This window comes from Somniosus microcephalus, chromosome 9, assembly GCF_052327205.1.
Source record: "Somniosus microcephalus isolate GS21.2 chromosome 9, FLI_Smic_1.0, whole genome shotgun sequence".
Lineage (NCBI taxonomy): Eukaryota > Metazoa > Chordata > Chondrichthyes > Squaliformes > Somniosidae > Somniosus > Somniosus microcephalus.
In genome coordinates this window covers 8,494,445-8,638,623 of record NC_140995.1, presented here as the reverse complement: position 1 = coordinate 8,638,623, position 144,179 = coordinate 8,494,445, and the positions used below count along the sequence as shown (strand labels likewise).

Here is a 144,179-nt window from a genome sequence, read left to right as displayed (position 1 = left end):
CCGTGTACGGGGCTCTCGTACCTTAGTAAGTATACCTCTCTGTAATCCGGACTTTTTGATCAACCGGCACCACGCCGGTCTCGTCGGTGCCGGATAAAAAAAGAGTTTCCTGTAACAACAGAAAATGCTGGAAGCACTCAGCAGGCCAGGCAGCATCCGTGGAGAGAGAAACAGGGTCAACGTTTCGGGTTCTGACGAAGGGTCCCAGACCTGAAACGTTGCCTCTGTTTCTCTCTCCGCGGATGCTGCCTGGCCTGCTGAGTATTTCCAGCATTTTCTGTTGTTATTAAACCGAGGGCCGGATTTTGCCTGTGCTGGTGGATATTAAGCATCCCATGGCATTTTTATTTGTCGAAGAAGACCAGGGAAGTTCCCCTGGTGTCCTGGCCGACATTCATCCCTCAACCAGGAAAACTGATCAATTGGTCATTCATCTTCATTGCTGTTTCTGAGCTCATACTGTGCACAAATTGAGTACCACATTTACCCACAAAACAGCGGCTCCACTTCAGAAAAAGTAGTTCATTAGCTGTGAAGCTCTTTGGGGACATCCTGATATAAATAAAAGTTTGTTTTTTCTTTCTTGCTGTGCTTTTCCATGACTTTTTTGTCCTTAATTCAGATTACCAGCACGTTTTATTTTTATTTTTATTTTTAATCTCTACTGGGGTGGCATACTGACCTATCAAACTCGATTGCAGTAGATTGTAATGCAGTAGTAGGAATTATAAATATTAGTAGGTTGTTCAAAATCAACTCAACCAACCACTCTAGCTTTATTTCATCGCTTTATGAAGAGCCTGTTCAGCACTCACTATAAAGGGTCACAATGTTTAGTTTACCGCATGCAAATGGAAGGATATTTTTTTGACCAGGCTCTGTACCAAAGTGGGGCCTTGATAAGATTCATTGCATCCTTGCTAATGCCAGGCACATCTTAGGGCAGAATGAGGAGGCCTCGCTATCGGTGTGAAGCCCCAGTTTTTTACGGTATTGCAAAAACTGGGACCGCCAGTGTTAACTGTGGCTGTTACTTACGGATCAGCTCCAGCATTGTTTGTGGTGAAATGGATTTGCAAAGCCGAAAAGTCACGTGGGCTAGACTTTCATTTTAGGCGGTGGCGGTAAACGGATGGTCGCGGATCAGCCGCCTGTTATCCGCACAGCCCGATTTTCTTGATATCATACATGCCCTTCACTCTGGCAGGGCACAGATTCAAGGTTCAATTTACAAGTGATATCCTCACATTTTCAAAGGGATTAAGCAACAACAACAACTTGTATTTATGTAGCGCCTTTAACATAATAAAACGTCCCAAGGCGCTGCACAGGAGTATTTTAAGACAAAAAATTTGACACCGATCTACATAAGGATAAATTAGGGCAGGTGACCAAAAGCTTGGTCAAAGAGGTAGGTTTTAAGAAGCGTCTTAAAGGAGGAAAGAGAGGTAGCGAGGCGGAGAGGTTTAGGCAGGGAATTCCAGAGCTTGGGGCCAAGGCAACAGAAGGCACGGCCACCAAAGGTTGAGCGATTATAATCAGGGATGCTCAAGAGGGTAGAATTAGAGGAGCTCAGATATCTCAGGGGGGGGTTGTGGGGCTGAAGGAGATTACAGAGATAGGGAAGGGGCGAGGCCATGGAGGGATTGGAAAACAAGGCTTAACTGGGAGCCAATGTAGGTCAGCGAGCACAGGGGTGATGGGCGAACGGGACTTCACACATAAAGTGAATGTACCTGCATGATGCATGGTTGCTTACTGACACACGGCATGGCAGCAGGATTTCCACATGCCTGCCATCAATGACCCATCTACTTTGGGAAATGCAGCAGAGCAGTGACGTTGGGAAGCCATGTTATTCCAATGTTGCTCTACAGGGGGAAAGGAGATAAAAGTGCCAGCCTATGTAGCAGTCACCTGTTTGATACAGCACATTATTCGCTACTACCCATCTACTTGGATATGCACTTGAGTGTGGTGTATGTAACCGTGCCACCTTTAAGAGAACTATTTTAAGAGTGGCACTATTTTATCTTGGCTGCTGTATACTGTAATACCGGTGGTGACCACACCGGTATATAAGTGCTGTGTAATGATTTATTGGGCAGTTCCGCCCTGACCTTCGACTAGTAAAGACCTGTTAAAAGTTACTCTTGTGGTCTGTGTAGTAATTCTCATTATAACACACAGACTTAACAGTGGCGATGAGTACGATCTTACCCTGCGGCAGAGATACATCCAAGGCAGTTTAACGGGCGTTGAGAGGAGGCATCCGCCCTCATCATTCTGCTGAGAGAAGACTCGGGTCTGCAGAGCAAAGGAAGAATTCTGACAAGAAGCCTTCCATCAGCAACAGGCAGTGATCATCCCTTCTATCACGGTGGTGGGTAAGCCGATCAGCGACGAGCAGCAAGTCGGCCACGGTGGCTGTGAAGTAGGGGAGGGAAAAACGGAGGATATAAGGGCGGAGAACTCGACCACGGCCGGGGAAAAGAGCCGGACAGAAGTCGGGGCCAGAGGCGCTGAGACTGGGGCAGCGTAAGGCACGGGAGCCGCGGTGAATGCAAACGCAGCCGGTGCGAAAGACCGGGCTGAAAGCGGGCGGGGAGACGCAACAGCGTCGAGAGAGAGCTCGACCGTGACCGGTGAAAAAGGCCGGGCAGCTACCGAGGCCGCGAGGCGCAGCGACCGGGTCAGCGTAAGGCGCGGGAGAAAAAAAAAAAAAAAAAAAACGCGGAGAACTCAGCCGCAGCCGAGGGAAAGGACCGGACTGCAAGAGGGGCTGGGAGGCACGATTTGAAAACCGCTGGGGAGGGCGAACGCAGCAATTCGGCAATCGCCATTACAGCCAGCGGGGGAGAAAGGCAAAACGCGGGAAGCCGCCATTTTCGTAGGCGGGGGAAGAAGACAAGCGCGGGAAACCGCCATTTTGAAAAAAAAAAAATAAAAGGAAAATTTCTTTGTGTTTCTCAAGAAGGTTGCGAAGATGCCTAAGCGTGGTAACAGCAACGATTTCGATCCCGATGTTGAAGATTGGGCCACGTATGTAGAACGCATAGAGATATATTGTAAGGCAAATAAAATATCAGATGAAGATAAAGCACTAACCTTACTAAACTCAATGGGTGCGAAGACATACGGGCTATTGAAGCATCTTCTATCACCAGCTAAACCGGCGGATCAGACTTTCGTTAAAATTGTGGCTGTCCTGAAAAATCATTTGAACCCCACACCGCTGATGTTAGCGGAACGATTTAAATATTACGCGAGAATGCAACTGAAAGAGGAAAGCAACGCGGAGTATTTAATTGAACTGCGTAAGCTAGCGAAATACTGCCAGTTTGGGGAAAGCCTGACAGGCACTGAGAGACAAATTCGTGTGTGGATTGTCGAAAGAAGGAACACAAAAGCGGCTGCTTGAAGAGAATGATCTTACACTTGATAAGGCTGTCTCTATTGCAGCATCGCACGAAGCCGCAGCGAGAGGCACTGCGGAAATGCAGCTGAAGGCAGCGGTACTCAGCGTAGATCAAATGGCTTCGGGTACAACGAAATGTTATCGTTGTGGGAAGACAACACACGATCGGAACCAATGCTGGTTTAAAAACCAGGAATGTAGAAAATGTGGCAAGCTTGGTCACATAGCTAAAGTATGCCGGTCAGGAAAGAAGACCAGCAACAAAAAGTCACCGCAGGAAAAGTGCAGAAAGGTACATAAGGTGGCTGAGAAGAGTTCGGATGAACAGAATTCGGATTCAGACTCCAACAGCAAGGAACTGGGTAGTCTGAGAATTCACAATGTGAGTAAGGAAGCTGACCTACAAACTATCTGGGTTACACTGCAGATAGCAGGAGTCCAAATGAAGATGGAATTGGACACCGGATCGGTGCTGACGGTCATGAATAAGCAAGATTACAAAAAGTTATTCAAACATATTCCCCTACGGGATACGGAGATAGTATTGCAGACATACACGGGGCAAAGAGTATACCCCATCGGAAAGATAAAAGTCAAGGTGGTACACAAGGGCAAAGAACACCAAGGAATGGACTTATATGTACTACCTGAGGGAGGTCCACCACTTCTGGGACGGGAGTGGATCAGGAAAATAAATATGGACTGGCACTCCCTAAACGCAATAACGGTAGATTCCGGGAAAAAAGATGTCAAACCTGAATGATTGTCCAGAATATTGGATGAGGCTAAAGAGGTGTTCCAACAGGGACTGGGAACACTGAGAGGAATTAAGGCAAAAATCAAGATTGCAGAACATGCAAACCCAAAATTTTTCAAAGCCAGACCGGTACCTTATGCGATACGATCTGCTGTGGAAGCTGAGCTGGAAGGGCTAGAACGTTCAGGAGTACTGTCTAAGGTGGACTGGAGTGAGTGGGCCACGCCCATTGTTCCCGTCATGAAGCGTTCATCGAGTAACAAGCCAGGGGAACCGGGGAAGGTCCGCATCTGTGGAGACTTCAAGATCACGGTTAATCCGGTGCTTCACACGGTGCAATATCCGCTTCCGCGGATTGAGGATATCTTTGCTTCATTGTCTGGCAGGAAACACTTCACCAAGATAGACCTGGCGCAAGCGTACTTACAGATGGAAGTTGAGGAAGAGTCGCGCCAGTATCTCACAATCAACACGCACAGAGGCTTGTATCGATATAATAGACTGGTTTTTGGAGTGGCTTCAGCTCCAGCAATTTGGCAGAGGGCCATGGAGCAGGTATTACAGGGAATTCCAAGCACTCAATGTTACTTGGACGATATCCTGATTACAGGAGATGACGATGAGGAACACCTTGCAAATTTGAAACTGGTGCTCACCAGGTTGAAGGAATGTGGCCTTCGAGTTAATCGCCAGAAATGTGAGTTCTTTCAGAAACGGATCTCGTACTGTGGTCATGTCATTGACCAGGAGGGGCTGCACAAGTCACCTGACAAGATCGAAGCTGTTGTGAAGGCTCCCGCTCCGGAAAATGTATCCCAGTTGAGGTCGTTCCTAGGGTTGATTAACTATTACCATAAGTTTCTGCCAAATCTATCCACGGTGCTGCACCCGCTGAATGCTCTTTTGCAGAAAGAAGTACCATGGAAGTGGAGCGAGGACTGTAAGAAGGCCTTTCGCAAAAGCAAAGCATTGATCACCTCAGAGGAAGTGTTGGCTCACTTCAACCCAACACTACCTATTCGTTTAGCTTGTGATGCTTCTCCTTATGGTATTGGAGCAGTACTCTCACACAAGTGGCCAAATGGCTTGGAAAGGCCAGTCGCATTTGCATCCAGATCATTGACCTCCGCTGAGCGCAACTATGCTCAGATAGATAGGGAGGCTCTCAGCCTGGTGTGGGGAGTAAAGAAGTTTAATCATTACCTGCAGGGCCAGAAGTTTACACTGCTGACAGACCACCAGCCGTTGGTATCCATATTCAACCCTAAAAAGGGCGTTTCCATTATGACAGCGCAAAGGCTACAGAGGTGGTCCCTTTTCCTAGGGGCACACCAATATGACATAGAATACAAAGGATCAAAACAGCATGGGAATGCTGACGGGTTATCGCGCCTACCGTTGCCAACGGTAGAAGAGGCGCCTACAGTGGACCCAGTGGAGATGTTCCACTCAACCATAGTGGAATGTCTACCAGTAACAAATTCTACGATCGCAAAGGAAACAAGAAATGGCCCGACTCTCTCACGAGTCTACGATTTAACGGTGAAGGGATGGCCAGCACATGGCGAACCACTGTTGCCAGCATTCTCGCAAAGAAGAGAACAGCTGTCAGTGTGCCGAGGAACTTTGATGTGTGGATCCAGAGTGGTGATTCCGCCCAAACTCCAGCATAAAGTGCTAAAGGAGCTTCACGAGGGGCATCTGGGTGGAGTGAAAATGAAGAACCTAGCCAGAGCGTTTGTGTGGTGGCCAGGTATCGATGGAGACATCAAAGAAATGACCAAGAGCTGTCTAGGATGCCAGAAGGTCCAAAACGCCCCACCACAAGCTCCTCTACATCCATGGGAGTGGCCCTCATCTCCATGGCAAAGGGTACATATCGACTTTGCTGGTCCATTTATGGACTCAATGTTCTTAATCGCGGTGGATGCACACTCCAAGTGGCCGGAGGTAATAAAGATGTCCTCCACCACCACGGAAAAAACCATCACAGTATTAAGGACCATATTTGCCAGGAATGGGCTGCCGGAACAGATCTGTTCTGATAAGGGACTGCAATTTGTGTCCGAAGAATTCAAGAAGTTCTTAAAAAACAATGGGGTTAAGCACTACACGTCCGCCCCATACCATCCCGCCACCAATGGATTAGCTGAAAGGTTTGTCCAGACCTTCAAGAAGGCCATAAAGGCCATGGGTAAGGAAGACATAAATCTACAACATAAGGTAGATAACTTCTTGTTGGCGTACAGGAATGCAACACATGCGGTTACAAACCAAACTCCCGCCATGATGTTTTTCAATAGAAGACTAAGATGCCGGCTGGATTTGATCAAGCCAAACATCAGAAGGGACGTAGAGAACCGGCAATTTCAAGGCATGAATGAAAGGCCAACTAGAACCTTCCAGATAGGTCAACAAGTTTTGGCCCGGGACTACCGTACCGAGAAATGGCAGCCTGGAACTATTTGCACACGACTAGGACCGCTGATGTATACCGTGGACATTGGTGAAAGCATAATAAGGCGCCATGTTGACCAGATCATAGAGTCATCCGAAAAGGGACAACCTACTCCACAACTCTATACGCCTAATGATGAAGCAGAGATACCCATAGGATCTACCTCCGATCCGGTGATACTGGAATCAGATGAACCCGACACTGGCATTCAAGCCGAATCGACCTTGCCAACAAACCCTACTACACCACCGAAAACTACTACACCACCGAGGCGTTATCCGGACCGAGTCAGGAAGCCTCCAGAGAGACTGAATCTGTGAACTGTTGTACATGAAGTTGTGTATATATGTTATGATGTTATGTTAATGGGGAATATATATACTGTTAAGCTAAAAAGGGAGGATTGTGGTGTATGTAACTGTTCCACCTTTAAGAGAACTATTTTAAGAGTGGCACTACTTTATCTTGGCTGCTGTATACTGTAATACCGGTGGTGACCACACCGGTATATAAGTGCTGTGTAATGATTTATTGGGCAGTTCCGCCCTGACCTTCGACTAGTAAAGACCTGTTAAAAGTTACTCTTGTGGTCTGTGTAGTAATTCTCATTATAACACACAGACTTAACATTGAGTGCCGTAACCTACAAAGGTACAGACTGAGTGCTGGCAAGTGGGATTAGGGTGGAGAGCTCTTTGTCAGCTGGCACGGACAAGATGGGCCGAATGGCCTCCTTCTGTGCTGTAACTTTCTATGATTCTATTGTGGAGGGAGTCAGAGGTGGCAGGGAGGTTCTCTTCCCTTCCGATGGGCGGAAGAGTCCTCCCCCCAGGAGATCAAAACAGCCCGGTTGCAGATTGCAGAGGAGGTCACAAGCAGGGATGTGGTCAGGGGGACCTGGGTGCAGTGTCGCAAATGTTTCAATGATCTCAGTAGATCAGGAAACGTTAGTACAAAGCCACACTCAACCTCATCCTGCTGTGCCTCTCATCACATCCCCATCACTCTGCCTTCCCTACCCTACTCCTGCACATCCTTACTCACACCAACTTACCTTGCACGTCCATCCATCCCTCTCTCTCTATCTACATTATCACATCTCCATCTAACTAGCCACCACTCACACTCACCCTCATCCTAGTGCAAGGGTAGCCACCTGGGTGTTTTATTCAATGTTAATGTCAAGTTTCCGTTAATGTGATCTCAACCATAAAAATCTTGATTTTCACCACTTGCCCAACCCGCTGTCAAAAATAACAACTTTCCCACCCGACCCGCCACCGATCGCGCCCGCTACTACCCCGAAAAATTCCAGCCTGTAACTTTGCAAAGGCAAAATACTGCAGATGCTGGAATTCTGAAATATAAACAGAAAATGCTGGAAATACTCAGCCGGTCAGGCAGCATCTGTGGAGAGAGAGAAACAGAGTTAACGTTTCAGGTCGATGAACCTTTTCTTGGTATTTCCTCTTTTGATTATATGATTCCTATTTTAGCCTGGGAGGAGATAGCAGCAATAATAAAGATATATAAGTGGTGAAAGTCGTGTTCGCCGGTAAAGTTGCCAGTGTCACCGGCAACTGGAGTTAACGACTGCTGAAAATGGCCGCAACGCTAACGGGGCAAAATTCGTCCTGGGGGCCTGGAGATTGGTGGCACAACGGCGTCCTGGTGGTGTTAGTGGAGGCATCCGACCCGAAGTTCCTGTCCAGGTGCGGCGTTCGAGCTTCGCAAAGCCTCTGGGAGCGAGGCTGTGGAGCTGCCGAGGAACTGTGGGCAAGGAAAGGCCTGCAAATTAAAGGGGCCACGCACTCAGAAGCAATACAAATTAAAATCCAGTGAAACAAGGCAGTTTTCAACCCTTACTACCTGTCAAAAAAAAAATTTAACATTTAAAATGTCCCCAATGTGAATACTCAGCTCTTAAAGCTGAATTAACATAGAAACATAGAAGATAGGAGCAGGAGTAGGCCATTCGGCCCCTCGAGCCTGCTCCGCCATCCGATGAGATCATGGCTGATCATCCAAACTCAGTACCCCGTACCTGCCTTCTCCCCATATCCCTTGATACCTTTAGCTCTAAGAAATATATCTAACTCCTTCTTGAATATATTTAAAGACTTGGCCTCAACTGCCTTCTGTGGTAGAGAATTCCACAGGTTCACCACCCTCTGAGTGAAGAAATTTTTCCTCATCTCAGTCCTAAATGTCCTACCCCTTATCCTTAGACTTTGACCCCTGGTTCTGGACTCTCCGACCATCGGGAACATTCTACCTGCATCTAGTTTGTCCAGACCTGTCAGAATTTTTATAAGTTTTGATGAGATCCCCTCTCATTCTTCTAAACTCCAGCGAGTATAAGCCCAATCGACCCAATCTCTCCTCATATGTCATTCCTGCCATCCCAGGGATCAGCCTTGTGAATCTTCGCTGAACTCCTTCCATGGCAAGAACATCCTTCCTCAGATAAGGTGACCAAAACTGCACACAGTACTCAAGGTGTGGTCTGACCAAGGCCCTGTACAACTGCAGCAAGACATCCTTGTTCCTGTACTCAAATCCTCTCGCTACGAAGGCCAACATATCATTTGCCTTCTTAACCGCCTGCTGCACCTGCATGCTTACCTTCAGCGACTGGTGCACAAGGACACCCAGGTTCCCTTCCTAACCTCAAAAAATGGCAAACGTGCTTCAGCACTAACACAAATGGCTCAGCAAGCCAGGGTCTCGCACGCAGCACTCAGCTTTGTGCAAGGGGTCAACACTGCAAGAGAGGTCCTCTACCCACAGGGGCCAGGAGGCCCTCCAGAAAGAAGGATGTGGGCCGACATCACCGAGGCCCTCACTGCCAGTAGTGTCACCCCCACAACTTGACTCCAGTGCCCAAAGAAGCTGCATGATCTCAGGCCACTGGTCAAGGTCAGTGAGTGCATCTTCAAAAGCCGTCTCCTACCAACTGCATCACTAGCCTCACGCACTGCTCAATGCACGACTCCTCCCCAATCTCTCACCTACCAACAATCTGCACCAATGACGAGGCACATCTCCCATTCCTAGCCTCACCTCACCCCCTTGGAGGAGACAATGCCGGCCATTCTTGGCAGGGGCATGGCTGAGCCCTTGGCCAGCGGCGGAACTGAAAGGATACAAGATGCTGGTATCCTCGTACGTTATCCTCCTTCTGGCATGCCCTTCTTGCTTTCCCGCCCTCCCATCACAACTCCACCCTGGTGCCTTCCTCATTTCAGACACCCAAGCCTGTACAGCCAGTGGGTGACCAAGAAGAGGGAGAGGAGAGTGAAGAACAAGAAGATTGATTTCACACTCCCAGTCACCAGCTCCTCAAGGTCGACCAGCAAGGTCATCTGCAGCGTCCCCCACTGAAAGTCAGCAGCCTTCCACCAGCCATGCTGCAGCCACTGGGGTAGCACTGTGTGATATCACCAGGATAGGCAAAGGCACACACAAGACAGTCACTAAGAGTGCATATGGGTGATGAGTTGATTTCCTGATGTCGCATTGGATGGATAATAAACGTATATAGATGGATTGGAAAGTTTGCTTTGTGGTGGCTTTTATTTCAGCATCGTGGCCAAGTGGACGCTGTGATAGTCAGTAACAGAGGGAAGGTAAGGTGTGGGACTAATGTTGAAAGGGGAATTGGGGTTGTTGTCATTGGGACCGCAGGCGGATGATTCCATTCCAGATTTTCCGGATTTCCCAGCTACAAAGGGGCTGCCTGGGATGCATCCTCCCTTCTGCTTCTTCCTCTTCTGTGTCTTCCTCGTCCCTCTGCGAGCAGATGCTGTAAATCTGAAATGCCAGCATAAAATGCTGGAAATACTCAGCTGGTCAGGCAGCATCTCGACGTGAGCCCTGAACATTGTTTTTCTCGCGACAGATGTTGCCTGACCTGCTGAGTATTTGCAGCATTTTCTGTCTTCTCAAAGGCCTTCATTTACCACCCGAGTATTTGCATATACAGTATACGAATGCAAAATCTGCCATGAACCAGCGCAACCGGGTAGCGTGTTAGAACATAATATTTTTTAAAGATTTTGCTTCAAAATATATTCCTTGATATATTTAAGAGCGGTAATTGGGTGCAGTTTGATTAATACAGCTGAAAATGGGTTTATCACAAAAAATATGCATTTTAATCAGACTGTCCAGTCCACTACCTGTGAGTAACCCGATTTTAAATAACTGAAAATGACTTTAAAAAAACAATTGTACAGAACCATTTGCTGGTTATATTGGGGTACAGCAGTCAGTTTCTTTGTAAATTAAAAGCAAAAATTCAAACTATTTTAAAATGTACCTATGCTTCCAAAAGAACCAGCTTAATTTTTAGAGCCTCCTCGAAGGCCCACAAACGGGCACAATTAGCAGAACCTTGCAATGGTGATTAATTCGATCTGGGGGACCGGCCAGTTTTGTGGGCGGGGCAATGTTTTTTAAACTAGCACGAAAGATCGCGGAAACTCGATTTGCGCTGGACGTAATTTGCACTTAAAATTCCAGTGGTCTTTTGCGCTGGTTTTGTCAATTTTGGGCTAATTGCGTCAAAAAATCCAGCGCAAATACTGTGGCTACAAGAGCAGGCCAGAGGCTGGGAATTCTGCAGCGAGTGTCTCACCTCCTGACTCCCCAAAGCCTTTCCACCATCTACAAGGCACAAGTCAGGAGTGTGATGGAATACTCTCCACTTGCCTGGATGAGTGCAGCTCCAACAACACTCAAGAAGCTCGACACCATTCAGGATAAAGCAGCCCGCTTGATTGGCACCCCATCCACCACCTTCAACATTCACTCCCTCCACCACCGGCGCACTGTGGCTGCAGTGTACCATCTACAAGATGCACTGCAGCAACTCGCCAAAGCTCCTTCAACAGCACCTTCCAAACCCGCGACCTCTACCACTTAGAAGGACAAGGGCAGCAGACGCATGGGAACATCACCACCTACAAGTTCCCCTCCAAGCCACACGCCATCCTGACTTGGACCTGTATCGCCGTTCCTTCACTGTCGCTGGGCCAAAATCCTGGAACTCCCTTCCTAACAGCATTGTGGGTGTACCTACACTATATGGACTGCAGCGGTTCAAGAAGGCGGCTCACCACCATCTTCTCAAGGGCAACGAGGGATGGGCACTATATGCAGGCCTAGCCAGCAACGCCCACATCCCATCAATGAATTAAAAAAAACTCCAGGCCAATATCTTCATATTGTCTCTTTGCTTCCTCTTTGTCAGCTGTGGCTCAGTGGGCAGCGCACTCACCTCTGAGTCAGAAGGTTGTGGGTTCACAGTCCCCACTCCAGAGACTTGAGCACAGAAAGCTAGGCTGACACTCCCAGTGCAGTGCTGAGGGAGTGCTGCACTGTCGGAGGTACCGTCTTTTGGATGAGACGTTAAACCGAGGCCCCATCTGCTCTCTCGGGTGGACATAAAAGATCCCATGGGCACTATTTCGAAGAAGAGCAGGGGAGTTATCCCCGGTGTCCTGGGGCCAATATTTCTCCCTCAACCACCATAACAAAAACAGTTTATCTGGTCATTTTCACTTAGCTGTTTGTGGGAGCTTGCTGTGCGCAAATTGGTTGCCGCGTTTCCCACATTCCAACAGTGACTCCACTTCTAAAAGTACTTCATTGGCTGTAAAGTGCTTTGAGATGTCCGGTGGTCATGAAAGGTGCTATATAAATGCAAGTCTTTCTTTCTTTCTTTTCCTCTAATGGCCCATGATATCTGTAATAGCACAGCAGCAACTGCTGTGCTTTCAATAGCTCATCATCCCTCAGCTCCAAACAGTTAATTTGCTCGAGTTCTTTGTGGTGGGAGGTGGGTCTGGAACGTCGGCGCCTCCCATTATTTTTGTGGAGCTGCTCCTCCTGGCTCTACAAAAAATTTGGAGTGGGACTTGAACCCACAACCTTCTGACTCAGAGACAAATATGCTACCCACTGAGCCACTGCACATCATCATGTGAGTAAAGATATGCACCTGGAATTTCCATGGGAATTCTCCCAATCGTCCGCCGTAACTTCGGCTGAATATCAGTAGAACCCCAGAGATGAGGCGTTAGCAGCCATTTCTTGGGGGGGTTCCATCAAAGTTATGGCAGAAAACCCGGAAGAACCTGGCCGTGGAAATTCTACCCCGTGCACTCTACATAACGTGTGTTGGCACGGAATTTCTGCAGGAGGTTCTCCCGATCACCCACCATAACTTCAGCAGAAGATCGACGGATACCTTGGAGAAATGGCGTAAACAGTCATTTACACCCATTTCACTGGGCCTTGTCACAATCTCCCACCGAAGTTGTGGCCAGAGATCAGGCGAGATCCACAAAAATGATTTCCCCCATTGTTTTGGAATAACAACAGTGTGTTGAAAAGGCCACACGGTCCAACTTTCAAGCTGCTTACACGCACAGTTATATTTCACCAGTGCATATTATTTCCAGTTGACTTTCTTTCTCTCTCCCACCGATCTGAAATGTGCTCAGAGGCCATGTTGGCAGTTTAGCCAAGAATATGTCATCAGATTTAAGAATGGGATAGAACTGAAACTGAGCTGAAAGGATTTGGAGATGAATCAGTTGTGGAGAAGTTGAAAGCAAGTTTCGCCACATTTGTATTTGGATGAAAACTGCAACTGAGGCCTAGAAACTGTTAAATCCCTTATTGATATCCATCCCTATGAAATTAATCTATTAATTAGGATATACAAGTACAAAGCTCTGAGGGACCACTTTGTGTCATTACAGCTCTTAATAATAAATATATTAGTCTTCCTGTGTGTTCCAAATATTTATTTGGCTATTACAAATTTAATTCTTGCTTTTCAACTGAGCTGCTGAACAGATTATCTGCTTTGACAGAGGACAGAAGCACCAGGTTGTGATAAATGGATGTCTGTCTTCTACAGGGGTAATTCAGGGAAACATGCTTGATCCCAACCTGTTCCTTGGAATTATCAATAATTGTTGGTCAGCAAGAGTGACATTGACCTCTTTGCTGATGACATCTCTCTCTGCAGAGTCCCAATTACTCTCCACACTCTATTTAAAGGACAACCAACGACTGTAGGCAGATATTGGCATAAGTGAACAGTGGGAAGACAAATTGTGTGTTGCCTTCAACCTGAGAAGGCAAGTCACTAACTCAGTTGAGAAAGGCTAACTGGGATGATGTCAACTCACTCGACTGTACAGGAATTGGAAATTTTCTTCTGTTCCAAACGACCATATCTGATCAACACTGAGGCAATTAAATTGTGAAAATGGTTATAGAAGAAACATAGAAACATAGAAGATAGGAGCAGGAGTAGGCCATTCGGCCCCTCGAGCCTGCTCCGCCATTTAATGAGATCATGGCTGATCATCCAAACTCAGTACCCCGTACCTGCCTTCTCCCCATATCCCTTGATCCCTTTAGCCTTAAGAAATACATCTAACTCCTTCTTGAATATATTTAATGAATTGGCCTCTTCTGCCTTCTGTGGTAGAGAATTCCACAGGTTCACCACTCTCTGGGTGAAGAAATTCCTCTTTATTTCAGTCCTAAATGGCTTACCCCTTATCCTTAGACTGTGACCCCTGGTTCTGGACTCCCCCACCATCGGGAACATCCTTCCTGCATCCAGTCTGTCCAGTCCTGTTAGAATTTTATAAGTTTCAATGAGATCCCCTCTCATTCTTCTAAATTCCAGCGAATATAAGCCCAATTGACCCAATCTCTCCTCATACGTCATTCCTACCATCCCAGGTATCAGTCTGGTGAATCTTCTCTGCACTCCCTCCATGGCAAGAACATCCTTCCTCCGATAAGGTGACCAAAACTGCACACAATACTCAAGGTGTGGTCTCACCAAGGCCCTGTACAACTGCAGCAAGACATCCTTGTTCCTGTACTCGAACCCTCTCGCTACGAAGGCCAACATACCATTTGCCTTCTTAACCGCCTGCTGCACCTGCATGCTTACCTTCAGTGACTGGTGCACAAGGACACCCAGGTCTCGTTGCACTTCCCCTTTTCCCAGTCTATTGCCGTTCAGGTAATAATCTGCCTTCCTGTTTTTGTCACCAAAGTGGATAACCTCACATTTATCCACATTATAGTGCATTTGCCATGCATCTGCCCAATCACCCAACCTGTCCAAATCATACTGGAGTTTCTCGGCATCCTCCTCACAGCACATACGCCTACCCAGCTTTGTGTCGTCTGCAAACTTGGAGATATTAGTAGAAGGGTAGGAAACCCAAGAGCTCTTGCTGCAATTTTCAATTAAGTAAAAAATGGGGAAGAATTTGCCTCTGTCCTGCTTCTAAGTCGCGCCCAAAATAGGCACAAAGGAAGAATGGATGCTAATCCTTTGCTCCGGTTGTGTTCCTGAACAACATTGCACATGAACTTCCTCTATGGCTTTCCTGATGTTTGCACCTGACTGAATCCGGGAAGACTGCGGCAATGTAAATTTCACACAAGTGAAAGCCAGAGACCTCGGCATTCGAACTTCCTCTAATAGCGTCAGGTGTAGCCCGGGGGCAACTGCTCCCACTATAACCTGGCCGAACCGATCCCAGAGCTGCTCCCACTAAAACCTGGCCGAACCGATCCCAGAGCTGCTCCCACTATAACCTGGCCGAACCGATCCCAGAGCTGCTCCCACTATAACCTGGCCGAACCGATCCCAGAGCAGCTCCCACTATAACCTGGCCGAACCGATCCCAGAGCTGCTCCCACTATAACCTGGCCGAACCGATCCCAGAGCTGCTCCCACTATAACCTGGCCGAACCGATCCCAGAGCTGCTCCCACTATAACCTGGCCGAACCGATCCCAGAGCTGCTCCCACTATAACCTGGCCGAACCGATCCCAGAGCTGCTCCCACTATAACCTGGCCGAACCGATCCCAGAGCTGCTCCCACTATAACCTGGCCGAACCGATCCCAGAGCTGCTCCCACTATAACCTGGCCGAACCGATCCCAGAGCTGCTCCCACTATAACCTGGCCGAACCGATCCCAGAGCTGCTCCCACTATAACCTGGCCGAACCGATCCCAGAGCTGCTCCCACTATAACCTGGCCGAACCGATCCCAGAGCTGCTCTCAGAATAACCTGGCCGAACCGATCCCAGAGCTGCTCCCACTATAACCTGGCCGAACCGATCCCAGAGCTGCTCCCACTATAACCTGGCCGAACCAATCCCAGAGCTGCTCCCAGTATAACCTGGCCGAACCGATCCCAGAACTGCTCCCACTATAACCTGGCCGAACCGATCCCAGAGCTGCTCCCAGTATAACCTGGCCGAACCGATCCCAGAGCTGCTCCCACTATAACCTGGCCGAACCGATCCCAGAGCTGCTCCCACTATAACCTGGCCGAACCGATCCCAGAGCTGCTCCCACTATAACCTGGCCGAACCGATCCCAGAGCTGCTCCCACTATAACCTGGCCGAACCGATCCCAGAGCTACTCCCACTAAAACCTGGCCGAACCGATCCCAGAGCTGCTCCCACTATAACCTGGCCGAACCGATCCCAAAGCTGCTCCCACTATAACCTGGCCGAACCGATCCCAGAGCTGCTCCCACTATAACCTGGCCGAACCAATCCCAGAGCTGCTGTTCAGTCTAGGGGACAGGCTGGTGTTGCCCCTGGAAGGTCTTTATTTTTGACTTTTTGAATAAAAAACGTAGTTTCGCTGCTTCTGTACTTGTTGCCGAATGCAGCTGGTATTTTACACTTTGCGATGGAGGCCTTGTTTAGTGCTGGGCCTCCGCCCATTTGTGATGTCGTTTATTTAGGAGGCAGACCAGGGGAAACAACTGCAAGCCCCTTTTGACAGTTGCTTAAGTCATTTGCCCGGCCACTTCCTCTGCTACAAACACCTGTTTCTCTACCATAGGAGAACCCCACCTCCCCTTCATGACTGTGTAACTGCTCCATGCTCCTCAGTACAGAAAGAGAAGCCTCACAGTAAATCCAGCCCCCTCCTCTTGCGACTGACAGCATCATTCTTCATAACTCGATATTGCTGTTCCTCCACCGACTGCTCGCCCTCTTATCAGCTCTTTGAAAGGCAGACTGTAGGAGTGCCCAGTCAGCTGCCTGGGGTGCTGCTGCTGCCAATCCAGCTATGGGCACAATAGCATGCACTCACTCACAGGAAACGGAACTTTTAAATCAATGTAAAGACCACCAACCTGCTATTTACAGCTTCTGACGCACATACATTAATTAAAAAACTTACCGTTCTCCATCAGATGGTGTCCAGATAATCTGTTCCATTACTTGCAAAAATATTTCTTCTGGCTTTCCCATGGGACTATAATTGTGCTTGCCCCTTTGACGGTGCCTTTATGGCCCAGAATGCGCCCAGATATCTATTTATGGCTACAGCCAAGTGTGCCCACTGGTGCCTCCTACATTTAACTGAGAGCTGAGGATCAGTACAGGTGCTCAGCTACTGGGGCCATCAGCAGTGGTGGAGCCAGTGGTGGGGGTCAGGGGATCCCCAAGCATTTATGGTTTCCCCCTGCTCCCCCATTCCCCCCACCCCATTCCCCCACTCCCCCCATTCCCCCCATCCCATTCTCCCCACTCCCCCACCCCATTCTCCCCACTCCCCCATCCCATTCCTCCACTCCCCCCACCCCATTCCCCCACCCCATTCCCCCATTCCCCCCACCCCATTCCCCCCACTCCCCCATTCCCCCCACCCCATTCCCCCCACCCCATTCCCCCATTCCTCCCACTCCCCCCACTCCCCCCACCCCATTACCCCCACCCCATTCCCCTCTCCCCATTCCCCCACCCCCGACCCCCCCATCCCCCCCACCCCATTCCCCCCACTCCCCCATTCCCCCACCCCATTCCCCCCACCCCATTCCCCCCACTCCACTCCCCAACTCTTCCCCCCACTCCCCCATTCCCCCACTCTTCCCCCACTCCCCCAACTCTTCCCCCCACTCCCCCATTCCCCCCACTCCCCCATTCCCCCCACTCCCCCATTCCCCCCACCCCATTCCCCACTCCCCCATTCCCCCCACCCCATTCCCACTCCCCCATTCCCCCCACCCCCATTCCCCCCTCCCCCCACCCCATTCCCCCCACTCCCCCATCCCCCATCCCCCACTCCCCATCCCATTCCCCCCACTCCCCCATCCCCCCCCACTCCCCCATCCCATTCCCCCCACTCCCCCATCCCATCCCCCCCACTCCCCCCACTCCCCCATCCCATTCCCCCCACTCCCCCATCCCATTCCCCCACCCATTCCCCCCACCCCCCCCACTCCCCCATTCCCCCCACCCCATTCCCCCCACTCCCCCATTCCCCCCACTCCCCCCATCCCCCCACCCCATTCCCCCCACCCCATTCCCCCCACTCCCCCCACTCCATTCCCCCATCCCATTCCCCCCACTCCCCCATTCCCCCCACCCCATTCCCCCCACTCCATTCCCCCCACTCCCCCCACTCCATTCCCCCCACTCCCCCCACCCCATTCCCCTCTCCCCCATTCCCCCCACCCCCCGACCCCCCCATCCCCCCCACCCCATTCCCCCCACTCCCCCATTCCCCCACCCCATTCCCCCCACTCCCCCCACCCCATTCCCCCCACTCCACTCCCCCAACTCTTCCCCCCACTCTTCCCCCCATTCCCCAACTCTTCCCCCCACTCCCCCATTCCCCCCACTCCCCCATTCCCCCCACTCCCCCCACCCCATTCCCCACTCCCCCATTCCCCCCACCCCATTCCCCACTCCCCCATTCCCCCCACCCCCATTCCCCCTCCCCCCACCCCATTCCCCCCACTCCCCATCCCCCCCCACTCCCCCATCCCCCCCACTCCCCCATCCCATTCCCCCCACTCCCCCATCCCATCCCCCCACTCCCCCACTCCCCATCCCATTCCCCCCACCCATTCCCCCCACTCCCCCATTCCCCCACTCCCCCACCCCATTCCCCCCACTCCATTCCCCCCACCCCATTCCCCCATTCCCATTCCCCCCACCCCATTCCCCCACCCATTCCCCCCACTCCCCCATTCCCCCACTCCCCCATTCCCCCCACCCCATTCCCCCCACTCCATTCCCCCCACTCCCCCCACTCCATTCCCCCACTCCCCCCACTCCATTCCCCCCACTCCCCCACTCCATTCCCCCCACCCCATTCCCCCATTCCCATTCCCCCATTCCCATTCCCCCCACCCCATTCCCCCCACTCCCCCATTCCCCCCATCCCCCCACCCCATTCCCCCCACTCCATTCCCCCCACTCCCCCCACTCCATTCCCCCCACTCCCCCCACTCCATTCCCCCCACCCCATTCCCCCATTCCCATTCCCCCCACCCCATTCCCCCATCCCATTCCCCCCACTCCCCCATTCCCCCACCCCATTCCCCCCACTCCCCCATTCCCCCACCCCATTCCCCCCACTCCCCCATTCCCCCCACTCCCCCCACTCCATTCCCCCCACCCCATTCCCCCATTCCCATTCCCCCCACCCCATTCCCCCATCCCATTCCCCCCACTCCCCCATTCCCCCACCCCATTCCCCCCACTCCCCCATTCCCCCACCCCATTCCCCCCACTCCCCCATTCCCCCCACCCCATTCCCCCCATCCCCCCACCCCATTCCCCCCACCCCATTCCCCCCACTCCATTCCCCCCACTCCCCCCACTCCATTCCCCCCACCCCATTCCCCCATTCCCATTCCCCCCACCCCATTCCCCCATTCCCCCCACCCCATTCCTCCACTCCCCCATTCCCCCCACCCCATTCCTCCACTCCCCCATTCCCCCCACCCCATTCCTCCACTCCCCCATTCCCCCCACCCCATTCCCTCCCACCCCACTCCATTCCCCCCCCACCCCATTCCCCCGCTCCCCATTCCCCCCACCCCATTCCCCCACTCCCCTATTCCCTCCCACCCCATTCCCCCACTCCCCTATTCCCTCCCACCCAATTCCCCCCACTCCCCCATTCCCACCCACCCAATTCCCCCCATTCCCACCCACCCCATTCCCCCATTTCCCCTCATTGCTCCCCATTCCCCCGTCAGCCAACCCTAGCTCCACCACTGCCTGGCAGGGCGCACCTTCGTACCAGTTTGTCCAGACCGAGCCGGGACAGGTAGATTCACCCTAATGTCTCTTTGTCTTCCTTCTAGAAGGGGTGGCATCCTCATGGAAAAGTAAATGAAACATTTTGCTGCTTGTGGTGGAAGATGAGCTATCAGCTTTGTCCCAATAAGGATCGATGATACGGCACAATGAAGTGTTTCAGTCCAATTTATCTTATCACATCATTTACTTGCAACCGCATAATTAAATGGTTATCAGATGCTTTTTCATGAAGACGGGGCACCTTTGAACGCCACCTTCCTGTCCCCAACCTCCTTGTATCCCTGCATCCCCCGTGTTCAAGTAAATAACTTGTGTCAATAGAGCTCTCCAGGGATCATTTGCAGGAAAATAACAGTTCCATGAATAACCTTGCACGATAGCAAATATATAGAAATTAGCACCAAAGTTGTTAAAAGGGCAAAGTCATCACGAAAACGTGTTTGACAACCCTTTTGCGATTTGTTTGCAAACAAGACAGAGAGCACAGTGATAGAAATCTCACTGAAACACATCATCATGCAATTTGCATACAATGTTTCACTCAACAGGAAAAGCTGCCGATTGTTTTTGGCAAACAAAAAGTTTTCCAATGTTTGCTCGAAAAAGGTGCCTCTTTTTTTAAACCGTAGGGAGCAGAGTGGAGGAGAAACACGCAGCTTTCAACAAAGTTTGCAAGTCCGTGTTGAGGCAGGGAGTTGACGAGTTTGAACAAGTTAGGATTGCCAAAGAGGGAAGATAAATGGTCGCAACTGCACCATGTCTTTCACGTGTTCCTTTTGTGGTCAAATATGTTTCTCCAGGATCGATTTACAAAGGTATCACAAATGCTCACCAAAGACCTGGCCAATTTAAATCTTAAATCTTTTTTTTCTCTTTTTATAGTGAGAAATAACCTTACTCGATTATCGAGGGATTGCTAAAGGAAGTGTCCGCAGAGCCTCAGCCCATGTGACAGTTCCCTCATGACGGCATTTGGCTCCTGCAAGATAAATCACAAGTCTGTAGTGACATTCCTTCCTTAAATAAATATTTACTAGTCTGATTTCTGGCATGGCATGTCCTAATTAAAGAAATGAAAACAGATTTCACATAGGCATGTTGTAACTCTAAATGGGAATAAATCAAATGATACCAGCTTTAGCCACGTGCTTTTCGGCATCATCTGGATGTCGTTCCGATAAATCTGCAATTGCTTTGAACAAAGAGAACTTTATATGGGCTTTCACAGAAAACGACTTGTTCGTTTTATTTGTTCTGTTGTTTGTTATTTTCAAATCAAGCCCTTTCTTTCCAGAAGGTCCCATAAACATGAACAGACTTGTATTCATTGGGTTAGGTTTCCAACCACCCCTGCTACAGCTGGTACATTTAGGTCTCCAGGGCCTGATGTTCCTCAAGCATGCTCCTAGTTTGCTTCTATGTAAGTATAACTGGTTCCAGTTTTGAGGGTAATCTAATGTAACAACTAATCTTTTCTTGATGCACTGATGGCAGCTAATAATTTTGATATAACAGCCGAATCATAAACCCTGGGAATACAATACGGAGCAGATTAAAATCTCATGTTGCCTCATTCTTTATTCTCTTGAAGTTGTTAGTTTTCCTTTCCCATTTCTTAAGGCCCCCGCCACATGCTCTGGTCAAGAAGGTGATTTTGTGCGACTTACTCCCAAGGCTCTTCCATGGCTGCTCTGAAATTAGCTGTTAGGAGGCGCGAAAGAGAAGCCACAGAAGATCCTCCCTCCAATGTTACTCCCTCCCTGTGTGGAGATGCCTGACATCCACTCAATGCTTCCCAGAATAATGTGGTTACGACCTGACCCTTGCTGTGTGGGGAATCATGGGTACTAACCTACATCCCACCATTCCATGGTACCACCCCTCGTAAATATTTTAATAGAATTAAAGCCAGATGCGGATTCACAAAGAATCTCAATTTAGAAAAAAAAATCAATAGAATAATTAAGAAATGTATGCAAATATAATATAGAATCATAGATAGTTACGGCGCAGAAGGAGGCCATTCGGCCCATCGTGTCTAATCCCACTTTCCAGCTCTTGGTCCGTAACCCTGTAGGTTACGGCACCTCAAGTGTACATCCAAGTACTTTTTAAATGTGATGAGGGTTTCTGCCTCTTCCACCCTTTCAGGCAGTGAGTTCCAGACTCCCACCACCCTCTGGGTGGAAAAGGTTCTCCTCAACTCCCCTCTAATCCTTCTACCAATTACTTTAAATCCAAGCCCCCTGGTTATTGACCCTCTCTGCTAAGGGAAATAGGTCCTTCCTATCCACTCTCTCTAGGCCCCTCATAATTTTATACACCTCAATTAAGTCTTCCCTCGGCCTCCTCTGTTCCAAAGAAAACAACCCCAGCCTATCCAGTCTTTCCTCGTAGCTAAAATTCTCCAGTCTTGGCAACATCCTCGTAAATAAAAGATACAGGATGAAAACATGTATAAAAACGTTCATGCCAATGCTTTCAGTGTCAAACACCCCTCCCCTTACTCAGATAAGAATCAGAACCAAGCTCTCAGGTAAACATGAATGGGGTGAAATTCAATAACGCAGAAAAATGGGCTTGGGCGCAGTATTTGTGCTGCCTGCTAATTATAATGATTGTAGCACACAGCCCAGCTCGGAATGCACTGCTGACAGGCTGTGCGGTCAGCAGAGGGCCGAAGTTCTCAATGTTCGAGCATGGCTAGCTTTACTTAAAGCTAGCCTGCGCCTCTTAAAGGCGAGCTGCACCTCTTATAGGTGAGCTGCACCTCTTAAAGGCATTCTGCACCTCTTAAAGGTGAGCTGCCTTCAGCTGATCAGAAATGTTGAAAGTGCTTCAGCACCTGCCCAAATGTCTCAACAGGCCAGGGAAAGGGCACCCAGGGTCTCAGACGCAGCACTCGAGGCCTTTGTACAGCGGGTGAACACTGGAAGAGAGGTCCTCGACCCACAGGGGGTCGGGAGGTCCTCCAGAAAGAAGGATGTGGGACCAGATCGCCGAGGCGGTCACTGCCAGCAGTGTTGCCCACCCCCCGCCCCCCCACCCCCACGACCTGGCTACAGCGGCCAAAGAGGTTTCATGACCTCAGACCACTGGTCAAGGTCAGTGAATGCATCTTCAAAAGCCGTCTCCTACCAACTGCACCACTAGCCTCACACACTGCTCAATGCACGACTCCCTCCCACCCCATCACTCACCTACCAACAATCTCTACCAAACACGAGGCTCACCTTGCAGTCCTAGCTTCTCCTCACCCCCTTGGAGGAGACAATGCCGGCCATTCTTGGCAGGGGCATGGCTGAGCCCTTGGCAGGCAGTGGGGCTGAAAGGATACAAGATGTCGGTATCCTCTTACGTTATACTCCTTCTCACATCCCACTTCCTTGGCATCCCACAATACCTTCTGATTTACAAGGTACGCATGGTGTAAGCATGCAGCTCTTGCTTTACTCCCCTCTCCTCACCACAACCCTACCCTTGTGCCTTCTTCATTTCACACGCCCAACAAATACAGTCTGCCCAGCCAGTGGTTGACCAAGAAGAGGGAGTGGAGAGTGAAGAAGAAGAAGTAACACCATCACTCGATTTGACTCTCCCAGCCACCAGCGCCTCGAGATCATCCTGCTAGTCCATCAGCAGTGTCCCCCACTGAAAGTCAGCAGCCTTCCACCAGCCATGCTGCAGCCACTGGGGTAGCACTGCGTGACATCACTAGGATAGGCAAAGGCACACACAAGACAGTCACTAAGGGAATGCACAAGGGTGATTAGTTGATTTTTTCATGTAATATTGGATGCATATATGGATAAACTTTGCTTTGTGGTGGTTTTTATTTCAGCATTGTGGCCAAGAGGTGATACTCAATAACAGAGGGAAGGTTAGGTGTGGGACAAATGTTGAAAGGGGAATTGAGGTTGTGTTCACTGTTACCGCAGGCGGATGATTCAATCCCGGATATTCTGGTCAGAAAGGGGCTGTCTGGGTTGCTTCCTCCTCTCTTGCTTCTTTCTCCCTCTGCGAGCAGCTTGCTGCCTCTGCTCCATCTCCATGTCATGCTGCAGCCCAAGGGAGACTGCAACTAGTGCCCCCAAGGACTGGGAGCTAGTGGTGTTCTAGAAACATAGAAACATAGAAGATAGGAGCAGGAGTAGGCCATTCGGCTCCTCGAGCCTGTTCCGCCATTTAATGAGATCATGGTTGATCATTCAAATTCAGTACCCTGTCCCTGCCTTCTCCCCATATCCCTTGATCCCTTTAGCCTTAAGAAATATATCCAACTCCTTCGTGAATATATTTAATGAATTGGCCTCAACTGCCTTCTGTGGTAGAGAATTCCACAGGTTCACCACTCTCTGGGTGAAGAAATTCCTCCTCATCTCTGTCCTAAAAGACCTACCCCTTATCCTTAGACTGTGACCCCTGGTTCTGGACTCCCCGCCATCGGGAACATCCTTCCTGCATCTAGTCTGTCCAGTCCTGTTAGAATTTTATAGGTTTCAATGAGATCCCCTCTCATTCTTCTAAACTCCAGCGAGTACAAGCCCAATCGACCCAATCTCTCCTCATACGTCATTCCTGCCATCCCAGGTATCAGTCTGGTGAATCTTCGCTGCACTCCCTCCATGGCAAGAACATCCTTCCTCAGATAAGGTGACCAAAACTGCACACAAAACTCAAGGTGTGGCCTCACCAAGGCCTCAGAGGCCTTCCTTTAAATGCCAAAGCCTTCCAAACGTCCTGCGCTCCCTTCACACTTTAACGACTTTTTAAATATCTTACATCAAACCACTAACTCCCCTGCTCTTCTTCAAAATAGTTCCATGGGGATCTTTTACGTCCACCTGAGAGAGCAGACGGGGCCTCAGTTTAATGTCTCATCCAAAAGACAGCACTACTGACAGTGCAGCACTCCCTCAGCACTGCACTGGGAGTGTCAGCCTAGCTTTATGTGCTCAAGTCCCTGGAGTGGGACTTGAATCCACAATCTTCTGACTCAGAGGCAAGTGTGCTACCCATTGAGCTACAGTTGAAACCAATGGCCCAATCAAGCTAAAAGCTCAACATAAGCAAAAAATATCCCAACAAGAGCAAAGGGAACATTCTTGCCATTCATTTATTTCCTCACGTTCCTTAAATTTGCATGTATAATTAGTGCATAAACGTGTTTGTGATTTGAGACTTCCTGTATGGTGTCTGAATTTAAATCAGCGGTTTGCGATTGTTGGATAGGTCTGCCAGACATTGCATCAGTACCAGGAGAGGATTAATTTCTCACTGGATGGAAATTCCTTCCTCAGACAATGGGTCTCAGTTTACAGAGAACTGTAATTTGTTTTATGTGATTTATTTGGTGTTCATTATAATTTAAGTGACAGGGGAGAAAAAATTTCTGCCTATGGGCACCAATGAATCTCAGATTCGGAGACAAGACAATACAGTGATACAGTTATCTGTTTGAAAGTCTGGATGTGCCTGAAGTTCATACATCACTGATGTACCTCTTCCTTTGGGGAGGGTCTGAATATGTAAGGTTTAAGGACAATTACCTTCATTTAGTCATCTGTCTTGTTATCAAAAAATTCCTTGGGTTGGGATCTCCGCAGTTGCATCAGCTCGTGTCTAACAGCGCCTTCCTGTGCTGACCTCACAGGCTGGGCATGCACAAGTGCCGCTTAAGGCACATCTCCCCTGAACCATGACCCCTGGAACTTCCAGCACCCGCCTGCCTAAGGGAGAAGGGGTTGTCGAGGGGGCCCTCCCACCCCCCTGACCTTGCCAATGTTCCTCTCAATGCTGTAAACAAGAAGGCTGATCTAGTTAAATTTTCTCCAAAATAAATCTTCTTTTTTAGAGGTGTAGGTTGCTTGCCTGGCCTAGACGCCCCCCCTCCCACAGGTGGGGCCCACATACTCCATTGGCAGTGCATCTCCACTCACACAATTCACCAGCCATTACACAGACACTGGGTCCTGAGTCAGCTTCAGGAGCAGGAGCTCTCAGCTTAGGGAGTCCTTGACCTTGGTTCCAACCCGTGCCCCTCATTTGCCTTGTAATGGGTGAATGGAGGTTCCACCCCTTACAAGGCAGTGAGAAAACTCACATTTGGAGGTTCTACCGGTTGTATGCGGGAGTTGTGGTGGAACCCCTGTGGAATTTCATGGTCTCTGTACTTTGTAGTCCCGCTCACCATGCCTGTAACATTTTTAACTTGCTTATTCTTTCTTAGCTCTGGAGTACGAAATATTCTGCAATGGGATCATCTGCCTTTGTTTTAAGGTATAATCATGGGGGTGAGTTAGAACATAAGAACATAAGAAGTAGGAGCAGAAGTAGGCCATACGGCCCCTCGGGCCTGCTCCGCCATTCAATAGGATCATGGCTGATCCGAATCTAGACTCACGTCCACTTCCCTGCCCTCTCCCCGTAACCCCTAACTCCCTTATCTGCTAGGAAACTGTCTATCTCCATTTTAAATTTATTTAATGTTGCAGCTTCCGCAGCTCTCTGGGGTAGCAAATTCCATAAATTTACTACCCTCTGAGTGAAGAAGTTTCTCCTCATCTCAGTTTTGAAAGGGCAGCCCCTTATTCTTAGATTATGCCCCCTAGTTCTAGTCTCACCCATCAGTGGAAACATCCTCACCGCATCCACCCAATCAAGCCCCCTCACAATCTTATATGTTTCGATAAGATCGCCTCTCATTCTTCTGAACTCCAATGAGTAGAGTCCCAACCTACTCAACCTTTCCTCATACGTCAACCCCCTCATCTCCGGAATCAACCGAGTGAACCTTCTCTGAACCGCCTCGAGGGCAAGTATATCTTTTCTTAAATATGGAAACCAAAACTGCACGCAGTATTCCAGGTGTGGCCTCACCAATACCCTGTATAACTGCAGCAAGACTTCCCTGTTTTTATACTCCATCCCCCTTGCAATAAAAGCCAAGATTCCATTGGCCTTCCTGATCACTTGCTGCACCTGCATACTAACTTTTTGTGTTTCATGCACCAGGACCCCCAGATCCCTTTGTACTGTAGCACTTTGCAGTTTCTCTCCATTTAGATAATAACTTGCTCTTTGATTTTTTCTGCCAAAGTGCATAACCTCACACTTTCCAACATTATATTGCATCTGCCAAATCTCTGCCCACTCACTTAGCCATGGGGGTTCGGCAGAAGGGCCATGGAATTCGAGAAACCATCATTTTGCACATCTCTTGTGACTACGCAAGTTTTTCCGTGACATTTTCCAACACTTCTTCGACATGCCATCTGAGGGCCCGGTCAGCTGTACAATAATATGAGTCTCTTGAGATGGAAATGGGGCCTTCTCGCAGGCCCCCCAATTCCTGGGATAGTCACAGGACAGGTTCACTCTGTCACGGGCTCCTTGGCAGACTGAACCTGCAAAGGTGAAGGCTTCTGCAGGGAGCTGATGGAGTGCTTCTCTGCGCTGCTGCCGTGAGGAGACGCGGGCTCTGAGGCACATACACAAGCTTCTCCACTGCCACAGGGAACAAGATTTTGGTTACCAGCAATCAGTGGGAGAACAGACTTCATGGAATCAGAACCATCCTTCAGTGCCCAGAAGTTATTCAATCAAATACCCTTTACTCAGTATTTGTAGGGAAATGGTGTTAAGGAAATTGATGGGATTGAAGGCCGATAAATCCCCAGGGCCTGATAATCTACATCCTAGGGTACTTAAGGAAGTGGCCCTAGAAATAGTAGATGCATTGCTGATCATCTTCCAATCTGGAACAGTACCCATGGATTGGAGGGTAGCTAATATTACCCCACTATTCAAAAAAGGTGGTAGAGAGAAAACGGGGAATTACAGACCGGTAAGCCTGACATCAGTAGTGGGGAAAATGCTAGAGTCCATTATAAAAGATGTAATAGCAGAGCACTTGGAAAACAGTGACAGGATCGGACAAAGTCAACATGGATTTACAAAGGGTAAATCGTGCTTGACTAATCTACTGGAATTTTTTGAGGATGTAACTGGTAAAATAGATAAGGGAGAACCAGTGGATGTGGTGTATTTGGACTTTCAGAAGGCTTTCGATAAGGTCCTGCATAAGAGATTAGCGTGTAAAGTTAAGGCACTGACTCTGATAGAGAACTGGTTGGCAGACAGGAAGCAAAGAGTTGGAATAAACGGGTCTTTTTCCGAGTGGCAGGCAGTGACTAGTGGGGTACCGCAGGGATCGGTCCTTGGACCCCAGCTATTCACAATATATATTAATGATCTAGACAAGGGAACTCGATGTAATATCTCCAAATTTGCAGATGACACAAAGCTGTGAGGAGGATGCTGAGAAACTCCAGGATGATTTGGACAGGTTGGGTGATTGGGCAGAAGCATGGCAGATGCAATATAACGTGGATAAATGTGAAGTTATCCACTTTGGTAGCAAAAACAGGAAGACAGATTATTATCTGAATGGCAATAGATTGGGAGAAGGGGAAGTGCAACGAGACCAGGGTGTCCTTGTGCACCAGTCGCTGAAGGTAAGCATGCAGGTGCAGCAGGCGGTTAAGAAGGTAAATGGTATGTTGGCCTTCGTAGCGAGAGGGTTTGAGTACATGAACAAGGATGTCTTGCTGCAGTTGTACAGGGCCTTGGTGAGACCACATCTTGAGTATTGTGTGCAGTTTTGTTCGCCTTATCTGAGGAAGGATGTTCTTGCCATGGAAGGAGTTCAGCGAAGATTCACCAGGCTGATACCTGGGATGGCAGGAATGACGTATGAGGAGAGATTGGGTCAATTGGGCTTGTACTCGCTGAAGTTTAGAAGAATGAGAGGGGATCTCATTGAAACTTATAAAATTCTGACAGGACTGGACAGACTAGATGCAGGAAGAATGTTCCCGATGGTCGGGGAGTCCAGAACCAGGGGTCACAGTCTAAGGATAAGGGGTAGACCATTTAGGACAGAGATGAGGAGGAATTTCTTCACCCAGAGAGTGGTGAACCTATGGAATTCTCTACCACAGAAGGCAGTAGAGGCCAATTCATTAAATATATTCAAGAAGGAGATGGATATATTCCTCAAGGCTAAAGGGATCAAGGAATATGGGGAGAAAGCAGGGACCGGGTACTGAATTTGGATGATCAGCCATGATCGCACTGAATGGCGGAGCAGGCTCGAGGGGCCGAATGGCCTACTCCTGCTCCTATCTTCTATGTTTCTATGTTACTCTCAAGAAGTTGCCCTGTGTACACTGCAATCCGATTGACAATGATTTCTCCAGACGGTCGCCCAAGACCTGTGGTCCTTCAGTTAATGCCTCCACATTGAGTTGACTGACTTGTCTGGATCTATCATGAAGCAGGAGAATGTTTTCCGATGTTCCTGCAGCTGCCACTTTCTCCAGGCTGCCCCGCAATGTGCTGATCCCCTCTCGGATGTTGGAACACCACAGGTCAGTGGATTCCACCACTATCCCAGCCATTGGCCACACATCACACATAGAATCAGAGACTGATGCAGCACAGAAAGAGGCCATTCAGCCCATTGTGCCTGTGCCAGCTCTTTGAAAGAGCCATCCAATTAGTCCCACTCCCCTGCTCTTTCCCCCAGCCCTAAATTTTTCCCACTTAAGTATTTATCCGATTCCTTTTTGAAAGTTACTATTGAATCTGCTTCCACTGCACTTTCAGGCAGTGCGTTCCAGATCACAACAACTCGCTACTTAAAAAAATGTCCTCATGTCGCCTCTGGTTCTTTTGCCAATCACCTTAAATCTGTGTCCTCTGGTTACCGACCCTCCTGCCACTGGAAACAGTTTCTCCTTACTTACTCTATCAAAACCCTTCATGATTTTGAACACCTCTGTTAAATCACCCCTTAACCTTATCTGCTGTAAGGAGAACAGCCCCAGTTACTCCAGTCTCTCCACGTAACTGAACTCCCTGATCCCTGGCACCATTCCAGTAAATCTCCTCTGCACCCTCTCCGAGGCCTTGACGTCCTTCCTAAGGTGCGATGCCCAGAATTGGACACAATGCTCCAGCTGGGGACTAACCAGTGTTTCATAAAGGTTTAACATAACCTCCTTGCTATTGTACTCAGAGCCTCTATTTATAAGCCAAGGATCCCGTATGCCTTTTAAATAGCCTTCTCAACTTGTCCTGCCCCCTTCAAAGACTTGTGTACGTACACCCCCAGGTTCCTGCACCCCCTTTAAAATTGCCCCATTTAGTTTGTATTGCCTCTCCTCATTCTTCCAACCAAACTGCATCACTTCACACTTCTCTGCGTTACATTTCATCTGCCATTTACTACATTTCCGAGTTTCGTGTCATCTACAAACTATGAAATGATGCCCTGTACCCCCAAGTTCAGGTAATTGATGTATATCAAAAAGAGCAGTGGTCCCAACACTGACCCCTGGGGGACACCACTGCACACTCCCCTCAGGCCTGGAAAAACTGCTCTGCTAGCATCCTTTTCTTCAAAGCAGGGCACTGAGCTCATCATCTGCTTGCTCTACAGCCAGGGGTTGACATGTCTTATGCCTCCACCGAACTACTTCAAGGCTTCACTTCCACATCTGCATCTTCTGGCTTCCTTGTGCTCTGTGTCTCACCACATGTTAATTCCTCAGATACACTTATCTGTGCCCCTCGGTTGGGTGTCTCTGGGATGCTGAGGGAGAGGGTTAATGACGGGGTGAGGGGTCGACAGTGGCGCTAGAGGTAGAAGGAAATGCAAGGTCTTGTTCTTCAGAAATCTTCTCCATTGTACCCTGGCTAGTAGCCGCTGCAGGAAATACACTTTGGTGTACTTGAGCAGAATTGTAACATATATATAGGCCCAGAAATTCGGGTCGGGGGCTTCCCGCGGGTGCAAGCCCCCGACCTGCACTTACCTAGCACGCCGGCCGTTGTGCTGTGGGCCCCCGTGGGATTCCGATCCTGGGCCTCCTCCAACTGCCGGCGCGCAGTGCTTGCGTATCCCAGGGGCGCAGTTAGTTCGAAGCATCCCCTGGGATCATGTGGGCCATGGAGAGCCAATCGTAGCAGGGAAATGCCCATTCATAAAATTGACAGGAAGAGCTGTCAAAAATATAAATACTATAAGCCCCAAAACATCACTAAAACTTCAAATAATTTTTTTTTTTTAATCACATTTTTAAAATAACTATAAATTACATAAAATAACTATTTTAAACAATAATTTATATTTTTGAAAAAATTAATTACATTTTCTAATGGGGCTAAAAATAAACTTACCTTTCTTTAAAGTATTTAAAAATAATAAACCTGTGGAAAAAATGTTCTAATTTTAATTAATTCACCACTTACCTTGTTAAAAGCAAGCCTTGCGCCTGCTTTTTACATGGGTAACTCCTGGAGACTTACCCTCCCGGACTAACCTGGAAAAAGAACGTAAGTTCCAGGCACACGCACTGCCTCTCCAGCACACGCGTTCGACCTGTGAACCCCTTCCTTTAAGGGAACGGAAGTTCCGGTTTCCCATGCATGCGCAGTGCATGCACAAAACCGGCACTTCCGTTGTGCTTACGGGTGAGTACCCAGCGCGTACTCACGCGTGGGGACCCGAATTTCTGGGCCAGGGGGGGAAATTGGGTTGCTTTGCGTCTCTGGTTAGCGCCCCCGGGGCGCAAAGCCCCTAGCGCCCGGGCGCAGCGCCGCTAACGCCTCTCGTGAAATTCAGCGGGAGGTTAGCGGCGGCGGTAGTTGGTAGCGCCCTGTGATGCCATCACTGTGCGCAGCGCCCCGCTCGCAACCTTGTGTTGCGCCCCCTGACCTATCGTCGGATGACATGTCCGACAGGGTCGGGGGGGGGGGCGTTTTTGCAGCCGCGGCAGCGCTACTTAACGGGCAGGTGTCGGGCGGCCATTTTTTCCTCCAGATGACTGCCAGCACCTGCCCCCCCTTCCCCTCTTATATTCGGGGTGCCGGCCGTGATCGCTCAGCCCGGCATCCCACTTCCCGATGGTCCAGCAGGGCCCCGGTGCGCGCAGCACTAGGCCCCTCCCCTTTAATCGGGGGAGGGAGGCCTGCAATGACGCGGCACTACGTGTCGATACGTGTGGCGCTGCTGCACGTGGCGACCTGAAATTCACTGGTAGCGCCCCAAGAAGCAGAGTGAGCGCTTCCAGTAGCGACACGCCTCCTGCTTGGGGCGCTACTACTGAATTTACGGCGCGGGGGCGCTAACTTTTTTGCGGCGCTAATGGTGCAAAGGGGGCACCATGGAATTTTCCCAATGTTACATGTTCACGCAAACCCACTGAAAGCACAGAGACTCTCCCATCTCCAACCCCAACTGCCAGGCCAGAGTGGAAGCCAATTATGGCCTTTGCTACCTCTTCATGTCGTGTCATATGCCAGGCATTGACATGTTTTCCTCTCAGTGTGTGCTGTCTTCTCCTGCTAGAGGAATGCATCGTGTCAATCAGCTGCTGCAGTCTCCACGTCCTTCAGTCACAAACAATCAGGATTCATGGAATGGATGGTAGTAAATAAACCATATAAGGAGAGTAGTACATAGCAAGCTCTTTCTATCTTTTCGTTAGTAAGAGTAGGTGCCAGGGAGCAAGGACCTAGGCTGTGAGACTTCTATGTGTTAGCATACATTACAGGACGTGAAACAGTCAATGAGGGTGCTGTCGGGTGACTTTGCTTATGGGACGAGGGACATGGTCCCAGCTGATACCCGAAAGGGCATTGCTTGACTATTGCTATATGGAATAGCCATGTGCTTCTCTATGATTCAGTTATCTGCCCTGTTATTCATCTGAAAACTCTCTTACGTTTGTTAACCTAGTGAGGTCATCAAACAGCTTCCAACAGTTCAAGGAGGCCCATGAGGTCACGGAGGCCCCACGTACAATGACAGCACCTCTTTCCACGTGGCCCATGCTGCTGCATGTGCTGCCTGACATGAATCAGTCATTCAAGTGGAAAGACTTATGAAGTAATACTGGGCGGCCTGCTGGTGGCGCTGTCCAGGGAGAGTATAAATACTCAGGCACGGGCCCAGCTTGCTCAGGACATTCTTTAACAGGAACTAGTGAAGGACACAACTAGACCTCCATGTTGTAAAACAGTTGATTAAAGCCTTGTTTAATACTCAGACCAAGTGCCTAGTAGTTTTCTTACGTCACTGCCCTCTTTCCCGGTACTCCAACAATGCCATTCCTCCGTTCTGGAATTTGTGCCAGCAGAACTTTTACACCAGCCTGTGAAAAATTAGAAGCTCGCCTTCTCCCTTCTTTAGCTCCAGCCATTTCAGGTCCCTCTTCCAAGAGCCTGCTCATCCCTAACTGCACCGAGCCCTTTATAAAGGGACGTTACACCCTTGTTCCGCCTACTTCCCGAATTTTCCAGGTTTCCCCCCCGCCCGCCCCGGGCACCTGCCCCCTGCTGGCAGGACTCCTGCCCTTGCCCTGCCGGCATTATTTAAATTAGCTGACTTCGGAATTTCTGACTGTGTAAGCCTTCTCCAAGTCTGGTGGCCACAAGTATCACTCTGCCGCACTAAGGCGGGGCCCCAGGAATTTCCAGGCCTCTGTTCCTCTGATTGTATCCTACAATTCGTGCTGCCACTGTTTCCTCTCTCGCTCGCAGTGGAATGCTTTCATCCCTCTCCAACTTGTTTCAGCTGCGCTGGCTCCTTTTCTGGCAAAATATTGTCTTTTGATTTTGTTCACCTAAATGAACTTTTTCAGTAACTGTGCGATCGATCATTCAAGCTGCTAACTAAATCAAGAAAATGAACCAATCTTTAGCTCAAAGAGTACAGACTGATAGTTGCGGAAATGAAACACAATTCTAATTTTGCTACACGAATGATCAAGTATCAAGTTTGTCAACACGAGTCCTTGTCAGTCTATATATTAGAGGACAGGGGGTCTGACTGCCCTCTGTGACCTCTTCACTTTCTTCCCCAATCCCCCTCATGTGGAGATACCTCTTCTGAAGAGGCACAATATGAAGGAACAGCAACTCATCTTTCGATTAGGCCCTCTACAGCCCTCTGGGCTCAACATAGAGTTCAACAGTTTCAGATCATAACCTCAGCCCCTATCACATATATACACATATATATATTTTCTCTTTTTTTTTAATCCACACTTTCGTCTGGGCTTTTTTCTTCCCTCCCTCATGGCAGCTGTCCTTCATTCTGCCCGGGCCATTCACACTTCATCCAGAGCCATCCTTTGTTCCTTGAATATCTCTTAATGGCCGGGGTACTCACGCGTGTGCCCGGAGGAATTGCCGGTTTTCAGCATGCACAGCGCATGCACTGAAAACTGGCATTTCCTGTCCTCTGACCCAAGGGGTTAAGAGGCAGAATGCGCGCGACTGCACAGGCAGCGCGTGCGCAGTAAAATTCCTTTTTTTTTTTCAGAGTTGCGCGCGTGTAAAGGCCTCCGGTCTTTACGTGTGGAAAAAACAGACGTAAGTATTTCGTTTTACAGATAAGTGGGCTTTTAGTACAATGTAGAAATTTTTTTTCCACAAGTTTGTTATTTTTAAAGAATTTACAGTAAGGTAAGTTTAGTTTTAGACCCTATTTTTTAAAAATTTATTTTTTACAAAAAATTGATTAATTGCTTAAAACATTTTTTAAAACTTATTTATAGTTAATATAATCAGTGGGATGTTTTTTAAAATTTTATTTAAAGTTAAAGTAGTGTTTTGGCAGCCCATACTTTTCATGAGTTTGACAGCTTACTGTCAAACTCATGAATGAGTTTCCCCTCCCCTGATTGGCTGCACAGTGCTCACCTGATCCCAGCCGGCACATCGCACTAACTACACCGCTGGATTAGGTAAGCACATCGCGCTGACATCTGAACCGGGCCTGTGACAGGAAATGCGAGCAGGCCCGGGCTTCAGATGTCGGTGCGCAGGGTGAGTGCAGATCGGGGGCTTGCACGCGCGGCAAGCTCCCGATCCTAATTTCAGGGCCAATGTCTCTTACTGTCTCTTAATCTCTCCTGCTTTCTATCCTGTCGCTGACCTTCCCTTTTGTTCTTTCATCCCCTCCCCCTTTTCCCAGCCCCTACTTGCTTTAAAATCTGTCCCCTTTCCTGTTTTTTTCCAGTTCTGACGAAGGGGCTTCGACCTGAAACGTTAACTCCGTTTCTCTCTCTGTGGATGCTGCCCTGGCCTGCTGAGTTTTTCCAGCGTTTTCTGTTGTTATTTCGGATTTCCAGCATCCGCAGTATTTTGCTATCGCATTGGCCCTGAAATTAGGATCGGGAGCTTGCCGCGCGTGCAAGCCCCCGATGTGCACTCACCCTGCGCGCCGACATCTGAAGCCTGGGCCTGCTTGCATTTCCTGTCACTGGCCCGGTTCCGATGTCGGCGCGATGTGCTTGCCTGATCCAGTGGCGTAGTTAGTGCAATGTGCCAGCTGGGATCAGGTGAGCACTGTGCAGCCAATCAGGGGAGGGGAAACTCATTCATGAGTTTGACAGTAAGAGCTGTCAAACTCATGAAAACTCCTGGCCCCAAAACACTACTGAAACCTGAAAGAAAATTTAAAAAAACATTGCAGTACTTAAATGAACAATAAAGAACTCTGAAAAACTATTTTAAACAATAATTTTAAAATTTGAAGAAATTTTTTTTTTTTTAAATCGGGGCTAAAACTATACTTACCTTACTGTAAATTCTTTAAAAATAACAAACCTGTGGGAAAAAAAATTCTCAATTGTACTAAAAGCCCACTTACCTGAAAAACAAAGTACTTACGTGTGGTTTGTCTATGCGTAAAGACCGGAGGCCTTTACACACGCGCAACTCTGAAAAAAAAAGGAATTTCACTGCGCACGCGCTGCCTGTGCAGTCGCGCACATTCTGCCTCTTAACCCCTTGGGTCAGAGGACAGGAAATGCCGGTTTTCAGCGCATGCGCTGTGCATGCTGAAAACCGGCAATTCCTCCGGGCACACGCGTGAGTACCCCGTCCTTACTCACGCGTTGTGCCCGGAATTACTGGGCCAATATGTGGGCAAGACCCACCTCTGCAAATCTGTGCTCACGATGACCAATGGTATTGTTTTCCAGCAGCTTTCTGAAACTTGCATGATTATAGGAAACCAGAGGATGTTAAGACTGAAACAGCAACACTCCAGCACGCTCAATTGCAAGCATGAAATAAGACGGAAGTGCCTCAGTAATAATCCTGCCAGTATAAATTACGAGAGCCTAAAATATTTCATATTTTCTGCCTTCTAATATAAATATCTGTCCGCATTCTTTGATCTAAAGATTGGCTCATTTCCTTGCTAATACCAATTTTGCAAGGGGATAGGAATTGATGAAATGTTATAATGGTACACAAAAATTTCCCTCCAAGCTGCGAAACTAAAACATTAGCTATGTATTTCTGGTGTGAGGGAATCAGTCAAGGAAAATTATTCTTGACACAGAAAGAAGTGCCTCAGTAATAATTCTGCCAGGACAAACATTTTTTTTAATATGAAAGCATTCCGCCCATTTCAAATCTCCATGCACTTTAACAGGACCAAAAGGCTTTCAACAATGCTACTTCGGTCCGTCGTCAGCTGTGGATAGATAAGAGCAGCAGATTATCCTTCCTAAATAACAACAGAAAATGCTGGAAAAACTCAGCAGGCCAGGCAACATCCGTGGAGAGAGAAACAGAGTTAACGTTTCGGGTCGAAACCCTTCGTCAGAACTGAACAAAAAAGGCAGGAAATGAAACAAAAGGCAGTTTGGGGGCTGGGAAATGGGGGAGGGGATGAAAGAAGAGACATTGAGAGATATTCAAGGCGAGACGAGATGGTAATAGGACAGGTAAAGAAACAAAGGATGGCTCTAGATGAAGTGTGAAATGCGCTGGCAGAGTGAGAGACAGCTGCCGTGTGGGGGAGAGAGAAAAGGAAAAGGCACAAACCAAAAGTGTGGATAAAAAATATAAAAATGTAATAGGGGCCGAGGTTGTGATCTGAAATTGTTGAACTCGATATTGAGTCCGGAAGGCTGTAAAGTGCCTAATCGGAAGATGAGATGCTGTTCCTCGAGCACGGTGGCATAGTGGTTAGCACTGTTGCCTCACAGCGCTAGGGACCCGGGTTCAAATCCGGCCTCGGGTGACTGTCTGTGTGGAGTTTGCACATTCTCCCCGTGTTTGCGTGGGTTTCCTCCGGGTGCTCCGGTTTCCTCCCACAGTCCAAAGATGTGCGGGTTAGGTTGATTGGCCATGATAAAAAATTGACCCTTAGTGTTAGGGGGGATTAAATACGTGGGGTTACGGGGATAGGGCTTGGGTGGGATGGCTGTCGGTGTAAGGACCGGGTGCTAGGGTTTGGATGATCAGCCATGATCTCGTTGAATGGCGGAGCAGGCTCGAAGGGCCGAATGGCCTACTCCTGCTCCTATCTTCTATGTTTCTATGTTTACGCTGAGCTTCCGTGGAATAATGCAAGAGGCCGCAGACGGTGAGGTCTGAGTGGGAATGGAACGGTGAATTAAAGTGACAGGCGACCGGAAGCTCGGGGTCAGCCTTACGGACTGAACGGAGGTGTTCCGCAAAGCGGTCACCCAATCTGCGATTATCCTTCCTCCTCTGTAAGGAAGAGCCTTCACTTCACTCAGTACCGCCACATGACCACACAGCTCTGATTGGCGTTACACTGCGTGGAGAACCAGCACAAACCGAGCAATTTATTTTTTAAGCTCGGCCCAATCAAACAATAAAAAAAAACTGTGATCAACTCACACATTTTATTCTAAATGTTGAGAACCAAGCTATAAGCTTGAGAAAGATTAACTTTTTAAAAACATTTTCCCAAGCGCTTGAATCCAGCGAGAGTTGCCATGGAAGTGAGTATTCTCTAACCTGGAGAGTATTTTCTGAGCTCAGGTTGTGATCAATTATGGGAGTTGTGATGATTTAAGATAATGAATATTAAATTAATTAATTCAATTGTTATGAAGATTCTTTCAAATTTGTCCTTTAGTGTCCGGAAAACACAAAATCCATTTGAATATACGAAAGACATGCATTTATATAGCGCCTTTCATGACCACCGGACGCCTCAAAGGGCTTTGCAGCCAATGAAGTACTTTTTGAAGTGGAGTCACTGTTGTAATGTAGGAAACGCGGCAGACAATTTGCGTACAGCAAGCTCCCACAAACAGCAATGCGATAATGATCAGATAATCTGTTTTGTTTATGTTGGTTGAGGGAGAAATATTGGCCCCAGGGAGAACTCCCCTGCTCTTCTTCGAAATAGTGCCCATGGGATCTTTTACGTTCACCTGAGAGAGCAGACGAGGCCTCGGTTTAACGTCTCATCCGAAAGACGGCACTTCTGACAGTGCAGCACTCCGAATGTCAGCCTAGATTGTATGTGCGCAAGTCCCATGGAGTGGGAACTTGAACCTACAACCTTCTGACTCAGAGGTAAGTGTGCTACCCACTGACAACACATGATTTTAACTTAGGGTCTAACTTAAAAATAGGTAATCAATAAATACAGGTAGACTACCCTTTATCCGGACTTCCGAAAACCGAAACCCTCTAAAAACCTTCGGTTTTTTCGTTCAGCGTAAGTCGTGCGTACGACTTACGCTGAACGAAAAAACCTTCGGTTTTTAGAGGGTTCCGGTTGCGGAAGTTCGGATAAAGGGTAAGTCGTGCGCACGACCCCCCGCCGACCCCGACAACCGCCGACCCCCCCAGCCGCCGACCCCCCCCCCCGCGGACCCCGCCGGCCCCGACAACCGCCGACCCCCCCGCGGACCCCGCCAGCCCCGACAACCGCCGACCCCCCCCGCGGACCCCGCCAGCCCCGACAACCGCCGACCCCCCCCGCGGACCCCGCCGGCCCCGACAACCGCCGACCCCCCCGCGGACCCCGCCAGCCCCGACAACCGCCGACCCCCCCGCGGACACCGCCAGCCCTGACAACCGCCGACCCCGACCCCCGCCGACCCCGACTGACTTACGCTGAGCGTCAGCGTAAGTCGTGCGCACGACCCCCCCCCGCGGACCCACCTTCCGAAATCCGAAATTCTCCTTTATCCGAAACTCGGCTGGTCCCGAGGTTTTCGGATAAAGGATAGTCTACCTGTATTAAAATATCTGTGTCTACAGTTGCAATACCATTTAACAAAGATCTCAAACCTGTAGCATTGCACATTAGAAGTATATTCTTGATGCACAAGTCTCATTAGTAGTGTAGCTATGCTTAACATGCTTCTTGGATCTCAAATATCCAGATGTTGTTGTCCAAGTTGAGCAGCTCCTCCGTTAGCTTCACGAAAACGGCATCTCGCTGACTGACTGACTGTTGAAATGCATTGAATGGCCGCGCAGTTGCTGTATTTATGCGGTAGATACGATCTAAACTCGCCACAGTAAGTTACGGCTGGTCTGAAGTGACGCAAGGAGCCTATCGTGGAGCCACTTTAGGTCCGCGCGTATTTAATCAAAGCCTGGGTTCAGACAAAGGGAGCTTTTCAGCTGTCAGAGATGCTTTTAACGATGTGCTAAGTGTTAATTAGAATCATAGAATCGTAGAAAGTTACAGCACGGAAGGAGGCCATTTCGGCCCATTGTGTCCGCGCCGGCCAACAAAGAGCTATCCAGCCTAATCCCACTTCTCAGCTCTTGGTCCGTAGCCCTGCAGGTTACAGCATCCCAAGTGCACATCCAAGTACTTTTTAAATGTGGTTAGGGTTCCTGCCTCTACCACCCTTTCAGGCAGTGAGTTCCAGACCCCCACAACCCTCTGGGTGAAGACATTTCCCCTCAAATCCCCTCTAAACCTTCCACCAATTCAATTACTTTAAATCTGTGCCCCTTGGTTTTTGACCCCTCTGCTAAGGGAAATAGGTCCTTTCTATCTATTTTATCTATGCCCCTCATAATTTTATACACCTCAATAAGGTCTCCCCTCAGCCTCCTCTGTTCCAAGGCAAACAGACCCAGCCTATCCAGTCTTTCCTCATAGCTAAGATTCTCTACTCCCAGCAACATCTTTGTAAATCTCCTCTGTACCCTCTCTAGTGCAGTCACATCTTTCCTGTAATGTGGTGACCAGAACTGCACGCAGTTCTCTAGCTGAGGCCTAACTAGTGTTTTATACAGTTAAAAAGCATAACCCTCCTGCTCTTGTATTCTATGCCACGGCTAATAAAGGCAAGCATTCCGTATGCCTTCTTAACCACCTTATCTACCTGGCCTGCTACCTTCAGGGATCTGTGGACATGCACTCCAAGGTCCCTTTGTTCCTCTACACTACTCAGTGTCCTACCATTTAATGTGTATTCCCTTTCCTTGTTAGCCCTCCCCAAATGCATTACCTCACACTTCTCCTGGTTGAATTCCATTTGCCTCTGTTCTACCCACCTGACCAATTTATTGATATCTTCCTGCAGTCTACAGCTTCCTTCTTCAGTATCAACCACACAGCCGATTTTAGTATCATCTGCAAACTTCTTAATCATACCCCCTATATTCAAGTCAAGATCATTACTGCCAATGACTCTCTCTGGCACTGAAAATTAACAATTACAAGTATAGAGTCTCATTCCTTCAGGCTTTAATTGTTGGAAATTTAAAAAATGTAAAATGTGAAATGTAAATTTTTAAAAAACTTTTCCTTTCTGTCTAGTTTTTCTCTCTCTCTTAATCTTTCCCTTTCTGTGACATTGATTTCACTCACTCTGGTTTACACTTCTTTCTCAGTCCTTGCGCTGTGCACTTCACAATCCTTCAATCTGATTGGTTAAGGAGATACACAGTTGCCTGCCCAGTTTACGCGGGTCCCAGATGCCCTGTTTCCCTCCCTGCGCTATTTTCAGCTCACACTTTCAGCAACTTGCCACATAAAATTTTTAAAACCTAAACGTGCAAGAGCAAGTTTAACTAACCCACACCCCGTTAGATGCCCTCTAACACCAAAATTTGCCCCATTTTTTTGTGTGACCCTAGATATTACATAAACTGAACATACAACTGTTTTAGAAGTTTTAATTATGGGTATATTCCAAATATAAGGGACTTGTTGCAAAAATTGAGGCACATGCTATTAAAGGAATGTAACCACATGGACAGACAGCATAGGTAGAGGTAAATGGATCTTTTTTGATTGTCAGGTTGAGGGTAATCTTGCTTCTGCAAGATCCTGCAAATCCATTGGCAGGATAGGCGCACCAACGTCAGTGTTCTCGCTCAGGCCAACATCCCCAGCATCGAAGCTTTGACCACGCTCGATCAGCTCCGATGGACAGGTCACATCGTCCGCATGCCCGATACGAGACTCCCAAAACAAGCGCTCTACTCGGAGCTCCGACACGGCAAGAGAGCCCCAGGTGGGCAGAGGAAACACTTCAAGGGCACCCTCAAAGCCTCCTTGAAAAATTGCAACATCCCCACCAACACCTGGGAATCCCTGGCCCAAGACCGCACAAAGTGGAGGAGACGCATCCGGGAAGGCGCCGAACACCTCGAGTCTCTTCGCCGGGAGCAAGCGGAAGCCAAGCGCAAGGAGCACACGTCAACCCAAGCACCCCACCCATCCGCCCCTTCAACCACCGTCTGCCCCACCTGTGACAGAGACTGTAGGTCCCGCATTGGACTCATCAGTCACCTGAGAACTCACTTTTAGCGTGGTCGCAAGTCATCCTCGGTTCCGAGGGATTGCCTAAGAAGAAGAAGAATCGTGTGCTCCGGGGATTTGTGCTGGGACTTCTTTTGTTTTCCATTTATATGAATGATTTGGACACAAGAGGAATGACATAAAAGTTTGCTGATGATACCAAATTAGAGGGCTTGGCAAACTGTGAGGATGGATGCAGGAGACTGCAGGGGAAATCAGACAAGCCAGTGGGTGGGCAGATAGGTAGGAAATGCTGTTCAGTACAAAGAAATGTGAAATAGTGCATTTCCAAAAAAGGAACAGCAATAGGAAGTATACCCTCAATGGAGAGTGGAAGAACTGATTGAGGGGTGCAGATACACGGACTGCTGCTCTTGCTTTTTAACCATCTGAATTTCCAAAGTATTCTTTTTAAAATTTGTTATTAAGAAATGAAATTGTAAATACTAGCGAGTGGAGCAGTTTTCTATGACAGGCTCAATGTTGACATCAGTTAAAGCACTTGAATTCTGACAGGGCTAGACAGACTGGATGCAGGGAGGATGTTTCCCCTGGCTGGGGGGTCTAGAACGAGGGGTCACAGTCTCTGGATATGGGGTAGGACATTTAGGACTGAGATGAGGAGAATTTTCTTCACTCAGAGGGTGGTGAACCTGTGGAATTCTCTACCACAGAAGGCTGTGGAGGCCAAGTCACTGAATATATTTAAGAAGGAGATCGATAGATTTCTAGACACAAAAGGCATCAAGGGGTATGGGGAGAGAGCGGGAATATGGTATTGAGATAGAGGATCAGCCATGATCATATTGAATGGCGGAGCAGGCTCGAAGGGCCGAATGGCCGACTCCTGCTCCTATTTTTCTATGTTTCTATGTTTGAACATTCAGACGTTACGCTGAATGCAATCTCACCTCAGGTGAGTTTATTAATTTTACCATAGCAAAATACTGCGGATGCTGGAAATCTGAAATAACAACAGAAACACTCAGCAGGTCAGGCAGCGTCGAAGAGAGGAGAGACAGAGTCAGCGTTGCTGACGAAGGGTTCGACCCGTAACATTGACTCTGTTTCTCCTCTCTTCGATGCTGCCTGGCATATTAATTGTACCTCCCACCACCCTTCGCACTGCCGGTCACTGATGTCCATTTGAAAAGCTGGACTGTATGTACAGCACGGTGGCATAGTGGTTAGCACTGTTGCCTCACAGCGCCAGGGACCCGGGTTCGAATCCGGCCTCGGGTGACTGTCTGTGTGGAGTTTGCACATTCTCCCCGTGTTTGCGTGGGTTTCCTCCGGGTGCTCCGGTTTCCTCCCACAGTCCAAAGATGTGCGGGTTAGGTTGATTGGCTGTGATAAAAATTGACCCTTAGTGTTAGGGGGATTAAATACGTGGGGTTACGGGGATAGGGTGGGGTAGGGGTTACGGGGATCGGGTGGGATATGTGTCGGTGCAGGCTCGATGGGCCGAAATGGCCTCTATCTGCACTGTGGTGATTCTGTGATACAGTTTGCTGCAGGCTCTTGTCTATTGTGCAGCAGATTAATGGAACACAATTTTCTCACCGTTATTCTGCTATCACTGAAACAAAGGCCTGGAGTTTCCTACATGGGCGCAATGTGACCTACTTTGCCATAAAAATGCAATAAATGAAACACGACACAGAGCAATTCTCAGTAAGGATGGATTTTACTAAAGAAAAAGCTCAAAAAGTGCAATTAAAAGACCAGAAAAATGACTTTGTTTCTGCTGCACCTGAAAGTCTGGGCCCAAGGGGCTGGATTTTGCCAATGGCGAGCTTTTGGAGGCGGGACGCCCACTTGTCGGGTTTCAGTCCCAGCGGGCTCAGCAGGCCAATTAAGGGGAAGCCGATTGCAGAGAACGTCAACATATGACGTTTCATCTGTCAAAAATTTTTGACAGATGAATTGTCATCGTTTGACGGCTTTGTGAAGCTGTCAAATACTGACATTCTCTGTTGTTTGATGAGTTCTTGAATTCAAGACTCATCAAACCTCTTTTGTGAGCAGAAATTAGATGGTTGTTGCATCCGACCCCCGCAGACCCACTACTTGCCTCGGTGACCCTGGTGGATTTCGGAGCCTTCGGGAATCCCGCACTTGTGTGGGTATAATGGGGATAATCCTCTTATCTGCCTGTTAACAGGCAGTTAAGTGGCTGTAATCCCCTTCCCGCCTCCAAGGAGACGGGACCCGGCGCGGGACGGCTATCCGCCTCCTGGCAAGATGGCACGGAGGCAGGTTGGGGGGCGGGTTGGGCACCCGCACCCAAATTCTGCCATTTTCCCAGCAGTCCCGCCTCCAAACCCGCCTCCCCAGGGTTGGCAAAATCTAGCCCAATGTGTAGAGACCTCCCGAACAGGCGCAATTGCAGGATACTCACATTTGAGAGTTGGCGGCGTGGTCAGTTTAGTGGGCGGAGATTCGCTCGAACGGAAAGATCGAGGCATCTTGGATTTATTGTAGTTACACCCATAACTCCTTACACCCATAACTCATTACACCCAATATTCTACAATCTTTTCCTACGTGCGTATCTGGACGGCAGTGCGGAGGAAACTCCAGGCCCCAGTATTTATTCCCGTGAACAGAAACAGAAAGTGCTTGGAACGTACAACAAGCCGATCCGCACCTAACGAGGAAAAGACACTTTCCCTTTTTTGTTGTTGCTCAAATCACTTACGTGACCATCAAGACATCAATAACAACAACAACAACTTGTATTTATATAGCGCCTTTAACGTAGTAAAGCATCCCAAGGCGTTGCACAGGAGTATTTTGAGACAAACAATTTGACACCGATCCACATAAGGATAAATTAGGACAGGTGACCAAAAGCTTGGTCGAAGAGGTAGGTTTTAAGGAGCGTCTTAAAGGAGGAAAGAGAGGTAGAGAGGCGGAGAGGTTTAGGCAGGGAATTCCAGCGCTTAGGGCCCAGGCAACAGAAGGCACGGCCACCAAAGGTTGAGCGATTATAATCAGGGATGCTCAAAAGGGCAGAATTAGAGGAGCGCAGATATCTCGGGGGGGTTGTGGGGCTGAAGGGTATTACAGAGATAGGGAGGGGCGCAGATATCTCGGGGGGGGGGGGTTGTGGGCCTGACGGGGATTACAGAGGTAGGGAGGGGCGCAGATATCTCGGGGGGGGTGGTTGTGGGGCTGAAGGGGATTACAGAGATAGGGAGGGGCGCAGATATCTCGGGGGGGTTGTGGGGCTGAAGGGGATTACAGAGATAGGGAGGGGCGCAGATATCTCGGGGGGGGTGGTTGTGGGGCTGAAGGGGATTACAGAGATAGGGAGGGGCGCAGATATCTCGGGGGGGGGGGTTGTGGGGCTGAAGGGGATTACAGAGATAGGGAGGGGCGCAGATATCTCAGGGGGGGGGTGGTTGTGGGCCTGACGGGGATTACAGAGATAGGGAGGGGCGCAGATATCTCGGGGGGGGGGGTTGTGGGCCTGACGGGGATTACAGAGGTAGGGAGGGGCGCAGATATCTCGGGGGGGGTTGTGGGCCTGAAGGGGATTAACCTTCCTGAGCTTTATCTAAGGGAAAGTTTTTTGTTTATGTTAAAACCACTTGATCATTCTTTGCTTTACAAACTTAATCCTATCCAGATGCAGCACCATTTCGTTTTATTGCACATGGGATTAAAAACAGCCGAGGATCAAAGACCACTGAACTGAGGTCACATTGTAATTTTGTAAGGGCAATGACTGTTGGCAGCTACATGTACTCTTTCATGTACTAACAAAGAAAATGTTTAGCATAACATGCTACCTGCTTTCATTACCACAACCACCATAAGCCATAATAGTTAATTTTGGCTGTTGGTTTATTCAATTGATCTTGTGCTTAGACTTTGTACAATAACTTTTTTGAATTCATTTATGGGATGTGGGCATTGCTGGCAAGGCTAGCATTTATTGCCCATCCCTAATTGCCCTTGAGAAGCCTTCTTGAACCTCTGCAGTCCGTGCGTTGAAGGTACTCTCACGCACATTAAATTACATTTAAAAGCATTTTTTTTAACTGGAACATTGGGGGGGGGAAAAGAGAAAAACTAAGTGGTAGAAAATACTATCCATTCATCTCTGAGGTATCAGCATAAATCCAACTCAAAGTAGTGGAATCAAAGGCCTTCTCTATCTGCCAGCTGTAAGCATTCAAAGAAATGGGCAGTGTCAACAGAGTTCCTAGGGATTCTGCACTAACAATTGCGATTTGTTAATCTGAATTTATCCAGCCTGGGACAGTAGCAATTTCTGGCATGGTGAGAACCCCGTGCATTAGGTATCACCTGCGGGTGTGAGTTTAGCTGATGGCTAAACCCGGCTCTGTGACTTGTACTTTTGTCACAGGTGCCCTGGCTCTCTCTCTCTTGGCATCTTACCATCAGCTTCCACTGCAGGTTGTTTGGTGCTCACTTGGCACCCTACTGCGAGGCCAACGGGTACTTCAGGCTCTACAGAATTTTGTTTTCTCTTCAGCTGGCACCATAGCTGGTGCACACTTCGTACTTTCCCCTGTGCGTTTGGCCCGGTAACTCATTGGTTTGGTGCTCATCTGGCATGATGCCAGCTACTCGTCCAGTGCCTTCCTGGTACTCCCTTCACCCAGAACATTATCTGTCGATCTGTGCACACAAATCAGAAAGCTCACATTTTTTTCAAGAGACTCTTTTATTTATTCACATAGTTTTTCCTCTCGCTTTGTTTCCTGACTATTTTTTAGTACATAGCAAAGGACAGGATTACATCATACTGACAATCATCTCAGATTGAAGGACATTGAAGAGACATCTAACTCCAAGAATAATTAGACCTTAATTCAGATAAGATTAAGTTCCATTAAGCGCACTTAGTTCCCATAAATAAATAAGTAAATAAATATATATATACACACACACACTTACAATACAATTGTTATATCATAGAATAGTACAGCACAGAAAGAGGCCATTCAGCCCATCGAGTCAGCGCCGGCTCTTTCGAAGAGCAATCCAGTCAGTCCCAACTCTCCCGCTCTTTCCCCAGATCCCTGCAATTTTTCTCCTTCAAGTGTTTATCCAATCCCCTTTAAAGGCCACGATTGAATCTGTATCCACCGCCCTATCAGGCAGTGCATTCCAAATCCTAACCCCTCGCTGCATAGAAAAGATTTCCTCATGTCGCCCCTGGTTCTTTGGCCAACCACATTAAATCTGTGCCCTCTGGTTACCAATCCTTGAGCCATTGGAAACAGTTTCTCTTTATTTACTCTGTCTAAACCCTTCATGATTGTGAACACCTCTATCAAATCTCCTCTTAGCCTTCTCTGCTCTAAGGAGCAGAAGCCCAGCTTCTCCAGTCTATCCATACAGTTAAAAACCTTCGTCGTCTCAGTGAATTGTATTATCCCAATGGCAAATCCAAGTACTTTATAAAAAAAAACTTGTAAGCAGGAGGTTCACTTCTGGGAGTGGTGTTAAACCCGAGAGAATATCTTGTGCAACACCCAGAAACCGTTAGCCAGCTTAATAGACTACTGACACTGTCTGAGCTCGCACAGAAATTACGTCCTATCACCTCTACATCAGCCTACAACAAATGAAAGAGTCTCCTGAAAAAAATGTGAGCTTTCTGGTTTGTGTGCACAGATCGACGAATAATGTTCTGGGTAAAGGGAGTACGAGAAAGGCACTGGGTGAGTACCTGGCATCATGCCAGATTGAGTATCAAACCAGTGAGTTACCGGGCCAAACAAACAGTGTATGGTTTTGCAAAAAGTATGGCAGTATTGCTCCAAATAAAACTATTAAAGAATATTGATGTGGCAAGCACTATTTAAACAAATCTATTTGTATAAAAGTTTTTTAAAGCATCTGTCACATCACATTCCCAGATGTCATTCTCCCAGTTGTCACACTCCAGACACCATGGGGTTGAAATTCTTGGAATAAGAGTTTTCTGCCCAGGGAGAGCAGGAATTTGAGGCAGAATCTGTTCCACTGAGATTCCAAAATAAAAACAGAAAATGCTGGAAGCAGGTCAGACTGCATCTGTGGAGAGAGACAGAATTAACTTTTCAGGTCGATGACCTTTCATCAGAACTGGAAAAAGTTAGAGATGTAACAGATTTTAAGCAAGTACAGAGGCAGGGAGGGAAGGAAAGAACCAAAGGGAAGGTCTGTGATAGGATGGAAGGCAGGAGAGATTGAGAGACAAAAGGGATGATGGTGCGAGGCAAAAGGAGAGGTAATGGGACAAGTAAATAAACAAAAGATGGGTCTAGAAGAGGTGTGAATGGGAATAGCGGCATCATCAACAGCTGCTGCCCGAAAAAATGGGGGCAGAGGTCATGGTCTGAAATTGTTGAACTCGATGTTGAGTCCAGAAGACTGGGTTCCATCCCATTGAGTAAGGCCACCTAAATTCTGGTGGTGGTGGAGAAAGTGAATTTCCAATCCACCTTTCCCATGTCACGGGGGCGTGTCGGGGGGCAGGTGTGTCGGGGGGCGGGGGGCGGGCGTGTCGGGGGGCGGGGGGTGGGGGAAGGGGAGGGGGGAGGGGAGGGGGGGTCCCAGTCTACCTTTGGAATTCTGCCCTTTCCAACCGTAGCCGACCTCATCGGAATTCACACCCGCTGAGCTCCAGCATGAATCCCAAGGGGCCCCAAGAAAGGGTCTAAACCTCAGCCGGTCAAGGTAATTGATCAATTACCTGCAAAAAATGCCCCCATAGTGCCCTGAGGAGCTGAAGATTGAAAATCCTATATTTTGTTTAGACCTTTCCAGGGCCTTCCATTCATTGGTGGAATGGTACAGAATTGCTCAGACATTCTGCCAGCCGCTCAGAGTTGGCACTGCTGAGGTGCCCTTATTGCCATGGTGGACCTGCCCCATGTATGTAGATGACCCCATACCAGTAATATTTGACGGGATCTGGGCCTCTCTACTCGGGTAGACTTAGGGTCGACTCCACCACTCATTTGATGACGTGTCATCAGCCAGTTTCCTTAAAGGGACCATGCCCAAATCAATTTTGACAGTTCTGCTGTCAGTGCTCTGCAGCATTGAGGTGCTGCAAACACTGACAAGCACTGCACAAAAGGTGCACGGCTGCACCCAGGCTCTCCCCACGCAGGGAGGTCCTCTTCCCTTCCAATGGGCGGAAGAGACCTCCCCAGGAGACCAACGCAGCCTGGTTGCACATTGCACAGGAGGGCACAAGCAGGGATGTCGTCAGGAGGACCAGGCTGCAGTGGCGCAAACCTTTCAATGATCTCAGTAGATCACGAAACGTTACTGCAAAGCCACACTCAACCTCATCCTGTTGTGCCTCTCATCACATCCCCATCACTCTGCCTTCCCTACCCTACTCCTGCACATCCTTACTCACACCAACTTACCTTGCACCTCCACCCATCCCTCTCTATCTACATTATCACTTCCCCATCTCATTAGCCACCCCCCACACTCACCCTCATCCTAGTCCAATCATACTAACTAACAACACACAAGAATAGGCACTTGGGTGGTTTAGCTAATGTTCATGTGAAGTTTCTGGTAATGTGCTGTCAAACATTGAAATCTTTATTTTCAACACTTTGCGTTCTTGGACAGATTTGTGTGCACCTTTGAAAGTGTCTTAGTGAGTTGCAGTGAACGGTGAGACATAGGGCTCAATTTTGCCAGGCCCGAGGAGACGGGATTGGAGGCGTGTGAGTTGTTAAAATTGCCAAAAATGGCCCGATCCCACCTCCATCCTGCCTCCGAGAAATTTTCCCAAGTGCGTGTTTTCTGACCCCCTTTCCATCCCGCGAGGCGGGATAGGCCCTTAACAACCACTTAATTGCCTCTATAATCCCATTTTGAGAGGCCTTTCTGATTTTTAGACATTCCCCTATCCTACACGCCTCCTCTGGAACACGCCAGGTAATGCTGGCGGCCTCTCAATTGGATTGCTTACTCACAGCTGCAGCTCCACCATTAAAAAGGAGTTTTCAGCAATCATCATTTGCAGGTGGCAGAACTTTGTTGTCTCAGGTCTGGGAGAACTTTTAACAGGCACACTCAGTGTTGTGGAAGTTTGGAGCCTGACACCCATCTCCAGTGTGACCTCCTGGGAAACCCCTCTCCCCACCTTGACTAAGCGCTTCCTCAACTGAGGCATATACCAGAAGCATGGTGACCATTTAATTCCTTTTCCCCTGGACATCAGATTCGGATGCAGAGCAGCCGCGGCAACAGCAGAACCATGAACAACAGCAGGAGCATCAACAGGAGCGCCAAGATGCTAGTCAGCCACCTGAAGATGCATAGTCCAGAAGGCGCCAGCGCGCGACAACATTTCTGCCCGGGATGCAAGGGACGCACTCATCCAGGCCAGATTTGCTTAGCCTGCACAATCAAACACTTTAGTCTCGCTCCTTCTTACCAGAGCATTGACAATGGACAAGAACCTGCGGAATCCTATCACTGTGACCACCATTCTGACAATCGCAAGGCAACCTAAGCCTTCAATGTGAAAGTCCCATTTGCGAAATGACACAGGCCACAACTTCAACAGTTTGCCATCAAAACACTTTATAATACAATCACAATGATGGCTGGTCCAAAAACAAAACAACACAGCACCAAAGTGACTACCCTTGTGACTACTTGTGCTTTATCTTCCTCTTATGCGTGCTCCTATGTGGTGCTTCCCCTGTGGCTTCAGCAGATGTGGAGGCCCCTTGCTCACTCTCTTGCTGCTCCTGTCTCGACATCTTTGGTGGGCGTCCTCTGGGGTGGTGAACCTGTGCGGGCTCGCCAACAGTCTGCTGCTCCTGCGGCTGTGCAGGGGCTGAGATGCCCATCTCAGTTGGGTGAGGACTCTGGTGGGGCTCTGACCGAGGGCTTTGCTGTGGCATGGTCGTGTGAGCACTTGGAGAGGAGCCCCCACTTCCTTGTTGTCTGCCACCAACATTCCTCTCATGGGTCAGCCCCACTTCAGAGCTAGCAAGTGTCTTGACAGCACCTTGTTGCACTGCAGGGAGGCCATGAACACCTGTTTCTGCAATGGAAATCCTACTCCAGAGGACTTGCATGAAGGTCTGGTTTGTTTGCTCAATAGCTGACCACCGCTCCTCAAGAGATGTCATTCTATTCTGAACAATGACCATGTTTTCAATACCCTGACAACTAAGCTCCTCCATAGACGTAGCCATCCTCTCCTCTACGGTAGCCAGCCTTACCATGGAGATAGCCATCCTTTCCACGTAGGTTGCCATACCTTTCCGCGGTGATGCGTTCATGCGCCAATGCCTCCACAAAGGCTCTGCTCATGTTCGCGATGGACTCCTCCATTCGCTCCACACTCACAGCGACCCTGGAGACAAAACCTGCCAGAGACTCCTGCACCTGTTCCTGGAGTTCCAGCACCGCTCTCCATCTGGATAGACCCGGAGGCACAGGGTCGACATGCAGCAGAGCCGAGCTGGCAGAGTCCTGTGCCCTCCGACGAGGACTCTCCACTGCTGTCCCTGTTTCCACCATCTGCTGATGCTCACTTGTGAGCTGTGATACACCAGGTGACAACACTAATCTATCTCGCAAAGGTCTCACCGAGGCGTGAGTGTCTGCGCTGGTGCTGGGTGCACTGAATTCTGCTGACGCTGTGCCCTCAGAGGTTGCAGCTTCCTCTGAGGAGTCTGGAGGCTCAGGCTGTTCCTCCTGGATAGTAGGGATGGGGGCTTTCGATAGTCCTGTGGGGGAGTAAAGGAAAGAGTGAGAGATGTGAGGCCAAGGTTACATGCACATTGAATATTGCAGATGATCATAAGTCAATCTGTTAGAGCATCAGAATCATTATCAGTGACTCATGCAATGTCAATGAGAGAGATGCCAAACTATTCTGTCACCAGCTTGCTGTGATGCGCTCGTCTGTCCATCCCCCACTTGGGTATCCTCCTCGATCCCAGCAATTTCCAGGGCTGCCTCCTCCCAGGGGGTGAGCTGGGCTACTGAGGGTGGCCCTCCTGTCATGGCTCTTTCCCTCTTATTGTGGGCTCTCTTTTCCTGCAATGAGGGACACAAGTGGAGTTTGAGTGAGAATGAAGGAGTGAGTGTAGAGAATCCATAGCATAGATGATTAGAAGGATACAAAGGACCCTCCGTGTGTGTTGAAAGTTGTTGTTGTCATGGCATCACAGTGATAGGGAGTGTGAGGGCTGCATGGTCGAATAGTTAAGTGAATGTGACCATAGAGAGAGAGGGAATGGGTAAAGGTGCAGGGATGTAAGTGTCAAGTAGGATGTGGAGGAAGAGGTTGGCAAAGCAGAGTGCTGGTGAGGAGAGGCGATGGGGATCAGATTGAGGGTGATGGGAAAGTCATACTCACTTTTCCTGTGTGGAGAAGGTCATGAAACCTCTTCCTGCATTGCAGCCAGGTCCTGCGGCTCAGCGAAATGGAGTTGACCTCCTGGGCCACTTGTAGCCACACAGCTTTTCTCTGCTGGGGTGGCTTTTTTCTCCCTGAGGAAGGGAAGAGCACCTCCTTATTACAGCTGGCTCCGTACACCAGAGCTTGGAGGGAGGGCTCATCAAACCGAGGAGCACACTTTTGCTTGATCGTTGACATTTTCCACAATTCAACTCCTTCATATAAATTGCAGAGCCTTTGCAGTCTCCAGAAGAATCAAGGCTGCTTGCAGGCCTTAAATCCAACAGCACTGATGACGTCATCGGAGGCGACGTTCTGTATGAAAAGACTCATTGGGCCAGTGGTTCCCACACGCAGGAAATCAATTGCCCAATTAGGGGAAAATCCCACTTTTTCAACACATCACTTAGGAGTCGGGGTCCTGACACGATTTCCACCTGACACGCCCCAGCCCGCCCACACTGACACGCCCCAGCCCGCCCACACTGACACGCCCCAGCCCGCTCACACTGACAAAATCCAGCCCATAATGTCCCCACCCCCAGTGGTGATGAATGTGAAAGGAATGGCTTGGACATTGTAGGGATGCTTTATGGTGCTGGTGTGGGTTGGTGCCAACCTGGTGCATCATGTGGCAGCCAGGGTGTACAGTGTTAAATGAAGCTAATCTGGACATGGTGAGTCCATCCCTGGTGTCCCGGGCAGCATTGTGGATGGATGATGATGCCCTCTGTCCTGTGCAGCATCAGTTGATTGCAGAGAAGGTTGGTGTTGATGTTGGTGCTGCTGGTGTGCCCGGTGCTGCTGGTGTTGGGGCTGATCGTGGTGGGATTCTGAGGACCAAGGTGAGAGAGTTTCAAGGGCACCCATGCTGATGGAATAGATGGCAGGTGAGGTTGAGATGACAGAAGTAATCTGTCAATGTTGAGAGAGGTTGTTCCAAGGAGGTGACAGTGGATAGGGAGATTACATGTGCAATGTTCCATTATCCAGTCAAAAGGCTAGGACTGTAAACTGCTCACAATCCTTTAGGCAATATCCTTTCACTATGAAATGTACAAGACTAGCCTGGAAGTGACTTACCTTCTGATTCTCCCTCTGTCTCTCTGGGGAAACACCTCCTCTCCACTTGGCACCGTCACTGGAAGACCCTGACCAAGATGGCAATTAATGTGGGAGAAAAGTAGATGTAAGTTTGCCATTCCACGGCACAACCGGTTTGCATACCAACTCACTATGGCACTCAGGCACCTGATAAAGGTGTGCTGCAGCTTCTGTTTGGATTGTCATTTCTCTGGGAGATCGACAAATTAGTATTAGCCGATACCAAATCCAACATAATTTTGTGTTACAGACCGGTCCAGTAAAACAGTCCTTTGGAAAAGTAATTAAAGGCACAATACTTCCTAAACTTGATATTCATGCGAGAGTTAAACTGATATGCAGTGGAAAAAGTAGTGTTTCAAAACGACGATGGTTTGGAGTTCGCCCTCCGTCAACACCTTCACTGAAGCGTACGAGGGCATGGGCCTTACACTAAACATCCGTAAGACAAAGGTCCTCTACCAACCTGCTCCCGCCACACAGTACTGCCCCCCGATTATCAAAATCCACGACGAGGCCTTGGACAACGTGAACCACTTTCCATACCTCGGGAGCCTACTGTCAACAAGGGCAGACGTCGATGACGAAGTCCAACACCGCCTTCAGTGTGCCAGTGCAGCCTTCGGTCTCCTGAGGAAGAGAGTGTTTGAAGACCAGGACCTCAAACCCGGCACCAAGCTCATGGTCTACAGAGCAGTAGTGATACCCGCCCTTCTGTATGCCTCAGAGACATGGACCATGTACAGCAGGCACCTCAAAGCACTGGAGAGGTACCACCAACGCTGCCTCCGCAAGATCCTGCAAATCCATTGGCAGGATAGGTGCACCAACGTCAGTGTTCTTGCTCAGGCCAACATCCCCAGCATCGAAGCTTTGACCACGCTCAATCAGCTCCGATGGACAGGTCACATCGTCCGCTTGCCCGATACGAGACTCCCAAAACAAGCGCTCTACTCGGAGCTACGACACGGCAAGCGAGCCCCAGGTGGGCAGAGGAAATGCTTCAAGGACACCCTCAAAGCCTCCTTGAAAAAGTGCAACATCCCCACCAACACCTGGAAATTACTGGCCCAAGATCGCACAAAGTGGAGGAGAAGAATCCGGGAAGGCGCCGAACACCTCGAGTCTCTTCGCCGGGAGCAAGTGGAAGCCAAGCGCAGGCAACGCAAGGAGCGCACGTCAACCCAAGCACCCCGCCCACCCGCCCCTTCAACCACCGTCTGCCCCACCTGTGACAGAGACTGTAGGTCCCGCATTGGACTCATCAGTCACCTGAGAACTCACTTTTTAATGTGGAAGCGAATCATCCTCGGTTCCGAGGGACTGCCTAAGAAGAAGAAGTTTCAGAACACGAATACTTATTTACTAAATGGGTGAACTTTTTTTTTCTTAAAAAGGACAAAGACAGATCAATGAAATTATGGCCTATCACTTACTACATGGAGTCCCTGCCAGCTGCAACCCTTGCATGCATGCCCTTGGCTAAAAAAACAACCCAGTGTGATCAATAGGCTTTTAGTGGCTGCATGTAGGAATATAACTGATAGCTGTGTCTTTGTATGTACTGTGTGGCCAAGGTCTGGCCACCCAAGAATGCAATAAACAATTTTTCCTACTGGAAGCATTCCATAGCAGTTATCTAAAGTGTTGGAGCTCAAAAAAAATCCTCAACACTATCCAATACCAATCTTCCACAGGCAAATTTGGAAAATGTTGTGACTCAGTGAAAATAACTTAAGATAACCTCAGCAAACTTGCCTTTCTGACTTTCAATGAGGGCAGTTTATTTCTGAATGCAGTCCTTTTGATTGTGCCAGTTCAGCATCCCTACAGCAAATATGTTTTCCATTTTAGGAGTATTAATAGCCCTGTGCTCAGGTCGGGTATCTTACACTTCTCCATGTGAAATCCTCCCAGTTCCAGCGGCAGCAATTTTCACCACTTTAGTGTTAAAGTTAACGCTGGAATCTGCCCGATCTCGACTTACCTCTGATAATGCCAGCGTTACTAGTTTCAGGTCTGCGCTAGCTATGCTTTCGGATTCATGGTTTTATGAAAGGGAAATCGTATTTGACAAATTTATTAGAGTTTTTTGAGGATGTAACTAGCAGGGTAGATAAAGTGAAACCAGTGGATGTAGTATATTTGGATTTCCAAAAGGCATTCGATAAGATGCCACATAAAAAAAGGTTATTACACAAGATTAGGGCTCATGGGGTTGGGGGTAATATAGTAGCATGGATAGAGGATTGGCTAACGGACAGAAAACAGAGAGTAGGGATAAACGGGTCTTTTTCAGGTTGGCAGGCTGTAACTAGTGGGGTGCTGCAAGGATCAGTGTTGGGGCCTCAGCTATTTACAATCTATATTAATGACCTAGATGAAGGGACCGAGTGTAATGTATCCAAGTTTGCTGATGATACTGATATACCTATCAATTCATTCCATGAAAAGCGACGAGTTAAGATAGTAACTATAGGTTTTTATTGGCTAAATAACAAAGCCCACCCTCGTGGGTGATCGGTTCCAGCAAGGAAGAATACTGGCCAAGCAATCACCTTTATACCTGGGCAAGCAGGCGGAGCCATGGGCGGAGTCAGCTGAGGTCAGCCCAGGTATAACAGCGTGCGTGGCAAGAGGTAACCTTGTGTAGTGATAACAACAGTGTAAACAGTGATAACAACAGTGTAACAATAGTGAACAGTTGTGAACGATAACAGTGGTTTACCACATTCACCCCTTGTTTAAAATTGAGTCCGGCGGGGTGAAGTGTACTACTAGTTCGTGTATGTCAGTCTATCAGGAGGCCTCGTAAGCCTTTCTGATCGGCGCAGCAGCGGCGGCGGTGGTGCAGTATCCGATGTTAATGCTGGTGTCTGCGTGGCCGACGGAGGCTCCTGGGGTTCCGGCATGCCGCCTACAGGAGCTGGATTTGGGGGAGTGGTGGGGGGTAACGGTGGTATCTCCGGGGTGCCCGAGGGTGCGAAGTCTCGCAAGGAGACTGTGTCCTCCAGCCCGTCTTGGTATGCCACGTAGGCGTACTGGGGGTTGGCGTGCAGGAGGTTCACCCTCTCAACCAGGGGGTCCGTTTTATGGGTCCTTATGTGCTTCTGCAGCAGGACGGGCCCCGGAGAAGCCAGCCATGTTGGTAGCGAGGTTCCCGTAGTCGACTTCCTGGGGAAAACGAACATTTGCTCATGAGGGGTGGCGTTAATGGCAGTACAAAGCAGTGACCGGATGGAATGGAGCGCTGCCGGGAGGACTTCCTGCCAGCGAGAGGTTGGGAGGCCCTTAGACTTTAGGGCTAAGAGGACGGCCTTCCAAACTGTCGCGTTCTCTCTTTCCACCTGGCCATTCCCCCGGGGGTTGTAGCTGGTGGTCCTGCTCGCCGCAATACCTCTCACCAGCAGGAACTGGCGAAGTTCCTCGCTCATGAAGGATGAGCCCCGGTCGCTATGTATATAGTTCGGGAACCCGAACAAGGCGAAGAGGTCGTTCAGGCATTTGATGACCGTGGTGCTGGTCATGTCTGGGCAGGGGATGGCAAAGGGGAAACGGGAGTACTCGTCAATAATGTTGAGGAAGTACACATTATGGTCAGAGGACGGGAGGGGCCCCTTAAAATCGATGCTCAAGCGCTCGAAGGGGCGGGTGGCCTTGATCAGGCTTGCTCTGTCCGGCCTATAGAAATGCGGTTTGCATTCGGCACAGACTTGGCAGTTCCTGGTCATGGTCCTGACCTCCTCGATGGAGTAGGGCAGGTTGCGGGCCTTAATGAAGTGGTAAAGTCTAGTGACCCCGGGGTGGCAGAGGTCGTTGTGGAGGGTCCGCAGTCTATCAACTTGCGCGTTGGCGCATGTACCTCGTGATAGAACATCAGGGGGCTCGTTGAGTTTACCAGGCCGGTACAAGATATCGTACTCATAGGTGGAGAGCTCGATTCTCCACCTCAAGATCTTGTCGTTCTTGATTTTGCCCCTCAGCTTGTTATTAAACATAAACGCAACCGAACGCTGGTCGGTGAGGAGGGTAAATCGTTTGCCTGCCAGGTAATGCCTCCAGCGTCGTACCGCTTCCACAATTGCCTGGGCCTCCTTCTCGACAGAAGAGTGTCAGATCTCAGGGCCCTGGAGGGTCCTTGAGAAGAAGGCTACAGGTCTCCCCGCCTGGTTTAGGGTTGCAGCTAGGGCGAAGTCGGATGCATCGCTCTCCACTTGGAAAGGGATGGACTCATCCACTGCGTGCATTGTGGCCTTCGCAATGTCTCCTTTTATGAGGGAGAAGGCTGCGCATGCTTCTGGTGTCAGGGGGAAGGAGGTTGACTTCATGAGGGGTCTGGCTTTGTCCGCATAATTGGGCACCCATTGGGCATAGTAAGCGAAGAGCCCCAGGGTTCTCTTCAGTGCCTTTTGACAGTGTGGAAGGGGGAGCTCCATGAGGGGGCGCATTCTTTCGGGGTCGGGGCCGATGACTCCGTTCTCTACTACGCAGCCGAGGATGGCAAGGCGCGAGGTGTTAAATATACATTTCTCCTTATTGTAAGTGAGATTCAGCCGTTGGGCCGTACGGAGGAATTTCTCCAGATTAACATCATGGTCCTGCTGGTCGTGGCCGCAGATGGTGACGTTATCTAGATAAGGAAACGTGGCCTGCAGCGCGTTCTGGTCAACCATCCGGTCCATCTCCCTTTGGAAGACCGAAACCCCGTTGGTGACGCCGAAGGGAACCCTAAGGAAGTGGTAGAGGCGGCCATTCGCCTCGAAGGCGTTATACTGGCGGTCCTCAGGGCGGATAGGGAGTTGGTGATAGGCCGACTTAAGGTCGATGGTGGAGAATACCCGGTAATGTGCAATCTGGTTTACCATATCAGATATGCGGGGAAGGGGGTATGCGTCCAGCTGGGTGTACCGGTTTATGGTTTGACTGTAGTCGATGACCAGGCGGTGTTTATTGCCGGTCTTAACAACTACGACCTGGGCACGCCAGGGGCTGTTGCTCCCCTCGATGATGCCCTCTTTCAGGAGTCGCTGCACCTCAGAGCTAATAAAAGCTCTGTCCCCGGCGCTGTACCGCCTGCTCTTGGTAGCGACGGGTTTACAGTCGCGGGTGAGGTTAGCGAACAAGGAGGGGGGCGGGACTTTGAGAGTGGACAGGCCGCAGGTGGTATGCGGCGGGCGGTTTAAAACCTGCTGGTTGTAGACTGTGAGTGGGGGGAGGGGTCCACCGTATGCCAGAGTGACACTTTGGAGGTGGCATTGGAAATCCAGCCCTAGTAGGACGGCAGCGCAGAGCTGGGGCAGGACGAGAAGTTTAAAGTTTTTATATTCCGTGCCCCTAACCGACAGGGTCACCACACAGTAGCCGCTGACGTCAGTTGAATGTGACTTCGACGCCATCGAGATCCGATGGCGCGTTGGCCGGACAGTGAGGGAGCAGTAGCTCACTGTGTCTGGGTGAATAAAACTCTCCGTGCTTCCGCTGTCGAACAGGCAGGTCGTGGCGTGGCCGTTTACTCCGATGTCCATCATGGACTTGGACAGATGATGCGGGAGGGCTTGGTCAAGCGTGACGGAGGCCAGTGTATGGTTGAGTGAGCTGCTGTAGTCTGCAGGTGAGGCGGTGGTTGGGTCTGGAGACAAAATGGTGACCGAGTGCGGCGAACAAAATGGCGGCGCCCATGACGCGGATCCCCACGAAGTTGGATAAAATGGCGGAGAAGATGGCCGCCCCACAACTCACATGAGGCACTGCTGGCATCTGTGGCCTTGATCAAAGATGGCCGCCCCATGACTCACATGAGGCAATGCTGGCGTCTGTGGCCTTGATCAAAGATGGCCACCCCCACAACTCACATGAGGCACTGCTGGCGTCTGTGGCTTTCCCCCTGCAGGCGTTTGCGAAGTGGCCTTTCTTTTTGCAGCCGGAGCAGGTCGCGTTCCTTGCAGGGCAGCGCGCCCTTTTATGTCTCGCCTGGCCACAGAAAAAACAGCTGGCGGCCCGATCACGGGGCTCCGCTGCCGCAGCAGGTCCCGGGGGTGGCGGTCCCGATCGATTCCGGGACACCGACGCCGTAGTAGGCCCCAGGGGCGGCGGTGCGAGGGGTATTGCGGCCGGGGTCGGGCCCGAGTCCCAGGGTCGCGCAGCACTGTACCTGGAGTACGCCTCGAGGTCCCGATGGGCCACTTCCAGGGAGCGAGCGAGGGCTGCAGCTGTTTTCAAGTCGAGGTCCTTTGATTCTAGCAGTCTTTGCCGTGAGTAGTCGGACTGAAGGCCTTTCACGAAGGCATCGCGGATATTTCCTTCAGCATGTTGTGCAGCCGTTACAGCTTTAAAGTCACAGTCCCTGCCGAGTGTTTGTAGCGCCCGTAAAAATTCATCTACAGACTCTCCTGGCTGTTGTGAGCGGGATCTTAGGAGGTGTCTGGCATACATTGTATTTACTGGGCTCCGGTACTGCTCTTTTAGCAGGTCGAGGGCCTCCTCGTATGTAGCAAGGTCCCGGATGAGTGCAAATACTTTAGGGCACACCTGGGCGGTCAGAACTCGTAGTTTAGATTCCGAAGGCACGCCGGAGGCTCCCAGGTAGGATTCAAAACAGCTCAGCCAGTGATCGAAGTCGAGGGCTGAATTCGCTGCCTGTGGGTTTAGATCCAGGTACGGCGGTCGGAGGGCTCGCAGCCAGGTCGGTTGCTGAGGCTGTTGTAGCTGGCTGTTTGGCTGGGGCTGTTGTAGCTGGCCGTCTGGCTGGCCGTTTGGCTGTGGCTGTTGTAGCTGGCCGTCTGGCTGGTCGTTTGGCTGGGGCTGTCCATCCATTTCAAAATTTAGCCACTAAAATTGATATACCTATCAATTCATTCCATGAAAAGCGACGAGTTAAGATAGTAACTATAGGTTTTTATTGGCTAAATAACAAAGCCCACCCTCGTGGGTGATCGGTTCCAGCAAGGAAGAATACTGGCCAAGCAATCACCTTTATACCTGGGCAAGCAGGCGGAGCCATGGGCGGAGTCAGCTGAGGTCAGCCCAGGTATAACAGCGTGCGTGGCAAGAGGTAACCTTGTGTAGTGATAACAACAGTGTAAACAGTGATAACAACAGTGTAACAATAGTGAACGGTTGTGAACGATAACAGTGGTTTACCACAGATACAAAGCTAGGTGGGACAGTAAGCTGTGAGGAGAACACAGAGGGGTTGATTTACCTGAAGCTGTCGGGAAGAAGGCGGGACTTCAACTTTCGGGTTTTAGACCCGCCTACATCGACGTCCGGCCAATCCGCGCGATTTCCCCTTGATTGACCTTGTTGAGCCCGCCCAGCGGGCTCAGCAGGCCAATTAAGGGCCACCTGGCAACAGGTGACATCGCAGACTGTAATTTCATCTGTCAAGAGTTCTTGACAGATGAAATATCAATGTTTCACAGCTGTTTGAAGCTGTGAAACACTGACAGTCTGAGTTCTAACATGAGTCATTCTGCACAGACTCAGTTAGAAATCTCAGCAGCACTCAAAGCTGAAGGCTGTCACTTTTCACAGATCGCAGCCGTTCAGCTTTAAGTGCCGGCTGAGTGATGGGCTCCCGACGCCTACAGGGAGAAAGGCTGTTAAGGTAAGTACAGGTAAGTAAAAGTTCTTTACACACTTTAGACACACCAAACACACTTACCTTTGCACTCATGCACCCATCACTCTCCTGAGCACCGACATCGCGACCCCTCCAACTCCTTCAACCCGACGGCCCGCCTGCTCTAACCTGGCGTGGTTTGGAGCCGTCGGGAATCCCACACGAAACCCCTCAAAATAGGGATTAGGCTAAAAACTGCCTGTTAACTACCTGTTAACAGGCAATTAATTGGCACTAAACCCTTCCCGCCTGGGTTTGGCAGGTCCCATTGCGGGGCGGGTACCCGCCGCCCCTGAAATTTGTGTGGGGCGGGGTTTTGGGCGGGATGGTGTCGGGACCCCCCAATTCGGGATTTCCACCCCCCTACACGCCTGAAACCCCGCCTGACGGCCCCAGGAAAATCGACCCCATAGAGTCTGCAAAGGGATATAGCTAGACTAAGTGAGTGGGCAGTAAGGCGGCAGATGGAGTATAATGTGGGGAAATGTGAGGTTATTCACTTTGGTAGGAAGAATAGAAAAACAGAATATTTTTTAAATGGTGAGAAACTTTCAAATGTTGGTGTTCAGAGAGATTTGGGTGTCCTCGTGCAAGAAACACAGAAAGCTAGCATGCAGGTACAGCAAGCAATTAGGAAGGCAAATGACATGTTGGCCTTTATTGCAAGGGGGTTGGAGTATAAGAGTAAGGAAGTCTTGCTCCAATTGTACAGGGCCTTGGTGAGACCACACCTGGAGTACTGTGCGCAGTTTTGGTCTCCTTATCTGAGGAAGGATATACTTGCCTTGGAGGCGGTGCAACGAAGGTTCACTAGATTGATTCCTGGGATGAGAGGGTTGTCCTATGAGGAGAGATTGTGTAGAATGGGCCGATACTCTCTGGAGTTTAGAAGAATGAGAGGTGATCTCATTGAAACATACAAGATTCTGAAGGGGATTGACAGGGAAGATGCTGAGAGGTTGTTTCCCCAGGCTGGAGTGTCTAGAACTAGGGGGCATAGTCTCAGGATAAGGGGTAGGCCATTTAAGACCAAGATGAGGAGGAATTTCTTCACTCGGAGGGTTGTGACTCTTTGGAATTCTCTGCCCCAGAGGGCTGTGAATGCTGAGTCTTTGAGTATATTGAAGGCTGAGATCGATAGATTTTTGGACTCTAGGGGAATCAAGGGATACGGAGATTGGGTGGGAAAGTGGAGTTGAGGTCGATGATCAGCCATGATCGTGTTGAATGGCGGAGCAGGCTCGAGGGGCCGTATGGCCGACTCCTGCTCCTGTTTCTTATGTTCACCACCAATGGTCACTCCCACAAGCGACCCCGTGCGCAGTTAGTTTACCTCTACTGCCCAATTTCTAGTCTTATAATAGAATCCCCCGCCCTCGAGTCACTCTAACAATGAAATCCCCTTGTCATAGGAACTGGATACTGTAATCACGCATGTGCACTTCTCCAATCCTCTGAAAGATGGACTGATTAGTACTTTTGTGAGAAGAAGCCAGTTTAAAATTAACAAAGCGGGTTTATTTTACAGTTGTTAAGCGAGTGAGCAGAATAAAATTTAAAATGCATCTCACCTGACTTCAACTTAATTACTTTATCCCTCCTCACAACATGGAAAATAGTAGAAGTCACCATGCTGTGCCATTAGTAAGTTAAATATCATTGTTCTAGTCAGCCATTTCTCCGATCCTGACCAGCTCGATCTTAAGGAGGACTTGCCCCACCCATCTGCCTCACTCAACAGATTGGCTGAAAACTGAATTAGACTATGTATCCCCTGTCCTTTTGTTCCCTAGCTGGATAGAGAGCCCACAGCTCGACCTCTGACTCGAACACCACCACCCCGCCCAGCTCTCCCACTCCAAGGGTTGGCCACTGGGCCAGCCAATTCTTCCAGCTACCACCCTCCTGGTTAGGAGTCCCCGGAAACTATCTCCAACCACCAGCCACTTGCTTCTCACCTGAAAAACAGGTGGCCAGCCACTGAAAATGAGGGAGGGCAACTTGGCCACCCCATGGACACTCAAGGCAAATGGGCTACAAATAGTGTTGACCCCACATATGGCGAAAACTCAAAATGGACTGTTATTGTAAATTGATATTTGTAAAGGCACAGGCTGTCCAATAAAGGCAGGTGGCGCTCTGGAAATGGAGAGGGAGGCACGATGTGGAAAATAAATATGTACACCCACTGTCATTTGCATCCTGTGTTTGAAATGGTGTGAATAAATTGGAATGCCCTATGTATGACTTTGCACGGTTAGGGATAAATAGCACCTGTTGTCCTCAAATGTGAAACTGCTATCCCTGACTCATCCATGCAGATATAAAACTTAATTTCTGCACCTGCTCTATCACTATCTTGGCAATAATAAAAGACTTTCACACAGGTCATACTGCCATGACTGATATTAATACAACCACGTCTCTGTTGACCCAGGTGTTGGGACCACAAGTCTGGCTACTGGCACCTCGCAAGACAAAGAGCAAGAGGAGAAGGAGGAACGTTTAACCTCCAGACATTTGAATGGCATGGAGTCTCCACTTTAATAGGATAGGGAGGTAAGTATATTCACTATTGCTGAGCGACTGTCACGACACAAATCTTCAGAGATGCGCAAAGGTGTCGAAAGGCGGCCCAATTACTCTGAATTTTCTTGAGGCATTTCTTAGCAGGCCCCCTTGAGCAGCGGATGCTGGACCATGTGCATGGTGCACCTGCCTCATTTGGATCCAGAGGGAGCACGGTGTGCAAGTTCTGAATGCTCTAAAATAAGTCCGTGGCTACTATCTGAGCAGACTGAATGGCATGGGTACGGCAACTGAGGAATGCTTCTTCAGCCCGAGGTCTAGAGTGCAGCCAAGTGCCCGGCACTGTAGTTGCTTCATTGAATGAGATCATCAGCGCAGTTTGCACATCTCAAATGGATGCTCACACTGCAGCTATGGAAACTTTGAGTGACAAAACGCTGGAAGTTGTAATTGTTTTGAGAGCTTTGACTTGACGAGAGCGACACTGCAGATTACCCCCCAGGAGGGATGGTGGCAACTCATTAGGATGCACTGATCTCCAGTAGACTAATGCCCCAAAGGAGGATATGCTCCTCTACAGTGTGATCCAGGGTTATTGCGTAGGGCTGGTCAGTTGTCACTCAAGTCGGTAGCAACCCTGTGCAAACGCATAGCCCAGTACAAATGTCAATGGAACATACTTCTGCCCCTCTTGGATGTAGGGGTGACAGTATCTCAAGAATCTCCTGCGACCAATGCTAATGTATCAGGTTTGCTTATGCCGAGAGGTGGATGACCTTCTGCTTCACCAGATATACAGATGGTGTTTCATAGCCACCAGCCATTTGTTAATCCCTGGGGACACGGGACATAAAAGTAGATTAGAACCCGCAAGTCTGAGAAGGCACATCGGGTCACAGAAGCGCAGCGGTGTATGCACACAGTAAATTTATCTTACTCATTCGCTCAGTAGCATCCATGTCCAGTACATTACATATAAATCTTTACACATAAATACACCTGTTCATGCACCATGCTTCTGCTCATACTCTCTGTTAAAGGCACAAAGACATTTAGGATACACACACGAACCTGCACGTTACAGTTTAATGACTATTACTACCAATTAAAACTGCCCCTGCCTGTTCTGTCGACACTAAAGGACACTAGCAGATGTGACTGGAAAGCAAAGGCGTAACAGCCTATGAAGGTGTTTGCCATTTAATGTTAAGGGGAAAGATTTCTAGTAATAGTACCAGCAAGTTTAAGAATCTGATTACTTGATAAGCAGTGTAAAAGTGTCGATCAACTGAGCACACATGATCATTTTATGGCCTTACGACCACAGGTGGAAGACTAGATGCCTCAGGTCGGCTCATGAGGCTAGAGGGGGGGCAGCCAAGCGGAAGTCAGAGAGCTGAAGGCAAGGAGCTCAGGTGATTGAAATGTAGCGAGATAGGCCACAAGACTGTTAAATCCATGAATCTTGATGTATGGTGTCCTTCAATAAATAGACAGAGACTGCAGAGGAACAATCAACAGGTGTTTACTGGATGAGGGTTACTCTAAAACTAACAGTACAGATCCCTACTCAGGGTTTATATAGTCACTGCCGGTACTACAGTATACAGGAGCTGTAAAAAGTAGTTCTCCCCTTAAAGGTACATACACTACAAAGACAACCACGGATGGCCTTTTAGAAATCTTGCAATACAAACTCAGAGGCCACTCGATCTCATGAGGTACGAGTTGGCCAGTTCTGCTTACAGGGAGCACTGGGTTAGGTATTCGAAGACAAGCACTATATACTTTCACAAAGGGGGCGTGCTAGGGTAAGACACATTGGCCTAGAAATTCAGTGGGCTGCGCCACCCGTTAGCGCCCTAAGAGGGCGCTAAGTGGGTTGTACGCCACTGGCCACGCCTCCCGCTAAATTTAGCAGGACGCTAATGGCGGCGCTAGCCGTTAGCGCTGTGCCGATACCGATGATGTCATCGGTGTGCGCAGCGCCCCGCTACCGCCCCGATCGCGAAATTTCGTAGCGCCCCCTGCTTTAACGCCGGTCGCAAATTGCGACCGGCTCAGGGGTGCCTACCTGCGGCGGTAGAGGCGCTGAGGTGCGGGGCGGCCAGTTTTTTTGCTGGCCGTCTGCCAGCACCTCTCCGCGCCGCCGTCCCCGGCCTCCTGAGCCCCCCCCCCGCGGAGTGCCGGCTGTGTCCCAAGAGCCCGGCACTTCTCCTCGGCGCCGGGCTCTTTTGCCGGCACTCGCGCTCTTCGAGAGTGCTGCAGCAGGCCCTTCCCCTTTAAGAAGGGGAGGAAGGCCTGCAGTACCGCAGCGCGCCATGCTGCAGCGTGTGGCGCTGCGGCACATTACGCTGCGAAATTCAGCTGCAGCGCCCCAAGAGGGATGCGGGGCGCCTCGAGTAGCGCCGCGCTTCCCTCTGGGGCGCGCAAACTGAATTTGCGGCGGGCGGCCGCGACTTCTTCCGGGGCGCTACTTCCAGCGCCCCAAACGGTGCGCCAGTGAATTTCTAGGCCATTGTATCTCATAAGAACATAAGACGTAGGAGCAGGAGTAGGTCATTCGGCCCCTCGAGCCTGCTCCGCCATTCAATAAGATCATGGCTGATCTGATCTTGGCCTCAACTCCACTTTCCCTGCCCGCTCCCCGTAACCCTTGACTCCCTTATCGTTCAAAAATCTGCTTATCTCCACCTTAAATATATTCAATGACTCGACCTCCACAGCTCTCTGGGGAAGAGAATTCCAAAGATTCATGACCCTCTGAGGGAAGAAATTCCTCCTCATTTCCAATTTAAAGGGGTGCCCCCTTATTCTGAAATTATGCTCCCTCGTTCTAGATTCCCCCACAAGGGGAAACATCCTCTCTGCATCTACCCTGTCAAGCCCCTTCAGAATCTTCTATGTTTCAATAAGATCCCCTCTCATTCATCTCGTGCCCTCTTCTACCAATATCTGTGCTTCACATAAGCACATCATCTAGACTGACACTTCACTGCACTACTGAAGGAGGGCTACATTGTTGGAGATGCTATCTTTTGGATGAGATGTTAAACCGAGGCCCCGTCTCCCAGTTCAGGTGAATATAACAGATTCACGGCACTATTTGAACAGCAGCATGGAGGTCTCCGGATATCCTGACCAATGTTTATCCCTCAATCAACATCTCCAAAGCCAGATTAAACTCAAGTGGCCGTTCTCTGCGTGGGAGCTTGGATAGTGAATTATTTCATTACTTCAGGTGGCCCATCACAGCCAAGGCCACTCTCGTCCTCACCTGATGTGCATGGAAAATTAAGGCGATCTGCAAGTCCTGATTTACAATAACTTGAAGCTATCGCAGCAATGCTCAGTGGTAGTGAGTAAAGCAAGTCAGATGTTGGGATGTATTAAAATGTCAATATTGAGCCGAACTAGTGAGGTAACCCTGCCACTTTATAAATGATTGGTGTGACTGCACTTAGAATACTGTGTACAGTTCTGGTCGTCACATTACAGAAAGTATATTAGAGCTATTGAAAGGACAGCCTAGACTCCTAGCCCACAGAAAGTAATTTAATTGGCTTCCCTGGTGGCTCAGCACCTTTACCCAGTGAACAACTGAACCATACAAACCAGGGAGTTTCCAGGTTTGATCCAGAATGAGTTAGCTAATCTCAGTTGGGGTGGCGATAGGGGCACTATAATTGGCCCAGTACCCTGTGATAGGGAGGGAATTGATCAGCTAGGGTTTGTGCTCCTGATTGCTATCCAGGGATCCCTGCTAGAGTTGTATGTTTATGGACATGGTGTAAGGACAGGAACAGCTATGATAGCCCCTGGGATTGAGATGCTTGTTGACACTCAATGAATAATGGCATCTTCAGTGAGGTACTTGTGGAAGTGTAGCCTGGCAAAGAGTCTTTGGGGGAAAAATGCAATTGTTTGCGCCTCCCGTTAGCGCCTTAAGAGGGCGCCAATTGGGGCGCAAAGCAACTGGCGCCCGGGCGCGCCGATATTTGCGTCGTTCGCGAAATTAACTAGACATTTTGCAGCGGCGCTAAACACTATCGCCATGATCTCCTGCGCCGGCAGATCGTGACGTCAGTCGAGTGCGCAATGCCCCGGTAGCGCCCGGGACCGGATATTGAGTGGCGCCCCCTGCCTTACCGCCTGCCGCTAGTAACGACAGGTTGAGGGGAGCGTTATGCTGTCAGGAAGGGACTGGGGGAGCGCTATTTAAAGGCGACAGCTTCCTAGCCGTTTTTTGTCGGTGACATTTGTGCACCACGCATTCTGAGAGAGAGAGAGAGACTTCTGGAGAGATTCAACGCTGTGTGAAGGAGTTTTGGGTACTGAGCAGCACTTTGCAGGTTTATTTTGATTTGCCCTTCCTTGCTTCGCCAGCGCTCTGAGTTAGCGCCTCGCTCCTCGGCCTTTACGCCTTAAGACAGGTGTGAAGCGCCTGATTTAGCGCTCCAATCACCTCCAGGGGCAATAAAAGCCAAGTTTGCAGTCAGAGGAGAGAATTAGCGCCAGGCGCTAAACTTTGCGCACGGCCGATAATGGCGCCCCAAACGGGGCGATACTGAATTTTTCCCCCTAAATCTTCAGTAGATGGTGAGAGGGGTTGCTTTCCAAAGATAACACTCCCTCTGTGGGTCAGCACAGCTACCCCCTCATTCCATCTCTGCCTATATTTAACCCAAAAGACCATCAATCCCATTCTGAAATGGATATTTATCCAGCTTCTTTTTGACAGAATTAGCACCGGGTCTGTAAACACAGGTAAAAGGGTGGAGCATAATGTGGTAAACCACTGTTATAGTTATCACTGTATATTGTTCTCACTGTTCTCACTGTCACATCACTACACGAGGTCGCCTCTTGTCGCACTGTTACACCTGGGCTGACCACCTCCGACTCCGCCCATTACCTGCCCAGGTATAAAGGTAGCTGACTGGCTAGTATTCCTCCCTGTTGGATCGGATCACCCACGAGGGTGGGCTCTGTTATTTAGCCAATAAAAACCTTCAGTTACGTTCTTAACTCGTCGCCTTTTATTGGACTAATTGATAGGCATATCAATTTTATTGGCGGAGTCATCGGCCCCGACCCCGAAAGAATGCGCCCCCTCATGGAGCTACCCCTCCCCCACTGTCCAAAAGCACTTAGGAGAACCCTGGGGCTTTTCGCCTACTATGCCCAATGGGTACCCAATTATGCGGACAAAGCCAGACCCCTCCTGAAAACCACATCCTTCCCCCTCACGGAAGAGGCGTGCGCGGCCTTCTCCCTCATTAAGGGAGACATAGCCAAGGCCACAATGCACGCAGTGGATGAGTCAATCCCCTTCCAAGTGGAGAGCGATGCATCCGACTTCGCCCTAGCCGCTACCCTTAACCAGGAGGGTAGGCCGGTAGCCTTCTTCTCAAGGACCCTACAGGGCCCCGAGACCCGACACTCGTCGGTCGAGAAGGAAGCCCAGGCAATTGTGGAGGCAGTACGGCGCTGGAGGCACTACTTGGCAGGCAAACGATTTACCCTCCTCACCGACCAACGCTCGGTTGCCTTCATGTTTAATAACAAGCTGAGGGGCAAGATCAAGAACGACAAAATCTTGAGGTGGAGAATCGAGCTTTCCACCTATGATTATGAGATCTTGTACCGGCCCGGTAAACTGAACGACCCCCCTGATGCTCTTTCACGCATTACATGCGCCAGCGCGCAAAGTGATAGACTTCAGACCCTCCACAATGACCTCTGCCACCCCGGAGTCACCAGACTCTACCATTTCATTAAGGCCCGCAACCTGCCATACTCCATCGAGGAGGTCAGGACCATGACCAGGAACTGCCAGATCTGTGCTGAGTGCAAACCGCACTTCTATAAGCCGGACAGAGCAAGCCTGATCAAGGCCACCCGCCCCTTCGAGCGTCTGAGCATCGACTTCAAGGGGCCCCTACCGTCATCCGACCGTAATGTGTACTTCCTCAACATCGTTGATGAGTACTCCCGTTTCCCCTTTGCCTTCCCCTGCCCAGACATGACCAGTAACACGGTCATTAAATGCCTGAACAAACTCTTCGCCTTGTTCGGGTTCCCGAACTATATACATAGTGACCGGGGCGCCTCCTTCATGAGCGAGGAACTCCGTCAGTTCCTATTGGAGAGGGGTATTGCAGCAAGCAGGACCACCAGCTACAACCCCCGAGGGAACGGCCAGGTGGAAAGAGAGAACGCGACGGTATGGAAGGCCACCCTCTTAGCCTTAAAGTCTAAGGGCCTCCCAACCTCCCGCTGGCAAGAGGTCCTCCCGATTGCGCTGCACTCCATCCGGTCACTACTTTGCACTGCCATTAACACCACCCCCCATGCCCGAATGTTTGTCTTCCCCAGGAAGTCGACTACGGGAACCACCCTACCAACCTGGCTGACCTCTCCGGGACCCGTCTTGCTGCGAAAGCACGTGAGGGCCCATAAAACGGACCCCCTGGTCGAGAAGGTGAACCTCCTGCACGCCAACCCCCAGTACGCCTATGTGGCTTACCCAGACGGACGGGAGGACACTGTCTCCTTACGAGACCTCGCACCCTCACCCCCCCCTCCCAACCCCCCGAGTCCAGCCGAGGTAGACGGCATGCCGGAACCCCACGAGCCTTTGCCGACTACGCAGACACCAGCTTTAACACCAGATAATGTAACACCGCCGCTGCGACGATCGGAGAGGCTAACGAAGCCTCCGGACAGACTGACATACCAGAGCTGGTAATACACTTCACCCCGCCGGACTCTAATCTAAACAAGGGGTGAATGTGGTAAACCACTGTTATAGTTATCACTGTATATTGTTCTCACTGTTCTCACTGTCACATCACTACACGAGGTCGCCTCTTGTCGCACTGTTATACCTGGGCTGACCACCTCCGACTCCGCCCATTACCTGCCCAGGTATAAAGGTAGCTGACTGGCTAGTATTCCTCCCTGTTGGATCGGATCACCCACGAGGGTGGGCTCTGTTATTTAGCCAATAAAAACCTTCAGTTACGTTCTTAACTCGTCGCCTTTTATTGGACTAATTGATAGGCATATCACATACATAATGCCTCAGGTGCAATTAAACTTGCACCAGCCCCCTCATGAAGTCATCTTCTTCACCTAAATGATGCAGTGCAATGGAGATCCCCAATAAAATTCCTTTCCTGAGCACTTTGCTGTAAATCTAAATTGCAATGGTAACTTAAAAGGCTTGCAATGAAAAACAAAATGTGCTCTCCACAACAATAGGATTCAATGCAAAGAGGAAAATGCACAATAAGCTAAGCTTTTTGCAGAGGGGGGAAATAAAACTGTATTTCGCAACCAACACTCAAAGCTCAGCTGGACTTGTCTCTGGCTGGGGCGCAGATCACCTCTTATAGAAGGGTAGGGACTGCTGGGAATTGAGGGCCAGAGTGACCTCGTGGACTGATTTCCATCGCCCAGATGGGTCGGAGAGGAATTTCCCAGATTTCCCCCCCCCCCAAATTGGCCTGGATTAAAAAAAAATGTTTTTGCCGCCTCTCCCAGGAGATCACATGGTTTTGGGTGGGGTGGAGGGTATATATTGTGGTACACAAGGTAACACAATTGTGTGGGGCAGGCTCATAGGCCACAGGGTCTTTGCATGGCCGTCATTGTTTGTATGTTTAAGAAATGTACTTCCACAGACCAGGCATGACAAAGACTCATGCACCCGTTTATATAATCAAGCAAACTATGGATGAGGAGCCAGCAAGAAAATGTGAAAACCAGTATGGGACCTGTTTACGTTAATTTAGCAAGGATAACACGGCTCATACGTCAGAGCAACTCCTCCAAACGGGACATGTTCATTGCAGCAAAATCTAGCACATTGCACAGGAGACTGCATGCCTGATTTCACAACCCTCGAGGCTCCACTCTGCCCGCAGAGCGTCGCAAAATCAGGCCTCGGCTACATCAGTTATGTGTAAACTCTTGCCTGTAGTTATGAATAGAATAGAATCCTAGAATTTTACAGCATCGAGGAGGCCATTCGGCCCATTGTGCCTGTGCTAGCTCTTTGAAAGAGCTCTCCAATTAGTCCCACTCTGAAAAGGAGAAAAATAAATGATGGTTTCGGTTTACTGTAAATAAAATACTCAAAAAATTATTTGCATTAGGAGAGATTTCTGGTGTGTAAAACTGCTCTGCTGCCTGACTACATTTGGGAATACACGGCCAAATCTCACGATCTGCAGTTGTGAGAAATGTCAGCTTACTTTGGATATTAAATAGCGAAAAATATCAAATTTACTTTTATATCAATAACATAACTTGATCGCTGCGCTCAGAAGTTACTTGCTACACAGTCGAAACGCACCAATGCCTATCCCATGACAAGTACGTCCTCTGTAGGTTGTACTGTAAGCATTTGCAATCCTATTACCTTGTCCAAAAATAGGATCAGTGAAAACTCCTGGTGTAATACCGTTAAGGAGAGTAGGACTGGCGTGATATGGTTTTATTGTCTTGGTTTATTGAAATAGTGGTAGGTTGTACAGTATATATTATTGATTGATTTATTTGTAAAAAATTATTGCATTTATATTGTTAACCCATAAAGCTGTTTTTTAAAGGCTTTATACTTTTCTTATTGTGGTCAATGGATGTAATGGATTTACTTTGTGATTGATGAGTTGTATAAGTACTGTTGTACTTGAATTAAAAAAAATACCGTTAAGGAGCCGCTCCTGTAATAATACAGCAAAGCAGAGCGGCAGCAAGAAAGTTTTTTTTTAAATACCAAAAAATGCGTCTTGTAACGTGTGGATTCGGTGCAAATATTTAACCTTCCTTCCCGACCTGCATAAATAGATGATCTAATAAATAAAGCCAGCGAGCAGCCAATTCAAACCAGCGCGGCTGTGAATCAATGGTGAAACTTGGGCAGGTTTGGAGCAGCGAGTCAGGCCGGGGTTTGGGCTTCACTTCACTTCCTGCTCACTCTCAGGAATCTGCCAAGTGAAAAGAGGGAGGGAGGATTGCTCAAGCGCTTTTATTTTGACGCATGAGAATATATGTGCATTAAACAACAAACAAAACAAAAAAACCAACCGGGCAAGAGATGTTGGGGAAGTGCCGCAGGGTGTGTGTGTGTGTGGTGGCACCGTGCTGGGTTGCAGTGTGTGCAGGCTCCCCCCTCTTGCTGGGGGTGGGCTGGCCCTGGGGAAAGGTTACATGGGGCTGGCGCGGCCGCTCCTGAGCGCTTCACCGCCACCTGACATGGAAGGAGCCGAGCGGAGCGCTCTCGCTGCAACCAGCTCCTCGCCACCGCCAGCCCAATTCCCGACAGCTTTTACTTTCTTCCACCATTAGACGGAAATCACTTTTGTTTTATATTTTTAATTAACGCGGGGGGTTTTTTTGGGTTGGTTTAAAGTTGTTTCCTATATCGTTCCTTTTTTTTTTAAAAGTAGATCATTTTAAAAAATAAGATTATTTGAGAGAGGGGGGGTGGGGAAAAAAAACACCAAACTCGGACCAGCGGGGATCTACAAAGTAAAAGTGACGAAGGAAAACGACTCCAAGGAGCCCTGTGGGGTAGACGGTGAGTCTGAGTGAGTGAGGCGCCAGAGCGGACAACACTCGAACTATCTGAGCTGTTACTGTAACCCGTAATGTGTCGCCACACACTGTAACCCGTAATGTGTCCACACAAACACACACACTGTAACCCGTAATGTGTACACACACACACACTAACCCATAATACACACACACTAACCCATAATACACACACACTAACCCATAATACACACACACACACTAACCCATAATACACACACACACTAACCCATAATACACACACACACTAACCCATAATACACACACACACTAACCCATAATACACACACACACTAACCCATAATACACACACACACTAACCCATAATGTACACACACACACTAACCCATAATGTACACACACACACTAACCCATAATACACACACACTAACCCATAATACACACACACTAACCCATAATGTACACACACACACTAACCCATAATACACACACACTAACCCATAATACACACACTCTAACCCATAATGCACACACACACACTAACCCATAATGCGCACGCACACACACACACTAACCCATAATGTACACACACACTAACCCATAATGTACACACACTAACCCATAATGTACACACACACACCCATAACACACACACACACACCCATAACACACACACACACACACCCATAACACACACACACACACCCATAACACACACACACACACACTAACCCATAATGTACACACACTAACCCATAATGTACACACACACACACACTAACCCATAATGTACACACACACTAACCCATAATGTACACACACTAACCCATAATGTACACACACACACACCCATAATGTACACACACACACACCCATAACACACACACACACACACACTAACCCATAATGTACACACACTAACCCATAATGTACACACACACACACACTAACCCATAATGTACACACACTAACCCATAATGTACACACACACACCCATAATGTACACACACACACACCCATAACACACACACACACACCCATAACACACACACACACACTAACCCATAATTCACACACACACACACAAACACACACTAACCCATAATTCACACACACACTAACCCATAATGTCTCCACACACCCACCCGGGGGCTGCCGGCGGTGAAGGGAGGCGAGGTGAGGAGAAAGTGCAGAATGGGCTTCTCCAAACAAGCTTCCCTCCCCCAGGAGCCCCCCTCCCGCTCTCGGGACATTTTCCATTGTAAATTAATCGCAACACACACAAAAAACGTCGACAAGGTTTTTTTGTTGTTGTTGCAAACTTGGCCTTTTTCCCCCCCTAGGGGGGAGGGAGCGAATATTTAGGATTCACCGTTATCGAAAACGTCGATTGACTCCACGAGGCATAATTTATTTTTGAAACCACTGACTCGGGCGGTCAAGAATGTCATTACTCGAAACCTGAGCTAACTGTTTCCGAGCTGTGGGTATTTGGGTTGGACCAGCGGGTCTTCGGAATTCCTCTTTAAATTAAATTCTTCTTGCTCGCTGACCGCTGTATTATCCGTGGGCTGTTATTTGCTTATTTGCGCCGTCTTGCATTTTGGAATATCAACGTCTAAATGTACATCTTTATTGGATATAACGCGAAAAATCTACTTCGCAGCAATCGGCAATGACCCAATAAAGTCGCACACATTTTTAAAGTATCGTGTACAATAAACTCAACGTTTCCCTGACGTTTAGAAAAAGCAATATCCTGACTGTTTAGCACTTTAAGGTAATTTACCCTAAATAGTGGTCATGTAATTGTACTTAACAAATAGAGATAAAACTCATTTAATATTAATTCTAAAGGAAAATAGGTTCTGGAAGGAGAATGAAGCTGCTGTACTTTAAAACTGGATGTTAAAATATCATTAACGTGTTTAACATAGTCTTATAACTGGGTTGCACAAGATGACAGACAGTAATCTATGGATGAAGTGAGTAATCCGTACAAAGCTTGCTGAGTGTAGCGGGTCTGTGGCAGAAGTGCACTATGTGGAAGAACTGGCAGGAGGCCTGTGCTTCTAGGGCTCCAAACCAGGCATTCGATCCAGTTGGTGAGGTTGAGGGAACTTGCTGGCGGTCTCTGTTTAAATTATTAGCACAGCCAAAGCTGGTTAACCCGTTCAGTGGCATGATGAGCCGCTGGTTCAAAGTGTCTCCAGGGTGTCCACTTCCAGTGTGGTTTACCAGTGTACAGTTTGCAAGTGATAGTACTTCAGGAGCTCAAAACCGGCTAGTTGGCTTCATTCTAAGTGCTCAAAACCTGATTGTGGTCGTGAGCTCTTCTCGCAAGTCATTAGTGCCTACTTGCGCATCTCCTTTACAGTACCAGCTTACTGAAGACGATATTTAGGTTGACTCTGATGCTGCCCTACATCTTGCACCTCAGTCAGTGAATTCTCAAAGCCAACAATGTAGAAGCCTGACAGAAATTTGTAGGCTTAACTGCAGTGGAATGAAATGTTTTCATATTTTCAGTTTCACACACTCCTTGGTGAATAGTTGTAAAATAATGGAAGGATTTGCAGGTTGATTAACAGTCTTGACGGGCTGCATAAACGTGAATGCTGCTGCTTTGGTGTTTTTTATACCAGCTTATAGGGTGGTTAGACCCCTATGGCAGCAGGGTTTTATGGGATCCAGCAACTTGTATGATGAGGGGGCCCAACCCATACCTACCGTACACATGTGTCCTGCTGGATGTCAAATAAATGGAGACTGCACCTAGTTGCTGTATGATTTTAGTTTTAAATTGTGTAACAATGATATAACACCTGTGGTGTAGTATGGTGGTACTAGATGGACAGTAAAATACTTGCTTTCCAATTAGTTTCAAATCCCAGGATAGCCTGGAGTTCTTGACAGCATAATTTTCACATTTTTATGCCCGTTAAGATGAGGATGTTGGTAGGAGGGAACACCCTCCATTTGGTATCTCCGTGCTCATAAGAACATAAGACGTAGGAGCAGGAGTAGGTCATTCGGCCCCTCGAGCCTGCTCCACCATTCAATAAGATCATGGCTGATCTGATCTTGGCCTCCACTCCACTTCCCTGCCCGCTCCCCATAACCCGCGACTCCCTTATCGTTCAAAAATCTGTCGATCTCCACCTTAAATATATTCAGTGACCCAGCTCTCTGGGGAAGAGAATCCCAAAGATTCATGACCCTCTGAGAAGAAATTCCTCCTTATTTCCGATTTTAAAAGGGTGCCCCCTTATTCTGCACTCCAAGGTCAGTTACACCATAGGCCAAATTAACGCTTCCTCAACTGTGCCCAAACAGTGCACCTAAACAGCAACTTAAGAACAGCATCTTCTATTGGACTAGTGTGAATTTTTTCCATACCAGCCACTCTTGCCTCTTTTAAACATTTTTGTCCTGTACATCTGTTCAGATCGGCACCATATTTCTCCCCCCCCCCCCCCCCCACCCCAATTCCACATTTTAAAGGGGCATGTTCTAGTCTGCATTAGTCTGCTAGGAGTAGAACACAACATGATATTGAGATGTGAAGCAAAAGTGGGGATTGGGGCCAAATATTGATCATGCTTTTGAAAACCCATTTCCTACTTCGAGTTATACCTTTTTTTGTTGTTGTAAAAGCAGTACCCTTGGCTGAAGGGGGACTGTGTGACTGACCAATTACATGATTGGGAGGCGGCGGGCAGGGGAGGTGAAGAGACCGAGCAAGAGACCCCATTAAGATAGAATTTAAACAATTTTTCAAAATTATACTTCAAACTGGCCTGTTGAATTAAAACTCATATATTTTCAATTGCTGTGGTATCAATGAATGAATGAATAAATTGAGAGATATGCCACACTGATTCTGACACTGTTCTCCAGTTACCTGCTGAGTTCACTTGGAAATAAATTGCCTTCTACAGCCTCTCATTGTCTCCACATTGAAATAAAAGGAAAAAATAAATATTTTGCTTTATCAAAGCAATCTAAACGTTCTACAAAGAAAAGGCTTTAATTTTCTATCTATAATACAACACTTTCCAGGTACAATTGGATGTTCACTTTCTGTGAGAGAAACTGTATATAAATCAAGTGGTTTTTATCAACAATTTCCACTAAGTACCATATAGCATCTGAATTCATGTAAATTTAGCAGGTTCTTGCCCAGCCATTTTTCAAAACCAATTTATCCTTTTATTTTTAAGCCAGCATATATGGTTTGCACTTATTTGAAAATGGGTGTATTTCACAGTGGTTGTAACGTAACCTGTAAGAATCCTTTTTGCAACTAAATGGAATGCTCACTATTCGACCATCTTGGTCCTAATATATGAAGTGTGTAGCAAACCTGGTGCTAATTTTGTCATGCAGTATTCAGGTGAAAAATTTGGCTAAGTCGTGATTCCAATCTTCAGGTTTCTTAAAACTGTAAATAGCTTTTATTTTATGAATGATGGCAGTGTGGTTGGTAGGTAACCTGTAAAATTAGATTTCAGTTATATAACGGATCACTAAGACGTAATAGGATTTACTATCCTTGCAGACTTTAACTCGGCCAACCTAATCATCATTCTGAGAGTATTACAAAGTTGGAGGGTTTTTTTCAAGGTATTAATTTATAGCGTTTTAATTCCGTAGCCCTTTTTAAATCAATTTTTTTTAAATCCTCAATTCCCAAATGCTGCAACTACTGGCTTCAATCCAAATGTCATTTGTTTAATCTCAGTTGTTTACATGAAAATTGAATGTTTGCTAACTCTACTTTGACCTCAGTTCTAAAGAATGAGAAGATTGTCTAAGTTGCACACCAAAGTACACACAAAGATTTGGGTTTTAAAGTGGAAGCTAATTGTTTGGGTTCAGGATTTATGAGGTAAAGCATCTCAACCAGAAAGTGCACTAACAAGTGCCAGGCACTGACCATCTCCAGCAAGCGAGCGTCTAACCACCGCCCCGTGACATTCAACAGCATTACTATTGCCGAATCCCCCACTATCAATATCCTGGGGGGATTAACCAGAAACTTAACTGGACCAGCTACATAGATACTGTGACTGCAAGAGCAGAGGCTCACCACCTGACCAGTCTTCCCGTTAAGCCGCGCAACACACCGCGGCTCCCGCGCAGCTGGCTTGTCAGCTTTTAAATAGGGAAAACCGCGCATGGGCTGTATTTTGAATAGACTGGGCATCCCCTTAAAGGGGCCGTGTATCCCCCCCCAAAATTAAAGGGAACATTGTTCCTGACTCCCCAAAGCCTTTCCACCATCTACAAGGCACAAGTAAGGAGTGTGATGGAATACTCTCCACTTGCCTGGATGAGTGCAGCTCCAACAACACAAGAATCTCGACACCATCCAGGACAAAGCAGCCCACATGATTGGCACCCCATCCACCACCTTAAACATTCACTCCCTCCACCACCGGCGTACCGTGGCTGCAGTGTGTACCATCTACAAGACTCACTGCAGCAACTCGCCAAGGCTTCTTCGACAGCACCTCCCAAACCCGCGACCTCTACCACCTAGAAGGACAAGGGCAGCAGGCGCATGGGAACACCACCACCTCCAAGTTCCCCTCCAAGTCACACACCATCCTGACTTGGAAGTATATCGCCGACCCTTCATCGTCGCTGGGTCAAAATCCTGGAGCTCCCTCCCTAACAGCACTGTGGGAGCACCTTCACCACACGGACTGCAGCGGTTCAAGAAGGCAGCTCACCACCACCTTCTCGAGGGCAACTAGGGATGGGCAATAAATGCTGGTCTTGCCAGCGACGCCCACATCCCATGGATGAATTTTTAAAAATTAGTAGATTAATAATTTATAACTGCATTTGGAGGTCAAAACCCACTTATTAGCCTAAATCTAATTTTTGTGTTTCAAACCTTCATTACAAGGTTCAGAACTTTCTTTGGATCTGGATATAAATCCTTCTTTTATTTATATAATTGATATAAAATTCTCCGATAGTCAAACTATCCTGCGAGCTACTTGCCAGCAATGCTTGGAGTCAGCAAGCTGTTCTGACCAGTGTATCCTGGGGATGGCTTTTCTCCGTTTTACCATGTGAGGAGGTATCTGGCTGCCGCTAGATGACTCGACAGTGGAGGTCAAAAACGCCCATGTCGGAGATTACAGATAAGATCCACGTCCAATATCACTGGTATCTGGAACTGTTCTGCCCAGCATAAATTATAATTTATCTTTGAAGCATTAAGTGCTGAAACAGAGAAAAAACTTTTCTCCTTCTGGACCATGCAACACCCCCAGTTCTTTTAAGTGATGTGTATATACTTTTTTTCATATTGTCTGCAGCCAAAAATGATCTTTTTTGCCCTCGCTATAGGTGCCCCACCTGAATTTTATCAAAAATAAATTGCAAAACTTAATGGCCTAGTTCGAAAAACTAGGTTTTTGATTCACTGGGAATCGCGCCTGAATTGCTTTTTGTCACGTGCTGGGATTATGATAGCCCCTGGGATTGAGTTTTCAAGCAGAATTTTCCATTTCAAATCCTGAAGGAGGAAAACAAAATCCATGAGGCATTTACCTTCAGGATATGTAGATTTTTTAAAAATAGGTGATGTAACTCCTGAGTGAAATGGTCAGCCACATACTTTTTAGAGGAAATCGTACAGGATAAATGGCAAGTTATAAATGTACATTTCTTAGGAATTTGTTCAAAACCAATTTAAAACTATATAGATAGGCTGTAATTTTAAAATTGTACACTTCCATGGCAAATCCAGTTGCATTAGAACTTTGGTGGGTGAGGAAGGAGTAGAGTCCCCAGCAACAAGAGGAAAATGTCACTACTAAATTATCTGGTTTACAAATTGCTCTATATTGGAGATGGAATTAAAACATATTTTAGCCCTTCCTTACATTTTTTGTTTTTAGTTTGCTGGTCTGTGTTTAATAACCAATACTTTGCCAAAATTGGTCAAGTGTTTTCAGCTTACCACCCTGGCATAAAACTAGTGCCCGTCTTTTATAGAAACCACCCAATTTTAATTTCCAGTTTCATTTACGCCTGGGCGACTAGATGAAAATCTACCCTGTCTGTGTTCTATACGGACATGGCAATTCAGATGTTGCAAATAGATCCTAACAGTGCCTGTAACAACGCTGCCAAAGTTGTCATAGTTTTCATTTTGGAGATGTGAGGAAATAGTTCATAAACAATTTTGATATCTCTTAAATATGTCTTGTACTGTATAATGTGAAATCAAGTGATGTGAAACATTGAAGTGTCAGTGTGTTTTGTCATAGTAATGGAATATAGGCTTGTGTCCTTGAATCCCCATCGAGTGAGATCCCAGTCTCTTGGTCATGCCATCAACAAAGGGCACTGAGCCAAGAGCAGGACCAGTTACAGAAGTGGTTCCTGGACACCTTCTGGCTGAAGAGGTGCTAGAAGATGGCCACCCATCCATCCTCTGGCTGGAGATTGATTTGTGAGTGACTCAAGAATATTGTGCAGGAGGAAGGTCATAATTAGTCGTCATTTATGGCTGTACATATTCCATAGAAATTAGAGCTTCCTGCTAATTCAGTACTATGGAGCTGTTTTGTGTAGTCAATTACATTTTTTAAGTAAAACTTATAGTTTAACTTTGGGTGTAGATTTAGTTCTCTATTGGTTGGCGGTGACTTGAAGGTATATAATAGACGAGCGAACTTAAAATATTTCGTTTTGTGCCTTTTATGTCTATCTTTGCTCTTTATAGAAAATGCTGAAAATGCACAGCATGTCTGTCATTATCTGTGAAGAGAAAAGATGGAATAATTCAGGTGTAGACTCTTCAATATTGTGTTTATAGCAAGTAGTAGTAATTGTTTTTCACAAAATGACTACTTAACGTTTCCAGTTAGTTGGTGTTATTTAGTTGACAAGAATGATCACACTGACTCATTCAATGCAACCAGGACACACACACTCTCTCTCTCTCTCTCTCTCTCTCTCTCTTCTCTGTCTGTAATCATGGCCGGTAGTATAAAGGGCCTTCTCCTTTTCTTCCAGCTGCACTGCCCCAACCCCCCCCCCCCCCCCCCACAAAGGCATAACTAACCCCAGTCTAAACAAACTACTTCAGCCCCGGACCTGCGTTCGCAGTGCAGCACAGCCGTGACAAGACACTTTGATAGCTCCTGCAAGTAGTGTATAATCAAAATGTATAGTGGTTTCATAATGGGGGGCTTCATAAAATGTAGATACACCTTTGTAAAATATATATGATTGTACTTTTCTTGAGAATCCAACTTAAAAAATATCACATTAAGAAGCTTCCATTATGGGGAGGGAATCCAATCCTCAATGTTTCTAGGAAGAGTTGCAAGGCCATTTAATACAGTTCTGTTGCATTGCCACTAGCTACTGTATACATCTGCATAAAAGACTATAAATGTATGTCCATTTGCAGCTGTGTGGAGGGGGGTTGTCTTTTACTTGGGTCACATCCCTCCACCGATTTCCCTTGAGTGGAGCAAATTCTCCAGCGACAGGCCCAGCAGCATTGTTCAAGCACTTCACCATAAATTTCGCTCCACGGATGTTGCCTGACCTGCTGAGTCTTTCCAGCATTTTCTGTTGTTTTTCCACCATCTGTTGCTCTGCTCTACTTAATCAGTGCTATGATATTTAAATGGAAACTCTCTATATCCTGACTTCAGTCCTGGCTCCTACTGCTGTTTTTAACATTGGACGCAGCCCAGCGGATTAGGTGTAAGGAGATGAAAATTTTAAATCGGCAGTGGGAGCTAGGACTGAAGTTGGGAAATGAGTTGACCTTTTCAATATTACAGCGCTGGGTGAACCGAGCAATAGCTGATGAGGACAAGCTGCTTGAAGTGAGAAAGAACAAACAAAATGCATTCGTGAACGGCTAACTGTGAAGGTGAGCAGTTTGGATAGAAACTTTGATAATGTTAATCTTAAAGTGGATTTATTGTTTGGTGGGAGCAGGAGAGGACTGGAGGTTTAGCTGGAATTTTTCAGAACTTGTATGAGAGTATATATGATAGTTGTATCGATTAGTCACTGGATTTCAATAATGTACAGTTTACGCTTCCAGCTTTTTAATATGCTAAGCTATTAATTTATTAGCTGTCGACAGTGAAACCTCGGACAACACTAAAACACCTTAAAACATGGAATAGTGAATCTTTCCTAAGGTGATGAGCTCAAAACTGAAAATAGTGCTCCGAATGAAGTCTGACTAGCGATCTGTGTGACGACTTATGCTGCTTTTATATTAGAAAGTACTTGTGACAAAATACAGTATCCCAACAGGTGACCAAGGTTGGGAACCAAATGTTCCAGGGTACTTGACGTTTTGAAAAGGCAGGTAGAATGGAAAAGGAGGGGGAGTAGCCCTGATAATGGATGACATAAGGACAGTAGAGAGAAAGGATCTCGGCTCGGAAGATCAGGAAGTAGAATCAGTATGGATGGAGATAAGGAATAACAAGGGGCAGAAAACACTGGTGGGAGTAGTATATAGGCCCCCTAACAGTAGCTATACCGTTGGACAGAATATTAAGCAAGAAATAGTAGGAGCTTGTAACAAAGGTAATGCAATAATCATGGGGGACTTTAATCTTCATAGACTGGACAAACCAAATTGGCAAAGGCAGTCTGGAGGGTGAGTTCATGGAATGCATTCTGGACAGTTTCCTAGAACAATACGTCATGGAACCAACCAGGGAACAGTCTATTTTAGATCTTGTATTGTGTAATGAGACAGGGTAAATTAGCAATCTCATAGTAAAAGATCCTCTGGGGCAGAGTGATCATAATATGATAGAATTTCACATTAAGTTTGAGAGTGACTTGCCGAAGTCCAAAACTAGAGTCTTAAACTTAAATAAAGCCAATTACATAGGTATGAGGGGCAAGTTGGCTAAGGTAGATTGGAAAAATAGATTAAAAGGAATGGCGGTAGATATCCAGTGGCTAGCATTTAAAGAAATATTTCATAATTCTCAACAAAAATACATTCCATTGAGAAACAAAAACTCCACGGGAAAAGTGATCCATCCGTGGCTAACTAAAGAAGTTTAAGGATAGCATTAGATTGAAAGAAGAAGCTTATAATGTTGTAAAGAATAGTAGTAAGCTTGAGGATTGGGAGAGTTTCAGAAACCAGCAAAGGATGACCAAAAAATTAATAAAAAGGGAAAAAATAGAATGAGAGAAAACTAGCAAGAAATATAAAAACAGATTGCAAGAGCTTCTACAAGTATGTAAAAAGGAAGGGAGTAGCAAAAGTAAATGTTGGTCCCTTAGAGGCTGAGACAGGAGAAATTATTGTGGGGAATAAGGAAATGGCAGAAACGTTAAACAAATATTTTGTATCTGTCTTCACAGTAGAAGACACAAAAAGCATACCAAAAATGGCGGGGAGCCAAGGATCTAATGAGGGTGAGGAACTTAACGTAATTAATATAAGTAGAGAAAAAGTACTAGAGAAACTAATGGGACTAAAAGCCGGCAAATCCCCTGGACTTGACGGCCTACATCCTAGTGTTCTAAAAGAGGTGGCTGAAGAGATAGTGGATGCATTGGTTTTGATCTTTCAAAATTCCCTAGATTCTAGAACGGTCCCAGCGGATTGGAAGGTCGCAAATGTAATTTATTAGAGTTTTTTAACTAGCAGGGTAGATAAAGGGGAACCAGTGGATGTAGTATATTTGGATTTCCAAAAGGCATTCAATATTGAATGGGTGCAGGCTTGAGGGGCCGTATGGCCAACTCCTGCTCTTATTTTTTATGTTCTTAACAGCCTTTGATCACTTTTTGAACAAGCAAACAAGCTTTTATAAGCGACAGCAGCGAGGGTGGATAGGTGTGCGTACTACTCTCGGTGCCAGCAGTGGAGTGCTTGCGACTGTCCCTCTGATCTTCACTGGTGTCCTTTTGGGGAGGGGAGCACTGGACCTCTGCCCGGAGTGTAGTTTCAGCAGTGGAGCTGAGCTCGGGAAGCCCACCTGAGTGTAGATCCAGGATGGAGTCTCGTTGCTCCGTGACTTTACATCGCAAAGTTGCCCCTTCCCCTCCGGCCCGCACACTGCTCTTTGGCAACCTTTGCGTTTCCAGTTTGGTGCCTGTCATGCAAACCCATTATCGCAGTTTGTCGGCCAAATGTTGGAAACGATCGAGCTGGGATTGTAAAACGTGTGGCTGTTTCCCTTTGGAGCTGTGTTAAATAAACAGCACGTGAGCACAGCAAGCTGGGTCCCACCAATGGTCGTTCAGATTAAAAGGAAAACTGGGTTGATGCCAAGGCATTGGTAGATCAGATTGGCATTAGATAACTACATGTGGGGTGGTAGTTTATGGTCACACCACGGACTTTCTTAAACTACGGACAGTTGATGCCAGTCCCCGAGGTGTCCATCATTCAGGGGATTCACTCTGTTTGCAAAAGCGGTAGATTTGAACTCTCGACCTTTGTTCCTTCCCTTTCACTCTCCTCTTCTGGCAGATGTCCCAATTTGCTCGTCAGCCCTATAAAAGGGGTTTTGGAGTCTGACTACCATTTATGATGAGTTACAGAAACATTAATCTGAGCTTTTCAGATATGTATGCTGAGAATTAACATTTTCTGTTCTACTTCAGATGTGCAGTATTCATGGTTTATACATTACTGTTTTTTAATATCATGTCTAGTAGCATTTCTACTAGTTTTTTTTTGCTAACATTAGAAAGGTGGGGGAGAGAAACTGGCTGGTGCAATGGGTTTATGGCCGACTGACCTTTGCCTTCTGGGTACTGGATTTCATTGCATTCCAGAATGTTGGGGGTGAAGGTTCTCACTGCTGCTTAAAAGGGTCCTGAGCGAAATGAGCTTGGGTTGTCTTAACCCTGTTTCTAGTAAACATAGGCCTACAGCACATAGCGTCCCACCAATTTGGTAGGTTCACTTAAGCTGTAAGAATGGTGGAAATGTGGGAAATTGGGACGTGGGGTTGAGTAAGGCAAGTTAGGAAAGAGCAAAAGGCGTGTGGATTTAAAGCAGGCATGCTATACCTGAACTGTGTGTAATACTGACGCTGCCTGAAATGGATAAAAAGTATTTTGTTCCCCAGCACTGACATTCCCTGTCTTGATGAACAATAAATTCACCCCAAAAGAGTAATCTAGAAATAAAAACCAAAAATGCTGGAGAAACTCAGCAGGTCAGGCAGCATCTGTGGAGAGAGAAACAGAGCTAACGTTTCAGGTCGATGACCCTTCGTCAGAACTGGAAAAAGCTGGAGATGGAACAGGTTTTTAAGCAAGTGCAGGGGCGGGGGGAGGGGGTGTAAGAACAAAAGGGAAGGTCTGTGATAGGATGGAAGGCAGGAGAGGTTAAGAGACATTAAGATATTCAAGGCGAGAGGAGATGGTAATGGGACAGGTTAAGAAACAAAGGATGGCTCGAGATGAAGTGTAAATTGCGCTGGCAGAATGAAAGACAGCCGCCCTGTGGGGGGAGAAGAAAAAAAGACAATATATATATCTGAAAGTGTTGAGCTCTGAGTCCGGAAGGCTGTAAAGTGACTAATCGAAAGTAATCTAGAAATATTAAGTATTCTGCACCTTTTTAGGGACGCTCATAATAAAAATGGCAAAATTACACTGCTTTCTTATCGCCCGCTGCACAAATTTTTAAAAAAAAGTCAGTGTGGCTTGAAGTACAAATCCAAGAAAAATGTGGAATCCTGGAGTGTTAGTTTTGTGGTGCAATGGCTACACTAGAGTTGCCAACCCTCCTGGATTGTCCTGGAGTCTCCAGGAATTAGATTAATCTCCTGGGCACCGTTGTGTGCAACCTGGAAGAGAAATCATAGGGGCGTTTAACAAAAATCATTCTCTTTTAAATACTGTTGTTCGTGAGTTGGAGTTGTGGGTGGGGTGGGTGGCGGGAGAGCGGATGGGGTGGCGGGAGGCTGTTTGATTGAGGCGGATGTAGGCGTGAGGTCATGTAATGAAACCTCCCAGGAATATGTCCAGCCAGAGTTGGTAACCCTAGGTTGCATACACATTACACTGTCGGCTGTGGCTCAGTGGGCAGCACACTCGCCTCTGAGTCAGAAGGTTGTGGGTTCACAGTCCCCACTCCAGGGACTTGAGCACATAAAGCTAGGCTGACACTCGCAGTGCAGTGCTGAGGGAGCGCTGCACTGTCGGAGGTGCCGTCTTTCGGATGAGACGTTAAACCGAGGCCCCGTCTGCTCTCTCGGGTGGACATAAAAGATCCCATGGCACTATTTTGAAGAAGAGCAGGGGGGTTATCCCTGGTGTCCTGGCCAAAAAAAATTATATTTATCCCTCAATCAACATAACAAAAGCAGATTATCTGGTCATTATCACATTGCTGTTTGTGGGAGCTTGCTGTGTGCAAATTGGCTGCCGAGTTTCCCACATTACAACAGTGACTACACTTCAAAAGTACTTCATTGACTGTAAAGTGCTTTGAGACGTCCAGTGGTTGTGAAAGGCGCTATAGAAATGTAAGTCTTTCTAACTGATAAGGGAATCGTTTCCTGGCATAAATGAGATGGAAACTGCTAAATAAAATGCAATGTTTGGAGTAACATTCAAAAACACAAACTGCTGTTCAAGATGCAAGGCCCAATGTTTTAGGACAGTAGTTTTCTGGACACAAATGCTGAAGTTTGAATCTTTTGTTCCCATGAAAGCATCAAGAGTTTCATTCTGTAGGAAGTGTGGCAAAAGAAATGCTGTAAATTGTGGTGTGGAATATGTTTTTTAAATCCCACTTGATGCCGTCTACATGTTCTCCATATTACAAGTCATTTATTTAAAAAAATCGACATGGTGCAATGTAAATACTAGGTTTTATGGTGCTGGAGGTGTCAACAGATAATGCAAGTGCGTAGATTTTATTTTTAAAGAATCATAAAGTGAGAGGAAATCCTAAATTTATATCCGGGCAGAAACGTAACCACACCGATGGGATTTGCAGGGAAGAATGCGAGGAAATTTTTGTTGTATCTTGCTATATGTCAGGAATAAATGAGTCAGTATTCTGATATTTGGTTCAACTTGCCAATATTTAATTGGCCTTAACAGCTGGCTGATCTGTCCCCGTTAATTTAAAAAGAAGTGAAGAGAGACTGGATGGTAGCAGATCAATTCATGCCTTGCACGTGCATCAGAGGATTTTCTTGTCTCTGATGAGCTTCTAGGTGAATTTGGGGCAGAGTGCTAGTTGACTCACTTTGGTGTAATTCATCACAGCTCCAGTTACAGTGTAGGAGAGACTTGGATGCAGATCTGTTATGCACTTGGCAGGGTAATGCTGTGTGTCACGCAGGGGGAGGGATTGAAGAAGCTAAAAGTGGTAAACAAATAATTGGCTTGGTGGAGGAACCCGCCTGGAGGCTCACCTGAGTGTAGCCCGTGAGTAGCTGAGCCTTCCGAAACAGAAAGGACTATAATTCTGCCCGTGTTGGCTGATCTCGGCCAAGGTGGTGGTAGGGACACAACAGTTGATCACGGCATGCTTTGCGTAGGGAGGAGAAAATTAGCTGGGTTTTTTTCTCATCGCTGTAAAGTGACCCCTGCTAGAAGTGTACATGTGTAGATCCACCATGACAGAAGCCAATCTTCAGCCAATTCGATTCACTCCACGTGATATCAAGAAACGCTGAGCGCACTGGATACCGCAAAGGCTGTGGGCCCCGACAACATCCCGGGTGCTGAAAACATCTGCTCCAGAACTAGCCGCGCCTCTAGCCAAGCTTGTCTCAGTACAGCTACAACACTGGTACAGGAAACTTTGGTTTATCCGGAGGTTATATGTCTGGAATACTCGATCTAATGGCAAAAATCAGGAGCCGTTTTTTTAGTTCTCATTGCTTTTTTTTTCCCCCAGTCAGGCACTGCAAGGTCTGTAGCTATAGCAACAGCTTCAGCTAGAGGCGCTTGCTTAGCAACAGCTTCAAAACAGTCAGCTGCAGCTGCAACAGGGTTTGTTGATTCACACGGAGCTTTTCAGTTCCGTATGTTTCAACATTAACGCTGGTATGTCTGGCACTTTTGATGGTACGGCATCAGCTCGGTCCCGTCAGTGCCGGATATCAGAGAGTTTCCTGTATCTACCTGACAAAGTGGAAAACTGCCCAGGTATGTCTTGTCCACAAAAAGCAGGACAAATCCAATCCGGCCAATTTCCGCCCCATCAGTCTACTCTCAATCACCAGCAAAGTGATGGAAGATGTCGTTGACAGTGCTATCAAGCAACACTTACTCACCAATAACCTTCTCACTGATGCCCAGTTTGGGTTCCGCCAGGTCCACTCTGCTCCAGACCTCATTACAGCCTTGGTCCAAACATGGACAAAACAGTTGAAATCCAGAGATGAGGTGAGAGTGACTGCCCTTGACATCAAGGCACCATTTGACCGAGTGTGGCACCAAGGAGCCCTAGTAAAATTAATGTCGCTGGGGATTAGGAGGAAAACTTTCCACTGGCTGGAGTCATACCTAGCACAAAGGAAGATGGTTGTGGTGGTTGTTCGCGACTAATCATCTCAGCCCCGGGATATCGATGCAGGAGTTCCTCAGCAGTATCCGAGGCCCAACCATCTTCAGCTGCTTTGTCAATGGCCTTCCCTCCATCATTAGGTCAGAATTGGGGGTGTTCGCTGATGATTGCAATGTTCTTTTCAATTCACAATTCCTCAGATAATGAAGCAGTCTATGCCTGCATGCAGCAAGACCTGGACAACATCCAGGCTTAGCCTGACAAATGGCATGTGAAATATGTGCCAGGCAATGACTATCTCCAACAAGAGAGAGTCTAACCACCGCCCCTTGACATTCAATGGCATTACCATTGTTGAATCCCCCACCAGCAACATCCTGGGGGGTCACCATTGACCAGAAACTGAACTGGACCAGCCACATAAATACTGTGGCTACAAGAGCAGGTCAGAGGCTGGGAATTCTGCAGCGAGTGTCTCACCTCCTGACTCCCCAAAGCCTTTGCACCACCTACAAGGCATGAGTAACTAGTGTAATGGAATACTCCCCACTTGCCTGGATGAGTGCAGCTCCAACAACACTCAAGAAGGTCGACACCATCCAGGACAAAGCAGCCCGCTTCATTGGCACCCCATCCACCAACTTAAACATTCACTCCCTCCACCACCAGCGTACCGTGGCTGCAGTGTGCACCATCTACAAGATGCACTGCAGCAACTCGCCAAGGCGTCTTCAGCAGCACCTCCCAAACCCACGACCTCTGCCACCTGGAAGAACAAGGGCAGCAGGCGCATGGGAACACCATCAACTCCAGGTTCCTCTCCAAGTCACACATCATCCTGACTTCGAAGTATATCATCCGATCCTTCATCGTCACTGGGTCAAAATCCTGGAACTCCCTCCCTAACAGCACTGGGAGTACCTTCACCACACGGACTGCAGCGGTTCGAGAAGGCGGCTCACCACCACCTTCTCGAGGGCAATTAGGGATGGGCAATAAATGCTGGCCTTGCCAGCGACGCCCACAACCCGTGAATGAATTTTTAAAAATTGATTTATGTTCCCTTCAATTACATAATGTCTGGATTCACTGCTGAGGCTCAGCCTCAATAATGGTCCCTTGAGTGAAGTACTGGAGGGCAGCTGGCACACGTGGAACTGTATCTGAGCACTGGCTGAATGTCTTCAGGTGGGGGTGAGATTTAGCCAAGAAACAGTCGGTGGCGGGGAAAAAGGGAAATGTAGTGGGAGGAAAGAATGCCTTCACTTTTTTCACTGCCTGTTTGTAGAACTTGATTCTGGCAGAGCTCTGCCACTGAAAACCGCCATGCATGTGCATCGAGATTCACCTGCGTGCACTTTGGAAATGTTTGTACTTTCAGGGTGGAGTAGAATTTTTTTTTTTAAAAGCCACATCTAAGCATAATGGAAAAACTTGGTTCAGACATTTCACTTTTACTAATCGCCATCATAGCTTCTAAGCAGTAATTTTTCAGATGGGTTTCCTTTTTTAATGCTCTGTCGTGTACGGAGAGCGAATCAATCTGTTTCTGAAAGCTGTTGGAATGGTGCAATGCTTCGACTTGGATTGACTGAAGTGGAAGTTTAGTGAACATTACTAGGGGTGTAAATAATTCAGTGGAGGGAATAGTTCACGAGAGTGCATATTTACTGAAATAACAACAGAAAATGCTTCCTCAACATTCTTGTGTATTCAGTTACCACTGTTGACTTGCATTGTCTTTAGTTGGGGATTTTCACCCGAGTCTAAAAATAGCTCATTCCGCTGTGTGCCTTTTATCTTTTAGTAAAAGGGTTTTGACTGGAAAAAAAAATGATGCTTTGACTATCCAACTATTTGTTTCTACAGAAATAAATAACTTAAATTTTTTTTTAAATTTTAGCCTTAAATTCCTGATGTGTCTAAACAAAGAGCAACTCAAGAAATGGCAGCTGTGCCCGGTTACAATGTTTTTGAACTATTTCAGAAGCAAAATGTAATTGTATTGAGCAAGGAAGTGAATTGTAATAATTCTCTAAATGTTATTTTGTTGCCGATGTGCTTTTAAATTAGGTCCTTGGTTACACACACACAGACCCATTGTTGGTTCCAGTAAGAATGCAGAATCTGTGGATATATCGAGAGAGGGAATGCCATCTTCTATAGATAAGATATCCAAAGTTTGTCTACATGGTTCTGAGATTGATTTAGGAATGAATAATTGGTATCTGATCTTAGTAAATTCTAGGGGTTTTGAACTGCATTCAGTGAATATTTGGCATTTTTTAAGCTGTATAAAGATAGTCCAAAGAGAGTTTTAAAAGAATTCTGTGTATGGGTAATATAGAATGTCAACAAGATGTCAAAAATGGAAGGAGAAGCAAATTACATGACCTAAAAGATCATAAAATTTTGGGCGCAAGTGAATTAAGCGTATAAGTACAATCAATGTGCCCAAACCTCCCCTACTACGATCATCCATTGAATGGTTGGTTGGACAGGCTAGGCTTGTATCCGCTGGAGTTTAGAAGAGTAAGAGGTGACTTGATTGAAACATATAAGACCCTGAGGGGTCTGGACAGGGTGGATGTGGAGAGGATGTTTCCTCTTGTGGGAGAATCTAGAACTAGGGGTCACTGTTTAAAAATCAGGGGTCACCCATTTAAGACAGAGATGAGGAGAAATTTTTTTCTCAGAGGGTCGTGAGTCTTTGGAACTCTCTTCCTCAGAGGGTGGTGGAAGCAGAGTCTTTGAATATTTTTAAGGCAGAGGTAGATCGATTCTTGATAAGCGAGGGGGTGAAAGGTTATCGGGGGTCGGCGGGAATGTGGAGTAATCGGATCAGCCATGGTCTTATTGAATGGTGGAGCAGGCTCGAGGGGCCGAGTGGCCGACTCCTGCTCCTAATTCGTATGTTCGTATCCCTCCGTCCGAATGCGTCGCTGCTCATAAAAATGCCGCCACCCTGTTACAAATACCAGTTGCCTGCAATTGTGCTTGTTCAGAGGCTCTCCAAATTGCGAGCAGGTTTACAGGCAGATTTGTCGGTGAAGCAGGTGGACTGTGCAGGATTAGTCGGGGGAGGCTGGGGTGGTGGGCATTGGGGGCCTGCATGCAGTAGGCAACTGATGCCCAGTTCCGTAGGCCTGAGAGATCATCAGATTTGGAATCTGTGTGGTGGAGCAAAGGCAGAGTGCATTAAGTTTCTACAGGGTTGCTCTGTTCCCTGGAGTGCCGGGTGTGTTGACGGGGAGCGCACATGGCACGAAAGACTCTCCTTCAGAACCCGCAAAGCTACATGATCAGAAATGGCTGCCACTCCCTCAACCTCTACAATCGGGTATAACAACAGAAAAAGCTGGAAAAACACAGCAGGCCAGGCAACATCCGTGGAGAGAGAAAAAGAGTCAACGTTTCTGGTCGAAACCCTTCGTCAGAACTGAGGGGGGAAAAAAAGCAGGAAATGAAACCGATGGAAACGCAAGTTTGGGGGCTGGGTAATGGGGGAGGGGATGAAAGAACAAAAGGGAAGGTCTGAGAGAGGTGAAGAGACATTAAGAGATATTCAAGGCGAGACGAGATGGTAATAGGACAGGTAAAGAGACAAAGGATGGCTCTAGATGAAGTGTGAAATGCGCTGGCAGAATGAGAGACAGCTGCCATGTGGGAGAGAGAAAAAAGAAAAGGCACAAACCAAAAGTGTGGATAAAAAATATATAAAAATATAATAGGGGCCGAGGTTATGGTCTGAAATTGTTGAACTCGATATTGAGTCCGGAAGGCTGTAAAGTGCCTAATCGGAAGATGAGGTGCTGTTCCTCGAGCTTACGCTGAGCTTCCGTGGAACAATGCAAGAGGCCGAGGACGGTGAGGTCCGAGTGGGAATGGGGCGGTGAATTAAAGTGACAGGCGACCGGAAGCTCGGGGTCCCCCTTACGGACTGAACTGAGGTGTTCCGCAAAGTGGTCGCCCAATCTGCGTTTGGTCTCCCTGATGTAGAGGAGACCGCATCGTGAGCAGCGAATACAGTATACTAGATTGCAAGAAGTACAAGTAAATCGCTGTTTCACCTGGAAGGGGTATTTGGGGCCCTGGATAGTGGGAAGGGGGGAGGTTTTTATTTTGCTATCTACGATTGGGTATATGCGTCTACCAGGCAGGTGGTTGTGAGAACCAGCGTGTTGCTGAAGCGCTGTTCAGGTGCTTGGACAGTCTGGGATGTCCTCCACTGCGTCCCTGAAAGGGGTAGCCATCGTGTGCTGTGCATTGCATAACTTCGCCGTGGCGGCAGGTCTGGCTTGTGACCCACTCTGAGAGGAGCCGACGCCTTTTGAAATAAATGTATTCCACTGCCTTGTGGTCAGTTTTCAATTCGCGTTTTAGGCCAAATGCGTAAATGTTAAAGCACTTGCATGCCCACACCGCAGCTAAATGCCTCCTTTTCCGTCATTCCACCACCTTCGGGCTCCTACTGGCATATCTGATTGCTCTCCGCACTCGGTCCTGCCTCTTGAGTCGCCACCACGTCTGCCTCGAATTGAGTTCTAGCGTTTTGGTCAAGATGTATCAAAAATGCAGATTTGGCCAGTAAACCTTTGACGATCAAAAGTTTCCTGCTGCGAGCGACTCCAGCGAAGAAGGGTGGTGTTCCTCGTCGGGTGCTGTAATGGTTCTGCAGCCATCGCCAATCAGGCAGGAACTCGCAGCCACGCTGCACCAAAACTCCAGACATCCCATTCCGCACTCCTAATTGCCGCAATCTCTCCCTCACTGGTGCACACCATTCGAATGTCCAGCTGAGGCCGTCAGTACTCTCCCTTGTCTGGAGCAATGTCAATCCTGCCTGTTCCAATTTCCTCACCGCAAAAAGCCATTCCTGCCGTGCACATTCCCGCCGTGCACAATCACATTGGGTCGCAAACATTACGGATATTGTGCTTTAAGCCTAATTCAAAGGAATGCGTGCAGGCTGTTTTTAATTGGCAAACACCCCTGACCCCATTTCTCCCTTTTTCGCTTACTGAGGATTGCATCACAACTTCTGGTTTCCTGGTCATGCAGCAAGCCGTGAAGGGGCCATCCTTCCTGCATTTCTTCCCCACCCCCACCACCCTTGCTGGGCAATTCAGATCCTTGGCAAAATGTCCTTCTTGGTTACAGGCAGAAATTAGTTTCCTCTGGGATTGCTTCCATTTTCGTTGGGCCATTTCTGTCCTTGCCCCCATCAAATCAAGCACATTGACTCCTTCATTCCTGGCTCCTGCGCCCATTGCCTCCACTTCCCATTCCATTTGCTCGCGAGCCCTGCATGTTCCTAATAATTTGTCCACGCTCCACGTGGATCCTCCGTTCTGTCTCGGTGTGGAAGACTGACTCTGATCGGTGACCTGATCTGATCATCAATGTAGTTATGTGCCTGTTGTCTCAACTGGCACACCGACTGCTCTACCATTTTCCCCCTTTTCCTGGGATTATTTGTTGAAAACGTGCCTCTCAAATGGTGCATAGGCCTAAGGTGTGAAATAACTGGTCAAGACTGCAAGATGTCTTCATACCCACACAAGGACACCCTTATTGTCTTGACCTGTTATTTCACCGCTAAGGCCAAGGTGATGAAACCCTCATCCACGCTTTTGTTACCTCTAGACTTGACTATTCCAACGCACTCCTGGCTGGCCTCCCACATTCCACCCTACGTAAACTCACGGTCATCCAAAACCCTGCTGCCCGTGTCCTAACTCTCAAGTCCCGATCACCCATCACCCCTGTGCTCACTGACCTACATTGGTTTCCAGTTAAGCAGCGCCTCGATTTTTAAAACTCTCATCCTTGTTTTCAAATCCCTCCATGGCCTCCCCCCTCCCTATCTCTCTAACCTCCTCCAGCCCCACAACCCTCCGATATTTGCGCTACTCAAATTCTGGCCTCTTGCGCATCCACGATTTTAATTTATCCACTGTTGGTGGCTGTGTCTTCAGCTGCCTGGGCCCTAAGCTCTGGAATTCCCTCCCTAAACCTCTCCGCCTCGCCTTCCTCCTTTTAAGAGGCTCCCCCAAACCTACCTCTCCGACCCAACTTTGCCCTAATGTCTCCTTATGCGGCTTGATGTCCAATTTTGTTTGATAATCACTCCCGTGAAGCACCTTGGGACGTTTTTACTATGTTAAAGGCGCTGTATAAATGCAAGTTGTTGTTGACTAAGAATTATAGCCCCTTCAAACCCATGGAATGCAGCAGTAGAGAGCTCCCTTCTCACCATTGCTGACTCCTCGGGTATAGCCAAGTATAACTTCAACACTCTAACCCACTGCATCCATCATTGGCCATCCATGAGGAAGTCACCTTCCTATCAAAACGTGGGAATTCACCCGATTCAACACATCCCTTGTCCCCTTCATCACTGATTTGATTGTTCCTCGCCATTCTCATTGCCATAGCACTGCCGGGGTAAACCAGTGCCGCTGAGGAGCAAACACTTTGGCCGTAATTTGCGGTCCGTAGCGAAACAAAAGCGTTCGCCGCTGGCCCCTGAAGTAAGCTTCCCCACAAAGGATCTCGTAACATCAGTGGCGAGAAGTTCGGTTTTTCCGACGTTCAGTTGAGATCAGTGTACTCTTAGTGTGGGTGCAAAAACAAATTGTATAACTTAATAAAAATTTAAATAACACTTAACACATTAAATTAAAATTTGATTGGCCGGGGCGATGATGCACTCCAGTCCCCATGGCGCCCACCGGTCACGGAAGGCCTCGAGCATGCCGGTGGACTTGAGATCCGTGTAAGTTGATGGTGAATCCCATAGCGCGAGCTGCTGTGACCTCCGCAAGCTGTCTAAGCAGCCAATCGCAATGCAGAATTCTCTCAGACTGGGAACCCGGAAGTGAATAAGCTCCATTTATTCTAACTTTTAAAAAAATGTTAGAGAGCAAGACAAAGATTGGGGCTCTCGTGGGGGGGGGAAAGGTAAACCTGAAATAAAGATGAACCAACTTTAAAAAAAAGTTTTTATTTTTTTGAAAGTTTATTAAAAATGGCATTTTTTATTAAAATTGATAAATTTGGCACTCCACGAAATTAAAATCAGTTTTCAGGGCCATAACGTTTATTTAGCAACCAGTACGCTGTTAAAACCCCAGGTACACTGGATCCAAAAGGGTGTAACTTTTGATGGGATATTTAACAGCGGTATTATCATGGAAAAGCTGTTCGTCAGCTTCACTGAAATGTCCCTGACTCTACTGATGCCGGCTATTTGAGGAGGAGGTGGCGCCGCAATGCAGCCAGTGTCGGAGCAGCAAATTTGTCAAAATGACTGACGGCAACTTCAGCATTTCCATGTCCGCATGCAGTAAATCCTGAAGTTGCGGCCAGTTTCAAAGGGCTTACTCGTTCGCTGTAATTACCCACCGCAAATTCCGGGCCATTATTTTTGTTATTTTAACATGCAGCAACTACACATTCGCAGCAACCATAGTCCCCATCCCTGGGGGGTGGAACTAGAGCTGGAATGGACCCTGGGGGGTGGAACTGGAGCTGGAATGGACACTGGGGGTGGAACTGGAGCTGGAATGGACACTGGGGGTGGAACTGGAGCTGGAATGGACCCTGGGGGTGGAACTGGAGCTGGAATGGATCCTGGGGGGTGGAACTGGAGCTGGAATGGACACTGGGGGTGGAACTGGAGTTGGAATGGACCCTGGGGGTGGAACTAGAGCTGGAATGGACCCTGGGGGGTGGAACTGGAACTGGAGCTGGAATGGACACTGGGGGATGGAACTGGAGCTGGAATGGACCCTGGGGGTGGAACTAGAGCTGGAATGGACCCTGGGGGGTGGAACTAGAGCTGGAATGGACCCTGGGGATGGAACTAGAGCTGGAATGGATTTGCAATGGAATGTATTTATGGTGCTTAAGCAGAAAAAGGTGCGTTCTCCCAACTCTGAAAATATGTGCACCCCCTTGATTTTGAATGGTTTAATTTTTTTTTTAAACCCTGCCATTTTGAGTGTCTGGAAATGCTGGCTCTATTGGATATTTTGTTTCAACCACTCCCTTTTCTGTGAGGATATCGGTTTTGATCCTTTTAAGTAAAATGAACAAATCCATTTTCCTGGGGTTTTAGACTAATTTTCTTTTGTTGGGACAAAATTTGAGTTGTAAATGTTGTACTTTTCAACACAAGGAGTTGTATTGGGAACGGAGTGTCTTCTCACTGTTTCGTCAGTCACATCTGCAGCATGGGTTGGCTGTTTAAAGAAACTCTAGTGTAACCTAATCCAGCTTGGAGCTCATCTATCTGCAGCTTCGATAGTTATTTTCTAACATTAATTGTTCTTTTTGTCTGTGCTAATAAAAATGCTTTTTTTTTTCCCCCCCTTCAAAGAAGTAAAAATGTTTTGATCTTGAATCATGCCACAAGATTCCTAAAAGTATTTAGGAAAGCTTTGCATTCTTTCTTGTGGGACAATGCCAAATGCATGTTACGGATTACATGGTACTTTCATATCCATTGAGGGCCTTGCCAATTCTTTACATCAGCTGGGCTGGCCTGGGCTCCATCCTTGCCAGGATGTTTCAGGCCTTACGAAGGGAGAATTATGTAACGTACAGCACAGAAACAGGCCATTCAGCCCAACCTCTGATTGGTGGCAGGATATGACTTAAATTTGGCTGTATTTATAACCGCACTTGTCTTGTCATTATTGGGTGGAATTTTTGTCCTGGTTGAGGTAGATGTTTCTAATCTCCTGCTGCAGGTGGAGGTGACCAGGATCAGCATCAGCGCCTCCTTTTGTCTTCCATTCAGTAGGTAGAGCCGGTCAGGTTCCCAGACCTTATCTGATGCTGTGCAAGACTGGATTCAATAAAGGCAGATGTATCTGCAGGGTAGCTTTGTGCTATAGAGATATAGGGGCAAAATTTCAGTTGGTTGCGCCTTAAGAGGGTGCCAAGTGAGGCGCAAAGCAACTAGAGGCCGGGCGAGGCGATGTTTGCGCCGCTCACGAAATTAACTAGACATTTTGCGGAAGTGCTAAACACTACCGCCACGATCTCCTGCGCCGGCAGATTGTGACGTCAGTCGAGTGCGCAACACCCCGGTAGCGCCCCATACCGGATATTGAGTGGCGCCCCCTGCCTTACCACCTGCCGCTAGCAACGACAGGTTGAGGGGAGCGTTATGCTGTCAGAAAGGGACTGGGAGAGCCCTATTTAAAGGCGACCGCTTCCTGCCTTTTTTTGTCGGTGACATTTTTGCACCACGCATTCTGAGAGAGAGAGAGACTTCTGGAGAGATTCAACGCTGTGTGAAGGAGTTTTGAGTACTGAGCAGCACTTTGCAGGTTTATTTGGATTTGCCCTTCCTTGCTTCGCCAGCGCTCTGAGGTAGCACCTCGCTCCTCGGCCTTTGCCCCTTTAGACAGGTGTGAAGCGCCTGATTTAGCGCTCCAATCACCTCCAGGGGCGATAAAAGCCAAGTTTGCTGTGGGAGGCGATAATTAGCGCCAGCCGCTAAACTTTGCGCAAGGCTGATAATGGCGCCCCAAATGGGGCAATACCGAATTTTTCCCCCATAATGTGGTTGGTTTACATTGGGTTTTAATGAGTAAGTGTTGTACTGGAGGTAACCAAAATAATTCTGTGTGAAGTGAAATTGCAGCAAGTTAATGGAAGGACATCATGCCTGTTTTTATATTTTCCTCTTCAAGATACTGGAAGGTTGCTTCTGCGTCATAGTGCGGAATGGATTGACTGATCTAAGGCAGCGTCAACCCAATGTGGATTTCCCTCCAGGCTGCTAAGATCAGTGATGGAAAAGGTTTCTGGGCTGCCGATTTTTAAAAAATTGAAATCTCTCCAGGTCTCAAATCTCGAGAGGGGTTTGTAGGGTGGGATTTCCTTTGGGGGCCAACCACAAGTGGAGAGGAATCGTTGCTGCAGGTTCCCCAATAGTAGGTAGTGCTTAAAGATCCGGATGTTAAAACCTGCCTTTCCTCATGGAGAGTTGGAACCACTGCAAGCATATTGTAAATGGCCACCCTGCCCGAGAGAGGGGTTTATGGTCACAGGACTGATGAGCAGGGATATGGATTAGAATATCTAGAAGAGATGGATAAGGCTGTACCACCTGTTTGTGTGTGGATGAGCTTTATGGTGGGACTAGTTGAGCTTGTAGCATGAGAGCTGCTGAATTCTTTGGCCCGACGATGAGGATGGATGAGATAGAAACATAGAAGATAGGAGCAGGAGTAGGCCATTCGGCCCTTCGAGCCTGCTCCGCCATTCAACGAGATCATGGCTGATCATCCAAACCCTAGCACCCGGTCCCTACACCGACAGCCATCCCACCCAAGCCCTATCCCCGTAACCCCACGTATTTAATCCCCCCTAACACTAAGGGCCAATTTTTTATCATGGCCAATCAACCTAACCCGCACATCTTTGGACTGTGGGAGGAAACCGGAGCACCCGGAGTAAACCCACGCAAACACGGGGAGAATGTGCAAACTCCACACAGACAGTCTATCTTGCAGAATATCTTGTAGAGTAGTGAGTATATGCTTCACTCCAATGGGCTGTGGCCATTGGGCATGTGCGTTGGTTAATATAGCCGTGACTATGGTCAACCTCTTAGTATTTTTATGTTTTGTAAATAATTTAACTTGATTAGAGGATATGAGTACAAATTTAACACAATTGCAATCTAAATTATAAATGCACTTTCCACCCCTGCCGCCTCTGTCAATCAACTGCTTTTTAAACATAGCTGTATTCGATTCCAGGTTCTGCTTGGGCACCTGTGAAAAGCACTACAATTGTTGCCTGGGCTAGGGAAGGGAAAAATCTGCTGTTTTTGCTCCTGGTTTCTATCCTGAAGCATGCAGAGGTGCGGATATCCAGAAAGGGTATAATTAAGCTCGGCTGTGATGTGCCCCCGCCCCCCGGTGATCAAATAGCCAGCTGCCATTCACGTGTAGAATGCACTGGTAAGTGTTCATGTTCGAGTGTCAGCCATGGCTCAGTGGGTAGCACACTCGCCTGAGTCAAAAGACTTCAGAGACCGGAACATAAATCCAGGCTGACACTCCAGTGCAGTGCTGAGGGAGTGCTGCACTGTCGGAGGTGCCGTCTTTCAGATGAGGCGTTAAACTGAGGCCCCATCTGCTCTCTCAGGTGGACGTAAAAGATCCCACGGACACTATTTTGAAGAAGACCAGGGGAGTTACCCCCGGTGTCCTGGGGCCAATATTTTTCTCCCTTAATCAAAAAAAGATTATCTGGGCATTTTCACATTTCTGTTTGTGGGAGCTTGCTGTGCACAAATTGGCTGCCGCGTTTCCCATAGTACAACAGTGACTCCACTTCAAAAAGTACTTCATTGGCTGTAATGCGCTTTGAGACGTCCGGTGGTCATGAAAGGCGCTATAGAAATGCAAGTCTTTCTTTCGCTGTATCACATCAGTGAGAGTCAAAAAAAATTCATATAACTATCTTAGGAAATTAAAATAGAGTAGAATATTTAGATCATTCATGGGGTGGGTATGGAGAAAATGTTTCTCATTGTATTCTTGTTTTGAGAGTTTTCTAATTGTTTTGTACGTGTCCCTGTGGAGAACATGGTGCACGGAGCTGCTCAGCTGACATCCAGCAACTTCCAAGAAAACCATTTGATCGGAGAGTTCAGTATCAATGAAGTGTTGCGTTTTCTTTGGCAAACTTCCGACTGCCTTCAAGGACTTAACAAGATCTTAAATTCTCCCAAGATTTCCAGTAGTGTTGTTTGATCTCGAGTTAAGAGTGACTCCTTGAAGGGTGGAAGACTGAAATATGAGGCCAGCATGCAAAAGGAAAATGAGGCTAAAATGTAGTGCATTATTGCTTCACATTATATTATATGCCTTTTTTTGGTGGTGGTGATGGTGAAGGAGAAAGGTGGTTTGTTACGAAACTACTTCCCTCGCCTCCTGTTGGGTTACTGACTTGAAATATTTTGCATGTAAATGTGAGAAGCATACGCATGAAAATGTTACCTGAGTTATACTTTTGACACTTGACTTATGGTGAGAAAATATGGTTTAATGTGTATACAGACCACATACTGATATTGATCAGTGGCCAAATTAATGTTAACTAAATATATCCATATTTGTTAGAATATTGAAATGGGCAGCTGATGTGCAATGCACAAAAATATGTAGTGTTACTTAAGTTGTATATGTTAGAAACATAGATGATAGGAGTAGGCCATTCGGCCCCTCGAGCCCGCTCCGCCATTCAATGAGATCATGGCTGATCATCCAAGTTCAGTACCCGGCCCCTGCTTTCTCCCCATACCCCTTGATCCCTTTAGCCTCAAGAAATATATCTAACTCCTTCGTGAATATATTTAATGAATTGGCCTCAACTGCCTTCTGTGGTAGAGAATTCCACAGGTTCACCACTCTCTGGGTGAAGAAATTCCTCCTCCTCTCAGTCCTAAATGGCTTACCCCTTATCCTTAGACTGTGACCCCTGGTTCTGGACTCCCCCGGCCATCGGGAACATCCTTCCTGCATCTAGTCTGTCCAGTCCTGTCAGAATTTTATAAGTTTCAATGAGATCCCCTCATTCTTCTAAACTCCAGCGAGTACCAGCCCAATCTCTCCTCATACGACATCAATAATGAAATATATAAATAGGGATTTTTATATATCCAAGGGTAAAAAAAATTATTTTAAAACAAAAGATTGCTGAGCAGCTTTGTAATATTGTGGAAGGTAGCTTACTTTCTTGTCAACTGATGATTTCTTTACATGAGCTGGAACATATTGCAAGGCACACGTCCATGACGACACAAGCCGTGAGTGATGTTCAGGTTTTACCATTTCCCCCTTAAAGGTTACTTCATTAAAATGTGGGTGACAAGTGGGGTTTTATTTAGCAAGCTTTCCTTTGCAGTGGCAGGTGTCCCTACAGTTGGGGTTGGATTTAAAGTTTGTGTGCTAAAAAACAAATGCTTTAACCAAAGTGCAGTTATACCACATGACTTGAACTACCGTGAGATCAGGTTTCATTTCACTGTTTGTTGCAGGGAAATGACATACTCTAAACAACACTTTGTTCTTCATATTGCGAGTGCTTCCAATTTCTATTGCACCTCATTGTCCAACAGTCAGCCTGAGTGGTGGGCTGCCTGTATTATTCATCAGTCGGTAATGAAAGCCACTGCCGTAACCATTAGTAATATGCTGTTCAGTTTATATGGTCATCATATGCATGTTTTTTGGTGTCAACTCATTTCTTCGATTTATCTAATAATAGATTCTTCTAAGGATGATTCAATTCTTTGAAAATGAAACAGGTTTTCTTAATTTTCTCAGGGCAGCATTACAGAAAGATTATTGATGGTTTGAATTTCCAAAATTAAATATCTATCCAGTTTTTCGAGTTAAGTCATTATTCATGCAGCGCCATCATTTCCCTGGACCTTTGTGCTGTTCTGCTAATACCCTCACTGAAACTGTGCAAGATTGATTGAGAGCTGCGACCCCCCAGCCCCACCCAACCCAACCAGTTAAGACAATTACAATCGCAAATTTCTTGGATTTAGGCCAGCTTTCTCGCTGCAGCCACATATTCGGAAAAGTAACAGCGCAGGTGAATGTATTTAAATTCACAAGCTCAAAATTAAAGTGGAATAAAAGCACTGTTCCTTCTTCATAGGAATTAAAACTAGCTAAAACCTATCAAAACAGTTATGTCATTGTGTTCGTGCATGCAATAGACACTAAACCTATGTGGGGCTTTGAAGCAGTGATCTCTCTTTAAAAAAAAAAAAAAAAAAAAAAAAAAAAAATTTTGTACTGAGCTCCTTTGCGTGCGACCTTTGTCCGTGGGCAAGTTTTCCTTTAACAGCAACTTTTACAACAATGGCAGCGGCAGCAACCACTTAAAAGCATATTTACAGTAATGCCATATTCCTACCCACCGTCTCAAATCATGAGACAATCAATCAAGGTTCGATACAAGTTGAACATAACTTCTCTGCTTTTTAATTCTATTCCTCTAGATATGATCCCCGTGCTTTATTTGCACTTTTATGGTTTTTTAACCTGCGTTGCTACTTTTAATGATTTGTGAATCTATACCCCAAGATCCCTTTGCACCTCTACCCCATTTAGACTCTTTGGCCTAGAAATTGGGTTGGGGCGCCAAAGTGGCACAAAAGTCGCCTGAGCGCAGGATTTAGCGCAGCGTTCGCGGCTTCAGCGATCGTCCGATATTCAGTTTCATTGCCCCTCGAGGGACACGGCTCGAGGCGCTCCGCGTCCCTCTTAGGGTGCTGAAACTGAATATCGCAGCACAACGTGCCGCAACGGTAGAACATAGAACATAAAACATAGAAACATAGAGATAGGAACAGGAGTAGGCCATTCGGCCCTTCAAGCCTGCTCCGCCATTCAATGAGATCATGGCTGTTAAGGGGGAGGGGCCTGCAACAGCGCGAACCCCGATCGCGAGTGCCGGCAAACGAGCCCGGCACCAAGGAGAAGTGCCGGGCTCTCTGGAAACAGCCGACAATGCCGCGGGGGGGGTTGCACCACCTCACACTTACCTAAATTGAAATTCATTTGTCATTTACATGCCCATTCTGCAAGTTTGTTTACGGTAGAATCAATTAAAAGCTTTTACAAACATGTACAAACTCTTTTTAAAAAAAAAAAAAAAAACTTGTCGGCAATGATGACTGGGATATAAAAGAACTGCATAATAATGGATTACCACTTCGGAAACCTCACTCGGTTACTCTGTTGTGCATCAACAAACAATCCAAAAACCCGAGGTGAGCTGAAAGAGGCAAATCTATTTGTGCAATTTGTATTAATTTTAAAGTTTCCAACGTATTAGCCCATCCCTCATGTCACTATAGCAATGGCTGCACAAGCAGCAGGAGCAGCGGTTTTCCTACGGCGCTGACATGCTGGACGTCCACACACCCAACAAATATAAAGTGCTGTAGTTCTTTAGTTCACAGTATTAAAAAGAATTGAACAAAAATGGGTATTTTCAACATCAGTCGCTTCCATTAATAAACGTTGTCTTCTTGAACCAGCACCCTCCCTCGCCCCACCCTGTGTGACATAGTCATAGTCAGAACGGCACAGAAGGAGGCCATTCGGCCCATCGAGTCTGAGCCAGCTCTCTGTATACAATCCAGTCAGTCCCATTCCCCCGCTCTATCCCCGTAGCTCTGCAAGTTTATTTCCCTCAAGTGCCTATCCAGTCTCCCCTTGAAAACATCGAGTGTCTCCACTTCCACCACTTCCGTCGGCAGCGAGTTCCAGGTCCTCACCACTCGCTGCGTAAAAAAGTTTTTCCTCACATCCCCCCTGTATCTCTTGCCCAAAACCTTAAATCTGGGTCCCCTAGTCCTTGAACCATCAACTAGTGGGAACAGCCTTTCCCTGTCTAGCCTATCCAAACCCGTCCTAATCTTGTACACCTCTATCAAATCACCCCTCAACCTCCTTTGCTCTAATGAAAACAAATCCAGCTTCTGCAACCTGCCCTAGTTATTCAATTCGCCAGGACGCTGGTCCCAGCCTGGTTTAAGTGGAGCCTGTCCCAACGGAACAGCTCCCTCTTTCCTCCGAACTGGTGCCGGTGCCCCATGAACTGAAACCCCTTCCTCCTACACCACTCTGAGCCATGCATTTAAACCTCTAATCTGTCTGTCCCTATGCCAATTTGTGCGTGGCTCAGGTAACAATTCAGAGATTATTACCTTTTTGAGGTTCTGCTTTTTAATTTGGATCCTAGCTACTCAAACTCCCTCAGCAGAACCTCAATCCTAGTTCTACCCATGTGGTTGGTTCCTACGTGGACCACGACAACTGGATCCTCCCCCTTCCTACTCCAAGTTCTTCTCCAGCCGCGAGATGATGTCCTTAACCCTGGCACCGGGCAGGCAACACAGCCTTTGGCATATGCTGCTTCATTTGGAGAAACGGTGTGAGAAGAGAGAGAGGGGCTTTCCATAGTCATTGGATGCTTTGGTTAGAAGAAAAAACATAAATGCAATGTTTCCTTATGCGCCATTCAGCGGGCTGTTATAAGTGTGACTTTGGTAAGCAGCACAAGATTGTCTTGAGGTGATGTCTTGCACCAGCTGCAGTATTTTTTTCGCTGGCAAAAGCTGATCGTGACCGTCCTTACAATCTGCTCTTTGCGAGCGTGAAAAATAAAAGCTGACCTGCGAACTCCAATTCACAGAATCACAGAAACCCCACAGTGCAGATAGAGGCCATTTCGGCCCATCGAGCCTGCACCGACACATATCCCACCCGATCCCTGTAACCCCTACACATATCCCACCCTATCCCCGTAACCCCACGTATTTAATCCCCCTAACACTAAGGGTCAATTTATCATAGCCAATCAACCTAACCCGCACATCTTTTGGACTGTGGGAGGAAACCGGAGCACCCGGAGAAAACCCACGCAAACACGAGGAGAATGTGCAAACTCCACACACACTCACCCGAGGCCGGATTTGAACCCGGGTCCCTGGCGCTGTGAGGCAACAGTGCTAACCACTATGCCACCGTGCTGGCGAGCACGGAGGAAATCTTTGGATTTATTGCTTCATCGAGAAGAACAGATTTTCCTTTTTGGGATCTGCAGATGTTTACTGTAAATGCACAGAAAGTTGCACGGTATTTTACAACAGTTTCCATCATATAAATTGTACTAAATAAAGCTACAGTGGTTGAAGGATTTATAAGCCACTCTTAACTAATAAAGAAACTTTACTAAAATTCATAATTTCACCTCCGCTAAACTCTGAACTTCTCTCGTGGTTTAAATCAGTACCTTGCATATTTGTAAATAGATGCATTTTATTTTCTCAATTTTGAAGTGGTTACAATAAATCTCAGAATAAAACTCTTTCTCTTTCCTCTCCTTCCCACCGCCCCCCCCCCCCCCCCCCCCCAAAGAAATTGGGGATACATCTCTGCTAAAATTAAAAATTCTTACAAGAGACTGTGGTCTGGTTAGATCAACCTTCGTAAACTGCTTGAAGTGTAATGTGTGAATTATACAAGTCGAAGAATTCATGTTGTCCAAATCGTGCTCATTGTTCATATAGAAAATGACCATTTTTAGTAACTGGTCAGGCCAAGGCTCATCTCCCTTCCACAGAACTCTTATCTTCAGTGCTTTCTATGGTGTTGGACATGCAACATTTCTTGCAGCTGTTGATAACATGTGGATCCAATGCTGTCTATTAATGCATGACGGTTTTCCTCCTATTGGAGTTTGCATGTGACCCTAGCAGTGAAGATGAGTGCTTCTATCTCTCGCCCAACTAATCCACTTCAGGCACACTGTGGGCTTCATTGGTTTGATTACCAGTATGTGCAGTAGCTCCAATATAAAAGTAATTCCTCACAGGAACCATCACTGTTAATTGTTTTTTTTATTAAACTTGCTCTTTAAGGCATTCAGCGTAAGTAGAGAACATTTTTAGCATTAAACAGGACCGGATCGAACAGTCCAAACCCATCCAACATGAGGGCCCCAGTCATTCAATTCCTTGGGATGTGCTCTCGTGAGTGCCCCTTGGAAATTTTGCTTTGAGAAGTCTTCCTCTTGAGCACGATGGAAGAAAGTAATTTTAGTTTTACTGACCTTGCACATGATTGTTGGTGAACCATAGTGGTGCATAGAACCACGGTGATCCATGGCCTGTTGTAGTGATGAAAATGGATTTAGTGATTTTTTTTTTGCAGCAGTGGTACTTTTCAACATTGTGTTGAATGTGAGTGGATTCTAGTCAATGTTTTTAAGAGTTTTTAAACCCTCGGCCCCCCCCCCCCCAGTGTTTTAATTGAATTGTTGAAACTGGGTAAATGAACAGGGCAGCATGGTGGCATAGTGGTTAGCACTGTTGCCTCACAGCGCCAGAGACCCGGGTTCAAATCCAGCCTCAGGTGACTGTGTGGAGTTTGCACATTCTCCCCGTGTTTGTGTGGGTTTCCTCCGGGTGCTCCGGTTTCCTCCCACAGTCCAAAGATGTGCGGGTTAGGTTGATTGGCCATGATAAATTGACCCTTAGTGTTAGGGGGATTAAATACGTGGGGTTACGGGGATAGGGTGGGATATGTGTTGGTGTAGGGGTTACGGGGATCGGGTGGGATATGTGTCGGTGCAGGCTCGATGGGCCGAAATGGCCTCTATCTGCACTGTGGGGTTTCTGTGTGAAATGATGCCAAAATTACACCTAATTGGCACATCCTGTATCCACAGGAAGCCTTTTCCCCCGCTCCATCCCTCCCCCTACACCCAGCTTGGATGCCTTGAAGGAGTGGAGTTTTATACATGGATGCATTTTATTTATAAACATATATGCTGCAAAAGTGGGAGCAGCATATTGTATCGGGTATTATACCGTAAAATTTAAAATAGTGAATGTATACCACTCTTTGTATCATTTTAATTGGATTTAGAGCATATTTTTCCATATCTGGTGAAGGCAGCTTTGAAATGGAAACTTCACTTTGCTCCAAGTTTAGAATGAGTTCATGAAATGGTATCTCTAATTTTGTAGCTTACTGTTGAGTCCAATAAAATTAATTTTGTTCGGAGATCTTTTATTTAGGCGTATCCTCACTTTGTTCATGGGGGTATAGCTGCTTGCGTATCTTTTTAAGATGGGGGACTTTGCATTATCCTTGATGCATTTCTGCGTAGTTTGTCAAACCAACAAATTTTCATGGCGATGATAAACAATTTAAAATAAACTGAACCAGCTGGACGCTGTTGTGTAAGGTAATGGGTTGTTAGCGATGCTTTATTACAGTATTGGAATTCTGTCCTTTATGACAAATCCATTTACAGCATTGTGCCGAGTTAGCTCTTCCTTTTCACAGCTGTGTTCAATTGAGTTATATCCCCAACATATTCCGCAGTTGAAATCGGGATTAGCATACGCAGCATTATCTTGTCCAGGAAGACATCACCTAGCATGTGATTAATTGCGCTGCACAGCTGAACCAGCTTCTTCAGAACTTGGTGATTCTTTCAACATTCAGTAATAAAATAAGGATGAATTTTTATTAACGTTTGGGACCATCAACGTTATTAACTATTTGGTCAGTTTTAATTCAGTGGGCTTATTGTGATGGGTTATTATCTAGCTTTTTTTAAAAACTGTATTGGGTATGATGCTGTAATACTCCATAGAATCATAGAAGTTTACGGCAGAGAAGGAGGCCATCATGTCCGTGCCAGCCGAAAAAGAGCTCTCCAGCCTAATCCCACTTTCCAGCTCTTGGTCCGTAGCCCTGTCGGTTACTTCAAGTGCATATCCAAGTACTTTTATAAATGTGATGAGGGTTCCTGCCTCGACCACCCTGTCAGGCAGTGAGTTCCAGACCCCCACCATCCTCTGGGTGAAAAAAGTTCTCCTCAACTCTCCTCTAATCCTTCTACCAATTACTTTAAATCTATGCCCCTGGTTATTGACCTCTCCAAGGGAAATAGATCCTTCCTATCAACTCTATCCAGGACCCTCATAATTTTATACACCTCAATTAAATCTCCCCTCAGCCTTCTCTGTTTCCCCCCCCAAAAAACAACCCCAGCCTATCGATCTTTCCTCAGAGCTAACATTCTCCAGCCCAGGCAACAGCCTTGTAAATTTCCTCTGTACCCTCTCTAGTGCAATCACATCTTTCTTGTAATGTGACCAGAACTGTACGCAGTTCTAGCTGTGGCCTAATAGTGTTTTATACAGTTCAAGCATAACCACCCTGCTCTTATTTTCTATGCCTCCGCTAATAAAGGAGAGTATCCTGTATGCTGCCTTAACCACCATACTTACCTGTCCTGCTACCTTCAGGGATCTGTGGACGTGCACTCCAAGGTCTCTGTTCCCTCTGTTCCTCTGCACTTCTCAGTATCCTACCATTTATTGTGCATGCCCTTGTCTGGTTAGCTCTTCCCAGATACAATACTAGATGTACTTTTTGGCTGGAAACGAGATTTAACCTCTGGTGTATGATTACAAAAAGACTTTGCTCAATGATATTCGAGGACAATTTTGCAACCACTGAAAGTTAGGGTTGTACTGAAATGATCTGTGTCAGTGTGCAAGTGAATGGCAGCTGGAAACTCTGATTTTCTGTAACTCTTAATGGACATCTGGTGTCTACTTGTTGAACAAAGCACAATGGAAAAAGCTGAAGGCTTCCAATTTTCAATAAATCTGAAAGGGTGCATTTTCAATATTTGAATTTCAGAATGGCTCCAAAAAAGAGTGCATAAGCGGGCAGTTTAGGGATTATAATTCTGAATAAACTGCGTTTGAAGCATTTCGATCTTCTGCCTAAAAGATGTAACAAAATTCTGGTATAACCTTCAAATAACATACCTGCAGATGACATCTGAGATATATCAACATGAAAAACAACTTCAAAATGATAAAATCTATTGAACTTAGTGCCAAGTGTAGACTGAACTGAATGTTTACAACGGCTTTGTTATTTTAGATAATGAGGATTTCTTTTAGATTGTTTCTGGACTTTCTGTCCAAGGGGTAACAATGTTGCAGTGTTACAAACTGTTCTGAAAGAGAAAGTATTTTTGAAATGTGACTCAAAAAAATGGGGGTGATTTCTGTGCCGAAGTATTATTGGTTGACTTGTATTGGGGATGGATTTCCAGATTGGGAGTTTGTAGATTTCTGGTTGCAGAGCTACCTGGTAAAGTTAAGAGGAACTTCTTTGGCACAACATTAATTTGAGTTTTAGAAAGCACTGCATCCCATTGTTATTTTCACCCTCTGTACACTTTCAGGAAGAGGCCTATTTTCCAACTGGTAACAAATAGCTGGGCAAATTTTTTTTTTTTTTATCCAATTGTGGTGTATGTAGCCTGTTCCACCTTAAGAGAACTACCTTAAGAGATGTACTACTTTCTCTTGGCTGCTGTATACTGTAATACCGGTGGTGACCACACCGGTATATAAGTGTTGTGTAGGGATTTGCTGGGCAATTCAGCCCTGACCTCCGAATAGTAAAGACCTGTTAAAAGTTATTCTTGTGGTCTGTGTCCAGTGATTTATAATAAGCATAACTGGGACACACAGACTTAACACCAATCATTCTGTTTTCCCTTAATCCCATAACCATAAACCCTATTCACTGACTAAGCAAGTCTTACCATCTCCTTTTGCCTTGCACCATCATCCCTTTTGTCATTTAATCTCTCCTGCCTTCCATCCTATCACAGACCTTCCCTTCTGTTCTTCCCCCCTCACCCCCCCCCCTTACTCTGCCTCTGCACTTGCTTAAAACCTGTTGTTTATCTAACTTTTTCCAGTTCTGATGAAGGGTCATCGACCTGAAACGTTAACTCTGTTTCTCTCTCCACAGATGCTGCCTGACCACCTGAGTGTTTCCAGCATTTTCTGTTTTTATTTCACTCTTCATTCCTGATTGGAAAAGTGGGTTCTGTTTTTTTTTGTTTTACATAGATAATATATATTAATTATTTGGGGTTGGTTGACTCTCAATTCTAAGTTGTGAAGTTTGGCATAGTCCTCATCCCACTTAGTCAAAGTTTTCCTTTAATGTATATCTTTTTTCCTCATGCTTGCTCTCGCATATCTTGACTACTTGAGTTAATTTTGAATGTAGTATCACTTAGTACTCCTGAAGTTTCAGAAAATATTCAATTCTCCAACCTATTTCCCGTATCTGGGGTATCTTGTGTCTCTGTTTAAATCTGTCTGTTGTTTACATTAGATGGGAAGGGAAAACCTTAATCTTTGAGCACCAGTGGTGACTAAGGGTCCCGGCTTCCCCTTCCATGTTGTGGATTACTCATGTATTCCAAGTATAGGCAGACCTATTGAAGCAAATTAATCTTTACAAGAAGCATACTCCCAAGTAGTTGTGGGTGCTGGTGGACTTGTAATAGATTGCCAAGGATAAGAAATCGGGCAAGGGAGGAGTTAGAGATGGATCCTAAAGAAAGACCTGAGTTTCTATAGCAGCTTTCACAGTCGCCGGACGTCCCAAAGTGCTTTACAACCAATGAAGTACTTTTAAAAGTGTAGTCACTGTTGTAATATGAAGGCGAGGGATCACTGGAAGAAGCAGAACTAATTTACATTTTCACGATCAGAACAACAGCGCAAAGCACATCAGTAGTGATCAACGTCACCAGAGTAGGTCAGGGAGGGATGTGGAGTAAGATTTGAATCAAGTGTTCCTACAAAAAGATGGGCATAGTTGGGACTTGAGCTACTTCCCATAGTGACGCCTATTATGTGGAGGAAATGAGTGGAGTGAAGAAAGGTTGTTCATTCTAGGATATGGTGTAGTCACGGTACATCCATGGTGAACAGGGGACAAGTTATGAAGTTCAACATCTTCTGTTTTTATTTCATTTCCAACATTTGATGTTTTTCCTTTTTTAAAATGTCTATTGAGTAGCTGTGTAATGTCTTCTAGTTATAAACAGGCCTTTTTTAAAATCTAACTCCCATACCTCTCGCTCTAGTTTCCACTTGTAGCGTGTGCTTTTTCCATTTGTGCTCCTCCTTGAAGTTTCAGCAGCAGAGGAGCGAGAAGGCGGTCAGGTTACTGTTTCTCAATTGTTGGGGATTAATGTATGGTCAAGTAGTGAGAGCAGGAATGACATCCTCCTCGTACGGGACATCTACGAGCCCTTGGATATGTGACACAACGAAATGGCTGTTTCATCTCGTGTTTTCATTTAGAGCATAATGTGGTTTAAAATAATTGATTAAAAATGAACAGTAAATTAGAACATTTGCACTACTTTCCCCATTGACCCCAACTGATCCCTTTGACTCTGAACATGGCTGCCACTTACTGTATGAATGACCGTTTAATGTAGAAAAGCTGTTAACCTACATTACCTTCCAGTTAAATCGAGCAATAGATGGTATTTGTGCTGCATCATAAATTATTTTTGTGTTGAGAGTCGACGGCAATTGACAGCACTCAAATTGTACAGTTTAATGGAAATGAGCACAGTGGCTGTGTTTGCATATTGCCCTTTCATCTCTAGAATATGGGTTGAAATCCCCACCAGACTGTTGAGAAAACTCTCTCATCTCTGCTAGCTGTGAGGGTCCTACGTGAAATGAGTTTGAGCAACTTCAAAAATATTCCTTGTGGGTGTTGATCTACAGCATTAAAATCGCCAGTACTTTGGAAAGAAAGAGAGACTTGCATTTCTATAGCGCCTTTCACGACCACCGGACGTCTCCAGGCGCTTTACAGCCAATGAAGTACTTTTGAAGTGGAGTCACTGTAATGTGGGAAACGTGGCAGCCAATTTGCGCACAGCAAGGTCCCACAAACAGCAATGTGATAATGACCAGAGAATCATTTTTTTAATGTTGGTTGAGGGATAAATATTTGCCCCAGGACACCGGGGATAACTCCCCTGCTCTTCTTCGAAATAGTGCCATGGGATCTTTTACATCCACCTGAGAGAGCAGACGGGGCCTCGGTTTAACGTCTCATCCGAACGACGGCACCTCCGACAGTGCCGCTCTCCCTCAGCACGGCACTGGGAGTGTCAGCCTAGCTTTATGCGCTCAAGTATCTGGAGTGAGACTTGAACCCACAACCTTCTGACTCAGAGGCGAGTGTGCTACCCACTGAGCCACAGCTGACACTGTGGGGTGGAACAAAGGGGTGGTGGGGAAAGGAGAGGAGAGACGTGTTTAGTCATGTTGCTCCAGCCATCGAGTGTCGGGCAGGCTTGATGGACCAGCTCGACATTGCCTGCCAGCCAATTCTGTATGTTCATGTGTATTTGTGTCAACTTGACTGAGGCAGCAGCACTCCTGCCTGAGTTTGAAATAATGGTGGGTTCAAGCCACACTCTAACGTACATGCGTACCAACCTGGAAAACTAGCAAAAACTAACCAACCAAACACCTCCCAAAGTTAACAACTCATCAGTCTAGACTGATGTACAGAAAAAAGTAGCTGCACAAAGTCCAGTATGACCTTGGTGTCAAAACGTAATCATTTGCAATGCAGGAAAAATATAGTTGAAAGTAAGTTTTGCAACAATTGTTTATTGGAAATTTCTGAAGGGGCTGTGAGCATGTAAATGTGATTTAGTTTCTAGACTGGTCTGGAAAGAATTCTGTTTGCCTACCCTTGATAGCTCTGCTGTCAGTCTAAATGTTGTGGGTTCAAGACTCGAGCACACAATCTAGGCTGACTCCTGAGGAAGTGGGGTTTTTTTGTGCTGCCTTTCAGATGACCGATTGAACTGAAGTGGTTCAGGTGGAGGTTAAAGAACCCATGTTACTATTCAGAGAAGAACATGGGAGTTCTTCGCTTGTCCTGGCCAACATTCCTCCTTCAACCAGTAGTACCAAAAATGGACTCTTGGTCATTCAGCCAGAGTTAACCTGGGCATTTCAATGACTCTGAAATGTGATTTTAGAAACAACAAATGGAGCAAATCATTCCTGAATCTGCACTTCAGAAGAGATGCAAAATTGAAAAATAGGCTGATGGATGTAGTTTTGTTCCTCCTATATGTTTGAATGAGCATTAATGAAATTATTAAAATACAATTAAGTTTATTACCAGTCCATTGTGGTTTAACAACACTGCCTTCGGTCCTCCAGCAGTGATCAAATATTGCACATTTATGTGTATGAACAAGCGAAAATGTATATTTTTGCAGCAGAAATGTTTTGTTACTGGCTGTATATTGGGTAGCTCAGTTTAAAGATTTAAAATGTTTTAAACTTTTTTTAAATCCCATGGTAACTTCTGTTTTTAAATTTATGTAAATCCTGACTGAGTTATCGCACTCCATGTTCGTGCTAATGGAAGAAAGAATTCTAACCTGATTTTTTTTTAATGCTTTTTCCACTTTGCTGATCTGTAAAACAATTCATTTTATGTAAATGTCCTTGCAACAAATTGAAAAAATCTAAATGTATTGCAAGCCACACCACTGCTCATTTCAATTCTTTTGTGGTCATTCGGTTGAAGGTGACCCATTGTAAAGTGTTTGGGATTTCTGTACGCAGAGAGCATCTCCTGTTGCTGTGAAATTTTCACCCTCCTGTGTGCCATAAAGGCATAGTATGTTGCAGAACTGGAGATTGTTCCTTTACAGTGTAACGCATCAGAAACCCCATGAGATGCCTGCCCCATGCCTGTGTCCTTTCAAAAAGGTGGTAAATATCATTCAGACCCTCCTGTTCCAGCTCAAAACTAATGTCAATTTATTTACATTTGACAATTTACACCCAAGTAGAAAAACACAGCATGAAACTTCATATAATGCTTACGCAATATCTCTACTTTGGAAGGTAGCAAATGTAACCCCACTATTTAAGAAATCAGGGAAAGAGAAAACGGGGAACTGCAGACCAGTTAGCCTGACACCAGCCTGACACCTGGGAATCCCTGGCCCAAGACCGCACAAAGTGGAGGAGAAGCATCCGGGAAGGCGCTGAACACCTCGAGCCTCTTTGCCAGGAGCAAGCGCAAGCCAAGTGCAAGGAGCGCAAGGAGCGCATGTCAACCCAAGCACCCCACCCGCCCGCCCCTTCAACCACCGTCTGCCCCACCTGTGACAGAGACTGTAGGTCCGGCATTGGACTCATCAGTCACCTGAGAACTCCTTTTTAGCGTGGAAGCAAGTCATCCTCGGTTCCGAGGGACTGCCTAAGAAGAGAAGTAGTAGGGAAAATGCTAGAATCTATTATTAAGGACGTGGCAACAGGGCACTTAGAAAATAATAATAGAATTGGGCAGAGTCAACACGGATTTATGAAAGGGAAAGAGTGTTTAACGAATCTGTTATTTTGAGGTTATAACTAGCAGAATAGATAAGGGGGAACCAGTGGGTGTGGTGTACTTGGATTTTCAGAAGGCATTTGATAAGGTGCCCCACGAGGTTATTAAACAAAATTAGTTCTCCATGGGATTGGGGTAATATACTAGCATGGATTGAGGATTGGTTAACGGACAGAAAACAGAGAGTGGGAATAAACGGGTCATTTTCGGGTTGGCAGGCTGTAACTAGTGGGGTACCGCAAGGATCAGTGCTTGGGCCTCAGCTATTCACAATCTACATCAATGATTTGGATGAGGGGACCAAATGTAATATATCCAAGTTTGCTGATGATACAAAGCTGGGTGGGAATGTAAGTTGTGAGGAGGATGCAAGGAGGCTTCAAGTGGATATAGACAGGCTAAGTGAGTGGGCGAGAACATGGCAAATGGAATATAATGTGGAGAAATGTGAAGTTATCCACTTTGGCAGGAAAAATAGAAAAGCAGAGTATTTTTTAAATGGTGCGAGATTGGGAAATGTTGGTGTTCAGAGGGACCTGGGTGTCCTTGTACACGAATCACTGAAAGTTAACATGCAGGTACAGCAAGCAATTAGGAAAGCAAATCGTATGTCGGCCTTTATTACAAGAGGATTTGAGTATAAGAGTAAAGATGTCTTACTGCAATTATATAGGGCCCTGGTGAGACCACACATGGAGTATTGTGGACAGTTCTGGTCTCCTTACCTAAGGAAGGATATACTTGCCATAGAGGGAGTGCAACGAAGGTTCACCAGACTGATTCCTGGGATGGGGGGATTGCCCTATGAGGAGAGATTGAGTAGACTAGGTCTATATTCTCTAGAGTTTAGAAGAATGAGAGGTGATCTCATTGAAACATACAAAATTCTTACAGGGCTTGACAGGGTAGATGCAGAGGGGATGTTTCCCCTGACTGGGGAGTCTAGAACCAGGGGTCACAGTCTCAGAATAAGGGGTCGGCCATTTAGGACTGAGATTAGGAGAAATTTCTTCACTGAGGGTGGTGAATCTTTGGAATTCTCTACCCCAGAGGGCTGTGGAGGCTCAGTCGTTGAGTATATTCAAGACAGAGATCGATAGATTTTTGAATATTAAGGGAATCCAGGGATATGGGGCTAGTGCAGGAAAGTGGAGATGAGGTAGAAGATCAGCCATGATCTTATTGAATGGCGGAGCAGGCTCGAAGGGCCAAATGGCCGCCGACTCCTAGTTCTTATGTTCTTTCTATCTTGGGACCTCATCCCTATCTCTGTAAACTCCTCCAGCTGTGCCCCACCATTGGCAGCGGTGCCTTCAGCTGTCTGGGTCCCATGCTCTGGAATTCCCCCCTCAAATGCTTTTGCCTCTGCACCTCCATCTCCTTTTTAGGGCCCTCCCACCTCTGACCAAGCTTTTTTTGGTCATTCCTTCCCGTTTGTCTTTTTGTCTGAATTCTCCACTGTGAACCAACCAGGAATGCTTTTCTATGTTAAAGGCACTATATAAATGCAAGTTGTTGTGGTTGGCGTCAGGCTATTGCTATTTATCAATTACTGCACTTGGCTCGATAAAGTGTGATCGGCAGTTTTCTAGCCGACTATAGTGGCTCATTTGCTTTTGCCACTTGACTGCAGCAGAAACTATTAATTTCTGATTAGAAACATAGAAGATAGGAGCAGGAGTAGGCCATTCGGCCCCTCGAGCCTGCTCCGCCATTCAATGAGATCATGGCTGATCATCCAAATTCAGTACCCTGTCCCTGCTTTCTCCCCATATCCCTTGATCCCTTTAGCCTCAAGAAATATATCCAACTCCTTCTTGAATATATTTAATGAATTGGCCTCAACTGCCCTGTGTGGTAGAGAATGCCACCGGTTCACCACTCTCTGGGTGAAGAAATTCCTCCTCCTCTCAGTCCTAAATGGCCTACCCCTTAGACTGGGACCCCTGGTTCTGGACTCCCCCGCCATCGGGAACATCCTTCCAGAGTCCATTGTGTGACTAATTTCAATTATCCCTTAACTACGGTGTTCTGGCTGACCTGCATATCAAACAATATTGCACAGGCAGCTCGTCTCAAACAATGCATATTCTCTGGGCAGTTTTGCGTATTGGCTACTCTCGGTCTCACAGAACTCTCAAAGATACAACTCCGCAAAGCCAGCTTTTAATTCAATTTACTCTAAACTCTGGGATTCCCCCCCCCCCCCCCCCCAAACCTCTCCACACCTCTCCTTTTAAGACCCTCCCTAAAACCTACCTTTTTAACCTCTCATTTGGTCACCAGTCCTAATCTCCTTTGGCTCTTGTCAATTTTTGGCTTGATTACACTCTGAAGTGCCTTAAGACATTTTCCGACATTAAAGGCGCGCTATAAATACAAGTTGTTACATCTAAAGTCATATAAAAGAAAGAGTTCAGAAATGTTCTCTGGTCCTGTTGCAGCCAGTACGGACATTTTTTTGTGACATTTTCAAAAACAATTGAAATTACAGAAATGACTAGTCAACCATTTCTGTTCATTTTCCACCATTTGGTGCTCCTGGCTTATCTGTCTTGGTTAAATGGCTTAATGGTCACACACAAGGCAGGGGGGAGGGGGGGTGGTGGTCAGCAAGCGCGTTCGGTGGCTTATAAGCATATGGAGAGAGTCATGGGAGAGCCTGGGTGCAGCCCTGTACCTTTGTGCAGTGCTTGTCAGTGTTTGCAGCACCTCAATGCTGTAGAACACTGACCGCACAAGTGTCTAAAATAAATTTGCGCATGGTCCCTTTAAGGAAACCGGCTGATAACCAGCCCAATCGACGTAAAATCATTCTACACAGCAGGGTGGGGACCCGCCTCCGACATCGCCCGACCCCCGGACCCGCCGAGTTCGGGGAAATCTCAGCCAAGGCTTCCCTGAAATCGGGTTTCACTTTGAAAAATATTTTTCCCTTGTTTAAAAAATCCTGGATATTTGTTTCATCTTTCATTTACTGATTTTAAAAGAAATATATACTTGAGGAAAATATGATGTGACTTAAAACAAAAAAAGCTTTGTCTTGTTTGGGGAGCGGAGTGGAAAGAAATAACTTTTGGATCAGTGCTCTGTTGTGGGAGCAGCTTTGGTTGTAAAACCACTGGGATTATTGCTGTTTACTACTCTAGTCTCCCTGCTTTATATAATTAATCAAACACCTGCAATCAACGGTGCATTTTGCACTTGCGTGTCACTGTACCTCACACCTGCTCACGGGTTCAGGACTCACCTGATCGTGTGTCTGCGGAAGAACAGAAGCTTTGTCCAAAGGCATCCTGGGCAACCTTGGGCCGTGGAGTAAATTTAAATCCAGCACGGATTTGTTCGCAGATGTTGGCAACTGGATATAACCTGGGGAAATGTTGACTTTCGGTATCTGCTGCAAGTGCCTAAAATGTCTTCACCAAATGCAGGAATACCTCCGAAAGCTGGAAGTGGAAACTGAGGGGGCTGTGGGAGGGTCCCGCCAGGGCTTTTCAAGCCAGAGATTTCAGGCCAGTCATTGGTCATCCAGTATAAAGATAGTGTTGTGGTTTATGTAGCAGGTTGTGGTTAGTTTTACAGTTGAGTAGTTATGGTGCCTTAACCACCTCTTAGGACAGAAATGATTAACTGATGTAAAAATGTTACAGTTTACAGTTATGCAACAACACTAAGAATACTTTTGCCTGTAGAACTGTATAATAATTATGTAACCTCATTTTCTAATTTGAGTGTACAGCTGAACAGAAGGGAGGAAGGGACCTTCTGGTAGCGTTCAGTTAAAATGTTAGCTAGTAAATACCCTTTTTTTAATTCATTCATGGTATCTGGGTGTCGCTGGCAAGGCCAGCATTTATTGCCCATCCCTAATTGCCCTCGAAGGTGGTGGTGAGCTGCCTTCTTGAACTGCTGCAGTCCGTGTGGTGAAGGTGCTCCCACAGTGCTGTTAGGGAGTTCCAGGATTTTGACCCAGTGACGATGAGGGAACGGCTGATATATTTCCAATCAGGATGGTGTCTGACTTGGAGGTGGTGGTGTTCCCATGCGCCTGCTGCCCTTGTCCTTCTAGGTGGAAGAGGTGGCGGGTTTGGGAGGTGCTGCCGAAGAAGCCTTGGCGAGTTGCTGCAGTGCATCTTGTAGATGGTACACACTGCAGCCACGGTACGCCGGTGGTGGAGGGAGTGAATGTTGAAGGTGGTGGATGGAGTGCCAATCAAGCGGGCTGCTTTATCCTGAATGGTGTCGAGCTTCTTGAGTGTTGTTGGAGCTGCACTCATCCAGGCAAGTGGAGAGTATTCCATCACACTCCTGACTTGTGCCTTGTAGATGGTGGAAAGGCTTTGGGGAGTCAGGTGGTGAGACACTCGCCGCAGAATACCCAGCCTCTGACCTGCTCTTATAGCCACAGTATTTATGTGGCTGGTCCAGTTAAGTTTCTGGTCAATGGTGACCCCCCAGGATATTGATGGTGGGGGATTCGGCAATGGTACTGCCAGTGCATGCCAAGGAGAGGTTGGTTAGACTCTCTTGTTGGAGATCGTCATTGCCTAACACTGGTGTGGTGGAATGTTATTTGCCGCTTATCAGCCAAAGCCTGGATATTGTACAGGTCTTGCTGCATGTGGGCACGGACTAATTCATCATCTGAGTTGCTGCAAATGGAACTGAACACTCTGCAATCATCAGCGAACATCCCCATTTCTGACCTTCAGCTGCTTCATCAATGACCTTCATGCCAGAAGATAGTTGGGCCTAGGACACTGCCCTGAGGAACTCCTGCAGTGATGTCCTGGGGCTGAGATGATTGGTCTCCAACCACCAGTACCATCTTCCTTTGTGCTAGGTATGCCCAGTTTTGAGCTGCTAGATCTGTTCTGAATCTACCCCATTTAGCACAGTGCTAATGCCACAAAACATGTCATCAGTGTGAAGACGGAACTTTGTCTCCACAAGGACTGTGGGGTGGTCACCCCTACCGATTGCTGTCGTGGACAGATGCATCTGCAACGGGTAGATTGGTGAGGAGGTGGTCAAGTAGGTTTTTTTCCCCTCGTGTTGGTTCTCTGACCACAGGCCCAGACTAGCAGCTATGTCCTTCAGGACTCGGTCAGTAGTGGCGCTACTGAGCCACTCTTGGTGATGGACATTGAAGTCCCCCACCCAGAGTACATTCTGTGCCCTATGTTAGTGTGGAATAGGGTTTTTCAGGTGCTCCCAAAATCCTTTAATTGCCTGCTGATGAGGCTTCCATGGGTGGACGTGACGTGACTGCAAATGGCCTGCCGCAGGGTTAGCAACCCACCTGATACCACTTAGCGTTTTATAACAACAACTTTTATTTATATAGCGCCTTTAATGTAGTAAAACGTCCCAAGGTGCTTCACAGGAGTATTCGAAGACAAAAAATTTGACACCGATCCACACGAGGATAAATTAGGGCAGGTGACCAAAAGCTTGGTCAAAGAGGTAGGTTTTAAGGAGCGTCTTAAAGGAGGAAAGAGAGGTAGCGAGGCGGAGAGGTTTAGGCAGGGAATTCCAGAGCTTAGGGCCTAGGCAGCAGAAGGCATGGCCACCAAACTGAAAATTGTGAATATTATTTTAATGCAAACTAGCCCAGTATGAAGCTACTAACTAGAGTTTGGGTTCATAACGAATAGTGAGTCTATGCTGTGTGCACTCTGGCTTTAAAGACCTTTTCTATAATGGGTTACCCAGAACTGCACATAGTACTCTAATTGTGGCCTAACCAATGTTCTCTACTAATTTATTAATAGATTCGCCTAGCTTGTTCATTCTCGGGCTGTAAGTAATGCTTAGATCTGGTATTGTTTGACTTTGCTCATCTGAAAGCTTCTCACTTCCACGAGAAGTGCAGTCAAAGCGCCTCTGGGACGTATAGCTGTCTGAGCTTCACACGTGCGCCACATGCAGATGAACAAAGCAGTACGAGCTGTCATTCCACCCAACCTTTCTTTTATCCCCCCCCCCTGTCCTCCCAAAAAGGCACTCCACATTTGGAATCGAGAGGCCCGAGACCAATAATGGCTCCTACCCAAATCTCTCTGAACAGGAGTAGTCTGCCATTCAGCCCCTCGAGCCTGTTCCGCCATTCAGTGAGATCAGGGCTGATCTGTATCCTAACTCCATCTGCTCGCCTTCGCTCCATATCCCTTAATACCCTTGGCTAGCAAAATCCTGTCCACCTCTGATTTAATATTATTGAGTCCCAGCACCACCTGCTTTGTGTGGGGAGAGTGTTCCACACTTCTACCTCCCTTTGTGTGAAGAAGCGTTTCCTAATTTCTCTTGCATGGAATGGCCTGGCTCTGATTTGATGGTTATGTCCCCTTGTCCTAGACACTCCTACAAGTGGGAAAAGCTCCTCCCTACCTACCCTATCAATTCCTTCCAAAACCCCAATTCCTTCCAAAATCCTAAAAACCTCAATCAAATCAAATACCTCCTCTCTGGTGAAGAAGGCCCAGCAGCGCCTATATTTCCTAAGGAGGCTGAAGGGATGTAACCTGTCACCCCTGATCCTCTCTAACTTTTACCACTGCACAATAGAGAGCATCCTGACGAACTGTATCACAGTATGGTATGGCAGCTGTAGCTCCTATGACCGGAAAGCCCTGCAGCGGGTAGTCAAAACTGCCCAACGCATTACCGGCACCCGGCTACCGACCATAGAGCACATATACCAGAAACGCTGTCTATGGAGGTCACTGACCATCATCAAAGACCCTACCCACCCCAGCCACAGTCTGTTCGCCCTCCTGCCATCTGGGAGACGCTACAGATGCATTCGCACCCGTACGACCAGATTTAGGAACAGCTTCTTTCCCAGGGCTGTCATCCTACTGAACTCCACAAATAAACTCTAAAGCCTGCACATCTGCCAATGCACTTTATTATGGTTATGTTTATGTTAATATATTACAAGCCAAATGTATGTTGAATGTTTAAATGTCTTAATCTAAATGTACACTCTCGGGAGCCGCAAGCCTACATTTCGTTGTACTGCACTTGTGCACTAACAATGACAATAAAAAGTTGATTTTGAATGCTTTGACCGTCTATATTCCAGGGAATACGGGCCTAGTTTATGTAATCCTCCATAATCTAACCTTTGGAGTTCTGGTGAATCTGCACTGCACTCCTTCCAAGGCCAGTATATACTTTCTAAGATGCTGTGCCCAGAACCGTACACCGTTCTCCAAATGTGGTCAAGCCAGGGCTTAAATATGTAGTGCTGTTTAAATATATACAACTTTACAAACCCGTCTTGCCAATTTTCAGCATTTACAATTTTCCTGTGGGAGATGGTTAGTGCTGCCACCTTCCACCCTTCATGATAGATTAAGTAGTTTCTTCACTCAATTATGAAAGTGTGGGAGTAGTAACCACAATACTTATGAGTAAGCACAGAAACTCGAGAGCCATTATATAATCTTGTATTAACTTTCCTGCTTTGAATTATGGTTTTAACTTTTGTTACAAGGTAGTGGAGGAAGTAGTTGTATTATTGTCCATCTATATATCAATGCTATGAAACGGCATCATCATTGACCATTTAAGACCATGTCAGTATTGTTTAATTACCATTGACAGAGAATATTAGTCTATTTTTGTCATTTCTACAGTTGGGAGAGACTATCCTATCCATTTTGAATTTCCATTTTAAAGTAAATTGTATCCTTACTTTCCCAATTTGCCATCGGTAACTGAGGATTCAAGAGCGATTGTTCCTCATCAGGTAGAACTCTTAAGCATGTATCTTGTACTGGATGATTCAGGAAAGAATACATCTTTAAGAGCTTGGAACCTTGTAAACCGCCAGTCAACTGGGACCCATTTCACATACCAGGTGGCTGATCGGGTTAGTCTGAAACCTGCTGCTCTGGTTGTCCACTCGAGATATAGGATTATTAGGCTGCCTACACTGGCTCAATGAACAGCCCCTCGATTCGGCACTTTACAACCTTCTGGACTCAACATCGAGTTCAACAATTTCAGATTGTAACCGCTGCTCCCATTTTTCCGGACAGCAGGCGCTGGTAATGATTCTGCTGTTGCCATTTATAGTTCTTCTAGATCCATCTTTTGTTACTTTACTCGTCCCATTTTACCCCCTTTTGCCTCGCACCATCATCCATCTTTGTCATTTAATCTCTCCTGCCTTCCACCCTATCACAGACCTTCCCATTTGTTCTCTCCTTCCCTGCCTCTACACTTGCTTAAAACCTCTTGCAGCTGTACCATTTTCCAGTTCTGATGAAGGGTCATCGACCTGAAACGTTAACTCTGTTCCTCCCTCCACAGATGCTGCCTGACCGGCTGAGTGTTTCCAGCATTATCTGATTATTGGACTGGTTGCACGCTACCATTTTCCTAGCGCTTTTTTTCTCTTGCCTCTTTCCTTCTCTTATCCCACTTCCCCTTTCATTAGGTACATAGCGATGGCAAATTAAATCCATTACTTAGGTAAGACACGTTGAACTTTTGAGCACAGGAATTATATCTGCTTTTTTCTCTTTGTTTGCCCAACGCTCTTTGTCTAATGCTATTGAGGCACTTGTGGGGGGGGGTGGTGACCGCATGGATATTACACGCACATTACTCCCCCAGAAACGGTCCCAATGCCTCCGGAATCTGGAGCCCTCCCTCCTACACCATCTCTCCAGCCATGCATTCATTTGCTCTATCCTCCTGTTTCTGTACTCACTAGCACGTGGCACTGGGAGTAATCCAGAGATTACTGCCTTTTTGAGGTCCTGCTTTTTAACCTCTTTCCTAGCTCCCTAATATCTATAGATGTAAAAAGTCACACAACACCAGGTTATAGTCCAACAGCTTTATTTGAAATCACAAGCTTTCGGAGCGCTGCTCCTTCTTCAGGTGAAGTGGAGAAATGCATAAAGACACAGTTTATATAGTCAGAGAATCATGTCAGATGTTTACAGGTAACCTTTCCAACTGCCATTAATCACACCTCGGCAGAGAGATAATCACAGCAGTCAAAGGTGTGAATGGTGTCCAAACAGGTCAGTCAGGGAAACATTACATCAAAGAACAATGAGGTGGAGTCACAAGGGGTCAAATATTGCAGATGCTGGGGTCTGTATGAAAAACAAAAAAACAGACAAAAAACTTCTTTTTTTGTGGCTGGAAATCACAGCAGGTCCGGCCGCATCCGTGTAGAGAGAACAAGCCAATGTCGACTCGAGTCTGGATGACCCTGCATCAGGTGGGGTTACATGTAGCGTGACATGAACCCAAGATCTCTGTTGAGGCCGTCCTCATGGGTGCGGAACTTGGCTATCAGTTTCTGCTCGACGATTTTGCGTTGTCGTGTGTCTCGAAGGCCACCTTGGAGAATGCTTACCCGAAGATCGGAGGCTGGATGTCCTTGACTGCTGAAGTGTTCCCCGACTGGGAGGGAACACTCCTGCCTGGTGATTGTTGCGCGGTGTCCTTTCATCCGTTGTCGCAGTGTCTGCATGGTCTCGCCGATGTACCATGCTCCGGGGCATCCTTTCCTGCAACGTATGAGGTAGACAACGTTGGCCGAGTCACATGAGTATGTACCATGTACCTGGTGGGTGGTGTCCTCACGTGTGATGATGGTATCTGTGTTGATGATCTGGCATGTCTTGCAGAGGTTGCTGTGGCAGGGTTGTGTGGTGTCGTGGTCGCTGTTCTCCTGAAAGCTGGGTAATTTGCTGCGAACGATGGTCTGTTTGAGGTTAGGCGGCTGTTTGAAAGCGAGTAGTGGAGGCGTGGGGATGGCCTTAGCGAGGTGTTCGTCGTCATCGATGACCTGTTGAAGGCTGTGAAGAACATGGCGTAGTTTCTCCGCTCCGGGGAAGTACTGGACGACGAAGGGTACTCTGTTGGTTGTGTCCCGTGTTTGTCTTCTGAGGAGGTCTATGCGATTTTTCGCTGTGGCCTGTCGATCGACTGTCGATCGATATGACGCTCGACTCGTCGATCGACAGTTCCGACGGGCCACAGCGAAAAATCGCATAGACCTCCTCAGAAGACAAACACGGGACACAACCAACAGAGTACCCTTCGTCGTCCAGTACTTCCCCGGAGCGGAGAAACTACGCCATGTTCTTCGCAGCCTTCAACATGTCATCGATGACGACGAACACCTCGCTAAGGCCATCCCCACGCCTCCACTACTCGCTTTCAAACAGCCGCCTAACCTCAAACAGACCATCGTTCGCAGCAAATTACCCAGCTTTCAGGAGAACAGCGACCACGACACCACACAACCCTGCCACAGCAACCTCTGCAAGACATGCCAGATCATCAACACAGATACCATCATCACACGTGAGGACACCACCCACCAGGTACATGGTGCATACTCATGTGACTCGGCCAACGTTGTCTACTTCATACGTTGCAGGAAAGGATGCCCCGGAGCATGGTACATCGGCGAGACCATGCAGACACTGCGACAACGGATGAACGGACACCGCGCAACAATCACCAGGCAGGAGTGTTCCCTCCCAGTCGGGGAACACTTCAGCAGTCAAGGACATCCAGCCTCCGATCTTCGGGTAAGCATTCTCCAAGGTGGCCTTCGAGACACACGACAACGCAAAATCGTCGAGCAGAAACTGATAGCCAAGTTCCGCACCCATGAGGACGGCCTCAACAGAGATCTTGGGTTCATGTCACGCTACATGTAACCCCACCTGATGCAGGGTCATCCAGACTCGAGTCGACATTGGCTTGTTCTCTCTACACGGATGCGGCCGGACCTGCTGTGATTTCCAGCCCAAAAAAAAAAATGTTTTTTGTCTTTTTTTGTTTTTCATACAGACCCCAGCATCTGCAATATTTGACCCCTTGTGACCCCACCTCATTGTTCTTTGATGTAATGTTTCCCTGACTGACCTGTTTGGACACCATTCACACCTTTGACTGCTGTGATTATCTCTCTGCCGAGGTGTGATAAATGGCAGTTGGAAAGGATACCTGTAAACATCTGACATGACTCTCTGACTATATAAGCTGTGTCTTTATGCATTTCTCCACTTCACCTGAAGAAGGAGCAGCGCTCCGAAAGCTTGTGATTTCAAATAAAGCTGTTGGACTATAACCTGGTGTTGTGTGACTTCTCACATTTGTCCACCCCAGTCCAACACCGGCATCTCCACACCATAATATCTATAGGGTCTTGGATATGGGGTAAATGCATTTGTCCCAAGTATAATTTGTTTATTCAGCAGGTCAAAGTAATTCACACACATGTTAATTCACATTTCTTCTTTTCTGTAGGTTTAAACCAAGAGGATGGGAAAGCAGAACAGTAAACTTCGCCCAGAAGTGCTTCAGGACCTACGAGAAAATACAGAATTCACAGACCACGAGCTCCAAGAGTGGTACAAAGGCTTCCTTAAAGATTGCCCTAGTGGCCATTTAACTGTAGAGGAGTTCAAGAAAATCTATGCAAACTTTTTTCCGTATGGAGATGCTTCAAAGTTTGCTGAGCATGTATTCCGTACCTTTGATACAAATGCTGATGGAACTATTGACTTTAGAGAATTTATAATTGCACTTAGTGTCACATCCCGAGGGAAGCTGGAGCAGAAGTTGAAGTGGGCGTTCAGCATGTATGACCTGGATGGGAATGGGTATATTAGCCGAGGCGAAATGCTGGAGATTGTGCAGGTATGCCATTGGGTAAACGTTGATCAATTTGTTTGTATAATTTTTTATTTCTTGCGCTCCCCCACACCAAAGCGCGCTCTCTCTCCCTTCTTCCTAAACGCACCAAATTCCAACTATGCACAGATTGGATGGTCCAGTCTGTTTCTCCACAACCGTCTTCAGCTGCTGCTTGGCTGACCACCTGGGGAGGTATTTTTTGATCAGTTGTAGCGAGTTATAGAATATTTGAAAGTGAAAATAAATATTTTAGCCAATTTGTTGGAAACAAAAATCCAGTAGAGCCAGGAGTGAGGGAAGGACATGAGCTTTTGGAGCGTTTGGGAAAGTCTGGAGTTTCAGGAGGATGAAGGCTTTGAGAAACCTGAGCCTCGTGATCAAGATGTGGATTAGGGTTTTGGGAGCAGAGAGGTATGGGGGGAACATGCAGTATTGTGAAAGAAAGTGGTCTTGGCAACAGATCAGGTATGTGGGTGGAAGCTCAGTTTAGATTCAAATAGGGTGCCAACATCCACACCTCTGAATTTAGCCTGAGGGCAGACAAAGATATGTAGGTGCTGGCAGGAGGCAGATCATCATAGAATCACAGAAGGAGGCCACTCGGCCCATCTTGTCCATGTCGGCCTTCCAGTCACACACACACACCCTTCGACCATTACCCTTTGTTTCCTGCCTCTGAACCAATTTTGGGTCCAACTTGTCACTTTGCCTTGGATCCCATGGGCTTTTACTTTCGTGACCAGTCTGCCATGCGGGACCTTATCAAAAGCCTTGCTAAAATCCATATAGACTACATCGAACACACTACCCTCATCGACCCTCCTTGTTACCTCCTCTCAAAATTCAATCAAGTTAGTCAAACACGACCTGCCCTTAACAAATCCATGCTGACTGTCCCTGATTATTCCGTGTCTTTCTAAATGAAGATTTATCCTGTCCCTCAGAATTTTTTCCAATTTTCCCACCACCGAGGTTAGGTTGACTGGCCCGTACTCAGTCTATCCCTTTCTCCCTTTTTAAACAACAGTACCACACCTGTAGCCAGAGAGGATTGGAAAATGATGGTCAGAACCTCTGCTATTTCCTCTCTCACTTCTCGTAACCGTCTGGAAAACATTTCATCTGGGCCTGGGGATTTATCCACTTTCAAAGATGCTAAACCCTGGAATACTTGCTCTTTCACTCTGTTTATTTCATCTAATATTTCACACTCCTCCCTGATTGCAATGTCTGCATCGTCCCTCTCTTTTGTGAAAACAGACGCAAAATATTCATTAAGAACCCTACCCATGTATTCTGCTTCCACACACAGGTGACCTTATGGTCCCTAATAGGCCGTACTCTACTTACTTTAGTTATCCTCTTGCTCTTAATATATTTATAAAACATCTTTGGGTTTTCCTTCATTTTACTTGCCAATATTTTTTCATGCCCTCTCTTTGCTTTCCTAATTCCTTTTTAATTTCACCCCTGCACTTTCTATACTCCCTTCGGCTTTCTGCAGTATTGAGTCCTCGGTATCTGTCATAAGCAAAGAGCCAAGATTTGATTTTAATTAAACTGGAGGTTTTTGACTTTTAATGTTTAACAAGCCGATGAAGAGGATAGCAACAGCTTTGCAGTTGGTGGAAGCGGAGAGGTGAAGTTGGGTGTCAACTATATGCCACCTGGAGGTTATCCCTCTAAATGAGTGTCAATGAGGAGTAACATGTAAATGATGTAAGGTGCCAAGGATTGAGCCCTACGATACTATGGAATGACCATGCATACGTGGAAGGAGAAATCATTAAAAGAAATGTGTGCATTGCAGTGGATATGAGTGGAACCATGAGAGAATAGTGCCATGGAGGTGGATTGTGGAGACGACGTACAGGAGGATGGACAGGATGAGGAAAGATTGAGACAGCATCAGTCACACAGGATGTTAGCAAATTTTGACCAGTGCACTCTTGGTGTAGAAGGGGCAGAAGCCAGATTGGAGTGTGTTGAACAAGATGGACCCATAGTTTAGAAGCAATAACTCATTCCAAGACTTTGGATAGAGTGGAAAGCTTGTATATAGGTTGGTGTGAGGAGAGAGTGGGGGGTGTCTTTGAGAAGGGGGGTTCATGTTAATTTTAAAGGAGATAAGGACCAATAGGTGAGCCTGGGGTTGAAGAGGGAAAGTTAAATGATTAGAAGCTGGGATGGGTTGATGGGACTTCAATGAGGAGCTCGATAAGGGTGGGAGGAGAATGGGTGGGAGCAGGATTGGGAAGAGGACATGAATTGTTGGCGGAGACAACAGCGTGGTGATCTCAGTTTTGGGCTGAGGTCCTCGCATTTAATGTACAGCTGAATATTAAGGATGGAGGTCAGAGGGAGAAGTCTACCATTTTTGTGCTCTCCACTATCTTGGGAGTAGTACAAGGAAAGGAAGCAACTGTACTTGCATTACAAAAATAATTATTAGCAATTTATAATCTCAAGCTCAAGAATTGAAATTCAATCTGAAATCAAAAATGTACAACAAATCTGTCACTTAACCTTATGCAATCGGTTTGAGGAGGTGTAGCTCTCCGAATAAGGATAACAATTTGACTTGGTGATTTAATAAAAGAAATGTACTTTTTTATTCTATAGTCCTTAGCCAGTTTCATCTGCTATGCCAACAACTCCTTGCTAACCAGAAGAATTTAGCAACTTGGCTCAGAAGCAATCTCGTGCTTGTACAGTTTGATTCTTTCATTACTATCAATAATGTATTCAGTGTTCAACTTGTAGTGCAGTCTTGGTGTGAAGGTTAGTCTGATTGATTTGAGGATTGGATTTTAGGAACTAACATTTTAAATCCCAAGATAATCATTTAAATCATTCATCATCATCATTTAAACAGGGTGTAACTAGGTCCCAATGATCCATTTAAAATTGATTCCCATTTACCTAAATAACATTTTTCAAACAATTCCAAGTTGCTATTCAAAGTTTAAAATATTCCGTCCTCCTGTCCAACAATGTCCCTTCTTCCCACAGTTGCACACTGGACTTGTCCAGGTTACAGTAACTTGTGTAAGCAGGGCAAAATAATTATCCAATGCAGTACCTAGCATTATAAAATGCTCAGACTTGCTGCCTAATTAGCAGGTAGTGAATTTAGCTCGTGATGGGGGTGGGGAGCGAGAAAGTGGAAGGCAAATAAAACTTCAAAAGCGAGCAACGTTCCATAAGTTGTGTGGACTCGCATTAAGTAACTAATGTGGCAGAGCAATCCCTATTCCTTATTACCAAGTATCATCATTGCTTATATTTTGTTACAAAAACAGGATGCAAGAACATAATATAAGATGTAGGAGCAGCAGTGGGTCATTTTAGCCCCTCGAGCCTGCTCCGCCATTCAATAAGATCATGGCTGATCTGATCTTGGCCTCAACTCCACTTCCCTGCCCCGCTCCCCATAACCCTCGACTCCCTTATCGTTCAAAAATCTGTCGATCTCCACCGTAAATATATTCAATGACCCAGCCTCCACAGCTCTCTGGGGAAGAGAATTCCAAAGATTCACGACCCTCTGAGAAGAAATTCCTCCTCATTTCCGATTTAAAAGGGTTTCCTCTTATTCTGAAACTATGCCCCCTAGTTCTAGATTCCCCCATGAGGGGAAACATCCTCTCTGCATCTACCCTGTCGAGCCCCTTCAGAATCTTCTGTGTTTCAATAAGATCACCTCTTATTCTTCTAAACTCCAATGAGTATCGGCCCAACCTGCTCAACCTTTCTTCATAAGTCAACCCCTTCATCTCCGGAATCAACCTCGTGAACCTTCTCTGAACTGCCTCCAATGCAAGTATATCCTTAAATAAGGAGACCAAAACTGTACGCAGTACTCCAGGTGTGGTCTCCAACGCCCTGTATAGTTGTAACAGGACTTCCTACTTTTATACTCCATTCCCTTTGCAATAACGGCCAACACTCCATTTGCCTTCCTAATTACTTGCTAGTGCAGTATTGGCCTCCTTGGGATGTCCAGTAGGTGAAGGAAGAAAGGTAGATGTCTTCTCATAGTCCTGAATTCCCCCTCTCTTTTCCCCCCCCCACTTTCTGCTTCTCTTCCTTTGTCACCGCTACCCCTCCCTCAAGAAAACAAGCGTCCATAATAAATCTCTGCCCCCTCCCCTCCCCTCGCTGCTGGAACTAGAGGAAGCATTGCTGGGTGGTGGTGGGGGACTAGGGGGGCGGGAAGGGTGTGTGTTTGAGCCTTTTCTGCAGTGTCACAGGGCTGACACAATACGTGTAATGAGTAGATGGAAAATGAAATGAACCAGTGATTGAAGCTTAGTAGAAGTTACTTGGAAATTCTCACAAAACGTGCAGATGTTGAAAATGACCCATTTCTAAAAAATTTTTTTTAATTAAATTAAAATAAAGTGCTTCTCATGATGGATTGTGGAATAGAATTGAACAATAAACTGCATTCCAAAAGCTATTGCTTAAAACTTACAGAAACATATTTCTACCTCGGTCCCTTTTTGCCATTTGCTTCGGTGTGAAGATGATCAAGTAAATGATGCACTTCACTGCAATCTGTGTTCACTAACTAACTTGCAAAATTCAACATTTGAGAGAGTATTTGCAAAAGTGCTGTTGTATCCTTGACATACTGGGAGGGGAAATGGAACTTTAAAGTTCCATATTCCATGTGTTCCCATCTATCTCTTATTGCTTCTTCCTGAGAGTTTTTTAAAATCTGCCTCTCCATTTTGTTATAATTGAGGGCTATAAAGTTTCCAGACAACTTACCTGGAGATGGGAGAAACTTAAAATCTTGCCTTTTTAATATCCTGCAAATTGGCTTGCAGCAGTTCTCCCTATTCCATGTTTATACTAATCTACTTCACTGTTCAAAAAAAGCCCTGCTTAGAGATGACTGCAAAAAGTACAATAATTGTATGCTACCTTATGTGTCGTAACTGAAATGAACCTCAAATCCTATTTAAAAGTTAGTCTTTGACACGTAATTAGATAAATATCAAGCTTTGCTGAGCTATGGTAAAATATAAGGAAGGTAATTTCTCCAGTTTACAATGTACACCCATAGTATTTGACTCTAATATTCAGTCTTCACCTTGCTTTTGCACACACATTTCAAAAGGTTTGAAGTATTGTCAGTTCATTCATGGAGTAAATTAAATATAAGCTAACCAATCCCATTTCTTGGTGTCAGGCAATTTATAAAATGGTATCGTCTGTGATGAAGATGCCAGAAGATGAATCTACACCAGAAAAACGGACAGACAAGATTTTCAGACAGATGGACACAAACAACGATGGTATGTAACAAAGGGAAATGTAGTGAGCTGTGTAAGCGAGAGTCTTCAGTTTCCTAGCGTTATGAGCCCAGTGGTTAAAGGGATGAATATTTATACAGGAAACTTTCTGGTATCCGGCACGGGCGGGACCGACGTGGTGCCAGTTCATCAAAAATTCCGGCTAACCGAACACTATAGTAAAAGATACGGAGCTGAGAGCTCCGTATAAAGCAACAAACCCTGTTGGCTTCAGAACAATCGGCACAAGTTGCAAGCGTCTCTGTAGCTTAGCAACAGCTGCAGCCACACCCTTGCACAGCAACAAATGGAGTAAAAAAAGTAATAAAAGTTACCTGAACCTACTCCTGAATTTTGCTGGTTAACCGACATTTCCAGTTATTTAGGGGCCGGTTAATCGAAAGTTTCCTGTCCTGGTAATGGGAGCACAGCATTCACTACACACCATTCAGATCCACTATCTTTGAAAAAGGAGAAAGGCAAGGCCCTTAAAATCATAAGACAAGTTGGTTTGTTATTACTTTGAGGAAGGAAGGGTAAAAATGAGAAGTTGGATCACCTTAGCTTTAGGAACATGGAAATGTTTTAGGGTTGGATAATCAATGAGTCCGACCTCATTAAACTTTCCTCGTAACTTCCAGAGTCACTGACTCCTGAGATAGAAACATAGAAGATAGGGGCAGGAGTAGGCCATTCGGCCCCTCGAGCCTGCTCCACCATTTAATGAGATCATGGCTGATCATCCAAATTCAGTACCCTGTCCCTGCCTTCTCCCCATATCCCTTGACCCCTTTAGCCTTAAGAAATATATCTAACAATGATCTGCTATCATCTTGAATCGTCAACATAACTTTCTCTCTGTAATATGCTTCTAGTACAGCAAACATTACTCTAGATAAGGTCTAACATCTGTCACATATTTGTGTATTCAATCTGTCTAATGCAAGTCAGTAACGTTCTACTGTAACCTCGTGTTGTGTTAATGGACACAAAGGACATCCTCAGACTGGTGCACGGTCCAACTTCGCCCTCAACTTTTCTACAGCCTTTGCCAGTTGAACACACCATCCTTCTTGGAATCATAGAACAGTACAGCACAGAAGGAGGCCATTCGGCCCATCGAGTCTGTGCCGGCTCTTTCGAAGAGCAATCCAGTTAGTCCCGCTCCCCCGCTCTTTCCCCATATCACTGCAATTTTTTTTCTCCAAGTATTTATCTAATTCCCTTTTGAAAGGGTGATGGATACAGATTCAATAGTAGCCCATCAGGCAGCACGTTCCAAATCCTAAGCACTCGCTGCGTAAAAAAGTTTTTCCTCCTGTTGCCTCTGGTTCTTTTGCCAATCACCTTAAATCTGTGTCCTTTGGTTATCGACCCTTCAGCCATTGGAAACAGTTTCTCTTTACAGGAAACTTTGTGATATCCGGCACTGACGGGCCCGGCGTGATCTATCAAAACTGCCGGGCATACAAAGTTAATGTTGAAGCATACGGAGGTTTTCATCTCCGTATCTGACAACAAACACTGTTGCTTAGCAACAGCTTCTAAAGAGCCGGCTGCAGCTGCAAGCGTCTGTAGCTGAAGCTGTTGCTACAGCTACAGACCTTGCAGTGGCTGACTGGGGGGGAAAAAAAAAGAACGAGATCTAAAAAAAACTTACAGAAAACGGCTCCTGATTTTTGCCATTAGATCGAGTATTCCGGACATACAACCTCCGGATAAAACAAAGTTTCTTGTATTTACTTTATCTAAACCCTTCATGATTTTAAACACCTCTCCAAATCTCTTAGCCTTCTCTGCTCCAAGGAGAACAACCCCAGCTTCTCTAGTCTATCCACGTAACAAGTCCCTCATCCCTGGAACCATTCCAGTAAATCTCCTCTACACCCTCTCCAAAGCCTTCACATCCTTCCTAAAGTGCGATGCCCAGAATTGGACACAATACTCCAGCTGGGGCCGAACTAGTGTTTATAAATGTTTAGCACAACTTCCTGGCTTTTGTACTCTGCCTCTATTTATAAAGCCTAGGATCCCATATGCCTTATTAACTGCTTTGTTAACCGGTTCTGCCACCTTCACAGATTTGTGCACAAACACACTCGCGTCGCTCTGTTCTTGCACCCTGTTTAGAATTGTACCATTTAGTGTGTATGGTCTCTATTCATGCTTCCGACCAAAATGTATCACCTCACACTTCTGCGTTGAATTTCATCTGTCCTGTGTCCGCCTATTCCACCAGCCTGTCTGTCTGTCTTGAAGTCTGTTACTAGTGTTTACTACACTTCCAAGTTTCGTGTCATCTGCAGATTTTGAAATTGTGCCCTGTACCCCAAGTCCAAGTCATTAATGTATATCAGAAACAGTAGGGGGTCCTAGTACTGAACCCTAGGGAATGCCACTGTATATTTCCCTCCAGTTACCTCCCTCCAGTCTGAAAAACAGCCATTCCCCACTCCTCTTCTGTCCCTTAGCCAATTTTGTATCCATGTCGCTACTACCCCTTTTATCCCATGGGCTTCAATTTTGCTAACAAGCCTAATATGTAGGATTCTCCCATGCATCTCCTCTGTTGTCCAGCTCAGTGGGACTGCCCTCACCTTGGTTCCACTCTTATCAATCTAATATCCCATCCTTTAGCTTAGTGTCCATTTTGTCTGATTATGCTTCTGTGACTTGCCTTGGGCCATTTTTCTATGCCAAAGGTGCTGTATAAATGCACGTTTTTATAATAGGAAACATGATCATGGAGGAGGAGGATTTGGGCGGATTGCTGGTTAGTTATTAAGTCCTTTGTCTATAAGAAGTAATTATTGTAAAAAGAGGCGATTGTAAAAACCACAGTTTAATCCAAGATGCTAATATTGGTGCTACCATTTAATGAAACAATATTTGATTTGTTGGCAGAAATCAATGCAAAAAAGGTTGATGGATTATGGGAGTTGGTTGCTAGGATGATTCTTGATCATAAGAGGTTTTGAGAACTATTAAACTTAAAAGAAATCAAAAGGAGTAAAAATACAGAAGGGATGATGTAGTTTGTGTCAAGATGGAAACTAGGGTGAGGGAGATAATAAGATTATACGCAGTTCAGGAACAATTTTACTCGTCTGTTTATTCTATAAATTCATACAAAGATGGAGAGTACATAATTTGTTAAATCATTCAAAGATTGTAGAGATTTCCAAAAGAAGAGAAGACAGACCTGGGGATGAGATGGAGCCAGAAATTCAGGACATATGGACCAAATGATCCTTTTGCATTCCTAATTGTCATCTATTTCAATGATGTAAATTTACTCATGAACTATAGGATGTTCAGCAAATCATTTTGCTATAGAAGGATTCAAACTAACCCCAATGATTTTACAGTTGATATTTGTCCCAATAATGGAGCCTACCTATGCTCACTTTTCTGTGGTCCCATGATCTGCAAACCCATCAGTAACAGATGGGCTTTTCCAGTTTTGACATTGGAGATGAAATTGAACTGTTTGCTCAGCTTTGCCAATTTTCATTCTTCTGGATTGGTTAAAAACCAACTCTAAAGGTCAACATTTTTGTTTATATTATAAAGTCTATACTCGATATAGTCTCGCACGTGCTCTCCCACCTCTAAACTACACAGTAGGCAGAAGGAGGAGGGAAAAAGGCAAATAACATATTTGAATATTTTTAAAATAAGAGTTAGAATCATCTAGTTGATTTCTTGTGGTTTTATACCTGGGGAGTCAAGACCGAGTATACTCTTGAGCAGAGGATCAGGCAGGAATGACGTATGAGGAGAGATTGTGTCGATTGGGCTTATACTCACTGGAGTTTAGAAGATTGAGAGGGGATCTCATCGAAACCTATAAAATTCTGACAGGACTGGACAGACTAGATGCAGGAAGGATGTTTCTGATGGCCGGGGAGTCCAGAACCAGGGGTCACAGTCTAAGGATAAGGGGTAAGCCATTTAGGACTGAAATGAGGAGGAATTTCTTCACCCAGAGAGTGGTGAACCTGTGGAATTCTCTGCCACAGAGGGCGGTGGAGGCCAGTTCATTAAATATATTCAAGAAAGAGTTGGATATATTTCTTAAGGCTAAAGGGATCAAGGGATATGGGGAGAAAGCAGGGACAGGGTACTGAATTTGGATGATCAGCCATGATCTCATTGAATGGCGGAGCAGGCTCGAGGGGCCGAATGGCCTACGCCTGCTCCTATCTTCTATGTTTCTATGGATTGGACCAGGGTGCACAAACTTAATTCAGCCCCTATTTTAAAGTCGTGTATTCGGTCGTTCATTTTTATTTCCACTGGTAAATGTTGACACAGGAATTTATAGTGGAAACTACCAACGTAAACTTGTCATGCTGTAATTACACCCTCCTGCCTATGGTGACACTGCAGTTTGATTTATTATTGTAGACATAGGAATTCATAATGGAGAAAAAGTTGACAGGGAGTGTGTACATATATAAGATGTTTAATATGTTACTAGTGAATCTCCTGTTCCATTGCACATTGGCAGTCCAAGACACAGTCTACTCCTCGGGTGAAGCGGGGATAGATGGCAGTGGATAATTGGACCAGGGTGACCTGATGTAATTCACTCTCCATTTTAAAGTCCTACATTCTGTCCTCCTTGTGTTTTAAGTTTCTATGTCCACATTTATAAAGGAAAGACTATATGCAAACTTGTCATGCTGTAAGTAAGCTCACCTGCCACTGGTACTTCAGTGCCTCCATTGGTGGGAGGGTGTAATTACAGTGAGTTTGCATAGGCAGTTACCATTAAGTGTGACCATAGAAATTTATAGTGGGGGAGGGGGGGGGGAAATAGATGACAGGAAGTCCTACAGATCTGAGACTTTTAATATAGATGAGAAATACTAGGCATGAAAGATTTAGTTAAACAAGGGAAGGGACAGGTTGGTGGGTTAATCAGCATTGCCACTGCAGACCAACTTAAACATGTGTAGTTGAGGATTAAGAGTAATGAAGTTGTGCTGAAAACTTAGAAATGGAAGCAAGACTTTCATTTTCTCCAGCGCCTTTCACGACCACCGGATGTCCCAAAGCGCTTTACAGCTAATGAAGTACTTTTCTGAAGTGTAGGAAATGCAGCAGCCAATTATCGCACAGCAAGCTCCCACAAAGTGTGTGTGCATGTGTTTTCAAATGTGCCATTGTGTTACAATTCCATCAACAGATGGCTGCAATGATGAAATAAATTGCAGAATACACAAGTAGTTGGCATCTTCAGGGTGACATTTTAATCTGCAACTTTTTTTAAATAGACAAGATAAACTCAAAGGATTTTTGAGTAAAATGTGCTGTCAAAATGGGACATTGTAGGCTTAGAATTCAGTTTGTATTTCCTTGTGCAGCATGCCCAATTGCATACTGCAACTAATGTAAACACTTAAATTATAGAGGTAAATCTTCCCTATCCAGCTGGCTACACTAAACTTTGTTTAACTGCTGAGCAATTGTAATGTGTTCCAATTAGCAAATATGCAATTGAATTGACACAGCTTAATGGGCTGAAGAAACCCTTTGTTTAACAAATCTGATTTTCCTCCACCCACATCTGCCTTACTAAAGTGGTATGAAAGAGTTCATTTTTATTAACTGAAAACAAATACTGCCAGTACAAAATCCAATTGATGATGGAATTGTAAAATGTCATTGTTGGAAAGGGAGGGGGGGGAAGTCTATATATTCTACATTTTGTGGGGTGTGACCATGAAATATAACTTTAAATTTTATTTCTAGGTAAACTCTCTCTTGAAGAATTTATAAAAGGTGCCAAGAGTGATCCTTCCATTGTTCGACTACTACAGTGCGACCCCAGCAGTGCAAGTCAGTTCTGATTTAAGTAAGATTTGTCTGGACAGTAATGAAGAACCACTGGCTTGTCGTTCAAGCTTAGCTTGCAGCAGATGCCTTTCACTCATTCCTAATGGTTTGGTGGACAGATTCAGTTGCCAGATTTTTTGCTGCATCATGCATTAAAGTGGCTGGAACTCTGCTTTTTGCAGTTACGTAAGTGCAGCATTCCCAGTTACGTAAGTGCAGCATTCCCATGCAATGAAGCAATTTCCACAGATATTCCAAAAGTTTAAGGTTATGTTTACATGCAGTTGTCTTGAGTTTTTTTTGTTGAATGCAGTTGATGTATCTAATATGTAGCTTCAATCACTTATTTAGTTAAAGGGGGGGTTTGTAAATATTCAGTGAGCAACTATGGAATTGTTTGTTGGAGACTAGATCATACCAGATGTTGAAATAGCAATGAATGTAGCTGACGGCTAAAAAGCTCATCGTGCAAGCGCCTGTAGCTTCTACGCTTCTATCCTGTAAGAAAATTGCTTGCCCTTGAAAAATGTTGGGCATTTCAAAAATTCTTTACGGTGGAATATAGTTCAGTGTTGAAGGCCGGTCTATATATTTAATGTAATGCTATTTAGCCTTTTCCTGCATTTAATTTCAAAGCTGGTTTGATACATATATTCATACTGATATATATATTTTTATCTTGCTCACTAGTGATTGAACACGTGTCACAACTACCAGTGAGAGTCATGAACATTTAATATTTGCCTATTATATAAAATATATTGATCACAAATTTAAGTTAATTTTTTTTATTATAAATCGAGGAAAATCTGTTTTTAGGGTTGCGCAAGGAAAGAGAAACTTCCAGTTGATGTTGGCAGAATTAAATGTTTAATTTGCAGCAGTAGGGGGATTATTGGAGCAACGGTCAAGTTATCTGGAAAGTAGTATTTGCTGTTACTGATGTATTGCAACATCATTTTGCAATGTTTCTGTATTTCCAGCTGTCAGTAGTTCAAACCATGTGTACTCCAGTGTTACTTGACATCTGCCTACTGCCGAGAAGTGTAGCAAAATAAAGCCTACCTTTTCCAGTCCATGACCTTGTGATTATTTATAAAATCAATTGTAATATTGCTGTACAAATTAAATCTCCACCTTCCAAGAAATGTCACCAGTTCAGTGGACACAAACAAATGCTTAACTTGTAAAGCAAATTGAACAAAAAAAATCCTCACTGTGCAACCATTGATTATAACCTACAGTGGTGGTGGTCTTTCCCTATGCTGCATTGTTTCTTTGATACCAAGTAAGGTTTCCTGTTTTAAAACAATCATTTCAATTCTTCAGAATCTCTTTGTGACAGTTCCTGAACTGATTTGCTCTGTTTATCTATTATTCTGTGATGTGGACAAACGCTCATTTTGGAGATTAAATAGGTGGAGGAGATGAGAGGTTCAAAATGGCTCATCCTAGAACACATAAGAAACAGGAGCAGGAGTAGGCCAATCAGCCCCTCGAGCCTGCTCCGCCATTCAATAAGATCATGGCTGATCCAATCTGGTCCTCAACACCACTTTCCCGCTCTCTCCGAAATAACAACAGAAAATGCTGGAAAAACTCAGCAGGCCAGGCAACATCCGTGGAGAGAAATTAGAGTCGACGTTTCGGGTCTAACCCTTTTGCTATCGTTCCCGCGCTCTCCCCTTGACTCCTTTGTAGTTCAAGTGTCTGTCAATCTCCACCTTGAATATATTCAGTGACTCCGCCTCCACAGCTCTCCAGGGTAGAGAATTCCAAAGATTCGTGGCCCTCAGAAGAAAGTCCTTCTCATCTCCGTCTTAAATGGCAGAATTTATATGTCGTATGTATATTAACCGTATCAATCTCTCATCACGGACTTTGGAGACTCCTTGGCGGGGCAGATCTACTCTTCCAAGCCTGTACATGAACTCTAAATCTACCAATGTGATGCTAACTCTGCCATGCATTAGTTGATCTTTTCTCTACTATCTTGCAATGCATTGTGGCCTACACTTTCACTATCTTGTCCAACCTGGATATCTTCTCACTCAATCTTCACACATAATTGGGATTTGGTGTTTTCAATGGGAGAAATCAGGCAGGGCACACTGTTCTCTTTCTTTTTTTTAAAAAGAGAGAACCCTGATCATTATTTTAGCCAGTAATACAAAAGGCCGGATGGTGGGAAGGGAGATGGTGAATCCAGGGCCCCAAACGCTCCTTCCAGGTGAAATGGCAATGTCCTTTCAATTTAGTATACTGTATTCGCTGCTCACGATGCGGTCTCTTCTACATTGAGTGATCGCTTTGCTAAATACCTCTCTAGTCTGCAGGCGAAATCCTGAGCTTCCAGTCACTTGCCATTTTAATTCTCCGCCCCACTGCCACTCTGGCATCTCTGTCCTCGGCCTCCTACACTGTTCCAGTGAAGCTCGAGGAACAGCACCTCCTCTTTCGATTAGGCATTTGACAGCCTTCCTGACTCAACATAGAGTTCAACAATTTCAGACCAGAACCTCTGCTCCTATTTTGTTTTCCAGACAGCGGGTGCAGGTAATAATTCTGTTGCCATTTACACTTCATCTAGAGCCATCTTTTGTTTCTTAACTTGTCCCATTGCCATCTCCTTTTGCCTTGCACCCTCATCCCTTTTGTCATTTAATCACTCCTGCCTTTCACCCTATCACAGACCTTGCCTCCTGCCCTCCCCTCCTTTTCCTGCCTCTGGACTTAAAACCTGTTGCCTCTAACATTTTCCAGTTCTGACAAAAGCTCACAGACCTGAAATGTTTCTGTCTCTACAGATGCTGCCTGGCCTGAGTATTTCCAGCATTTTCTGATTATTTTAGCCAGGTTGCGATCTTTCATGTTTCTCAACACTCAGCCCATGCATTCCAACTTAAAAAATTTTTTTTTTTTTAAATCTCCTTGTGAGCTGCATCTGGAAGTTCTTTTTAGAACTATAAAGCCCGTCAGAAATGACTTTGAGCACTTTGCATATGTTTGAAGTGCAATCACTGTTACACAGGCAGACATGGTGACCATTTTAGGCATTGCAAGGTCCCACAAACAGCCATGAAATGAATGACCAGTTAGTTTTGCTTTTGTTGGCCAACACACACCGAGAACTCGCTCTAATGCTGTGGGCTCTTTAATGGCGATTATCATATCGTGACACCACTATTCCTGGCCGGATTGGAGATGATCATCAATCAAGCCTGGAGACTGCACTGCCGTAAGTGACTGGTAGTGATTTTGTGCACATAATTTGTATGTAACTATCTTCCACTGACCGCTTTGCTGAAGCAGTCGCCCTACTTTTAGCCGGAGTAGTCGCTGTAATTTCGGTCATGTGTTCTATTTGCAGTATTTCATAGAAACTCTTTAAATCGACTCTTGATTGTTTGCTGTAGTGCACTGTTCAACTAAATTCTGTTTTGAGTAGATAAACTTTGTTTGAGTCCTGCCCAGCCTCCAACTGAGCCTTTATAAAGCGCTGGTTAGGCCACAACTGGAGTATTGCATCCAGTTCTGGTCACCACACTTTAGGAAGGATATGAAGGCCCTCGAGAGGGTGCAGAGGAGATTTACCAGAATGGTTCTGGGGATGGGGGATCTTGACTACAAGGACAGGTTGGAGAAGCTGGATTTGTTTTCATTAGAGCAAAGGAGGTTGAGGGGTGATTTGATCAAGGTGTACAAGATTATGACGGGTTTGGATAGGCTAGACAGGGAAAGGCTGTTCTCACTAGTTGATGGTACAAGGACTAGGGGACACCGATTTAAGGTTTCGGGCAAGAGATACAGGGGGGGATGTGAGGAAAAACTCTCACGCAGCAAGAGTGGTGAGGACCTGGAACTCGCTGCCGACGGAAGTGGTGGAAGCGGAGACACTCGATGTTTTCAAGGGGAGACTGGATAGGCACTTGAGGGAAATAAACTTGCAGGGCTACAGGGATAGAGCGGGGGGAATGGGACTGACTGGATTGCTCTACAGAGAGCCGGCACGGACTCGATGGGCCGAATGGCCTCCTGTGCCTCTGACTCATTGGCTGATACAGTGGTGTGAATAGACACTCTCTTAATAGCTACTGGAACAAAGAGACAAGGCCTTCACATGAACATCTTATCCAAAGGAATGCTCCTCTAATAGAGCAGCAATCCATCAACACTGTGCTGGGGTGTCTGTCTAGATTATGTACAGGAAACTCTTTTTTTATCTGGCACCGATGGGGCCGCCGTGGTGCCGGTTGATCAAAAAGTCCGGATTAGAGAGGTATACTTACCAAGGTACAAGAGCCCCGTACACAGCCACAGGTGCAGGAGCCCCGGTTACATGGCATTTGTGCAGGAGTCCCGGTTACACGGCCACTAATATATAGTAAAACTTACCTGAACCTACTCCCTGAATTTTGCTGGTTGAAAGATTTCCGGATATTTAGGTGCCGGTTAAGAGAGTTTCCTGTATTTGTGTCCACGAGTGTGCTTGAACCCACAACGTTCTGCCTTGCCGTTACCAAACTGAATCTCTGTTCGCTTTGAGCAGAATTTCAACTGCTTGGATCAGGGGCAAGACCTAGCATTGCTTTGGCTTGGCCTGTAGTGATTTTTGCATGTGTTGAGGATAATTACCACCATTTGGCTTAGAATGTGATTGAGATTGCAAGCAGCAGCTGTATGGTTGCCAGCTTTGTTGGATGTATTCACAGAGGTTTCATCACATGACTAACCACTCTTCCAGTCAAACAGCATCTCCAATATTTTTATACTGAATAAATGAAAGTGTTCAAAGAAAATGAGAGACTTTTTTTCTTTTTTTTTTTTAAGTGCCCCATGATTTTCCTCCAGGGTTGCCTGCAGGAGATTAATCTCCAAGATAATCCCGGAAGGTTGGAAACCCTAACCAGCAACCAAGGCAAATGGAACTTGAAACAAGCTGGAGAATAGCTGATGATTCGTGAAACATAAACCTTAAACAGTAGATACACCACAATCGATATTTCAGCACTAAACTTTTTTAAACTGAGCTTTCAGTTCCTCTCTAACCTCTTCACTGATGGAAAATAATAAATGAGTCATATGTGGAAAATGAATCACTCTTGTTTTTCTTGTGCCCTCTTCATGCAGATGCTTTTTACACTGTCGAACTGGCTTTCCAAATTGGTTGGTTGTCAAAAGTTTATTATCTGACTTTTTTTCTTTGCAGAATTTTAATTTGCTGCATTCATTGTCTGATGGGACAGGCTGGATGGACCAGCAGGTCTATTCCTGTCGGTCATTGTTTCGATGTGAAATCTTGCTCCTCTGCCAGCTGCCGATGGGGAAATGTTATTTGTACCACTTTAAAAAAATAAAATAAATCAAAATTGTATGAAACTGTCATTCTTTAAAGTTCCAGTTTTTAAAATGTTATACATTAAGTTTTCTTTTTTCCCCTGTCACATATTGTTGTGTGGGTGAGACACTGCCCTCCTGTCAACTGTCTGTATTCAGCTAATAGGAGATTCACAATAGCAGTCTCTGGCGTTACCGGTCTCTTCCCCCTCTCTCCCTCTGTGTCTGATACACTGCACTCCCCCCACCCCTCACCCCCCGGAAAGGGATCTGAGGCTCCTGGCAGCCATTTCAAACTAAACCCTCCACCCTGGAAGGGCCATCTCGAAATGTCTACTTTATATTAAATCAATTTAAGTTATTCAATGTTAACAGGGAAATTGTGTAGTTAGCAACATGCGATGAAACCTATAATCAATTATCAATAAGGTAGTTTGAGTTATGCTTTTGGCTTGGTAGCGTAATATTTCTTTTAAAACCTTTTCTGATGCCTGAGAAAAACAGGGGAACAAGACTAACTGCTTCTACCCAGGAAGAGATAAGCATGCAGATGGCAAGTATGGCCTTGGTGAAGACCATGCTTTAACAGAAACTCATGTCTGAGAACAGACATGGGTACGTGACTAGCAGTTGTCGGAAAGAATAGGGGGGGGGGGGGGGGGTGTGGTGTTTGCAAAGAAGCCCAACAAAGACCCACAACTTGGGACTGAAGTAACCTTTGAGCACATGAATATCACCTGCCTCTGTTCCTACTGTTGGTAGCCTTTTATCAGCCCCTCTAGTTAGGAGATACGGGGAAGCAACTTGTATGGGTTAATGAAATAACAACAGAAAATGCTGGAAATACTCAGCAGGCCAGGCAGCATCCGTGGAGAGAGAGAAACAGAGTTAACGTTTCAGGTCTGGGACCCTTCATCAGAACTGGAATGTTAACTGTTTCTCTCTCCATGTTATTTCAGATTTCCAGCATCTGCAGTATTTTGCTATTATATTTGTATGGGTTAATGCTTGTCAAACACCAGGCATCATTTTCCATTATAAAAATGAGCCCACGTCTTGTGCTCAGGGTAGAGAAATAGTGTAACTAAGACACCGCAGTCTGTAATAACCACACAGACGCCAGGATGCTAATCTACCCTGAACACAACCCGGGGGAGTTTTGTCTGTTTCTTTAGTATTAGATTGCTGTTTGGTGTGCTGTACCTGACTCTCTTGTTCCAAATAAAAGTACTTTTCTGTTACCAAGTGGTTCGTGTCAGACTTTCCTAGCTTTCTGCACAACAACCTTCTGTGGTCATTTAAATACAGCAGCCTGTACGTGGAGGTCCAACCCCCACCGACACCCCACCCCACCCCCATGCCCCCTTGTTGCTGAACTTTAGGTCACATCATTTTCATGGCCTCTGCAAGGGAAGGAGTGCCCCTGGGAGTCCTCAGCATTGACTCCTGACCCCATGAAGTCTCATGGTTTCAGGTCAAGCATGGGCAAGGAAACCTCCTGCTGATTACCACCTACCGCCCTCTCTCAGCTGATGAATCAGTACGCCCCCATCTTGAACACCACTTGGAAGAAGCACTGAGAGTAGCAAGGGCACAGAATGTACTCTGGGTGGGGGACTTTAACGTCCATCACCAAGAGTGGCTCGGAAGCACCATTACTGACCAAGCTGGCCAAGTCCTGAAGGACATAGCTGCCAGTCTGGGCCTGCAACAGGTGGTGAGAGAACCAACACGAGGGGAAAAACCTACTTGACCTCGTCCTCTCCAATCTACCTGTCGCAGATGCATCTGTCCATGACAGTATTGGTAGCAGTGACCACCGCACAGTCATTGTGGAGACAAAGTCCCGTCTTCACACTGAGGACACCCTCCATCGTGTTGTGTGGCACTACCACCGTGCTAAATGGGATAGATTCAGAACAGATCTAGCAGCTCAAAACTGGGCATCCATGAGGCGCTGTGGGCCATCAGCAGCAGCAGCAGAATTGTATTCCACCACAA

General features: G+C 46.6%; 1 protein-coding gene across 3 annotated transcripts; it reads left to right on the top strand.

Moving 5' to 3' along the window:
* Positions 1 to 71,574: 71,574 nt before the first annotated feature.
* On the top strand, positions 71,575 to 137,917 carry LOC147112241 (hippocalcin-like protein 1). 3 transcript variants are annotated; one of them, XM_085996327.1, is made up of 4 exons: positions 71,575 to 71,596; positions 125,305 to 125,697; positions 130,895 to 131,000; positions 136,758 to 137,917. In XM_085996327.1, the coding sequence occupies exons 2-4, from the start codon at positions 125,320 to 125,322 to the stop codon at positions 136,853 to 136,855; spliced, it is 582 nt and encodes a 193-aa protein (XP_085852453.1). In that variant the 5' UTR covers positions 71,575 to 71,596; positions 125,305 to 125,319; the 3' UTR covers positions 136,856 to 137,917. The 3 variants fall into 3 exon arrangements, with proteins under 3 accessions (XP_085852453.1, XP_085852451.1, XP_085852452.1); XM_085996325.1 differs by lacking the exon at positions 71,575 to 71,596 and adding an exon at positions 72,241 to 72,655; XM_085996326.1 differs by lacking the exon at positions 71,575 to 71,596 and adding an exon at positions 109,560 to 109,637.
* The last annotated feature ends 6,262 nt before the right edge of the window (positions 137,918 to 144,179 follow it).

Bases quoted from the DNA above. Each gene is read 5' to 3' on its own strand.
- LOC147112241 (XM_085996327.1), top strand. From the start codon at position 125,320: ATGGGAAAGCAGAACAGTAAACTTCGCCCAGAAGTGCTTCAGGACCTA. The intron at 125,698-130,894 runs GTATGCCATTGG...TCTTGGTGTCAG, and splicing joins AAATGCTGGAGATTGTGCAG to GCAATTTATAAAATGGTATC. The intron at 131,001-136,757 runs GTATGTAACAAA...TTTTATTTCTAG, and splicing joins GATGGACACAAACAACGATG to GTAAACTCTCTCTTGAAGAA.